The sequence below is a fragment of the Silurus aristotelis genome (assembly GCF_946808225.1).
Source record: "Silurus aristotelis genome assembly, chromosome: 3".
Taxonomy (NCBI): domain Eukaryota; kingdom Metazoa; phylum Chordata; class Actinopteri; order Siluriformes; family Siluridae; genus Silurus; species Silurus aristotelis.
This window is the reverse complement of record NC_139576.1, coordinates 12,120,947-12,265,125: the sequence shown is the minus strand read 5'-3', so window position 1 is coordinate 12,265,125 and position 144,179 is coordinate 12,120,947. Positions and strand designations below refer to the sequence as shown.

The following is a 144,179-nucleotide window of genomic DNA, read 5'->3' as shown; positions in this document are numbered from 1 at the left end:
TCTTCAGGCAGTTCCTTTGACCTCATGATTCTCATTTGCTCTGACATGCATTGTGATCTGGAAGGTCTTATATAGACAGGTGTGTGGCTTTCCTAATCAAGTCCAATCAGTATCATCAAACACAGCTGGACTCAAATGAAGGTGTAGAACCATCTCAAGGATGATCAGAAGAAATGTAAGCACCTGAGTTAAATATATGAGTGTCACAGCAAAGGGTCTGAATACTTAGGACCATGTGATATTTCAGTTTTTCTTTTTTAATAAATCTGCAACAATGTCAACAATTCTGTGTTTTTCTGTCAGTATGGGGAGCTGTGTGTACATTCATGAGGAAGAAGAATGAACTTAAATGATTTTAGCAAATGGCTGCAATATAACAAAGAGTGAAAAATGTAAGGGGGTCTGAATACTTTCCGTACCCACTGTATATATATATATATATATATATATATATATATATATATATATATATATATATATATATATATATATACTTTGGAACCCACTTATCTCGACCTCGGTTAACTCGACAACCCTATTAAGTCGACGTTTTTGAAGTGGAACAGCCAAATTCTCGCTTTGTCTAAGCATTTTTTTATTGGTTATGCCGATTTTTATGATTTTTTTTATGTCGCCGAACCCTGATATCTCGAGCACAAGGGGGGGGGGGGGGGATTTGCCAATGAACGTCAGTTACAGTATGTCGATCGGCACTGTGCAGCCGCAGAAGAACTCGCGAAAGTTGGGGAAAAATCACGCCTTACAGCTGCTACAGGTGTTGTATTGTATAATGGTGAATCTCTGCTGTTAGTTAGTGCACATATGCCTTTTGTTGTTAAATGTTATGCGATGAACGGGAGGCGAAAGCCGCGCTTGGTAGGAGCGAGGCGCGGAACGTGGGATGAGCAGCAAAAGCATAGAATGAACACTGGCAGGATCGGGTGGGGGGGGGGGGGGGGGGGGTCCGCGATCGATCCGCGATGCACTTTGGGAAGAAAAGAGCAGCCGGTGAGAGAGTGCCGGTGGGAAGACACGTACCGGGATACGCATGCGCGATAACAACGACCGCCGTGAACCAACATATACCAACAATAACGGACAGTGAGTGTGTGGAAGTTTAAATAGGAGCTGGTGATGATGATAAACGAGCACCATATGTGCGCGATTGAAGCCGGGGGCTTTAGAGAAAGCGGCCGAGAAAACACCTGACACGCCGAAGGGGGCTGAAGGGGGCGTGGCAGGGGGATTCCTGACTGTTAACAAACATGTACTGTATGTATTTTTATAACATGTCTTCATCAAACAAATCGCGGCAACGCTGTTGTGTAAAAAAAAAAACCTTTAAAAACACGTGCATGCACATTCTCATTTATTAACGCACATCATGTACATAAAGAAATTTCAAGCACGTTAATATTTTGCCGCCATTTTGATTTTCGTTTATCTCGATGCTTTTTGGCGTCCCCCTAGGACATCGACATAACCGGGTTCCAATATATATATGTATATACCGGGTTCCACTGTATATATATATATATATATATATATATATATATATATATATATATATATATATATATATATATATATATATATATATATATATATAAACTATTCAATTAAATTCTATTCATTTTTATTTGTATAACGCTTTTAACAATAAATATTGTTTCAAAGCAGCTTTACACAGAAAATGCAGTAATAACAGTCTAAAACAATCTAAACACACATGATTGTATACAAAAGTGAAGCTTTTCAGATGATGACAGCAGTAAATCTGTACATTTACACAAAATGTTCATATATTTGATGCAATTGAAAATTGATGTTTGTTCTTTCCTTTTAAATATACTTTTGTTGTTCAAATAATAAACTGTTTCCAGATTTTCACTTCTGTATTAAAAGTTTTTTAAGTTGTGTTAACCTCTATTTCATCTAATGTCTTGTAGAGCTTTACACCAGCTTTCCTCTAAACAAAAGATCCACAGCTCATCTGTCCTTTATTCCTCCGAGACTGCGTAAACAGTCTCCTGCATTCTGTTTGATGAAACCATGTATTCTCATGACTAAGTTCCATCGTCTTTCTTGCTTGCATTTGCAGTGTATATGATGCTGAAGATGATAATCAATGTTTTTCAAAGTCAGCTGTCAATTCTAATCAGCAAGGGACTTCAAGACATATGAGACTTGCTGAAGAAGAAAGTGTTCGGTTGATTTACTTAATAGATTCAATTACAGTTTTTCTCAGTTGCTTTGGAGCGTTTCTCAAATCATCCTTAATAATGGCAAACCAGTAATTGCATTTTCAAAACAATTTGTATAAGCAGCACAATACATTGGATTTTCTGAAAAAGCCTGTACTTTTCACAAAATATTTAGTTTATCTCTCAAAATTAAGTATTTGTGTCAATGAACATTTTATTGCCATCAGAATAACAAGTCCTTTTGTCATTGTTCACAAACAAGATGGTCAAAATGTTTAGTCATGTTGTCATTATGACGGCCGCACAGTTTCAGTATTTCCTGATATAAACTACGGTTTGGATTACAGTGATTGAAAATACACAAGGATGAATTTCTTCTGTTTGGCATCTATGAAAAAAAAAATTTGTACTGCTGAATTTTATTGTATATTTGATTAATATTGATTGCAAGAGATCAGACAGGATTTAAACTTTTACTGTACTGTAATTGTGTCCGTTCATTTCTTGGCTGTTTATCCATTTTTAGAAACTGTAATTCTGTGTTTTGCTCTGTTGACAAACACAGGTTCAAAGATTTGCCTTTGACCTGTTTTAGAAAACAGTTGATCATTGGTTAAACTGATGCCATACACTCCACTTCATTAGTGACATTTAAGAACCATCTGCACAATTCATCAATTCAAGTCACATTTACTTAATTTTTTTATAGAAATTTTAGATGACAGATGATGACAACTGGTTTAACCATTTTGCATTCAATGCTTATGCAATGAACTGATGCTGAGATGTTTTGAGGGTTAAGACTATTCAGGTAAAACCAGTATAACATATTTTGATCAACATGACATAAACAACTGATTATGTAGAAAACAGCAGACAATTGTACACAATCAATTAAATGAATGTACAAAAGCATTCGCAATTTGATCAAAGCAACAAGAAATGTTTTTATGATGAGAACAAGATACTAAATTATGTGGCGGTTGAACAAGTTGTTTTGACGCTCCATAGCACAACCTGGCATGCAGTTTATACTGTTCAACAGCACAGTCAGATCAAATGGTGGTGATGACGTTCATATTTGGAAATCAGGAAATGCATAATTCGGAATGAAGAGACAATGTGTTCTAAACAAATACAGGAGGTGTTAATAGTTTGTTTGCTTGTTTGTTTATAAAGCTTGCCAAAAAAGATTTTCAGGGTAATATTGTGCAAGAGAGGGTTTTTCAATTGTAGGCACAAATGTGTGGGATTAAAAAGGTCAGTCCAGTGTGCATCATTAAGATGTACATCATCTACAAGCTGCATTATAAGGGCCCAAATCTTTTCTTTTTTTTCTCTGGGTTTCCCCACCCTAAATTTATTTTTTTGGGAAAGCGTGCTTGTTTGTTTATATATATATATATATATATATATATATATATATATATATATATATATATATATATATATATATATATATTGTTTATATATAAGACAATTAGATAGATAGATAGATAGATAGATAGATAGATAGATAGATAGATAGATAGATAGATAGATAGATAGATAGATGTCTGAGTTAATGTCTGCTACAAAATTAAGATACAGAAAGTGGCACTGCAGAACACCCTTTTCAGAAATACAGTGTAAAAAGTGACAGATTTAATTTCTCCTCCAAAAAAACAACTAAAAATACAAGTTTCTCTGAAATAGTCTTTTAAATATTTGATTTAGATTTTTTTCTTAATAATGATCCATGACTTGTTAAAAAAAATCTAACCATTCCATTAAAGGAAGTTATTACCTTTTAATGTCAGTGACCTGTATCAAAACAAACGAGGATACAGTTTCCCCTGGGTTTATATTACAGTAAACAAAACTTGAGATGTAGTGATCATGGTCGTTTTCACCTCCACATCTAAAAGCAAATACACCATGCTATTCTGTAATCATGGAAAAAACAGTGTAATGCTATAACAGGAAAACAAAGCGTTTTTACTGTACAGTATACTCTGTGCAATGTCTTTATTAATAGATCTCTCCATGCTTCAGCTTTCACATTAGGAGTTAAAGCTATCTATTTATTGTAATCTAAGGTGAACGAATAATTATTTGTGTATGCTAATGGGGGGGTGTAAATTTTAGCATGTGATGAAAAAAAAGTTGTGTCTAATATTACATAAGCAGCCTGCGCATATTTTAATCTGAAGGGCAATCAAAATTGTTCATGGTTGAGTTGTAAAACACGTGTTATTGAACAATGACAATATCTAGTAGAATAAAACCATTCATGCTTGGCATTGTGTGCATGCAGTTATACACCAGACAGTAGTGAGAAATGATACCTTTCATTCTCTCTGCCTCAATAGGCGCAATATTCTGAAGAAATAACTTCCATTGAAAGCCAGCATTGTTATACCAGCATCTGTTTGTTTTTTGTTTTTGTTGAATTTTTTAGCTATTTCAAAATCCTGGCTTTGGGTTTATAGCAACACTGATGGTAACAGCTTATTAAAACATCTCATATAGTCACAAGCATGAGATGGATCTTTATTTGTCACATATACTTTACAGCACGGTGACATTTTTTCTTCAGATAACCAAACTTAATAGGAAGTTGGGTTCACAGTGCAAGCTCAGCCATGTTATGGTACCCACAGAGCAGATAGGCTTGAGGGCCTTGCTCAAGGGTCTAACAGACAAAGTGTTTTTGTTGTTGTTGTTTGTTTTGTTATGTTTTTTTTTTTTGTTGTTTTTACCAAAAAATAAATGAAGAAGAGGAATCGACATTGTGTGCACACAAACCTCTTCTGTAAGCAGTTTTGATGGAAATGTGTTGACACTGCAGTACCTTTCCCCCATTTGCATACTTTTTAAAGCACGGCTGTAAAAGAGATGAATAATTGACTGATCGCTGCATAATTCAATACAGCATTGTATAAATTCAAGGTCCAGAATGTTTCTTTTTTTTTAATCTTATTAAAAAATAAGGTTACAGTTTCAATCAACCTTGAAGAAAAACTATATATATATACTGGCAATCAATGGGTGACTGTAACTTCATAGTGTCATGTCTGGGCCTTTTCATGAGCAAAAGAGGTTTCTATCTCAGGCATGTGAAACCCGAACTGTGAGGATTTAAGGCAATAACAAAGTCACAATTGCTCTGTCCGTTAAATTTTATAGTTTCCACCCTTCTTTTCCACCTCAGTGTTAAGTCTCTACCATCCGAGTAGACTCATTATTAATAACTCTAATTCATAAGTCTCTACATTTTTATAGATTGTGGATTTCTACATTTTCTTTCCTCTCGTACAAAAACCACAGCACACTCTTACATGTTCTGTTCTGCTCCAGCTGTGTAAATGGGGTTTGACCCTGAAGCTAAAAATTTTAATGCCAGTGCTCATGCGGTAATAAATTCATTTCCGTTCTGAATCATGATTATGAAACACTAACAGAAAAAAAATATCCAGTGTACATTGGGCACAGTGAGCAAGTAGTGCACGTTCAAGGGGAGTGTGTGCTTCTCTGCTTTTGGATTTTATAAAGACAATCATTTCACACATGTGTAATATTTCCAGATTGAGTTGATTTTGCTTTGTCTGCCTCTGTTTTCAAATAGGTACCAATGACTGTCTAAGATTCAGTGTTCAGATTCAGATTTTGTTCAGTGAGACCTTCAGTCAACATCTCATGCAGGAATACAATTACATTTTAGTTAACTCCATGTCTCTGTCGGATTAGCACTGGCTTTCCACCACAGTAAGCTAAACATTCTGTCCTCCAAGTGATTATTGCTTTCAAGAAAAACATAATACTTTTAAAGTATGGAATAAAACACACTAGGACATTCTGTTATAGGAAAGTAAACAACAAAGTTGTATGATGTGGACCTACTAATCCCAAAGTGGCCTCTTTTCCAATAACTGCATGACCCACAGAAATCTGCTAACAGTTAAAATAGTTTATTTAGTAAAGAATGACATTTTGATCTGTTTATAGTTATGTGTAATGTTGTGGAACTTCAGTGAGACACCAGTTCCTATTATTGGTTATATAAAATACCAGCTATAAACAGAAATTTCTTTATTATTACCCTTTGTTAGCTTATAACTGACATTAAGAAGACCTTTATGTGTTAAAAAAAATATGTTACAGCTTTACATCTGACTGTTACAAAGTTTTAATTTCAATTCAAATTAATTGAATTCAGGTTTTTTTTGTAGAGTGCTTTTACAATAGACATTGTCCCAAAGCCCTAATGAACGATATACTGTATATATATAATTTATAATATAATATATATAATTTTGTAAAATCTGTCTTACAAGTTCTGGAACAATCAGAACTGAGAATTTTCCAGCATTGTGTTACAATTTTTTGTAACACAGTAATTTACAGAAATAGTAATTCACTGTTATTGAAACAACAGGAAATGCTTGGCTTTATATCATCTGCACTTTTTTTTTACTTAAGCAACCCTTTTTCATCTGATCATTTCCCATATAAACCACTGTTAATGTTATTAGGTGGCGCTTTTGAGAATTAAACCTAATGGTTCAGCCTTGTTTGACATTCACCATACTATTAAACTGAATAACACGCAAAACTATCAAAGACTTTCCAAATGTCTGACTTTCTGTTCCTCATCTGAACATCTTAGTGTCGGCGAGGAAGGAAATCGGTATGGCTTGATTGAACACAAGATAGACTTAATGTCATCTAATCAGAAAGACCATTATGTATTAGTGAGAGCACCAAACAGAATTATCTGACAAGGGGCAGGCCACATTATCTAAATTAACATTTTGCAAGCATGAACATGCCAGGCCGCAGTGGAAAATGAAAGGCTACAGGAGTGCGGCCTGCATTTAGACATTCGGGCAGTAATTATTAATTTATGCTTGTCTGTGGTCTTAATGAAAATGAAAGCCAGGAGAAGAGAACAGGGAGGGATAATGTGCCGTGAAATTGAGTTTCATTTGTTCAGGGGCCACCTTTTAACTTTTCCTTTCTTCCCAGGAAATGAAACCAACCAGAGTTCTTGTGTGTTTTTCCTCCCACCCCTCCACCTCCCACCCCTCGTCATCTGGCCCAGACTCAGACAATCTTGACCTTTGCAGTATCTGTAAATATCCTGTCTCCTGCCATAATCTGCTTTATAGAGCCCGAGTTCAATGATTACTATTGCTTCTTCAATAACCACTGAACATGTGAACCCTTTGTGTTTTATTTAATGATGACACAGAAATACAGAAGCACTATGGAGTATGTTGAGAACTGCACCAAATAAGAGTGCAGCAAGCATGTAATTACACATTGTACACATATAATAGATAATTTACTTGTTGGATACTGGAAATTTCCATAGATTGCAACAAAAAAAAAAAAAAATGCTTATCTAAAAAGAAGAAAATTATGATTCTATTCTCACCACCATGGCAAGTTGTGCATCGAGTCATTTCTTGGAAATCTACCTCTTCACCGAGAAGAAGTGCACATTCACAGTTCCTGAACGATACCACAGAGATTTGGATTTTTTATTTTATTTCATGGCTCTGTCAGAAGGAAAGGTTGGATAGATACTGTGCAAAGAAAACACACACACACCCTTGTTCGCATGCACACACGTGTACACTCACATACACACAAGCTATTAACCTTCCTCCAGCTCATCAACTTTATTTTGCAATCTTCCTTCAGAACCATTAGAATACCCTGAAGAAATGACTTTCCAATTAAAAGGGATCCAGCAGAAGAACGCCTTTTTTTTTTATCTCTAACTCCTGGTGTTTTTTTTTTTCTTATTCCAATCATTGAAATTGGAATTGATTTTTCAATTTAGCCACTGACTGAAACAGACACCAGACAGGGGACACAAATAGAGTTGCATTTTGAAATATATGTCGCAGTGACGCGTCCCTCATAAATGTGCAGTGGCCATGCGCGGCATCATGCATTTGAACAGAACAAACAACTTATTTCAGCTCACTATGGTAAAAGAAATTGGATAGTGTTTTTTGGTCCTGTAGGGTATAATATACAATAATTAAGACTATTTCTAATGTTCTTACAGATAGTTAAAAACACCTTTTCTAAACTAATATTAAATTGTTTGTTTAACCAATTGGCTTCTAAGGTAAATAAATGATGTTGGCAAATACTGGGTGCATTTTCCATCCCTCAGCTACTATACAGTCCTGTCAGTAACAAGACCAGCCATAAGCACTGTAAAGTCCCCATGCCTTGGTCTGGAGGAAACAGTTGTCTTCTTCAATTATTATTGGAATCAGATGTACTTGTTTTTCTCCAGCCGGGCCCGAGAAGTCCTCAGCAGCCCAGGCAGCTGCTTTATAATGAGCATTTATTGTTTCCCCAGCCACGGATACCACTTTTATAGGGTCAGGTTCAAGGCGAAATGATTTTCTCCGTGCTGTTCTACAGGAGCGTTTAGAGGAGAGAAGAGTGGGTCTCGACTGATGGTTTACTCTCAGCGTCGTGACAGCTGTGCTGGCTTGCTTGCCACTCTCTGGTTCTCCGTAGCTGTTTAATATAGTCGTGCTGCAGAAACAGAAGATTAATGGACACAAAGGATGGGTGGCACTTGTGAAGAGATGCAGGACAGAGCAAGCCTGCAGCCATCTGTTTGTCTTGCCATTAACAGCTCTCTTAATAGTAAACATACAGACCAGACCACAGTGCCTTGGTACCGTCAGTGGAAATAAACTGACAACATACAAGACTGCACTTCTAGGTCTTCACCTCTGTACTTTGGGGCTGTATTTTTCTTGAGAATGTAGGAGAGAGCATGGTTTTGAGTGAATATGTTGCTAAGTGTGGTTAAGTGTGGTGCTGACATTAAAGAACTAACTTTTTGTGCAATGCCGCTGCAGCAATGTTTTTGCAATGACACACTGTAGATTTCACTTGCAGATTTTATATTGATTTTATTTTTCCAATTGCCAGCTGAATGATTTTATGTTGATGTAGTGGCAGTGCAATACATGTGGAGACTTGGATGCAATGTTAACAGTCAAAAAAATCCACAATTACTGTAAAGGTTTTTACAGTATTGAAGAGAAAACGTGCTTAAGGTAAAAAAGAAATGTAGACAAAATGACAAAAAGGTTCACAAGCCTCACAACAGAGCAGAATTCTCTTTTTAGCATGGAGTCCTAATTAAAAAAAAAACACTATAACTATTATTCTGATTATATTCTTCAGTCTATGCTATTTAAATTATATTAAATATATGTGTAGTAGGTTCCATCCGTTAAAACAAAAATTGGACCTGTGTTTTTTTTAGTAGAGCTGAACACTCATGGGTCATAGACTGTAGAAAGAACATTTACTTATAATCTTACACTCCCGTGCTCATGTTAGTTCTCACTCTCCAATGTTCTGTATTGTTGAAAGATTTATGATCAAACTCTTGATGTCACTCAAATGAGGATGGGTTCCCCTTTTGAGTCTGGTTCCTCTCAAGGTTTCTTCCTCATAACATCTAAGGGAGTTTTTCCTTGCCACAGTCGCCACGGCTGCTCATCAGGGATAAATGCACACCATTCACCTTGACTGTTGATTTCTGTAAAGCTGCTTTGAGACAATGTCTGTTGTGAGAATCGCTATAGAAATAAACTTGACTTGACTTGAAAACTTGAAATGGGTAACTGCTTAGACAAGTAATTGTTTAATTGCATAATATGTGGATATTTATATAGTTTATATACATTAAAATTAATTAATAGGTTCCCTGGTGGTCTAGTGGTTAGGATGTGGCGCTCTCACCGCTGCGGCCCGGGTTCGATCCCTGGTCAGGGAACCAACCCCAGCCATTAGGGTTGCACAAGCCTTAGTGCTGGTCCCAAGCCCGGATAAATGGGGAGGATTGCGTTAGGAAGGGCATCCAGCGTAAAAACATGTGCCAAATCAAACATGCGGATGGTCCGCTGTGGCGACAACTAATGGGAGAAGCCGAAAGAAAGTTTATATACATTAAAATGAATGTGTCACATGCTATATTTATATTAAATACTAGCTTAAGTGTAAATTTGCCTTTATATCCACAACGTGTTGACTTGTTTGGTCTTATTTAAATATAAACAAAACAGTCACAAAACTGTTATAATGGGAAACTGAAAGACTTTTTACGTCAGACTTGTACTAAGATGGCGTCTTCAGTTAAAATAACTCAATGCATTTATGGGTAAGAAAATGGCACTACCTCTGCAGATTTTGAATGTCACAACGCGTTTTGTGCCTCTCCACCCATTATAACAGAATATGTTCATTAATTTATGAGAATGAAAAAATAACAACTGTGTAAACGCTAGAAAAAAAAACTTGGCTTGCACCCAACCAAAATTGCAATATGCATTTACCATCAAATTACTCTTATGTGTGCACTAAAATAGAGCCCTTGGTCCCTTACTACGTGTTTCTTTTTCTCTGTGTCCCTGCATTGCTTTCCCCAAATGTATTTTTACCTCTCAGTCAAGTGGGACTGGTAAAAGTCCAGAACAGTTGCCACATGTTTACAGGGATGAAGCCATGAGTGAAAAGTGATTAAGATGTCCTCTTGAGGCAAAACAGATCATTCACAGAGACAAGATGCCATGTAATCAAATTAAGATGAAAATTTAGTAAAAAGCCCTTCAGCTTTTTTATGCATTTGAAATGAAACAGAGATGTCCTCAGAACTTCATTGCATATTGGCCTCTGCTCAAACGCTGCACAGTATCAATCCCACAATTCCGCTCGCCAGTGCCTGACAGGCTGTAATCAGCGGGAAGGTTTAATAGGCCTCAAAACTTTAGGGTTATTAGTTAGAAATAACTGCCGCAGTCCTTGCTTTTTCTGCTTATTCTCATTCTGCCAAACCATCTAATGTTAAACAACAAGCTTGTTTTTCTCTAGCGGTGTCGACATCTGTAAAGCAAAATGAAGTTTCCTCTCCGAGTATCAATCTTGTAATTGAGCTCTCGGAGCTAGCTACGTGACATGCACACACAACCATGCTCTCTGCTCTCAGCTCCCTAGACAGAATTCCCTTGTGCTGTCATGCTGAAGAGCTGTTCCTCGCATTCTCCTCCTCCAGCCACGGCTTTCTTAGTGCTCTTTTGCTCTTTAGGCTTTGAACTGGGACCCTAGTGGGGCAGCAATTCACATTGCATTTCAATTATTCGAAATAACAGGGAATCTCCATATAACAAACCATGACACAGACATGCAGTCAAGTTGTAGATTGGGTTTAATTGTTTTTCTCAGTGGTGACTTCAATAGAGTAAGCTGCGGAGAGAGTATTACGCTTCAAAGAAAATGTATAAATCAGCCTCGAGACAGGGAGAGATATGCCATATCCATTTCATCTGAATGCAGATGTCTTGTTGAGGCAGAAGTAGAGCCATATTTTTGGAAATGTTAGCTCCCGCATCTTTATCACAGTTGCCACGCAATGCCCTTGTCCTGCCGTTGTGATCCAATGGATCATGCGGATATTTAAGTGAGGTTAAATTAAATATTAACCTGATCTGGCATAGCTTCCTGTCTACATACTGCTGTGCAATTAAAACCAGAGCACCTAACACTCTTTCCCTGCTGAACACAGTCAGGAATATGCTACTTTTATAAACCAAAAATAAATCATGTCCTAATCTATTGAGAACCTGACAAAAGGAGCCCAAAGTTTCAAGGCACTTAGCTGAGTAGTGTAGAAAAAGGGGTCTTAAATTATTTATACCCTTTAATGGTGCTGCAATCCTGTGTGTGTGAATCAGCAACAACATAATGCGCTAAAACAGCCACAGCTGTAATCAAAGCTATACATTCTCATCCTCGCTTCAGCTCTGCTAACTGGTGGGGGTCAATGGGAATAATTTTTTTTTTTTTGCATTTAGCACATTCTTGATGAGAGATTATCCCTTTTAATAGAGATTAAGCATTTCAAGGTAGACTCTGTGTTTCCCTGCCTAGATCAGATTTCTGAGCGTAAGCTGCTGTGAGTAAATACTAGTACCATAGGGACTGCACAGAGCATTAACAGTGTGGCTTTAACACTGCAAATAAGCACTAATGAAGGGTATAAAGCACTGTTTTTTTTCAATTGCATTCATGGAAAGTATTTGATGGAAAATAAAATAGACATTGTGGAAAGAATGTTTTCCCAGCAGAAACAAAGACCAGGCATGGAAACACTATTGAGAAGTATGACTTTGTACTAAAAATTGGAATACAAGAAGCCAAGGACAGTGTAGTAAACAATAATACAATAAAAGAAGGGCCACCCCAGAGATACACAAAGTTGTTCATTGGTCTCAGACTTGGTTTGCTTACGAGCTGTGCAATTTACAAGAAGCAAGTGATGACTCTTTAGGGAACTGTGCCTAAATACAACCAGGAGCTCAATGACATCTTAAATGTTTTGTGCGGAAAAAGACAATTGTTAATCAGCCACACAGCTCCCGTGTTGATCGGAAACTGAATTTGCTGTTTAGTCTTTAAAAGAACGGGTTCACAATCAGCAATCGTGATTAGAGCGAATCTGTTTGATTGTATGCACATCTGTAGTCTGCGATAATGCTTAAACAAAGTGCATTTGACATTTACAGCTTCGTTCAGATTTTTATATATACACTCACTCAACAGTTTATTAGGTATAGCAATCTAGTAACTAATAAACTGGCAACGGAGTCTATGCTTCTCCACTTTAATGCTCATGAACAGTAGAATTCCATTATAAATCCCACAGCGCACTGAAGACATATAGCATCTGCGAAGCAAAGAAATAACACCGTTTCCATTCCATTTAACTTGCTGCAGATGCAGAGGAGCAATATTCTAGAGAACAAATACGACGTGGCCCTCTCTGATCATCACTTGATAGTGCGGTGACAAGCAAACTCTATTAAGCTGTCTTCAAATATGCAAAATGATATGATTTTACAATGATTACATATTCACTTCCCAGCTGGCTGGCTCCATGCAACTCCATTTGTCATTGACTATTGTGTCCAATTATATGATTAGCTTTGAACACTCCGGCACTTGGAGAGCTCTTGTGTGTTCCAGTGCACTGACTGATTCACAAACAAAGTCATTACAACACGTATTCACACATATCAAATAACAAACAGATGGCCATTGTGCGCACCGCCTGATTTATTTGCAGCATGAGCTGCTGAAAAAATGCTAGTTTTTTTCTCTTTGTTTAGTGCTGACTGGTTTTATATCCAGAGAGGAGCATCTGGCTGCCGAGGCGGTTAAATCAGCTCAAATGAAAGACAATCTTGTTTTCATTAATTTTTCTATGACAAAAGCACTTGTTATGAAGATTCAAAATTATCCACAAAGCTTTGTGATAATTCATCATGCATGCAGGGCTGCGGTGTCTTTCTGCATCAGGGAGTGTTTACCTCCTTTGAAGTACTTATGTCAACGAAGCTTAGAGCAGTGAATGCTGGGAAGTTTGCAAAACTATTCTGAAAACCTTACTATGGATAAAATCACTCACTCAGCTGTTGAATATTTAACATACGCTATATACGCAAAAGTACTGGTACACCTGACCTTCCCAAGATTTTTGGTTCTTCCCCAACCTGTTACCACAAGGTTGGAAGCACATCATTGTATATGATGTCTCTGGATGTGGTAGCATTACATTTTTCCTTCAGTTTAAATTAGAGGCTCAAACCTGACAAAGCTCCTGTGCACAAAGCCAATTCCAGGAAGATTTAGTTTAAATGGTTTGGAAAGAAAATTCTCAGTAGCTGAATGGGGTGTATGGGGTGATGTGGAATCTCACATCAGTTCCTTTCTTTTTTTCCAACACCCTTGTGGCTGAATGAGCACAAATCACCACATGAACACTTCAAAATCTAGTGAAGAATCTTCCCAGAAAAGTGTCCAAAAAATCAGGAACTCCATTTAATCAATTTAGTTTTTTATCACTTACAACAAAAGTGCTTCACCCTCACACTCTACACATTTTTATTTTCAACTCACTGTCACATTTCTTTTTTTGTGGATTTTGCTTAACATTAGTGAATTGACATATTTGCTAATATTCTCACCGGTTTCAGATTTTTTCAGGCAATATATGGGACAACACTGATGAGACACTAGACTAAATATAGACAGTATTTGAGACAGTGAGATGCACATCATGAACCATTTTTAAACAAATATTTTGATTATTACAAATGACCTATCAATGTGAAAACACAAAATGCATTACGTTTTTATTAATTATTTTAAAAACCAGTGCTTGGTTGAAGGTAAGAGAGTTGCAAAAACTCACCAATAGCTTTAACTTAAATATTTGGAAGTATTCATACCTACTTATGAACTCATTAAGGTAAATCAGGGTATAGTGGAAGTACCAGTAAAGATCATTTTAAACACTTAGACCACAGGAACATAGTTAATGCACATTATTGTTCTCTGTGACAAACAAAATGAATATATTTTATCATAAAACTTCAAAATAAATATTTGAACATTTTATTTTCATTTGTCTTTTTTTGTTGTACCAGTTAATCATTTTAATAAACCATTAATAAATTCTAATTTTTTACATTTAACAAAAACACTATTATGATATGTTATAATACCCCTCTTTTTTACTCTTTGATGAAAATTATGGTAATTGCATAAATGAACTTGGAGATATAAATCATCACCAGTCATTGATCATTTCCTATAACAGCGCATACGATACTGGTACACTATAGAAATTTGCAAGACTTACACTTTATTTCTTTTTTTTTATCTATATATAATTACATCAATAGTTGGGAAACATCTGCAAAACCTGTTAGTTAGTCATCACTTCAGCTATGGCAGATATAAACAGTCATTCCCTTACTAGACCATCTTATTTAATCTCTTGAAAAAATAGAATATACTGAAAAAGTGCAGTCCTCTGTTTATCCCACTTCCCAAAAGCAATCATAAACAGCTTCACCTCTGACTGTTGCAAAATGCTGATACTAGAGTCTCCTTTCATAAATGTTAAATTAAATGTTGGTCATTTTTTTTTGTAAGAGCAAAATAACTATATCAATTATTATGCATGAAACCAAATATAACAACTGTTAGCTTTATAAAATATGGAATGCCCGTCATTCAACAACCTGTTAATTTAAAATACATTAATATAAGACTGAGTATATAACCTTCTAGCACTACAGCACTACTGTCAGAGCTTCTGTTACAGCAGCTTAATCGTCACCTTCTATCCGAACGAGAGCCACTTGGTTTTGTATTGTTTAACTTGTCTATTAATGTACAGAATGTTAGGGGTGCACAAGGAGCAGCCCTGGTAGTGTGTGTGCTTTATTCCGTGTGAGTGGTGGACACGCTACATAAAGCATTTCCAGGCCTGCTTATCCTGTTTCCTTTTGCTCCAGCACCCTTTTTCAAATGTGTGAAAATGTTTTAGTATACCAGTCCTCGTGTGAATATACTGAGAGAAAGGTGGTGTTCCAGCACTATTGAATGTGACAGATATATTTAATGTGGATGTTTAAAGGAACTTAAGAGAGCTCGAGTTGCAATTCCCAGATGGTGATGTTAGCTGGTCTTTGCACTACTGAATGCACACAGATGGGTTTTTTTTTTCCAACATCAGAGAGCAGTGAGTATTTATTTGGTATATTCACACTAATGGTCTGATGGAACATTTTGATGATGCCTTTAAAATAAAACAAGCTAAGAAACTCCCAGAGACAACTTGGCCTGGAAAATTAAATTAAAATGTAAAAAATGATTAGTATAGTGTTAATTGTCACCCATCTCTCTGTAAGGTCTGCGATGTTCTTCATTTATATTTCATTTGTGCCGGCATAGATTGATGCACTGCTTAATTAGCTATAACATTGATGATAACCCTGTGCTAAGGTATGAGACACCTTTATCATACTTTGACTTTACAGATAGTGACAGGATTTAAATACGCCCATGTATTATAAATTATGGATTCTTTCTTTACAAACTGTCACAAACACTATGTGGGGAAAAATATACTGCATATTCAATGCAATCTGCTCCCAAATATATATAAATATAATACATATATTAGTACTATATGTTACTTTTCCCATGACCATGAAGCCTTCCAGTCTTCCTCGAAATACATCCCAAATGGGGTCATTAACTGGTGGATTGGATCAGGCATATTATAGCAGAAAAGAATATGGACTCTGGGTTTCTCAAACAAGTTGTGCTCCTCTGTTGTAGCTCGCGCCAACGTATGTTCTTACATCTGCCATCATTTGCTTCCACCTGCTGGCATTACCGAGGTAAATCAATGTCCAGTTTGGGTAAAGACCTGCTCTGATCAATAGCGCCCCTCTCTGGCGAACTAAACAATGTGCCACCTTATACATGGATTATAATGCAAAAAAAAAAAGAAAAAAAAAGAAGAAAGAATATAAAAATAAAATAAAAATGCATTATCCATCATTATATTGCATCTTAAATTAGTAACATTAAAATAGTTAAAAAAAATCAGGCCTTTACACAAAAACAATTTTAATATTCCAGTTACATTGTTATTTCTGGGTCCCTCCCAACACACACACTTCTTACATGGGGAGAGCTTACTTCCAGTAACACTGTCACAGATTGTTATTGCCTTTTCCTTAAACCAAATACAACTATAGTATAAAACTTAACAATGTTACAACATTACAGATTATAAAAGGTGTTGAAATAAAAGATATTTAAAACATTTGTTTCATCAGCTTAATTTTCACAATAAAAGACCATATATGATATTCATAACATTTTCAAGAATTTCTGCTGTTTCTTTATAATGATTTGATTGGAATCAACAACGTTCTTGCACAGCACTTGATGTTAAGGTCTGTACATTGTAAACTGTATATGAAAATGTATATTTGGCTAGAACTAGCTATAGGTTATAACAATAACAACAGCACAATATAGAAGTCATGATCCACAGTAACAATTAAAGAAATATGCTGTGTTATTATAACAGCACAGTTTAAAAACAATCAGTTTATTGTCTGTAATACATTAGTACGTAATAGCTTATAGAAGCTATAAACATACTTGGCGTGGTACGGGTAAGAAACATTCCTAGAAACGTTTCAGAAAAACTATCAATTCAGTAATGTGCTTGCCCAGTCCCATGGTAGGCTTGCCCCGACCAGACTAAAAAAGTGGCAAGTAATGCAACTGATAAAGTTTGACAAGCTAATTATGTACATTTATACAGACTAGGGAAAATTAGAAAACACTAAAATTTATAGGAGCATGAATTCATAACCTTATGTACAATAAATGGTCTCTTAATAATATCAAAATCAGTCAAATTCCCACTAAACCCTGATGACATTGTACAATCCAGAAAGAAAATTGTTTGTTTATTTAATACATTATGAATTTTTGCAATACCATAGGAGATATTATTATATTATATCTAATTCACAGCTGATTTACTTGGATAAGTTAACTTTCATAAGTCAATTGAAAGCCACATTTGCAGAACCAGCATGACAGACAGAGAACAGAAAGAGCTTTTGATTAGAAATGGACAAAACAACTGCAACAAATGAAAGTGAAATAGTCCAAGCTTCAGTTTGTTCCTCTTTTTTCAAGACTAGTCTGAAATTATCTTATATATATTTAGAAAAAAAAATTATTTCCTGTGTTCAAACCATGTCAGATTCATCAGATCATGGCACTGGTAAGGTTACTGAGAGAGCGCACACTACCTGTGTGTCGACTCTTTCTTCGCACGCTTCTCAAATAGTTTCTGTAGAGGATCACACTAATCACACGGTCCTGAAACTGTTTAGAAACTATGTAGTAAAGTATAATATCCAACACTGTACTCATGTTCATCAGGAACGTTGTGAATGACCCCCAGGTGCTGTAGTCCTGGCCACTATTCTCAAAAAGCAGAAGCACAAAGCAGACATGAAAGGGAACGAAACAGACCAGCACCTGCATGATCAACGTGATGATGATACGAATGGATTTCTGCTTCACGTTGGGCTTGAGCTTGGATGTGCGCCCGTGGATGAGGTTGTCCACAATGGTGATATAACAGCCCACCATAATCAACAATGGCACTAAGAAGAAGAAAGTCAGGCGAGCGAAGTGGACAGGGTTGTCCCGACGCAGGTAGACGATGTCATGCATCTTCAGGCAGGTGGTATGGTTGGAGATTTGGTCCGGATCTTCATCCAGGAAAAGAAGTGATGCGGCACCACCAAGGGTCATGATCCATATACCCACACATGACAACAAGGCCTTGTGCACGTTCTTTAGCTCTTTGCTATGTCGTGGCTGAACTATGGCTACATAGCGGTCAGCACTTATAAGAGCAAAGAGCCAGAGAGCCAGACATGGATATAGTATTGTAAGTGCTGCATTGATTCTGCAGAACATATCACCAAATGGCCAATAATCCCCACTGTAGTAGGCCATTCTGAAGGGAAGCAGGACAATGAAGATAAGATCCACCACAGCCACATTGATCATGTAGATGGTGACAGAACTCCTTCTTTTTGTAGTTAGAGCAAAGACCCAGAGGGCTGAAAGATTGACCACCAAGCCAACAGAGAATATGATGCTGTAGAACACCAAGCTGACTATTTTGAAAACTGGAGGGAGATAACCCTCACTGACGAAGGCCAATGATGTATTCTGTTCCATGATGAAATACCTGACATGCATGATGAAAAACACAAAGAACATTAATGTAAAAAAAGACAGTGGTTTATATTTATAAGTGATGGTGTATGATGATTCCATGTGGGTAAATTTGTTTTGTAGGCGGTCAAGCAATGACACATAAGCATAACACTACTCTACCTAAATCTTTTGTGGTGTTAGACTTTTGGACCCCACAATATACATATATATGTCTAGCTCAAAGGTTTGCAGTCCCAGAAAGACAGCTTTTGAGCTATAGTAAAAAAGACATGTCAAGTAATGTCAGAATCTCTGAACAACTTCTGTTAAATCTCTACCTGAATGACTTTGGTGGATTAATGAACATACTTTTCGATGTATGTTTATACAGTAACTCTAGCAAATATCATAAACTGGCTTCTTTAACTCAGCTCAGAAGACTAAAATAAGTCTATATAAATATAACCATAAATCTTTTATTATTACTTTATATTTCACTTGCTTAATGTGCTGTATGCCATGCTTTCATTTCATGACAACACTTTCAAAGACCCGAAAAACCCCCACATGGAGAACTCATTACTCATTTAAAGAGGTGGAAATATTTACTACTTTTTCTGTAACATGAAGTGTAATCAAAATAACTAAGCCTTTATGGTAATTTAGCTTGGAAATTGATTTGGCAGTCCACAGACACTAAGATAAAAGACATTACTGTAAAACATTGAAGTGAAACCTGTTTTTTTTTAGCATAAAGTGTCTGACAGAAAGGTCTAAGAGCATGCACTCTAACGCTGGCACTAACACAGCTCTCTATTTTTCTCCTAAATCAATTATTTCTTATATTCTTTCTTACTAGTTTTATTTTATATATATCAATCAAATCACAACATCCTTATTATATATATATATATATATATATATATATATATATATATATATATATATATATATATATATATATATATATATATAGCGAGAGAGAGAGAGAGAGAGAGAGAGAGAGAGAGAGAGAGAGAGAGAAAGAGAGAGAGAGAGAGAGAGAGAGAGAGAGAGAGAGAGAGTCTCTCATACTGTATTTTCTTTAGATTTCTCTTACAGGATACATCAACATGTACAAGTTTCTACAAGACTGTTCAAGTTAAACTCAGTTAAACACTTGACATAAATACCAAATAATTACAGAATGGTCTTGTAAAAGTATACATACCACAGTGAACTACATCATTTTGTGCTCGTAGTTGCTTCTGACTTACTTGAATGTTTCTGGTTTCTGTGGTGGCAATCCATCTCACATCAAGCTCTACTATAATAGTTTACAGGAAGTTGTGTAGCTAATGACATTTAAATAACATCTCTTTATGACATTTGGTTGGTTACTTCCTGCATCTTGTCTACTGGTAACTAGCAAAGTGCACACCCTCTTGTTGTGGTTTGCTCTTGTTCCTCATAGTGAGTTTGACTGAGTTTATGTAGTGTGTGTTATGTTGTTTTGATAGATTTATGCATTCATTTAGCTGTGATTCTCATGTCTGGATTCTAAGCTCTTTTAGTTTGCCCTGGGTAATAGTACCTGTATATCATGTCATCTGCACTGGTAAAGCCCTGTTTTGCTGAATTGTAAGAATTTCTTGTTGTTTATATTTGTTCTCATGTCTTACTGCTGATTTAGTAATGGATCTGGCTAATATATACAATCCCTATATAGAATATATGAGGATGTGACTGGATACCATTAATGACACATTTAAGTAATACAAATATTTTCTTTTGTTTTTTTGTTTTTCTCAGAAACAGCTTAAGTATAAATAATTCATTAAAAGCTCAGTATGATTTACAATTCATGTCTAGGCTATAGTTTTTATAGATTTGACACATGAAATCATCTCATCTAAAAAGGATTTTACATGCTACATAGGCCTACTGAATCTTTTGCAAGAAGAGTTCTCAAGTGGCCACTTTGAAGCTTTGAGGATCTAACCATTTTTCAGCACAGCTGGAAATTTTTCATGCTTCACGAAGCCTTGTCTCGCTATCACTAGTTCAAAAATCATTCAGTCAGATATTGTATTTAACAACCTCCTCATTCTATACTGAATCTTGAGGCAGGTTTAATAGAGAGATAAGCACTAAATGCATTAAGTAATTTTAAGCATTTTACATTTGCGCCAACATCAAATATTTCACTAAATCTATACCACTAATAAACTCACCTACTGCATAAGGATCATACTGAGCAGTGGGGTGTCATTTATTTAACAGACATGGTTTGATCCCAAACCTCAACCCGACTCACATCCTAACATCAAGCTTGCATGAATTGGAACACTGACTGCGCACCAAATCTTCTTATTCCTTATCACTGCCATATCATGCTAATGTTCTTGTGGATAAAAGGCCACAGACCCCACAACCACATTCCAACATCTAGTGAAAAACCTTCTCAGAACACAAAGGGGGACCAACTCATGTGTTTATGACCATGGTTTTGGAATGGACACATACTGTGTAGGTACTTACTTTGGAATGTAGCATTTCTTTTTCACCCAAGTGTAACCTCTCACCTTGTCACCCACTTGCTTACTGCCAGTTCTCCTCCACAGTGGGAGCAACCTTGCTGCCACAAATGCATCTGGTTTAGTAAATATTAAAAATAATATCTACAGGAGCGAAATTTTAGGCAGCAAGAAAATAAATGTAATCCAGTCAAATTTAGAAAGTGTAATTTGACAATACAATCTACCATTCTGTTGGCTCTGTTGTTGTTGTCTATAGCAAAACATAGTATCTAGATATAAACATATAGCTACATAATATATAATGCACTAAACAGTGTGCAAGTTGTTTGTTAATTTTACATGTGAAATTTTAGCAATGCCAGCTCACTGTAAAGGCTTGGAGGGAAGAAGCAGAGCCTCAGCTGAGTGTATGTATAATGTTGTAAGCTTAGTTAACAACAATCTCTGCTTCTTCCTCCCAAGCTTTTTCCTCATAATGTCTCTATGAATGTTTTGTAAAATGCTGAATATGACAGGGAAAGAGGGTTACCAGTTTTAAATGAACATTAAAAGTGAAATGTTAAAGTAAACAGCTTTTCATTTGGCACAACATAAATTCATGTTTTTACACTACAAAATTTAAGACATAATGAGTACTGAGCTTCAACAGCACCAACAACGACACTCGCCATGCTCTTAATTCAGTTTTTTCGTGAACAAATGTCAGATTTTAAAAACACAAAAAAACTGCAGAACTGGTACCAGTAAGTGGCAAATAAATCAGGACTTTATACTTAATTTTGAAACACTTTGACATGTGCAGTTTAAAGAACTGAAAGTGTGTGTACTTTCCCACTCTTTTTAAAATCAGACAAAGCAACCACAACTACATAGATTACAAAACTCATTCAATTCTCTTTTCACAACTTTGCCATCCTTTTTTGTCCCCTTTTACTTACCAATTCTGATAAACATTTGCATGTTACAAAACCCATTATAAAATAAATCCCCCCAGAAAAAAAAACACACTTTTTAAACCAATTAGTTTTCAGATTTAAAAAAAAAAAACCTATGGCCTTTATGGACTTCCGTAGAAAACAGAAATGCACATTTCACAATGGTCTACAATGTCTGCATTCAAACTTTCCCATTGTCACAGTATATAATTGTAGGAAATAGTTTGATTTTATTCTGATTATTGGCTTTAGTACAGAAGCAGTTTCTGCAGATCAGAGAAAAACCTGCTTTTTATAGCCTTAATGTTGTTCCAAATCTCACACAGTATGATGTAAACCTAGCAACCTCGACCGTATGGTGGTGAGACAACTTATGTGAGACAGAGAACAAGAGAGAAGATGTTAACTGACTGTCCACAGTTATACATGGAGGTAAAAGATTAATGGTTTGGGCTAGGATGTTTTGAGCAAGGAAATTTAAAACTTTATTCTGGGTTAAAGGAATACTGAACCAATATGGCTACCATTCCAAACTTTAACTCTGTGCAATTCTGTCTGGACTGCAGCTAATTGGAACCAACTTCACCATACAAGAACACAATGAAACCCAATACATACTGTATGTTCACGCTCTGTAACCGTTATTTAGAGAGCTAACAGTCGGCAGGAGTGTTATCCATCATGGAATGGCCTACCCAGACACTGCACCTAAATCAAACTCCCCTGGATGAACCGGATCTCAAGGTCAGAAAGAAATATCTAACTAGCATAAACGCCTTCGGCAAGATTTACGAGAGGCATGACAAAATATTTCAGAATAATGTTTGGAGCAATGTTAAGAGTGGGAAAAGTTGTTGTTCATTTTAATGGTAGATTTTTTCAGAAAAAATTAAGTTTAACACTTCAACATTTATATATTTGGTTTGTCTGAATAAATCTTCCTACAGTTAAATTACACAATTTGTATTATAGAATCAAGATTCAAGGTCTTTTAAGATGTTTCAATAAAGATTAAAATGATAGATTTTTCCAAACATTTGACATGCACTATAAATTGCATTTTTATGGCAATAATACATAATATATACAGTATATGAAATTGTTTTTTTTTGCTAAATTTAAATAGCACTGTACTAGACAGTGGATATGGTATTGTATAAGGAAGTCAGGTGTGTCAGAGAAGTATGTGAGGGTGGTGCAGGACATGTATGACTACAGTTTTATAGCAGTGAAGTATGCAGTAGGAACGACAGACTGGTTTAAGGTGGAGGTTCAAGGATTGGCTCTGAGACCTTTCCTGTTTGCAGTGGTAATGGACAGGTTGAAGGACGAGGTCAGACAGGAGTCTCCATGGACTATGATGTTTGCGGATGATGATGTAATTTGTGGTGAAAGTAGGAAGCAGGTTGAGAAGAGCCTGGAGAGCTGGAGGTCCGTGCTGGAGAGAAGGGGAATAAAAGTCAGTAGGAGTAAGACACAGTACGTGTGTGAATGAGAGGGAGGGCAGTGGAGTTGGTGGTGGTTGCAGGGAGAAGAGCTGGAGAAGGTGGTGGAGTTCAGGTACCAGGGGTCAACAGTTCAAAGTAATGGAGAGTGTGTTAGAGAAGTGAAGAAAAGAGTGCAGACAGGGTGAAGTGGGTGGAGAAGAGTGGCAGGAGTGATTTGTGATAGAAGAGTATCTGTGAGAGTGAAAGGGAAAGTTTATAGAACTGTGGTGAGACCTGCGATGTTGTATGGTTTAGAGACAGTGGCATTGAGTAAAAGACAAGAGGTGGAGCTGAAGGTAGCAGAGCTGAAAATGTTGAGGTTTTCGTTTGGAGTGACGAGAGTGGACAGTATTTGAAATGTGTTTATTAGAAGGACAGCGCATGAAGGACATTTTGGAGACAAAGTGAGGGAGGCAAGATTGAGATGGTTTGGACATGTGCAGAGGAGGGACATGGCGTATATCCGTAGGAGAATGCTGAGGATGGAGCCACCAGGAGGAAGGAAAAGAGAAAGGTCAAGGAGGAGGTTTATGGATGTGGTGAGGGAAGACATGCAGGTAGTTGGGGTGAAAGAGGCAAATGTAGAGGACAGGGGGGTATGGAGAAGGATGATTCGCTGTGGCGACCCCTAATGGGAGAAGCCGAAAGAAGAAGAAATACTGGATAGTGGATAGTGTGCCATTGTGGGTAATATAAGTAATATAAACTCTTAGGGACAAGAGTTAAATTTGCTTCAGCAAATCCTTTAAACACTTTTCCCTTTAGAACAAATCCTCAGACTCTGTACACATCACTTTTTAGCTTATCCTTAAAAACTAAATTTTACTGAAGGCTTTTAACATATATATACACACATTTGCTCCTCTTTTTAGCTGTTCTCACAAAACACTTCCCCTTGTGCTTCCTGTTGTCTGTTTATTTATGTAACAAGGGGATTTCAGGCAACAGACTGCAGCAAGAATTCTCGTAAGACCAGACCACCAAGGAGAAGGTAAATATACATAACCCCAATTCCAAAAAAGATATAGCAATGTGTAAAATGTAAATATAAACAGAATACAATGAGTTACAAATTCACAGTAGAACACACAAAAAAATCAAACGTTTAAACTGCAGCTATGTAGCATTTAAAAAAAATTTAATAATGTAATTTCGAATTTGATGACCACAATAGATGTCAAAAAATTTGGAACAGAGGCAACAAATGCTGGAAAAGTAAGTGTTACTAGCTTGTTGTGAAGTACTCATCTCAGTACTTCCCATCTCAGATATCAACATAAGATTCCAATAATCTAGAAATCTCTGTGCGCAAGAGACAAGGTGGAAAATTATTGGATACCCGTGATCTTCGGCCCTCAGGCAGCAGTGCATTAAGAACAGGCAAGATTCTGTAAAGAAAATCAATGTGTGAGTTTAGAAACAAGTCCAGAAATCAGTGTTTGTGAACATAGTTTGTCATGCCATCCACAGTTGCATATTAAAGCTTTATTATGCTAAGAAGCTGCCATATGTGAACATCCAGAAATGCCACTGTTTTCTCTAGAGCAAAGCTTATTTAAAAATAAACTAAGGTAAAGCGGAAAATTGTTCTGAGGTCAGAATTGAACATTTATTTTTTTTTTTTTTAAACCATGATGCCATTTCCTCCAGACTAAAGAGGAGAGGGACCAACTATCATGTTATTAGCACTCAGTTCAAAAGCCTGCACCACAATGAATTTTTCACTGAAGGCCTCGCATATTTCATCAAGACCATGCGAAACTGCATACTGCATCTATTACAAAGCTGGCTTCATAGTAGAAAAGTCCAAAAGGAACACATTTGGCGCATCATAAAAGTACTGTTAAGCATATCGAATCCTGTATCAGATGTGAATGGGACAACATTCCTCTCCCAAATCTCCAGCAACTGGCTTCTTTAGTTACCAGACAAATACAGACAGGTGTTAAAAGAAGAGGGGATGATACAGAGTGGTAACCATGACCCTGTCACAAATTCTTTGAGACGTGTGGCAGTCATCAATTTCAAAATTACCTTATTTTTTCCCTAAAATGGTAGATTTCATGAGTTTAAACATTTGTTTTACATTCTTTTGATATACTTACTTTTGATATACTGTCAATGAATTATGTGTTTATAAGGTTTTGCAGTAATTGCATTTGTTTTTATTTACTTTTTATAAGGCATCATTTTTACACATCATTTTTTTAATTTATATAGTATTTTTAGCTACTATTTTTTTTTTTTAGCTACTAGTAGTAGTAGTATCAGTTTCAGCCTACCACTAGATTTGGATCTTGTCGTTAATAATAGTCCTTCAAAACCAAGTAAATTGATAAAATGTTCATTCAGTCCAATAACTACTGAAGATTAACAGATTGAAAGTCCTTCTATAGCAGATTATATACAGTATTACATGTGGACATATTGCCTAATTGTTGTTTTTAAGTCACTAAATATACAGTAACTGTGCAATTTCTTTGGACAAAAAAATTCAGCAGATGATCAATGTATAAAATGAATGCAGGTCCAGGTTAAATCAGGTTAATGTTCCTATTAAACATCAAAATATAGAAAAACTGTGATCTCAATGACTTTAACGCTATCAGGGTTGTTTGTAGCACAGACTGTTATAAGTATTACAGAAACTGCTGGTCTCTTGGGATTTAACATGAACACCAGGTCAAATCTTGCTGCAGCTGGGCTACCATAGCAGAAAACCACACTAGGTTTCACTCCTATTAGCCAAAAACAGGAAGCTGAGACTTCTGTAGACACAGGCCCAACAAAAGTGGACAGCTGGGGATTAGAAAAACTTTCCCTGAGTTAGTATGGTGAGTGTATACGTATGTATGGGTTTTAAACCAAAATTCTTAAAAAATAAAAATAAAAAATAAAAAGCACAAAGAAAAAATTATAATGTACAATTATTTTAAAATCTTTTTTATAAATAATAAGAATAACATTATATTATAAAAAAAATATTTAATAACAAGAAGATATCATCAGATAGAACTTTTAAAGCATTTTAAAGCATGTTGGTGTAAAGTACCTACACGTGATCATTGTTATATGTATGAATTTCCACAAGGTCACACATACACATCACCACTTTTATTATTTTAATATATCATTTATATTTTAGGTAAAAGTACAAAAATGCATGCTTATTATACAATCACATATAATATATGTGTAGAGAAATGTGACAAGCATTACCCAAATATCTGACATTTTATTCAAGATTTGTTTCCGTCATTACAATTTCTGCATGCTTTATCATTTAGTTGACATGTAACGCCTGGGGCAGAATTGAAAGTAGTTTTGTCCTGCCCTAGCTGAACTGAGAAGCATTTTCTAAAATTGTGAACTACCATTTACTTTCACTTCCTGTAACCAACAGCAGTTCTACTGTTCTCGCTTTTGTCTTGGAGCATGAGCTACATTTAAGATATGAAGTTTCTATTAAAAAAATTATGAAATCATAATTTATTGGACAGCAATAAATGCTTGTTGCTAATATATATATATATATATATATATATATATATATATATATATATATATATATATATATATATATATATATATATATATATATATATGTGATATGATAGTCGGAACTTGTACATTTTAAAATGCATTTCTGGCTGTAACTTGGCAATGAATTGTAAACTAGGAGCTCGTGTAAATATGCGCTATATTGCCCTCTTGAGGCCGTTCCTTTTTATTACACTATGTTTACAGGTTCACAGTCTGCCTTCTGCCTAAATCAGAAAGTAATAATTTAATTAACTACCTTGAGCTGACTTATTTTATATATTGGATATTTTGGGACATATGTAACAAAAAGGGATAAATTTTCCAAAGCTCTCTTCTATAAATTCTTAGTTCCTACATATGTCTTTTGGGTATAAATCTAGAAATAATGCTTTTGCCTTTCTTCACGTGCAGTATATTTGGAGAGTTTATTTATTCATCACTTCATTCTAGACCCTGGAGCAGTATGATGATAACTTAACCTCTTTGCTGCTATGCCACCCACTTCAGCACATTTCCCAAACTATTTTAGATATCTAACAGCAGGTGGCACTCTTAGTTTGGAGACCATTAATGCGAAGACAATGTCATACAGTTTCTTTTTTCGAAGGTGTAAAGTTTTAAAGTATTTGTTCAAAATGTTTGTATTTCAAAAATTTATTCAACTTATTTGGAAACCATGAACAAACAAACTAATTAAAGGAAATAGCGGGTTGACAAAATATTTACAGTTTTAAGCGTAAAGTACTGCACTGAGGTTTTTTTTTTTATTCAATTTCTTTAGATGTTGTGATGTTTTATTAACAGTCTGATGAGAAGCCAGTACCCGATATGATTTTCCTGATTTTGAAGTTAGTCCAGAGGTTGTGTGTATCTCAGTCTAGCTCTATCATGCTGCTTCTCTCTCTCAGATGGGAGAGTCTGTTGCCCATATTAATTTTGTCAATATCTCGGGATAATTCATCTGGTGATGTCCTAACCATGCTGGATAATGACATGCTCGCTTGCCTCTTAAGCAGCTTTAGCACCTTCTTCTTGTAGCCCTTACAGGCGAAGAAATAGATGAAGGGGTCCAGGCAGGAGTTGAGGTTCATAAAGCTGACGGTGACATGCAGAGAGATCTGAAAGGCATGCAGTTGATCACAATTCTGCTGGTGCTGCAGTTTTCGAATCATGTACTGCAGCAGGTCTATGTGATAGGGACTGTAGCAAATCACAAACACTAGGATGACGCAACAGATCACGCCGATGGCTTTGCGGCTGAGGCCTGACTTCTCTGTCAGCTGGTTTCTCTTGGCTAACTCACGAAGTTTGTAGCAAAGAGCTGAGTAGCAGATTAAGATGGTTGTCAGAGGAATGCCATAGCCCAGAAACACAGCCCCAATCAGAATATAGGGCAAGCCATCAACCTGCTCGAAGTTGGGGTACTCCATGCATGTGATGTAGCCATCATGTTCCTCACGGCTCATCGGCATGGAGAGAAGTGGCAAAGTTTGGACCAACACTAGCATCCAAACGCCTATACAGATGTATCGCACATTGTGTATTTTACGGAAGCAGCTGAAGCGCAGTGGGAGTACCACAGCAATAAAGCGGTCCACACTTAGGCAGGTCATAAAGTTCACACCAGCATACATATTCAAGTAGAACACCAGAGCTGTGGCCTTGCACATGCCCTCTCCCATCGGCCAGTGGAATCCCAGTGCGTAGTAAATGATTCGCAGAGGGAGAGCAAATGCGAAAAGGATGTCAGATGCCACCAGGTTGGCTGAGTACACAGTGGTGGAGTTGATTTTCTTCATATTGGGCCAGATAACATGCAGAGCCAAAACATTACCTGACAGTCCCACAAAAAAGATGAAGGTGTAAACCACAGGTAGGAGTACATGCGCCCACCCACGATGATCATACAAGTTGGTGCAGTTGCCGTCAATGGAGACAGCGATATTGCTGCTGTTTGGAGTTGCCATCATAGCCATAGATAGCATCATAGCTGCACTTCTGGAAACGGATCTGGGACGCAAATAAAATACTTTTCAACATTCAAAATCTCAGGCTTAGCTTACATGCATAGTAAAAGGAATTTAGATAGCAGTTGTTTATTTTTATAATAGGTGAAGTTAAAGGAAGTCTAAATTGTACACTGGAGGAAGTCTACAGCACAATAGCAGTTCCGCATCACTCAATGCTGATTCATACAATGCGTGGAGGTCCCAATACAACCAAGTGCAACATGCTACACACGAGGTTAAGTGAAATGTGTTTCCTGCCTGCCTGCCTGTCTGATTAGCCAAATCTGCTCCACCTATAAGAATCTTTTCTTTGTTAAAAATTGGATAAAAGATGTTGCTTTACAATAAAATCTCTCAGTGCAATTTTTGCAATGACTTTAATACTTCCAGAATAATATGAATATGAATAATAATCAATAAAAAAAAAATTTTTCTTTACAAAGATTGTGTTATTGTCATACGTTCTGTGTAACAACTATGAAAATTACAACCCAAACAATTTAATTATGTAAGCAATTAAATACAAGCAATATATATTTAAAACCACGCTCATATAGACCACATTGTTGAAATGCTGGATATTATTATTTTATACATTAAAAGCAAAAAATCTCAAGAGACATTTAAACTAAATTTAACTTTTACTAATTATGCTGTGGAAAGTCAATTAAATTATTGCATTACACTATTAAAATATTATTCTTAATATAATTATTAATATAATAATAATAATCATCATCATCATCATCATCATCATTATTTACACTATACAAAAAAATATAGCATAATTAACACTAACATTAATGTAAAAAGTGTACTCACCAAAACGTGCCCTGACAAATGGTCAGCATGTGTGTTATTTCTGTCGGCATTGCAGTGATGGGTGTTGACTTGGCTGGCTCTGCCCGGACCACGTTACTCCAGAGCAAATGATCAGTAAAACGAGAACTCTCTTCTGTAGTGTGGTAACTATGTAACTATGGTGATTTACATAATTTCCTGTTGGTAGGCCTGCCCCATTTTTTTTTTGTCTAAGTTAACTTTTTCCAAGTAAGTGAGAGAACTGCAATGTGTGTAATAGTTTTCCATGGTAGGTAAATCTCTCTCTCTCTCTCTCTCTCTCTCTCTCTCTCTCTCTCTCTCTCTCTCTCTCTCTCTCTCTCTCTCTCTCTCTCCCTCCCTCTCTCTCTCTCTCTCTCTCTCTGCATAAGTTTATAAAGCATTATCATTATCATTGTGTAGTCTTATAAACAACAACCAAATAATAATATTAATGTAGTGTGTGAGAAGTTAAACAGAGGAAACACTGCTCAGAAATGGTGATATATGTGCGATTTAAACTCATGAATCATTTACAGCAGGTGGTCAGAGTAAGAAGGTTACACAAAGTTTTCATCATTTAGCTGTTAACCAAAGTAGTTTTGGAACTACTTAGATGGCAATTTAAAGCAATATACAAGCAGATTTTAAAGATTGACCCACTAAGAAGGACATGCATAAGCTTTTCCTATTCTCTTTATAACTTGTTTACTTACAAAATTGCAGTCATAAATAACACCACGTCTATTAAACATAATCCATCTCTAACTTGTATGTGTGTAGAGATTTCTGCAGAGATTTCTGCACTGATTTTAGTATTGCAGTGCTCTGTTTAAATTTCCCTAAAAATTTCAGGTGAAGCCCATCACCTCTGGCCTGAAACCTATGAGTAAAAAGAAAAGAGCCAGCTGTAAAACTCTCCAACTACTTTATCAACAGGCAAAAGCTGTTGATTTGCTCTTTTCACCACATCAAAAGGGTTGCGTCCTGTTTTTCAAGAAAGAAAGTAAGGTTCATGAATAAAGGATTTGTGTGTTTTGTATAATGCCAATTGATCAATGTATTTAAACATAATTTTGGTAATTGATTTCTAGGCTTCAGTAAAACAAATGTTTAGTGATTTAAAAATGTTTATCTTTATTTTTTTTTTTTTATATCTGAGTAAAGAATGGACATGGTGGTTTTTATTCAGCCTCTTTTATATTTTCATTCAGCCTCTTTTATTTATATAAATTAGGGTTAGGGTTTAGTGTTTTATATATTATATATTTTATATATATATATATATATATATATATATATATATATATATATATATATATATATATATATATATATATATATATATATATATTATATATATATATATATATATACAGTGGGGAAAATAAGTATTTGAACACCCTCCTATTTTGCAAGTTCTCCCACTTAGAAATCATGGAGGGGTCTGAAATTGTCATCGTAGGTGCATGTCCACTGTCTAGAGACACAATCTAAAAAAAAAAAAATCCAGAAATCACAATATATGATTTTGAAACTATTTATTTGTATGATACAGCTGCAAATAAGTATTTGAACACCTGCCTATCAGCTAGAATTCTGACCCTCAGAATGAGCTATCGGGGGAGAAGAGCCTTGGTGAGAGAGGTAAAGAAGAACCCAAAGATCACTGTGGCTGAGCTCCAGAGATGCAGTCGGGAGATGGGAGAAAGTTGTAGAAAGTCAACCATCACTGCAGCCCTTCACCAGTGGGGCTTTATAGCAGAGTGGCCCGACGGAAGCCTCTCCTCAGTGCAGGACACATGAAAACCCGCATGGAACATAATTCTAAGCGGTATGTGTGGAGAAAACCAGGCACTGCTCATCACCTGTCCAGTACAGTCTCAACAATGAAGCATGGTGGTGGCAGCATCATGCTGTGGGGGTGTTTTTCAGCTGCAGGGACAGGACGACTGGTTGCAATCAAGGAAAAGATGAATGCGGCCAAGCACAGGGATATCCTGGACGAAAACCTTCTCAAGAGTGCTTTGGACCTCAGACTGGGCTGAAGGTTTACCTTCCAACAAGACAATGACCCTAAGCACACAGCTAAAATAACGATGGAGTGGCTTCACAACAACTCTGTGACTGTTCTTGAATGGCCCAGCCAGAGCAATGACTTAAACCCAATTAAGCATCTCTGGAGAGACCTAAAAATAGCTGTCCACCAACGTTTACCATCCAACCTGACAGAACTGGAGAGGATCTGCAAGGAGGAATGGCAGAGGATCCCTGAATCCAGGTGTGAAAAACTTGTTGCATCCTTCCCAAAAAGACTCATGGCTGTATTAGATCAAAAGGGGGCTTCTACTAAATACTGAGCTAAGGGTCTGAATACTTAGGACCATGTGATATTTCAGTTTTTCTTTTTTAATAAATCTGCAACAGTGTCAACAATTCTGTGTTTTTCTGTCAATATAGGGTGCTATGTGTACATTAATGAAGAAAAGAAATTAACTTAAATGATTTTAGCAAATTACTGCAAAATAAAAAAGAGTGAAAAATTTAAGGGGGTCTGAATACTTTCCGTACCCACTATATATATATATATATATATATATACACACACACACACACACACACACACACACACACACACACACACACACACACACACATACACACACAGTATGCGTGTATGCGTAGATGCACTTTGATATAAATAATAAATGATAAAACCTGGAATTTCTCAATTTCAGGAAACTTTTAATGATGAACCTTTATGATTATATGGTAAATTCAGCAGGCCCATTTCACTGTGCAGTATCTGAAATGCTAATAAATGACATTTGACATTGACTTGAATCAGTTTGACCAAATATACATATATGCCATGCAGTGGCTAAGGGGTTGTACCAAAAAGGCACTTTTAACACTGATTTACACAATTCAAAAGTGTGTAATTATTACTACAGTTATTCAAATTGCTTAACTGACTGTCATAATGTAATCAGTATAAATATTTCTCAAATTGTGAATACATAATTTAATGGTTTATTTAGTTTAGAAATGTGAAAAATGTAGTACAGTAAAATGATAATAATACCTGGTAAATGATTTATACATAGCCATTCCATCAGACATATGCAGATGAATTATTCCCCTTATCCCCCCTATTAAAATCTTCCCAAATAATTTCCTCAAGAAATTCATTATTACTCTAAATAATAATGAAAAAAATCTTTTAACATAACATATATGACACGTGAAATTTTGTAAAACTGAAATTAAGTGTTCTGGTCAATATTTCCTGTTTTTATTGCTACCGGAGAAAACATCTCCCAGCTTATGCATTAGTGTGTGTGTTTGTGTATGTAAATAGTTTAATAGCTGGTGTGGTCCTGCTTTGGGAAAGGAGTTACAGGAAGCTGGCTTCCATTTATGTTGGGAAATGAAGTCAAATCCTTTTGTTTCGATAACAGTCTTTGATACAATGGATATTTTTATAGAATTAATGCCAACATGAAGAGTTTCTAACAAACAACATGTTTGACCAGAAGGATATTTAAAATGTCTTTTAAAGATGCTTATCTTCATGTCTATTTAATTAATGTGTCTTTCCAGGGCATATACAGTCATACTGAAACACTGCATCGTTGCATGAACTCTGCATTGTTTCTCACCGAATTTGTACCTGTGTGTATGTGTGATTTGTGCAAAGTGTGGTGTGTGTGTGTGTGTGTATTCATGAATGTTTTTATACTGTAGTGGGGACCAATAAATATCTAATGGGGATATAGGCTTATTTAGATCCAATAATAATAGGCAAATTTCGATAACAATAATAATATTGTTATTATTGTTATCAGCTTTATTATGCTTATTTTTGTTATCTTTAGTTTTCTGAAAATCTTAAATTAAATTTTCCTGTTTAATCTATAAATTCAGAAAAAAGGTTGCTATTGTTATTATTGTAATTATTATTATTATTATTATTATTATTATTATTATTATTATTATTATTAAGTTAGTCATCCAGTGTGTGCCCATCTCATGTTCAATGCTTTGTTATACTCATTTTGAGTGCTTAACAATGCTATCCGGGGTTTATTATTTTTTTTTTTTAATGTTTTTTTGCTTTGTTTTGAAATCTTTGAATAGGGCTGAAAATAAATGTCAATGGCTATTAGCTAATTAATACTTATGCAAATGAAGGGTCCTCATAAAGTTATAAGACAAATGTGGGTTAGTATTTACAAGTTTGTGTGCATAAATGTAATATACTTTACGTGGTTTTGACAGCTATCTGCATGATTCAAGATGTGTGAACTTAGAGTGTTGTGAAAATGTGTTCCCCACCCCTGCAAGATGCTCAGATCACTTCACCATGGCAAATGGCACTAAAGCACAAACACTTCTTGCATTGGCTCAATCACTGATGTAAATGTGGTATGCTTTTTTGTTGATGGTAGTGTTTCTTTTTCAGCTTTGAATCTTTTAAGCCACTTTACTCATTGTATTTTAAATTAACTGCTGAAAAATAAAAAAACAAATGCTGCTTGCCCTGTAGGCCCCGCCATGATGTTTGGGGAACTAAATGTTCTTTTTTTTTTTTTTTCTCCCTCCTACCTGGTACGGATGAGTGAATCTTTCACCTACTACCGACTATAAAAGTAAAGAGCACAGTGGAAAGAAACTGACAAAAACTTTCCACTTTAATCAAATCTTAGTTAATTTCAACATACTATACGGTATTAGAGACTTTGGTGGCACCTAAATGGGAAAATTTAACCTACATATATCTGAGTCACTAGCAGTCTTTAAACAATGTCTAAAGATTTACTTCCTCTGAAAGTGCTGAAATGAGCACTTTTATGGATTATTTAACTAAATTGCCCTCACAACAGAGTTAGAGTTATTGTATTCTTATTCAGTGATCCAGTATCAAGATATATGCACTATATCTTTAAAGCACTTATGTCAGTTGTCTGCATCTTGTTTTTATCAATTCTAAAATGACATTGTTTTTGTCAAAAACATTAAAGGGTCACACAAACAAGTAAACTGAAAAAAAAAAAGAGGATAAACAGGGTAGAAACTGAAGTAGCAAACAAGGAAATAACACTCAGCTCTGCACACTAAAGCATGTCAATTCAAATATGGCTAATCATAGTTAATCAACTGAAGCATGATATGTTTCCTCATTGTTCTTCTTTATGACCACAAGTTGATGACAGAGATTAATAGAGCATCTAATGTATATGATGGACTGTTCAATGCTAATGCTAATAGTCGCTAACAAGCTTCCATAACTTGCAACAATAACAAACAGACAAGACATATATGTGACAAACATGTGTAACTAAAAAAAAACAAGTGTAGTAGTGGTTTAGAATAGTAGCAGAGGAACATAAACCTCTTGAGTAGGATGTAGTTATAGTGAAAGTGTTATCTGATGCTGTTGAGCAGTATTTCTACCAATTGTAAAAATTCAACCAAATGAAATTGTAGGCATGGTACTGTGCCTGTCAGAAATGGTTAGGCAAAGGATATCCTGTCCAATGTGCAGTAAAAATGTGCAGCTGTTTCTGCTCAATGTTTTTACATTTTGTTTCTAATTTAAGTGCTTATTTAGAGTTTTGCATTTTACTATACTACCCAGGAGTCATCCACTGGGTTGTATTGAACTATGCTCTACTTTCCTCTCATGACCACTTGGTTAAATATCTTTGACGGGACTGCTGTTTTCACAAAACAACTATTTTTTTGCACCCATTTGTGGCAACACCTCAGCAGGAAGCAAGTGTATGTGGCACTTTTGCTGACATCTTCAAAAACATTTGAAAAAAATAAGAGGCTGATATCTGATCTCCAGGATATAGCGTTGATACTATTGGCTTTCATGATCATTTTGAAGGAGCTTATTCTACTAAAAAATATATTCACAGTATCCACCAGGCCTGTGTGGTCAGGGCATTTAGGCTTTAGGGCATTTACAAGAGCCCAGACTCTCACTGTACACTGTAGTGCTTTCTAGTGCCAATAAACAACTCTATCTCAACACATATCAGGAGAAAGCTTCAGCATAAAATCTTGGGCAAGACAAAACTAACTAGCTAACCACTGAATCTATCTGTGAGTCTCTAACAATAGAGTTGACCAAACTTCACTATAAAGGATCAGTGTGCCTTTTCATGCCAGTCTAGAAAGAGCCACAGCTGATGCAACTCATCAGTTATTTCAAGACCAAGAACAACTGATTAAACAACTGGAATCAGCTGTGCTTTTGGAATGAACACTTGCAGCCATGCTGGAGCCTTACAGACAACATTTGACACCACTGTTATAATCACCCCCACAAGTATGTTTTCAGGGCAGTAATAGAGAGCCCTCTGGTGGTATGATAATGTCAGTGAATACAAAGTGATAAAAAAAAAAAAAGAATCATCAAGTACATGGTGTACTACAATCGTAGGTCCTTTGTTGTTTATAACACACACACACACACACACACACACACACACACACACACACACGGTATATATATATATATATATATATATATATATATATATATATATATATAATTTTTTTTTTTGTAAGACCTGTCTGTCTATCAGTTAGCTGCCCAGAGCAATGCATATTTAATTACTATGTGCCAAGTTGTTACTAAACTTGTGTTTATTGTTTCTCAAACAAACTTTTTTTAGAGTTTTCTTTTATTTTGTGTAACCACATGCAATAATCACTATACTAAATTAGACAGGTAGACCTTGGTGGCACCTAAGTGAGAGATTGAACTTCCCCTATACATCAGATTCACTAGCAGTCTTCAGACATTGTTTAACGATCTCAACTTCCAAAAGTACTGAAATTTTGTTTTATGTTTTAACTATTAGCTATTTAAACTACTATATTGCCTCCCCCAACAAAGTTAGAGTGGTTGTATTCTTAGTCAGTGACCTAGTAAACCAGTATCAAGAAATATTTACTGATTGAAACTTCAAAGCACTGGTGTCAGTTGCCCTAGATAAGGGTGTATGCCAAATGTTATACATGACATCAAAAACAGGTATTGGTCAAACGATCACGTAAACAGAGAAAAAGAGGATCAAACAGGTTCGAAACTAGAGCAGCAATTGAGGAAATGGCACTTAGCTCAGCACACTTGAAGTATGGCAAAACCTCATAAAGAAGATGCATAGCTGAGCTGCATTAACCTAACAGAGTGATTGAGGAAAAACAGGAAACAGGTGTGCCAGTATTCAGGTGAGTGTGGTTGACGTAATATCCGGGCTGGATTTGGATTAGTGAAATGCTCATCCACTTCATTGGCAGTGGATTCTGATTCCTGCAATAGACATAAAACAGGGTAGCCATGATAACGCTGTGATAAATGATATGATATAAATCATTGGTGTCCAATCTTTTCCACAAAGAACCAGTTTGGGTACAGATATTCAAGCATGCATGTCATGCTTAAAAATAAATAGATTCTGCCTGTTTATATCTAATTATTTGTATTTTTTAATGAATATCAGGCCTGGCTTTTGATTGGTTAAAATAAAAACCTGCAAGATTGGACAACCCTGCCGTAAATGCTAAATGATCCAGGAAACGCATAATGATGAATTTTGGGAAACAGTCAGAAATTATGATCAGACATTTGACTAAAAAAAAAAGTGAAAAAATTAAATCACATTTAAATTACCCTTTACAAGAAAAAGGAAAAACCCTTACCATAAAGAATAAAAAACTGTTTAGATGTACAGAATTAAAAGTATAAAAACTGCTTAATTGTAACCAGTAAGTGTTCACTTGTCTTACTTTTCCTGTTATATTAGGACTTTTAGAGAGTTCACACTAAACATGTTAAACAAGGTATCGATTCAACTGTACTGAACTGCCTGTAAATCTGTTCAACTGATTTGTAAACCATCATCAAAAGTTTGAACTTTTCTCAGGAACACTGTTACATTAATAAAAAATAAGCTGAATTTATATTGCACAACCCAAACCCTTCCAGGAAGTAGGTAAGAAGGGCAATTCTCAGAGCAGTCCAAGAGTCCAGTTGTGAGTCTACTGATTTTAAAATCAAAATTTATAAAAAGAATAAGCTCATAGACACATATCTGAGACAGCTCAACATGTAATTGCTGCAGAAGAATACCCCTCTCTGAGATGATTAATCATAATTTTATTTTATTTTTTGCACATATTTCTATCTTTACATCAAAGCATTTAATTCAGTTTTATTTTCGTGATCAGTTACGTCAAGGGAGGCAGAAAATGTCATGATATGTTCAAATTAGATGTTGTAATATAGCAAAAAGAAAAATAATAATGAATACAGATACCCTTAAAGTCAGACAGTAATTCAAACACTGCATGGAGAGCCAAAAAATAAAGACACTGCCAGACTAAAATCATATTTTTACTTGAAAGATGAGGGGGCACCCTAGTGTGGGTGAAGAGTCTACGCTACGGTTCTGATTCTCATTCCTCAACCTGATCTTTAAAAATCTCCATGGTGTCTAAAAGTGTCCAGACCTGCTTTGGCCATCATTACCTACCAAACCATTTTTTAGCCAGAGTGGTAATTACAAAAACCTTAGAAAGATTCACTGCATGTCACTGCTGTTAAGTCGGCCTTACATAATGTAAGATTTAGTCACTTCTCAGAACCAGGATCTCATTGTCCTGACTGAAATGGGACTATCACTCTAAAACATGTCATCTAAGCATCTGAAAATGCCTCAAATGTACAGTAGTTTATCAAATATTTCCTGTTATATGATCTCAACCAAAAACAATATTATTAAACATATTTCTTGACATAGTATCTACTTACGCTTAGCACAATTACTTGCTAATAGAACTTGAATTAAATTGACTGTTTTAATATAAATAACTACACCAAAGGCCATCTATAGATTTACCCAGTGGTGGGCGGTCAGGGCCAACAAAGCCTCCTCTGCTGGCCTAAACACTATCAGAACCACTGACCTACATTTACAACCTAAATTCTAATATTTGTTCCATGAAATTGTATTAATTTATTACCAACAGTTTATTCTCTTCATTTCGTAGTGTTTCTCTTGGCTGCACTGCTTCCAGTACGTGTATGTGGATGTTAGATTTTTTGTCTAATCAGATTTCAGCCTCTATGTGCTGCCATGTCAATCTAATCTGCCCAGGGCCTGCAAAGCCTCTTCTGTAGGCCTTTTGTTTTTACCATAGTATCCTTAAAAAATAGCTCTGTTTCTTCAATCAGATTTCATATTCCCCTCCCAGGGCCAGCTAGCTGGTCCAGAATAGTGTCAGCATTTTTTCATCCTCTGATTGGTTGGTCAGAACAAAACTTTTACAGCTAAGTTCGACTGGCAAAACACATCTGTAGCGCTCTGCACACATACATCAGAGTTAGACATTTTTTATGCCTACGGAGGAAGAGAAATTGATTTGGTCTCGGACATACTTAAAAAGACATTTGAAGAAAAGCTAGACATCGTGAGGAGGTCGGCCAACCCCGAAGCTAGCTAGCTTGTCTCAGCCCAGGAAAGGGTTTGTTCTCCACTTCCAGATCAGTGAATAAAAGCGGTACCACTGGCTTACAGCCTCTGAGGAGCGGTGCAAATTATGAGGATGCATCTCTGGTGAGTTGGTTGTTTTTTATTCGTACATAACTGAATGTATGACTATTTTAATCAGTTCTATAAATTTAGCATATGTTTTCTTTCATTACATTTTAGCCCTGGTGGAGAAGAGTCAGAGAACGATGATCTTCTATAGGCTACAACAATCAACATTTACTATGGTGTTCATTCACACTCTACTGATGGCGTATTCCAGGCCAAACAGCCTTTCACTGAGCAAGTATGAAGAGTCTGCCAAGAGTTTCATGCTATATAACGAACGAGAAACACTCTGGTTCTGACAAGAAGTGCACAATAATGCATAATAATTCCCAATGCTCTTCATGTTCTTGAATTTTGAGACAAGGCAAATTAATAAAAAAGATAAACTATCAGATATATTAGCTGTAGGCAGAGATGGCAAATGTACACACATCCTTCACTCAAGTAGAAGTACAGATGTTTTGAAAGACTCTAAAGTACTGACTACACTTTTTTACTCAACGTAAAGTGGAGAAGTATTGGCTTTGACATGTATTTAGGTAAAAAATTTCCATTACTACTACCTGTTTTAGTGTCATGCCGGTAACTGGATCTCAAATCATATTAATATATTAAAGCGATTTTCAAATTTTGTTATCTAATGAATGCATAAAGGCTGAACAACAACCATATAGAACACCAGCAGAGAAAAGATGATGACGATCAGGTGATCAGGAATGTCTCTGTTCCCAGTCATGTTTTCGTCACGGACTCCCTCTGTCTCATCACGTTAACCCCATACTTCTTGTTGCCTTCTGTCTTGCTTGTTGTTTGCTTCGTAAACAAGCCTACATCTGCGGTGTGTGACAGCCAGGAAATAATACACCAGTGGCAGATCGAAAAAGCTGTGCAATAACAAGAAATAGGTTAATGGGCTGAAAACTGTGCGCAATGAGAAGAAAAAATATTGATCATGCCACCAAATAAATGAAAACAAAGCTGTTTTGAAAATGTAAGAAGTAAAAAGTACAGATATTTGTGTAATAATGTAATGAGTGAAAGTAAAAGGTTGTCCAAAAAATAAACAGTGAAGTAAAGTACAGATACCAGGAGAATTTAGCAGAAAAATTATCAATTATGTGGCAGAATATCTGGACTTTTTGTTCCCCTATACCAGCAGATTTCTTACTTCCTGGAGTTTAAGTGTAGCCTCTGATAAATACATATTTTTTTTTTAGATTTTTGGATTTCTGACTATATTTCAACCCAGCCATTAGGGGGGCACAAGCCAGTGCACTCTTAGTGCCGGTCCCAAGCCCGGGTAAATGGGGAGGGTTGCGTTAGGAAGGGCATCCAGCGTAAAACATGTGCCAAATCAAATATGCGGATCACAAATGAGAATTTCATACCGGATCGGTCGAGGCCCGGGTTAACAACGACCGCCACAGGTATCGTTAGCCGACAGGGTACCGGTGGAAATTGGGCTACTGTTGGCCGAAGGAGGAGAAGGAGAGGAGGAAGACGTCTACAGAGACGGCAGGAAAAGGAGCAGTGTAGGAGAGTAGAGGTTCGGGTTGGTACTTTAAATGTTGGTACTATGACGGGTAAAGGGAGAGAGATAGCTGATATGATGGAGAGGAGAAAGGTAGATATGCTGTGTGTTCAGGAGACCAAGTGGAAAGGGAGTAAGGCCAGGAACATTGGAGGTGGATTTAAACTGTTTTATCATGGTGTGGATGGAAAGAGAAATGGTGTAGGGGTGATTCTGAAGGAAGAGTACAGTAAGAGTGTAGTGGAGGTGAAGAGAGTTTCTGATAGGGTGATGATCGTGAAGGTGGAGGTTGAAGGGATGATGATAAATGTCATCAGTGCCTATGCTCCACAAGTTGGCTGTGAGATGGAGGAGAAGGAAAGATTCTGGAGTGAATTAGATGAAGTGGTAGATGGTGTACCTAGGAAAGAACGATTGGTGATTGGGGCAGACTTTAATGGGCATGTAGGTGAAGGGAACAGAGGTGATGAGGAGGTGATGGGTAGGTATGGTTTTAAGGAGAGGAATGTGGAAGGGCAGATGGTGGTAGATTTTGCAAAAAGGATGGAAATGGCAGTGGTGAACACGTATTTTAAGAAGAAGGAGGATCATAGGGTGACGTATAAGAGTGGAGGAAGGTGCACACAGGTGGATTATGTTCTGTGTAGGAGATGCAACCTGAAGGAGATTGTAGACTGTAAGGTGTTGGCGGGGGACAGTGTAGCTAGACAGCATCGGATGGTGGTCTGTAGGATGGTTTTGGAGGCGAAGAAGAAGAGGAGGAAAGTAAGGATTGAAAGAAGAATAAGATGGTGGAAACTGAAGGATGAAGAGTGTGGTGTGAGGTTCAGGGAAGAGGTCAGACAGGGGCTTGGTGGTGGTGAAGAGGTGCCGGATGATTGGGCAACTACTGCAGGAGTGATGAGGAAGGCAGCTAGAAAAGTACTTGGTGTGACATCTGGAAATAGAAAGCAAGACAAGGAGACGTGGTGGTGGAATGAGGAAGTGCAGGAGAGCATTAAGGGAAAGAGGTTGGCAAAACAGAAGTGGGATCGACAGAGTGATGAGAAAAGTAGGCAGGAGTACAAGGAGATGCGGCAGCAGGTAAAAAGGGATGTGGCGAAAGCCAAGGAAAAGGCATATGAGGAGCTGTATAAGAGGTTGGACACTAAGGAAGGAGAAAAGGATTTATACCGATTGGCCAGGCAGAGGGACCGAGCTGGGAAGGATGTACTGCAAGTTAGAGCAATAAAGGATGGAGAGGGAAATGTGTTGACTAGTGAGGAGAGTGTGTTGAGAAGATGGAGGGAGTATTTTGAGCAGCTGATGAATGAGGAAAATCAGAGAGAGAGAAGATTGGAGGATGTGGAGTTGGTGAAGCAGGATGTAGATAGGATTAGTAAGGAGGAAGTGAGAGCAGCGATTAAGAGGATGAAGAATGGAAAGTCGGTTGGACCAGATGACATACCGGTAGAAGCGTGGAGATGTTTAGGAGAGATGGCAGTGGAGTTTTTAACCAGATTGTTTAACAGAATTCTGGAAGGGGAGAGGATGCCTGAGGAATGGAGAAGGAGTGTGCTGGTACCGATCTTTAAGCATAAGGGAGATGTGCAGACCTGCAGTAACTACAGGGGAATTAAGTTGATCAGTCACACCATGAAGTTATGGGAAAGAGTAGTGGAAGCCAGGCTGAGAGAAGAGGTGACCATCTGTGAGCAACAGTATGGTTTCATGCCGAGGAAGAGCACCACAGATGCCTTATTTGCTTTGAGGATGTTGATGGAGAAGTATAGAGAAGGACAGAAGGAGCTGCATTGTGTATTTGTGGATTTAGAGAAAGCGTACGACAGGGTACCGAGAGAGGAGTTGTGGTATTGTATGAGGAAGTCAGGTGTGTCAGAGAAGTATGTGAGGGTGGTGCAGGACATGTATGAGGACAGTGTGACGGCAGTGAAGTGTGCAGTAGGTACGACAGACTGGTTCAGGGTGAAGGTTGGACTGCATCAAGGATCGGCCCTGAGCCCTTTCCTGTTTGCAGTGGTGATGGACAGGTTGACGGACGAGGTCAGACAGGAGTCTCCCTGGACTATGATGTTTGCAGATGATATTGTGATTTGTGGTGAGAGTAGAGAGCAGGTTGAGAAGAGCCTGGAGAGGTGGAGATATGCGCTTGAGAGAAGGGGAATGAAAGTCAGTAGGAGTAAGACAGAGTACATGTGTGTGAATGAGAGGGAGGGCAGTGGAGTGATGCGGTTGCAGGGAGAAGAGGTGGAGAAGGTGGAGGAGTTCAGGTACCTGGGGTCAACAGTGCAAAGTAATGAAGAGTGTGTTAGAGAAGTAAAGAAAAGAGTGCAGGCAGGGTGGAGTGGGTGGAGAAGAGTGACAGGAGTGATTTGTGATAGTAGGGTATCTGCAAGAATGAAAGGGAAAGTTTATAGGACTGTGGTGAGACCTGCGATGTTGTATGGATTAGAGACAGTGGCATTGAGTAAAAGACAGGAGGTGGAGCTGGAGGTAGCAGAGCTGAAAATTTTAAGGTTTTCGTTGGGAGTGACGAGGATGGACAAGATTAGAAATGAGTTTATTAGAGGGACAGCACATGTAGGATGTTTTGGTGACAAGGTGAGGGAGGCGAGATTGAGATGGTTTGGACATGTGCAGAGAAGGGACATGAATTATATTGGTAGAAAAATGCTGAAGATGGAGCCACCAGGTAGGAGGAAAAGAGGAAGGCCAAGGAGGAGGTTCATGGATGTGGTGAGGGAAGACATGCAGGTAGTTGGTGTGAAAGAGGCAGATGTAGAGGACAGGGTGGTATGGAGACGGATGATCCGCTGTGGCGACCCCTAATGGGAGCAGCCGAAAGAAGAAGAAGAAGAAGAAGAAGAGGATTTCTGACTATATTTCGGATTCAAAGATATTTGGATTAGGAACTATTTTTTTCATAAAAAAACTTCTGCTAGTGGATCCCCACACTACATTTGCACCTCTATTGTCACACATAACCTTTAAATAAATTTTCATTGTGTTCCAGCGTGTCTGACATTTAAGTATATATAAGAGTTTATATTTATAATTTTATCTACCAGTACTTATAAATTTTTTTTTTTCTGTTAAAAAAAGATTCAAATTGTGTCAGGGAAGAACAGAACATTCACTAATATGATGTTCCTGACCTGCTGTGAGTCAGCTTGACAATCATGTAATAGTAATTCACAGTCAGTCCTGTGTCAGAGTTGTCGAGTCTGAAATTGCGTGAATTTTGGAGACGTAGGTCATATATCCAAGCTACATACCATCTTAGTCACTAAGGAAATCCAAGTACAGAGTGACAGAAAGCCAATCATGGAGTGAAGAGCATTTATGGTTTATTTTAAGTTTGTGTAAAAAACATTACTACCCAATAATCTGTAAATTAAGGTGCATTTATTGTTGTGTAATGAAAACGTATTAATAGTTAGTCATGTTTATACATCAATATACTCTAATCATCTGTTTTCCCTGCATTGTTAGGCAATTGGAAGATCTTTAGTGTCAGTTCAGTCGTACAATGTACAGCACATAGTTGGATAAAAGAACATTTCTCCACAGCCCAAGGTGCAAATACACATTCAAGACATTCACAGTGCTGATAATGCATTGATAAAGTGCAATGGGAATCTGAAGCATGTTAGAAGTGAGTAATGTAAAACAGGCGGGTGAGTTCCCGTGGAGGGGGTGGGTGGGTGGTTTTAATACTCCAATCACAGAAACATTTAACCTGAAATTAAGACATTAAAGTCAACACATCAAGGTCCATAGCTGATAATTGAGTGTCAGGGCGAAAATGGTTCTGACAGTGCAGTACTATGATTGTTAGTTCAGTCACAGTATTGTAAACAATTAAATAATGGCAGTAACTAAACTGCTGTGTGTGTGTGTGTGTGTGTGTGTGTGTGTGTGTGTGTGTGTGTGTGTGTGTGTGTGTGTGTGTGTGTGTGTGTGTGTGTGTGTGTGTGTCTGTCTGTCTGTTTGCTGTCGTTGAAAAATAACAGTGCCAGGGTTGTATTTTCTGTTTCAGTGCACACTTTTCCCACTTGGCTGTGAGGTTACCCACATTACCACTGAAGGTTGTGAACCACAAATTGTTAAACTGTTAAGATGTCCAAAGTTTTATTAGTGATTTACAGTGGTCATGCCCCCCCATGGTGATTTTTGTCCAAATTGTCTATAGTATGTGAGTGGGTGTTTGAGTGTGCATGCAGATGTGCCTTGCTGTGGGTTTCTTGGAATAAGCCTGGGATTCATGCTCACTTGTTGCCATGTGTTGGATAAATGGGATAGAAAATGGATTGATGGATAATTATTTATTGGTAATCGGTTTTACAGGTCAATTTAATGTTTGGAAGCTTATACTTTGAATAATATTTGAGGCTATATATGAAATTTTGTCTATATATATATATATATATATATATATATATATATATATATATATATATATATATATATATATTAATTGGAGTTTGCTAGGAAAGTTTTAGACTGTAATCTGGAGTAATATCACCTTTGTGAAACTAACAAGTAACTCTATATCTTAACCACACACTCCTTTTTATAGGTTTTGGTATACTTTTACATGAACTGCACACCTATATATAGCATTGTGGATGTATGAAATACCGAGCAGCATGTGTTTTGTGGTTATCCTGTCATTGAGCTGTTTTTAAAAAAAATATGACAGGAAGAAAAAAGCGGCTCCAGCATGTATCTCTAACACCTACATGCCCCTTTCTTCAAGCTGGCGCATATATGCCTGCTCCTTTCTCTCCTTGAAGTCTTCACCGTGTGCTTTGAAGGATTTGTCAGTTTCTTAGTAATATTAACCGTTGCGCTCTCATGTTGTGCAAATCAAAACAAAGAAAGAGAGCAAGCACATTCTGCAAAACAGCAGAATGATGCACAACAGCAGAAATGTCTGTCGGTAAGGGTTCAAATTGGCTTTTCCCCTGATTCTAATAGACATGCAAATGTAGTTTGCTTTACTAGGCATAACATATTCCAGTGGTGCCCATCTTTTTCATATGAATGGCTAAATAAAAATCTAACTTGATTAAGGTCATGGGCCTAAAATAGATGTTAAATTATACCAAATATTATATTCAAATTTAAGTTGCCATGGTTATGCTATCCTAAAATAGAATATCCTAATGTAACTATTCAGTGACCTCTAATGAGAGACATGGTCCTTTATGGCATGGTGATCAAAGATCTCAACTGGCCAACTTTGGGCTCAGTTCAGCCATCTCCATAATACACTATAATATACAGTATTTTGGTATATAATAAATGAGACTGTCCACAGAACTAATCTGTGAAATGTGACCTTTTTTCCATTTTGTTGCTTAAAAAACCGCCAAGCTGAGTATAGAAATGATCTATTAAATAACATAATGAAACTCTCCTTTTCAGAATGCTTAATCAAATGTTTGCTCAAACAACAAACAAGATAGAGGTTTCATTGATTACTTTTTTATTCAATTAAAAACATACACTGTTTTAATTAAATGTTGTTCCTTTATTAATACTGTCATATCAGACTATCAGAATGTACAAGCGTTTTGAAATTTGCAAGCATTGTTGAAAAGGTGTATAACAATCAGAAAATAAAGAAAACAAATATAGAAACTAATGCGTAGGTGCATGAGATATTTAAAACCGATTACACTATTCACTATTTACGGTTCAGTATTTGCTGATCTATTGTCTATAGGAATGCTGACCTTTTTTTTTTTAAAATCTTTGAAGAGGGTTTTATTTCTCCATAGCTTGTAGTACAAGTAGAGTTTGCTTTTTGATGTACTTTTGCTGAAATGTCAGGAAATGTTCATTCTTCTTATAGTAGTAAAATGTCAAATGTATAATTTATAAGAAAAACTAAAGAAATGAAAATCTTTTTGATTGTTGTTCCTTTATTGGGTGACAGAAGAGAGTAAATTCAGCTGCTCTCAGGGAAGATTAATTTCTGCTAGTAGGCAAGGATGGAAAATATTTGAGGAGTTGTGCTTCTGCACCATGCTTCACTTTATACTTTATACTTTTATTTTACTAAATATAGACTGAATATTTGGTACACTTTCACAATAAAAAAACGTACAAATACAATTTTCAAAGCATTCATTACAATCTTTAAATAGCTCTTCTTTTCTCACCAATGGCAGTATGCTGTACATAAATCGAATAGGAAATCACATTTTATTTGAATTTTCTATTAAACTCAATTAAAAGCATTTAAATAAGTTCATCAGTGTAGACAATTATATCAAGAATCGTGTCAGTCATCGTCAACTAGAACCTACTTAACTTCACACATTTATCAATTACTTTTTTATTTCTAATACTTGCTTTCAATAGCGACATTTTGACATTCAATAAAGTATGTCTACTTTTATTTGAATAGGGTTTAAATTCATACTGTCACCTTTGATGGTAGGCATATAGGACATATAGCTGAGGGTAGCAGTACTCAGTAATCAGTAAGCTTTTTTTGTATTTTTACATTTAATATTCTTGCAGCATTTTTTCAATAAAAGTTACATTGAAAACTGAATGACTATAAATAGTCTCCTAAATACTAATGCATTTAATACTTCACAAGCCAACTGTGATCGATTCGCAGTTGCTTAGTCATGGTTTCTGCTATACTTCTCCAAACAATAGTTTCCAGAAAAGAAATCACAGAACAAAGTCGCAGTTTGCTATAAAGATAATAAGTGTGCATTTGAGTCTACAAATGAATACAATTTTAATACTGTGTAAAACTGTCATGAAATTATTAAGACAAAAACAGTAAATTAAAGCTTTACATAAGAACAGAATTAAAGACAGCGAAATTATATTTCAATGAATCTGCTTCATCATTTGGCAGATAGCAACTGTTGACAGCAGGGTGCTAATGTGCCAATTCTTTAGAAAATAAAGAGGGGGGCCAACACTTAAACATAAATTCTTTATCAAATAATACTTTTGACATTTTAACATGAGAATTGCTTTACTCAAATAGGACGATTCTCAAGTGTTGCTGGTGCTGTTATCAGGCATGCTCTTTGAGGACAGTGAAGCAGGCATATAACCCTTAAAAAGACTCATTACTCTCTGCTTGTAGGTCTTAATTGCAAAAAAATAGATGACTGGATCCAGGCAGCAGTTGAGGTTCATCATGGACACTGTGATTTGAAGAGACATCTTGAAAGCCTTCTTTTCCTCGCAAGAGGGTTTATGGAGAAGTCTGCGCACCATAAACTGCATGATATTGATGTGGTATGGGCAGAAGCACAGCATGAAGCTCAGCAAAATCAGCAGTATTATGTTCTTGGCTCTGCTGCTTTTCCCTGACTTGCCAGTCATAGGGTTCTCCTTGGCCATCTTGGAAAGCTTGAAATTGATCTGGCTGTAGCAGCCGAGGATAAGTCCCAGGGGCACACAGAACCCAATAACACAGGCAAGCAAAAGCACATATGGGGTTTTTGCAGATTCGTCTAAGTTGGAGAACTCCATGCATGTTTTCTGACCTTCCCACTCCTTCATCATGCTTCTAAAGAGCATGGGAGATGTTTCCAGGAAAACGATTGCCCAGACTAGAATGCAGATTCTTCGTACCACCTTCAGACTCCTCAGCTTAGGACACCTGTGTGGATGCACCATGGCTAGGTAGCGGTCAGCACTGATGCAGGTCATAAAAGCGATGCCTGTGTAGGTGTTTGAATAGAAGATAACAGCAGTAAGCCTGCAAAAAAGATCTCCAAAGGGCCAGTCAAACCCACGAATGTAGTAAGTGATTCTACCGGGAAGAGCAAGAGTGAAGAGGGTATCAGAGATTGCAAGGTTGATCAGGTAAAGTGTGGTGGAGTTACATTTTTTCTTTTTCTGGCTGGTGATATACAGGACCAGGCTGTTGCCCGAGACACTGACAACAAGCACAGTAATGTAGAAGACAGGGAATAGAATTTGCGCTGATTCCTTGTTGGTAAATACATTGCAGGATTGGTTGGAAATACTTTCATTTGATGGAGATTGAGTGGCCATTTTCTTTGAAGGAAGAAAAAAAACAAAGATATTCATGGAAGAATTTGCTTCAGAAATTGTATTGCATTGAATTTGTGCACAAATAATGAGTTTTCACAATTTTTATTAGAAATATGGCCTAATGCTAAATTCCACAGTTTGAAATGAAAACAAGATGATGAACTTTAACATTTAACATTGACAATATCTACGCCAAATAAGATCATTCATTGGAAAAATAATAAATACTTACAATTAATTCAGGAGACTTGTGATGGCAGATGTTTCACTCTGAGCTTGTGGGCTGCAAAATGAGTGGGAGCTGTGCTGCCAAGGATTTGTTGAACTTAAGAAGCACCCACCTACTTTGCTCATTGAGGAGTTAGTGACAGCAGCTCTGAGTTCTGTTGCTCAAAATGTCTCTCAAAATTATGCTCAAATTCAGTTTATAACTTCAATCATTTTCTTATAAATGTGGTCACAGGGACAAACCCAGTGTAAATGTCAGCAGCCTTATGTCTTCTTTAGAAGTTAAATATGATGCTGCGCAGTGTTGTCTCTCAGTAATGGATTGATAATTAACCCTATATTAGCATGCTTCCATTTTTTTAAAAGTCTAATCATCTCCTTAATGTTAGAAAAATATCATGTTATATTTTTTTCATGTAAAAACCACAAACACCTGCCAATGCAAAGTGACCTATTTAGACAGAGGATGTTGAGGTAAAAATATGCTTGCACAATAACCCCACAGCAAAACATGAGGAAGATCAATATAATGTGCAAACACTGTGCAGATATACACTGAAATTAAGTATTGTTTTTTTATTTATTTATTTTTTTTTATTTTACATTAGAAGCATGAATATACTCTAATCTAATGAGCTACTAAATACATTTTTGTATGATGATCCCACACAGATTTCAACAGCGTAGCTGATGTTCCTATAGCACCTGTGGTTTTGGTAGTGTTGTGTCATCACCGCCTCTTGATTCTACTCAGAGAAAATAAGCAAGATCAGATTACTGTTAACCAAAGAACTTAAAAGCATTACAATTATTACACAACTGTCATTGACATTTAAATACAGACAGGTGACGAATAAAAAGGAAAAAAGTCAGAGTCAGGCTGGGTTTTGCTGGAACGGCCACCGTTCATGTCAGATCTCATACACAATTGAACACCTACGGGAGATTTTGATTCAATTTGATGTGTTAGACGGTGCTGTCCATCACCAGCATTAAAACACCAAGAAGAAGAATGGTAAACCCTCTATTGGGTAGTATTGAATCAACACATTACTAAGACACAAGTTTTTGTCTGTAAAATGCAACTGAAATACAATTATGTGCAATGCATTGTATTAATGTTATATACTGTATGGCCTGGTACTGTGTGCGTATTCATTTGGTAACTACAAAAAGAGCACTGATTCTATACTCATACTGTCGACAAATCACAGCAGGTAAAGAGGAAAAACTATATTATCAAGAAGAATTCATGAACTGATATTTGCTGCAGTTTGCAGGAACATTTTGATTTATGAGCAACCAGCTAAGAGCAAAAGCATGTCTTATACAATTGTTACACAACACAATGTTGGTTCAATATCCATATTATGTTACATCGCATTATAGATCTGTGCATCAATGCATTACAAAAATTTAACTTTAGAATACCGAGCAGGAGGTAAATAAATCTTCAACGTTGTGGCTAAATTGTAGATAATAAATTCTACACACTCCTAAAATAAAATGATTATCCAAGCCCAGAAATGCACAATATCAAGCTTGTAATGATTTTATTACCAAATCTTTAGTCAGCAAATTAGCAAGAGCAACACAAAAGAAATTCCTTACTGTGTACTTCATGTGCCACCATTTGCTTGTTTGATTTTACTTAACTGGGAAGAAAACATAAACTTGGAAATTCTTTATATAATTAAAAAAAACTATATAAATTCTTGATATTGTCTTCAGTAAGGTAAAATCATAATTTTTTTTAATGAAATGAAAATGTTAAATATTTAATGCTAAATTTAATGCGTGTCAATGCAGGTTTTACTACTGGATCAACTGATTGAAGCCTTTGAATGGAACACCATTGACTCACAAGCATTTACAGCTACCTCATAATAAGGTCATTTATGTATTTGTCTAATTCTTGTCTTTGTCTATTTTTGACCATTGATTTGGTGTTAAAAGCTTCATTTTATGCCATTCTAAACTAGGCCCTTTTTTCACAGCAGATAAATCTGGCATGGACCATACCAGGGCCATGTGCCTGCAGTTTACAGTCAATACAGGTACTGTTCAGTCCAGTGTTGATCTACCGCATAGCTTTCTTTTATCCTGGTTTTGTTGTAATTGAAGTGGATGGCTTTAGAGACCAGCAAAAGGTCACTAATTGGCGCAAGTCACATGCAGTTATGACACGGCGTACTTAGGTCACACCACGCAGGCCATGTGTAGATGGCATCACCTGCAAGTTAACACCCTGCAGATTTTATGCTCCATTAATTCACTGCACAGAGTTAAAGATCTGTCCAAGAACACTGAAAAAAAAAAAGAAATGACACTGATGTTTTGCATGCACAGTAAAGAAAATAGTTTTCTTAGCGAGCCTTGAAAAGTTTAGTCGACACACTCAAGCTTTGGGCATTTACAGTAAATAACTCATTACTACATTCATTGTATGTCTAGGATTGAAATATTAGGCTAAACAAGAAACAAAAGAGAGGGGGAACAAAGCCCACAGACTGCATACCGGATTTTATTATCAGTATAACACAGTGTGGTATAGTTCTGTCCCTGTGATTTGCATCGCTTACCCTCTTATCATGCCTTCTGTGAAAACGAGGGGGAATTATAGGGTGCCTCAGTGAATAGTCACTGGTATATCTTGCCATGCCTGAGTGTGTCTATGCGGTGTTGATGGCTCTGTGACAGAAAAGGTTTTTGGATATTGAAAGTGACGACCCAGCATGGGACATGCATGAAAGTCACTTCTTAGAGATCTGACCTTTTTATTTTCATTCTTGAGGGGAGGGAGGTCAGAGTGAAACTGATTTGGGGGGAATTATACATAAGACAGTGAAGCCAGAGTACCATAAAACAAAACATTTGTAAATCATATTAAAAATAGCTTGCATTGAATATGCGTGTGTGCTGCATTTGGATATCTGATATACAGATCCAAAATCAAGAAAGTTCAAAAGGTTTACAATAAGATTAGGCTTAAAAAATACAGAATTCTGATTTGATTATAACAAATTATAGATACATTTTAGGGAGTCACAGGGTAGTCACAGGGTACAGGGTTAATGTCCAGCTATGACAGTGTACTCTAGTTCAAGACTCCTGTGGAAATTCTTTTTCCTATGTGCTATTGTAATGTGCAATTTGCTCAAGTCTGGCATTTAGTCATAAATAGAAACACTCTGCCATCATTCTTGTCCACAGCCTTTTGTGGGTTCTTGTGCTGGTTTTAGACTTTCACCTGAGTACCTGATGTGAGACAACTGACTGGGATCAACGCATGAAAAACGCACAGTGTATTCTGCAAATTTCTTCTTGCTTGTTTTTTTCTGAGAATTAGATGTCGTGGGGGTGGGGGTGGGTATCTGAATACTATAGAGATGTTTTCAAGCTACAACTGCTTACGTAAATTCATCCTATCTTCACAATCAGATTATGTGGGCATATACTATATTTCCACTACTGAGTTTCCATTTTCACACAACAGTGAAAAATACATTCACACACTAATGTAGTTAATCATGATAAATATAGATTGTATGATTTTAAGTTGTGAGATGATTGTTGCATTTGATGGAATCTCTTTGGATTATGCCATCTTCTTATAATATGTATATATATTGTACACTCTGACAAGTCAGTATTTTCTTTTTTTTTTCATAGCTATTATTTCACTCGTGCCTCTTTATATTTTAATGCCATTATTATAATTTACAGATGTAAGTAGATGATTTACACCATGTAAAATATCCAATGTGTAAAATTAGATGTGTGTATATATATATATATATATATATATATATATATATATATATATATATATATATATATATATATATATATATATATATAGAGAGAGAGAGAGAGAGAGAGAGAGAGAGAGAGAGAGAGAGAGAGAGAGAGTTGTTATATATATAGTTATTATGTATGACAGATACAGATATATTTTATAAATGACCACTAGGGGGAACTGAACACTGCACTTGATGAAATGTAAACAAAATCTTGACAATATCCTGCAGGGATTCCCACTACCATGCTAAAATAATAAACCTAACCGAATTTCTGGGGGGAACAAGTTGAGAAACTTTGAGAAGACCACGCAGTATTTTCTCACACACACACACACACACACACACACACACACACACACACACACACACACACACACCTGTGTCACCTGCATTATTGGCATAGCTTCACCTTTTCCTAACATCCAGTTCAATACAAGCTCTGCTGTATATCTCTCACTTCCCAGCACCATGGACCCTTTTCTGGATAAACATTGTGGATGAATGGTAATGATACTGTGAAATATTATTTTTGGTATGGCTCTCAGGGTGTGAAATGGAGAGTAGTGAGACTCGGGTTGCCTTTGAAGCTGCCCTGCCCCGGCACATATGGCCAGGCCTCCTGCTGGCTCTTTGTTGGTGGCGATGGCAGTTCTTTGTCGTTGGCCTCATGTGGCTTGTGTCCGTTCCCATCATCACCAATTACACATTGCTCTCTGGACAGCCTTCTTTAACCATTTCAGTCAGTTTGACTTGCGTGAACACACCCTGTGCGCATTTCTCTGCTTGTCAGATTTAGCACTGTTTAATTACTGCACCCAAACAGACAGTGGAACCTGCAGTGCTTTTCAGGAGCAGGGTGTCCTGAGTGGGTGAATGCGGGAATAGGTGTGTGGACGGCACAAAGAATAAGACTGGTTATTTGATTGTGTGTTTTCTGTACATGAATGGATATGGCTAAGGAAGTGTCTGAGATTTTCAATGGCTCTGTATGTGTTGGTAAGTGTTTGTTTATGAGTGTGTGTGTGTGTGTGTGTGTGTGTGTGTAAGTCTATAGACATGGCCTTATTGTAGCTGATAGCGTATAGTGCTATAGATTGACAGTGTGTGCCAGGCCTGGCTGTAGGCTGTGTGAAGAGTTAAACCAGGTCTGGATTCTCAATTGCACTCAGTGGGGGAGAGGTACTCAGCTCGCGGGGACCCCGCAGCCAGCTGGCTTCACACAGACGAGCTGCGCCCTGATTGTCTGCCTCGCAGTGCGTGTGTGTGTGTGTGAGAGTGAAAGAGAGAGAGGAGAAAAGACAAATGCATTTTACATACATACATGTTTCCTTCTGACGTCATTTGTTAAAATATTACTTTGAATATTAAATTGAATTATAGGAAAATATTACAAAAAATGTACTATGACTACACCCAAAATGTCCCATGTCACAGGAAATGTTAGCTGATTTTAAAGTTGTACAAGTAAAGCACCTCTTGTGCTCTTTGTGGCTAATCTGTGAGTGAAACACTTGAGGTAAACCACCTGAACTGCTGATGACTTCTGCACTGTACATGTATAGCACCAGTCATTGTCACAAGGCAGGTACCATCGTTTACACCTATTCACATGCTCCCATTGAATCAAAAGATGAATTTATACTGACAGTAATAAAATAAGTCACATTTCCATAAATCATTCTGTAAATGCATTTATATAAAAAGCCAAACAAAGAAAAAGGAGGGAAAAAAACATTATTATTGCTTATGATAGTTTTCATCCAGAAGACTCTTTTTAAAAACAATTAGCAGAAACTTTTATATGATTTCCTGACTAATATTACCGACTTTGGATTGTGCATTAATGTCTATTTATAATTATTTTTTATTTTTTATTAAAGATATTATTTTAATTATAGAAATGGTAAACATAAAGTCGCAGTGTATATGTGGTAATGTTGAGGCAAGAAAGAAAGAAAGAAAGAAAGAAAGAAAGAAAGAAAGAAAGAAAGAAAGAAAGAAAGAAAGAAAGAAAGAAAGAAAGAAAGAAAGAAAGAAAGAGAGGGAGGGAGGGAGGGAGGGAGGGAGGAAGGGAGGATGGAAAAGAGAAATATTCTCAATTAATGGCAATCAATTATTTCAATAATTTAATTATTGTTATCCATGTCCATGTAAATTCTTGTTCTAAGAAAGCATCTTTCACATGATGCATTAATACAACATTCATACTTATGAAAAAAGGACAATAATGACTATAATCCCAAAGTTTTGTATTTGCAGCTTTGAGTTCTTCTGCCTACCCCACAATATTTATGTAATGTTGTAAATCAAAGCCACTTGTCTCTGTCTCCTGGTTTGTATCTGAAGACATTCCATTTGTCTTGGCTTTTACTGGCTTTTACTTCATCTGAGCCACAGCCCATATTTTGTATGTCATTTTGGCCACATTTATATTGTTTCCTTTATGGAACGTGGACTAATTATATGAGCAGCACCGCTCACCAGCTAACAGAGTGACAGTTGGTATTATTGGAGTGATCAGGCTGCTCCTAGGCCTCTGCTCAAGCTATTTGATGTGTATTAACTATAATTGGTGCCATAGCTGTGATGATGTTTAGTAAACCCCTCGTGCCATTTTCCAGAAGCATACCCAGGAGGAATTTGGGGTGGACACTGGTCCTTGGAGTATCTTAAGAGATCTTCAACCTAGCCCTCCATAACTTGTGTAAAGAGTACAGAAATTATAAGATTAAAATAAAGTAAAAACAAAATGCTTTCTTTCAGGGTTAGCTGAGATCACCTATAGGCACAGGCTTGGTAATGACTGTGTTTTTTATCCAATAGGCTTTGAATTATAAATCTGCATGCTTTTATTCAATGCATTTTGATATCCTTTTCATTATTTACAGTCACTAGTAAATAAGCGTTTCATTGATTCTTTTTTATTGGAAATTACATTGACTTAGCATAACTAACTGTAAAAGACTTGCAATATAATTGCAAATGAAGTAGAAATAACAGTGAGAAAAGCTAGATTAAACTAAAAATGATACACATCTAAATCAGTTGAATTTAGCAAATAACAAAGAGTTAAACAGGAGACACACCTTTGGTTGATATCAACATAAAGTGCAGTTTTGTTCTCTTTTTTAATGTTGTAGAAATGTACACTTAAGCCTAAAATAAAAACGATAATGCTGTAAAATTGCTGGTTAGAAAGAAAGGCTTGATTTTTTTATTTATTTATTTTTTTTTAGTATAAAATGTATTCAGTAAATAAAAACTATTTCTTAAGCTTCAATACTTGATGAAACTTTGTCGATGAAGAACCCCGAAAACATAATGTCAAAATTTGGCAAATCTTAAATGCAGTTCCAGTTAACTCAGATTATATAAACGGATTTGTAATTCTCATTTCCATTAAATCAAAGTCATAAAACACATAGATTAAATAATACTGTTTAAACATGGTAAGCACCCATGAATGAAATAAATAAGGTTCCTCTTCTTCTTCTTGACATAAATTAAAATGAAGAGGTATTAAATCAAAATGAAGAAGCACTTCTTAATATGTTGTTGTCTGGTTTGTGACATCCTCAGATGCTTTTTTTCTCTTCCAGTAGTGCAATAGACAGAGGAGTAGCAGGTTATACATAGCTGCCTTCTTCTAACATTGTAGTACTGCTGAAAATCAACAGTGACAGTGAGCTGCTCATTAAGCCCAATCAGTGTCAGAATGTGTGTGTGTGTGTGTGTGTGTGTGTGTGTGTGTGTGTGTGTGTGTGTGTGTGTGTGTGTGTGTGTGTGTGTGTGTGTGTGTGTGCGTGCATGTTTTAAAATTTTGTTGGGGACCAAATGTCTTCACAAGAAATTAGAGGTATGGTGGGGATTTTTCTGTATGAGAAACAGCAGCTTTTTTACTTATAAAACCAATAGAGAGTGATGGTTAATATAGTAAGTATATAGTATTATAGTTAGTGCCTGTTCATATTGTATTATTATTATTGTTGTTGTTGTTGTTGTTGTTGTTGTTGTTGTTGTAGTGGTAAGAGTAGAGTAGTAGTACTAGTAGTAGTAAGTCAAACGTGTATGAGAGAGAGACAGAGAGAGAGAGAGAGAGAGAGAGAGAGAGAGAGAGAGAGAGAGAGAGAGAGAGACTGGTCATTGTCCTATACTTGGTCCTAGTACTTATCTCTTGCACACAGGCAGGAAAGGAAGTGCTCCTGCTCTCTGCACACCTTCATTCAATACCTAATATACTCACTTTTGCTGGCTATTTATTTATGCTCAAATCTTACTACTATTAATTCACCCACTATTAAAACAAAAGACATGCCTCAGTGATACAGTATATAACATATACATATAGAATAACCTATAAACAAGTGGGTGACAAATTAAAGGTATACTCGCAGCTTGTTTTTGTTTTCTGAAAGTCTTATTACAGACTACAATATAATTAGTAATCATCTGAAGAACAGTCCTAAATATCATACATAAAGAAAAATCCTAAATGAAGGTACTGTGCATGATTAAATAAAGCAATGTTCATCCAGGACCAAGATGCTACATCAAACATCACACAGAACTACACAAAGATGGATGGATGGATGGATGGAAGGATGGATGGATGGATGGATGGATGGATAGATGGACGGATGGACGGACAGACGGAAGGACGGAGGGACCGATAGATAGATGAACTCATGAATTCACCTTATTAAACTGGTAATGAGGTAAAGTATTTGTTTATTGCTGTAATGCAGCCCTAAATGTTGGTCATTTAGAAATAATGTTCATATTTAAACACAGTATTATATTCATTTACTAGCATCAGATTGATTTAGTATAATAGACATACTATTTCCTTAATGGAGGGAAAACCACACAATGGATTAAACCCCATCTGCTTAACTGCTAAACTTTTCTCAGGGACAAATATACTAAGTGTTGGTGTACATTCTAACGCCTTGTCACAGTTCGGCTCCTTTTGAACGGGCTTCAGCAGTGAAAAATGAGAAACAAATGTTTCACTGACAGTTGTTCTCATGCCCGGGGAGGGAGGATATTTATATAAAAAAAGGTGCTAACATAAACAGGGTTTATGGACTGGGCAACACTTCGGGTGTGATGAGGGGCAAGAGCAAATTTGGCTCCTTGAGAATTTTAATGTGTGAATTATGTGATTTATTTTTTCCTGTCTGACTGGCTAGCTGGATGGATGGATGGATGGATGGATGGATGGATGGATGGATGGATGGATGGATGGATGGTATAATGGAAATGGGTTAGAGATGGTGAATTGGTATTTGTTTGTTAAAATAAAATATCATGATATACAACTCACGATTCATAATTTATATATTACGGAAAGATTATTTAAACTTTTTTAATTTATTTGGTTTTTATATTTCGCTTTGGTTGCATATTTGACTTATACATGCATTTTAACATTATACTATACCGTTATAACATCCTACATATTTGACAACATAAGAAATAAAAGAAAAATTCTAATTTCTACAAATATTATCTGTACACACTCATACTTACTTTATACATCCATGCCTATATTATATCACCCTATTACTAAAGACTGTTTACATCATGTTTTTGCACATCTTTTCTTGACTGCTGCTATAGTTTTTTTGCACAAACCATCTTGTTTCCATTTTTGTTTAATTACATGTTCACTCCTGTACTCAGTTCTGTTTTACACACTGCACTGTGTAAAATACAGCAGGTTTACTGGCAGCGCTATTTTGTGTTTTGTGTATTGGTCCTACACTCTCTTGTGTTGTCTTTGCACTGTCTTGTGTTGTCTTTGCACTGTCTGTCTTGCACTGTTTGCACCAGGTTGTGGCGAGGACACTTACTAATCCTTAGCTCTGTGTTTTCTGTTATGTAGCTTTATGTTGTTGTATGTAGCATCAGGGTCCTGGAGGAGCGTTGTTTCATTTCACTGTGTACTGCGTCAGCTATAGATGGTTGAAATGACAATAAAAGCTTCTTGACCTGTCTTGACTTGTTTTAATATGGCTATTTTAAACTATTCATTTCTTTGCATATTTGGCCAGTTTATAGGTCCCAGGGTTCAATAATCAGCCACATGTAAAGACACAGCTTCTTCGTCCAAGTAATGTATTAATAATCAGATGCCGCTGTCACTTGTCTTACTGTCAGTGTTCACTTGTTTTCAAAATTCACGGGTCACTGGAGTGGCATTTGGTACTTGTCCCCAGTACAAGTCGTGTCCTTACTAACTAGCCAGTTGTGACCACTGTGTGAAGCCATGCTTATGGCAAGCCGATTTCATAATGTTGACCATGTAAGTGACAAGGATGATGGGGGAAATGCTTATGCAAAACTGAATATAAATAATGCATGAACTCATATCAGCCTAGAGACCACACAAACATGGTACATATTGAAATAAGGCAGCACATTGTCCTTGTCTTTTTGATGAGGAGGAACGCTTGAAATGGAGAGGGAAAGAGAGAGAGAGAGAGAGAGAGAGAGAGAGAGAGAGAGAGAGAGAGAGAGAGAGAGAGAGAGAGAGAGAGAGAGAGAGAGAGATTGAGATTGCATTAACATTGAACAAAATGGATGATGGATGCATTATCAACAGTTACACCACTGATGCTTAAGGCTATGCTCTGAGACATGGTTGCTCACTGATTTTAAGTATTAATGTGAGCTTTAATGTGTTTTTAATACTTAAAAAAAAAAATAAATACAGATAAATATATCTATTTGTAATAGCCTTAATTATAGAAGTTCTGTCGCTTTATTTTACACCTACATAGAGACTATAAACACAGACATAGAGTCTTTTGATTCTAGAAATAAGCCCTTTGATTCCTTTCATCATTGTTTAGGTACATGTGCATTGAAATGTTTGTTCACCTCAAACCTGCAGACCACATGTTTGCAGTAAACAAGGCTCCCACAGGAGGGAATTTTTTAAGCAGGTCTGAACATGCTCATTAATTTGGTTAAATGAAGTGAGAAAGTAGGAGTTGGGGCCAACCAACCAAACTCAGGGATTAAAAAACTTTAAAAAAAAGAGGAAAAAACTTCCCTTGTAAGCGTTTTCTATGATACAGGGTGACGAGACTGACCAGCTGCCACTGCCACTAGGTCAGCAGCTCCAGTAGTTTTCATTTCCCCTCAATTTAACCTGAAGATAGATGATGATTTGACATAGACACTCAGCCATACATTGAACTAAAATGATATAAATCAAGAAATTCTAAATAATCAAAACTATTCGATATACTTGAATATGTTTTTACTATGTGTACGTCATATTTTGAAATACTGTACATTTTTCAATTAAATTGAATGTTGACACCTGTAATACATTATCAGCATAACAGGAACACCTTGGATGGGACACCAGCCTATCACAGAGCATTATTTACATTTATTATTTATTTAGATTAGTCAATACATCTAGTGCCGTAATTATTAATGTGGGTGGAAAAACCTCCAAAACTTCACACAGACTTAATCACTTAGAATTATAAGTGTGATGTGATATAGTGTGTGATGAGCTATAACAAGACAATTTAAAATCATGTGCAAAGTACTTTGTACAGCATTTGTTTGCAATCTATACATGCATTGCTTATGTGCAACTGTGTACAATATCATGCTCATCACTAATATATCAATGAATATGTCCAAAAATATTTTTCTTGCTTGTTTCACTTTAGACAATTTTTCTTGAAATGCTGCCTATTTCTCTTTTTCTCTAAAAAAATTCAGAGCAACTATTCGATTTCAGCGTATTATTTATTTAGTTTTTGACATTTTTATTATGATTTTAGTACAAAGTTAAAGATTGCTCTTACATATGACCACTATTTCAGGCTCTTTTTCTTGTAAGCTCAATTGTTTTTCAACCCATCAAATCATTCTGCCACCTGCAATCATAGCTCCTTTAGCAATAATCAGCAGTGCGCACTGGCCTTCAAGCCAAACAATAGATCATCATGCTTCTTGAAAAAGGGTCAGTAAAATGAACAGGGGAAACTCACTATTCACAAATCGGAGAGTCCACTTGGCTGGTGCTTACTCATCTGTAAAAAATCAGGGAGCATTGGAAAGTTTATATAAAAGGGCATTTGACAGTGCCATGCTGTTCCGTCAGTGCAGCACATGCTGCAGGCTCTGGCATTCCCAATTGGCTTCCAGGTCATTGGGTAGCAGCAGCAGGGAGCAACGCGCCGAGCCTCACGGCAAGCCTCTGACTCACAGCTGGATGTGTAACAAGGTATCATAGGAAATGAGTTGGCAAAACATCACTGGGCTGAAGAGTGTGAAAAAATTGCCATGATATCATTTGTAAAGGTAAGCGGGTGAACACGGTTTAGTGTTCCAGAGTCATGTTCTCCAGCCTGCCACAAGACTTCCGTTTCCTTGGGAAACCAAATAAATATTAAAACATCTCATGGTTGAGGACGATGTGGCTTTAAAGTGTGGAATGATTTGGCATGATTGGTGGTTAATATTTATTTTCTGTTTGAATTCATTTTATAAGATCCTCTCTAACAGAAATATCTAAGTTTAAACGAATATATTTTACATACAATTTTATTGCATTTATATTACTAACTAGCTGGGGTATTTATAACATGTTTTAGAATTACATTTTGGAATTTTTTTTTAGATGCTTATTTACATATGATAAATGAGCGAAGCATAAAAAATGTATGGTGTTTTGTTTACATTGTAGGAATTTTTTGTGCATTGTGGGATTCTTCAAAAATTACCAGAGTCTGCATGTCACCTAGTTTATACCATATAACACAGTCCTGTATAGTTAATATTTTAATCATCATTCTACAGATAATTAGTTAAAAAAAAGGAAAAAAAAGGAAAAATAAATAAATAAATAAATATATATATATATATATATATATATATATATATATATATATATATTAAATGTATATGTATATATGTTCAACAACATTATTGCTCACTGGTAAGACTGGTAATCAAGTCAATGTTCAAATAGTTCCCTGCTGTATTGATACTTACAAATGTTCTAATTTAAGGAACTTAAATTAGAAAGGAATTTTATATATATATATATATTTTTTTTTTTTTTAGAGGAATATTACAATGATTGAGTCTAAACGTATAAGCAAACCTCAAAGGAAGCGTTCATTTTGTAGTAAGATATCTATGAAGCACATTTGTTTATTTCAAGAAAGCAAGATCAAAACTTTTAAGCAGGTCAATTTTTTCAGATACGCTTTTGGTTTCTGTCATGCAACTACACCTTTGGAGTTCTCTCTCTCTCTCTTCGTCCCTCTTTTTTTGTTTTAGGAGAGATCATAGTTGAATATCAGAGCCAAGTAAATCTAATCAATTATACAGTTTTACAGATAAAATATTCAATATAAATCAAAACACATTTTCAAAAAGTCACAGTATAATGAGAAATTTAAATTGGAAAGAGAAACCGTTTGTTTATTAGAAATGCTGGAGTGGGGTGGTGACTTGCCATCCATAAATTTTGTCACTCCTAAATCTCCAGACCTCAATCCTGGCACTATTTCAAGATTTTTAATGAACCCAGACATCAGAGACATCAAACCCTGGTGATGCATTGTCCATTTGTATCAGGGAGTGCTATGGAGGACAAAGGAGGGAAGGAGAGGCGAGACATGTATTCTTACATAAAAATTCACCATTGGCTTTTGGAAAGGATCATTAGGTGCTTTCCATGCTGTAGGCTGGCATCAAAGGAATACAGCAGGTATACTGATTTCTCTAAAGTGAGGGAAATTGCTTGGGTCTTGAACCACTGTGTGCAATATTGATTAACTTGCTTCATATGCCATTCGCCCTTCTTTGGCTGAAGCAAACCCAAGCTGCTTTTGGGGGCTCAGTGGTTCCTAGGGGAGACCAGAATAGAAGTTGAGTATCTTGCTGTGATCCAAAGAAAGTGTGCCAAATGTTATCAAAACGGGATTAGTGGACAACAGTTGTGGATAATGAAGGCTGAAAAAAAAAGGTAGTTTCCAAGTAACCAAAGAGTGGAATTTTCAAACTATAACGCATCTGATTTATTTTGCATTTGTGCGAAGGTCTGTATGTGATCACACAGATCTTACACTCATACTGCACTCAATAAGTCGCACGGTCTTACCATTGGTATATTACTATATATTACCTTATATGACTAGACAAGTGGTCAGATATGTTCAAATGGAAGAAACATCCAATGAGATACATTCAGTATTCAGCATATTGTACCATGTGCAGAATGAGATTGGTGTAGCTGAAGAGTGACTATAGTCATGTTAGAAGTAGAGGTGCACAGCAGGCTTGGTTTTGAGCCTACGCTTCTCACAGCTGCTAACACATTTTCATGCATTTGAAACAAATTGGAAAAATAGAAGCAGGACTGATTTCACCAGATGTATAGCTGCTGCTACCCAAGGCTATCCCATGTACAGTATATGTATTATTACTAAATCACACAGGAACAGTCTACTGGTTTATATGGTTAGAGTGCAGTTTGAATTCTGAAGTGATGAATATAAAGCTGTAACAAACTAATCTTTCATTTCTGAATTTATACAAATTGCTGTATACTTTGAATGGGACTCGAGTATTTGATGGTAGCCTATTCGCACCCAGATGGCTTATTTCTTTTCTGCATGGTGCTCTTGTGGAGCTTGCAGAGGTGTCCCCCAATTTCGTGCAACGCTCTGTGCCCACAGCTAACAAACATCCGGGGACTGCTTTTTGAATCCTGACATTTGGAGAGAATCCCCTGCTGACTTAATCATGCCAAATATTGCGTGTCATTTGTGAGGCACACATGGACCTGGCTGACGGTAGTAGTAGTAATCCGCCTCTGCTGTGCAGAGCTCCTGGGGTGCTCAGTCACTGCAGTCCTTGCTCTTATTTTCCTGTCACGCTTGCTCATACAAATAACAACCAGCATCATCATGCAATGGATTTTCATGGAAGTATAGGTGTGATGACTAAGTAGGTTTTAAAAAAAGAAGGAAGGCCACACCGGTAACAGATAGCAGGGCAACTGGGTGAAACACTGCTTCGAAATGATTTTTACAAAACCACCAGACTGCATAATTCTACATAATTATTGTCTGTTAGGCCAAAATAGTCTGTCTGTGATACAGCTTTAAATTCCCTCCTGGCCACGCCTATCGTTCTTCGACCAATCAGAAAGCGTCACACGCACAAAGAGACGCGGCCGCCAGCCAATAGAAATGTAGTTGAAGATGATGGTGAAAACATGGCGCTCTGCATGGCTCGGGTTTCCAGGAGACAGTCTGCTCAGTAAGTTTTGAAAGATCTCGCTAGAGATCACTCATTCTTCAGGACACGTCTCTGTGTTGGTTCTGTAGCTTTTCCTGCTTCTCGGCAGAGGTGAAAGAGAGGTTATAAAGCCGATATAAGCCATTTTGCGTTCCTGGTAGTCAGGGTGAAGCGTTCATTGCGATTTCATGACATTGACATTCATAGATGTGTTTGTGATTGTAAGTGATTTTTCCCATAAAACACAATAGCTGTTTTGCAAACAGTTTGAAGGCTGATTAATTTATAAAAAAGCTAATTTCATGTCATTCAGTGACCTGTGTCTAGTCAACCAGTGCAGCTGCAGCAGCTGTTTATTTATACACTGTATGAGTGCGTGTGTGCGTGTCAAGTGAATGACACATCCGTGCACTCGAAAGTGTTGCCAGGTCCACGGTTTTCCCGATTTATTTTCCTGACTTTTCGCTATGGGTTTATTTTATCTTTTTGTTTTATATATTTTGTTGCAGATTGTGCTGGCATTTTTAATGCATATAAATAATTATACTTGTATCTATTACAATGAATTTATTCTAATCAATTAATTCAGTCCTCCAAATAATAGAAAAATTGGCAAAAATTTATGTCATAGAAATGCCTTTCTCAGCACTGTTGTGTCACTCAGACGCTGTATATGAAAAGCCACTAGCATTGTGGCTCATCTCACACACTCCTTATACACACACTCTTCACTCTCCTATTGTCTGGGGAAAAAGATATCGTAGTATTCATACCCTAGACCAGGGGTCACCAACGTGGTGCCCGCGGGCACCAGGTAGCCCGCAAGGACCACATGAGTAGCCTGTGGGCCTTTTCTGAAAATAGCTGTTTTCTACTTTGTTAAATCATTGTTGATCCTTATTATGAGAAATCATTAACATGATCCGTGTCTTCACATAGATGAATATCATTAATTATTAAAAATAACATATAATAAAATGTAAATTGAGCAAATTTCAGATCAAACTGAAAACTGTGTGTATTAAACTGGTAGCCCTTCACATTAATCAGTACCCAAGAAGTAGCTCTCAGTTTCAAAAAGGTTGGTGACCCCTGATCTAGACTATGTAATGTGAGCCATTTGACTACTCAATACAAAGAGAGTGGACTGAGATACACACACACACACACACACACACACACACACACACACACACACACACACACACACACACACACACATACATATACATACATAAATGAATACATTAACTGTTTGCACAAAGTTGCATTTTTGCCCAAATTGTTAATACAATTCATTCATTGTTATATAGACAATACATTCTACTGTAATGTACTGAATTTGTGGGTGATTTAGTGCAAAAACACAAGAAAGTGAGACAGTAGACACAGTGACACACTACATGTCAAACAAGTGTGACTTTAAGTTGTGCTCCAGTGAGTTTTGTGGAGTTCTGTGTCTTGTTACTTTTGGTTAATTTATTTTGTATTATGTAGCCCTTCGGAATGATGTTTCTTTTTATTGTGTTCCGTATTTTATATGTTTAAAATGACAATAAAAGCGTACTTGATGTGTCTTACTTGTTAAAATAACAAAATGCTTTATTCTTGTCACATTTACAGCCAGTTTTTTTTTTATATATCCCAGTGACATTAGGAGCTGGGGTCAGAGTGCAGGGTCAACCATGATACAGCACCCCTGGGCTCCTGAGGCTTAAGGGCCTTGCTCAGGGACCCCGAGAGTGGCAGCTTGATGATACCGGGGCTTTAAACCCAGTCTTCTGATCAGTAACCCAGAGCCTTAACCACTGAGCTACGACTTTTCCTAATAGTTTATTTGTTTAAGGAAATCTTCAAAATCCAGAAAAGGGCCACTTTTAAATAGTCTTGCAATTCAGCCAGTATGTTTAGTCAGCACTAGGTCCAGAAATAATTTAATTTAAAGGGCCAATGTTGGGCCACCAGGACCAACAGGCTTTCATCTACTTCAAATCTACTTTGGCCCAAAGTTGGGCAGGTGATGGAGGGTTTATTTTAAAGTCCGACAAATACCAAAGTTTAATGTTGGCACTTGTTATATCAAGTGGGACAGCATAGCCAGCCAAACCTAGCACTGATCTGATGTCGGTTTGCTCCTTAGGTTTAACCATTTGAGGAATATTTTATAAGGAATCAGTTTTTTCTTGATACTGCAACTTTATTTTGCTAAAATGCTTGATTACTGTGAAGTGGAAATGTATTACATTTGTGTTTTAAAAATCCCACAATTCCATTCCTGGAAATGTCTCTCACTATGTGGTTTTCCATAAGTAATGTTGAAGCAAGGCTCAATTGTCAAATTCTTCCATTTTCTTAATTGGATTATGAAGACGTTTTAGCTATAATTATAATGCCTAAGTATGTCCTTTAAATGTTTTGCCTGGTAAAAAAAAAAAAAAAAAAAAGAGGTGATGGGTGCTTCACTGTATTTTAAATAGCGTTAACATGTTTGTTCCGTCTACACTGTGCTACAAGGTACTTTCTTTTATTTCACCTGCTTCTCTGGTGACTGTAACAGTCACATTGCAATAATACAGATGCCTTTAAATAACTCGGCCACATCCATGTACTGGATCATAGTCCACATTATGAATTGCTTTTACATTTTCTGAAGTAGCATTTTTTCTTCCAGTGTAGATGGAATTTATCCAGCAGTATTAAATTAGGAGGCAGGGAATGGACAAGGGAATATATCTTAATGCTGTAAAATTTAATTTAAGATTAAACTAAACGTCCCTTTTTCATCAAGCCCTCAACTGCCTGCATGTGAGATTTTTAATTATGAACTAACTGATTGTAGCACTGGGGCTTTTTTTTTCTAAATGATTTGCATCATGAATATTTTAGAACATTTGACAAAGCCACATTTGTTTTGGCAGTGTTTGACCTTGTTTCCCCTCGCTGTTTCTCCATGAATTTTTTTGGCACAGTTGATTTAACAAAAATAAATGAATTAAAATAAACATTTGAGGACCTTGCGAGGGAGAGAGAAAAGGAAAATGAGAGTGCTAGAGAGAGGGTAAGCTCGTTGTTTTGTGTCAGCTAAGAACCGGTTAACATGTCCCATCTCAATTAGCCAGTACTGTACTAATTAAGGATGGGAGGCTACATCTGCACCTGATTCATCTTTAGAGACTTTAACAAGGAACTTCAAACAGTTTAAATGTCAATTACAAAGAAGGAATAGTTTAAGGTCCTAGTAATCTGTCCATATTGGTCACTGGAACATGGTGCCAGGTGGCTTAAATTCAAGGCAGATGAATTTCCAGAGGCGCTGTTTTGATGGCACGGCTCATCTACAGTGTGTGACGTGACTGTCACGGCAGGCATCGTCATATTTTCGGCTTGCGTGTGAGCACAAGGTGCGTACAGTGACAGTTTTAGTGCCTGAGGTTCTCTCGGGCGCTCCCATGAGGATGTGTTTAGCTCTATTAATTAAAGCCACCGGTTCCTTGTTTCTCATTTAATTTCTGAACAACAAAATCATTCACTTTTTCTAAGGGAACACAACTAATTAATGTTTTTCAATGAAAAAAAAAAGAAAAAGCTTGTCCGTTTAGTGTCTAATGGCGCCAAGTTTCCATGCAGATAAAGTGAGGTGAAGTAAAGTAAGAGTTGAGGGTGCATACCAGGTTAAGTGCGCAGGCTGCACTCTGTTTCAGGCATTGTAAGTGTGCATGGTTTATGTAAAACAAGTCGCCACTGGCACTGCGTTATGTCACCAACACCCACTTGTCAAAGATGTCGCAGCCTCCGAAAGGAAACATTGACTGGCACTATGAAGTCGACAAGTGATGAAAGTAGCCTAGAGCTTTTCAATTACACCGCCAAGGCCTAGACCCTATAAGTTAATGGGCAGCTTCCTCTTTTGAGGCCTGCCAAGACTTAATAGCACAGGTTATAAAACGTTGAAATGTAATGTGCTACTATAACTTCTTCAATTAAAAGCAACTGTGCAAAGGGAAATAGGAAGCAATTTTGGAGAGGCATTAGGCATAAATCAAAAGGTGGATTTTCGAATAGCCTCAGTTTACAAACTATTCAGGGGGTAAGTGAAATTTAATAGATTCCTTTGCACCCTTCTGTTTTGGGTATATCTCGATAAGCCGTAATCTGTTTTATGCTGCCTGCAGATCGACACTGCATCATAAACAGGAGTTTTGTAGGCTGTACAAGGTTTCAAAGTACCTCATGCCAAGCACTATTAACGCCAATAATGAACTTTTTCTTTCATTTAGAATAAGTAAAACTTTGAACAAAACCAGGCCAGACTCAGTATGTGGCTGCAAACTTCATTATGAAAAGAATTAAAAAAATAAATAAATAAATAAATGCAGTTCAAATGTTTGAAATATGTGTATAACACATGTAAGATTTTTTCCAACCACAGTTGGAATAAAAAATATTTAAATACTTAAAACTTGCTGTTTCACGTACGCTGCAGATGTTGCATTTGGAATCCCATAGAAAAACAATTGAGTCCTGAGCAAATAGTCATGTGTTGACAAATCATTTCCACATTGATTGGCGCTGGTGACCATAGCAAAGGCGTGTGTGGCCCTAATCCACTTAGACCCTCTTTAACCAAACATTAAATTAAGGGTTAGAGCAACTAGCAGAAAATGGTCTGATTTGAATCCTTGCACTTGAACGGTATAACACGAATATAAGCCACCACTGTAACAGTGCATTTATAAAAGAAGTTAACCAAGTAAAGGGTGCCTTTAGTACAAAATAACACAGTTACTAATTTCCACAGTTCCAGAAAATATAAGAGATTAGTCTAGATTTGTCTCTGGTGTTATACTTTAAAACACATTACTAAGGGGAAGGTCAATGCAATCTTTTCCAAATGAAAAAGTCTTTTTCTGGCTCTCCTTTTTTAGACAAGTACATCAATAAATCGGTCTATTACCTGTTGTTGACCCTCCTAAGATAGCCTTTGAAATTTGTAACAGAGCATTAACCTAACACATGTTGCTGGGGGAAAACAAAGACTTGGACACAGGATTGGGGGCCAGCTGAGTAAACTGAATGTGGAGGGGTGGCAGGCCAGAGCACTCTTGTCCTGGAGGAAGCCAGGAAGATCCATAAGGCCAGCAGATGGGCATTTGTGTTTCGAGTCCCCACAGACAAAAACACTGACCCAAACAAGTGCCTCTGCTCTTGCATTTAAACACTTTGATCAACACAGGAGCTCGGCCAGAGAGCGGCATCTTAGATAGGCCTCAGAATTGCATCTGTATAAACACGGTCTGCTAGGAATGTGTGAACAATGCAACAAGAGAGTCTTGTTCAAAAACCAGACCTTTGACCAAAACAGGGCCTCTGATTTCCACTAAGCATTGAACCCAGATTAAATAAACATTGTGGAGATTAAAAGGTAACAGGAAATATGAGGTGATTTTGTTGGACTGCGCCCAAGTTTGCCCAAATGTAATCATCATGACAATAGTTGCCGTTTTATTGATGATAAAATCTGAATAGTTAATGAAAGAGAGATAACCCTTTTTTTATGTGAATACTTGACACGTTTTCATATACACCCATCACAGGAAATATTCTCTCTGATCTAATCCATCTATATATGCTGACATATTACATTCCAGTAAATTTACTATAGCACAGTTCCATAATGGGATTTTATATATTCTGCCTGTTCTAATTCCAGGATGTCTTGTAGACTAATTCAAACAAACTAATGAATCTGTGATGTCTCGGGATTAAGTTTTTTTTTTTTCTTCTTTTCCCACCTGTGCCATGTTTTGAATAAAATACAGGTAGACAATTTGTCAGACCTTCTGAGATCGGTCAGAATGCAGACAGAATAGTCTACTATGGTTTACTAGAATGCTTATTTGCAGAGAACTAATATTGTGAAGATTGACAAATGATTTTTTCTGCCTTACTCACCACCTGCTGTGTATGCTGTGTAAGTATAAAAATAAGAGTTGGTCCGACTGTCAGTCATTTCGTTTACTGAGACGCAAACTCACTACAGACAAATAATGTTAAACGTGAAGAATATAAGCCTATTGATTTTTTTTTACATCATGGAGAGTGACACATTGTTATTGTGTCCATAGTTTTAACTAGATTGTTCATGTTTCGTTTTTTTTCATATTTAGGGTTCAGGCAGCTGAGAAAGCTGGTTGATTTCGAGAAACTGACAGGAAATAAAGGACTTTTTTGCATTAGGTCTCATTGGGCAATTTAGTATGTTGAGATAACAAAGATTGGTGAATCACACAGAAAGCTATCATGCAGGCTTTGTGAAGCCCTTATGAACATTAGCCGTCTCCTGCGTTTAGTACACTGGGGGGCTTAGAGCAATTTTAGGTGGTAGTAATTCATTCTGCTGCCTCTTGGGGTCAGTGTGCACAATGTTCTGCTGGTCTGTGTGGCACAACAGCTTTGTAAGCATACTGGTATTCATTGAAATTAAAAGCATCCAGTTTCTTTTTTTTACTATTTAAACAGCAAGTAAATGGGATTATAAATGTATAATTTTCTTTCTCAAAATGGCTGAAGTAGTTATATGTCTGTTGATTATTGTAGAGGTGATGGATTAATTGCAATCTCAGAAACAGATTGCATAAATCTACTTTAAATGGTTATACATATTGAGGTGCTAAATAGTAATTAAAGTGGGGTTATGGTTTTAAATCCTTCAGTGAAATACTTATCAATCCCCTCCAAAAAAAAAAATACATTGGAATCACTACAGATCCTTATTTGATTTAAATGAAATGTTGACTGTGTGTGTTTCAAGAAAATAAAAATTATTCTACTGCAGTTTTAGCCCAAACCAAATAATAACCATTGTCTATATAAAAATACTAGAGTAAATAGGACTTACAGTACAATTAGGACTCGCATCGCAACGTGCAATCGAATGATATCCCTCTTTTTTATGACTGCTTAAAAAAAATTAAATATGTAAAGAACAGAAGCAATAAGTCGAGTAATAATAGTGGGAGCAGATTTCCCATGGTGCGGCACATGTAAATGGAGAGAGTGGAGCCCTGAGGTTGGGTCCCACTCACTGATGTCCCGGTGAGGACGTTTCACCGGTTCTCATTAGTTTTGGAAATGAGCATTTCAATTGGGAGGGGGAAACTCCACTCGACCATGAACAATAGCAGGAGCTGCATATCACGACCTGCACCTTCTCAAACTCTGCATTTGGCTTCAATATTGATGTTATTTGATACTAGCATCACCTGATAAGGTTGGAGCATTTTTGGACAAAAAAAAACCACTGTTTGCAAATGTTTGCACTGTATTGAAGGTGAATATTGGATGAAACAGAATTTGTGGATTTTATGAATATTTATAATAATCCGTGAAAGTCAATTCTATAAACTCTAAAACGCTCATTTTTAGTGGATATATTTTTTAGTCTGAAGCATTTTATGACTCCACCAGTTTTATTATTATTTTCTACTTTGGATGTGCAGTTATTGGTTTGTTAAGTAATTTGAACACTTTATGGGATATTTTGCTAAACCACTGACAGGAAAATCGGTGCCTGTGGAAACCACTGGAATGGCTTCATTTTCAGAAATTTGATCCGTGTAAGAGCCTTAGTCAAACCCAATGTGCTTAGTTCACACACATGCTGATCACCAGTTACCTTGTTTTATGAGTTGCATTAGGTTTACGGTGACTTTGAAGTCTCGTATAACTTCTTTCTAGCAGGCTGACAATGCGGAAGTGTGCATTTCTATCATAATGTACATCCATAACCTTTTTCAGGTCTGAAACCCCTTAGAGATAAATAAGCATTGAATATAATTTTTTTGTATGAATATTAACAAGGTGTCTAGTTTATGTCCTGTATGTATGGATGCCAATCAGGATGACTGACTCGATGACCACGCCCTCAGTGAGATATCCTGGTGGCGAGTGGGTTTTGTGTTCACACACGTGCGTGGTGACTGGATGCAGCCATTTGAGGTGGAAACAAAGCAGGCGAGCAGGGCTGTTTGCTTTGTCCCCTTAATGGGGTGTGTGATGGGCCCCTGGTCATGTCACTAAGTAGAGCTGCAGCTCATTAGAACAAGGCTATAGTCCTGCCACACACACACACACACACACACACACACACACACACACACACACACACACACACACACACAGAACCTTGAGTGTCTGTTTGTCTTTACTTGGTTCATCAGAATGAAGCATGTACCTTTCCACCTTAGTCAGCCCACAAGTTGTTTACAGTGAAAGCTTTAGGTTCTTAATCCCCCCCCTACACATAATGTTTGTTTGGTTAGTTTTTGTTTGTTTATTGTTTCCAGATGGCAGTCTTCAACTTTGCTTGCGTGGCTTTCAAGTTCCCAGTGAGCATTTTATAGCTTTGGCTCGAGTACTTATCCTGTTTCCTATCCCCTGCTTTATGACAGCCACTTTTCCCCTGCAAACCGAAAACAACTGTCAAAAGCTGTCTGCACGTTTTTTTTTTTTTCCCCAAGTGTAAATAGGAGGAGCTAATCTTTGTTTTGACGCCACAAGGTTTACCTCAGGTTTAAGGGTCACTTGCGAGACGAGCGTCCCCAAAGCTACCATTCTCTTAAATTTATTTCCGTATTGAAACAGAGCCAAACTCCTTTGTTCGTGGAGGTGCAATGAAATGTGGCGCTTTTGTTACGAGGAAGGACTGATGAGGCTGGAAACCTTTTCCCATGGCTGGGTCTGGGCACCATTAAGAACACGTCACTTATTTACAGGAAAAGGCAGGTCAGCTGTAAATGTGGGGGTGGACAGCTTTACTCATCGAATGCGGTTAAGGGCAGGACTCTCATCAAAGCTCACGGCTTTGTTAAACCATCCTCTCCCTTAACAGGTTCTTCTCTTCAATGCCAATCAATGGCTAATTACTCTTGCATTCCATTTCTGTTAATCTTACTTTCCTTAACGACTCAAAGGGCAATTACAATGTTCCACAGTTTTATTTGCCTATGTTCCAATGTTCCACAGCATCATTTGCCTATTTTTAAATAGGCTGAACAAAGTTAGTCAGCACCTTTAAAGTTGATCTGGAAAAAAAAAAACAATTGTACAAATTTGAGCAAACAGGAGCAGAACAAAAATCCCCCCACTTTTTTTTACACACTGTAGGTATTTCATCAAAAGGTGAAGATGAGAATCAGCAATTCAGGAATCGTTTATTTTTTCTTTCAAACACCCTATTTTTTTTGACTGTTTAAAAGTATTAGTAAAAAAAAGTCTGATAGCTGTTTCTTTTTCTTGCCTATTAGAGCATTTAAACAAATTAATAGCACTGATTGTGTACTCTTGGTTTGAATCCCTGTGTTTTGATATCAAAACTGCATTTTTGTACTGCATTAATGATTCTTCCAATATAAAAACCAAAGAACTATCTGTTGAAGGAAAACTAGCCATTTTGTAAAAAGAGGAGAAATCTATCGGGGTCATTGCACAAGCACTGGGCACAGCCAATAGAACAATCTGAAATGTCCTGGAAAGAGAAAGGCCACACCACCGGTGTACTAGCAACAAGACATCGAACAGGTCAGCCAAAGAAAACAACAACAGTTGACAGAAACATTATGAGAGCTGTGAAGAAAAACCCTAAAACAGCAGTCAGTGCCATCAACAACAACCTCCACAGGGCAGGGTGAAGGTATCACAATGCATTATTGGAAGAAGACTTTGAGAGAGTTAGAGTTAAGGAGGTCACACTGCAAGATGCAAACAACTCATCAGCAAATACAGATTTGAGCTGCTGAAGGTCTGTGCATGTGCTATACAGTGATAAAAGAGTGTGGAGAAAAAAAGGATCTGCTCATGATCCAAAAAAATACAACTCACTAACCGAACACGGTGGTGGTGGTAGTAGTAGTAGTAGTAGTAGTAGTAGAAGAAGATGCATCGTGGCTTGGGCTTTCATGGTGCTTTCCTACCTATGTTGTTGATGTAACTAATGATGGGTCAGGAGAAGTAGTCTACAACAACTATTGGCCAGCCAATTTACAAAGAAATGCATCAAATCTAATTGGGAAGAACCTGTAAATTTCATTAATGACCCAAACAAACCACCAACTGCCTGTTACATTTTTTGCAAGCAAGAGTTCTTCAACCAAATATTAAATGTTAAAATAAATTAAATATCTGTTCCAATACTCGCTCACCTAAAAATTGGAGGGCTGCCACCAGAGGTGCTATGCTCTGCACACATCTAGATGTAGATATATAGATATATAAATGTAAATCTTTTATTCACCTTTTGACCTCAACCACATGTCTTCAGTATGTAGCAAGAACAGGGAAAATAGTTTATATATGAATTAAAGAAAAATATAAACCCTAACTTTAACTATTATTAATTTGCATATGAAGAGTTAAGTTTGATGAGATATGCACCATTTGAGACGAATCTTAAGTTCTTCGAGCAATGATGGGAAGAGCAACCTGGTCTGTACTTAAAGCCTCAAAAAGCTACCTAAATAATTTTTATGAAAGGGTTATGCTATGCTTGGTGTAATAAATCTAATTTATTGTCAAAAGTAGGAGGTGGAAAAGTGACAGGTGTATTGAAACTCTGTCAACAACACTTTCTATTATTTGTCTCGTCATCTTTTGTAGAAAAACAATATCAAATAATGGCATTGACCTGCATCCTATTAGAGATCTGGAAATAAAAAAAAAATTGCTTTCATTTTAACTTTTTGTCTTAAACAATTTACTGTATTGAATGAGAGCAACTCTTACATATTCACCCTAAACAGTCTTAATGAAAAGAAATCGTTTAGATATAACAGATAAAATATATATATTTTTTTTACATACTATTATGCTCTAATAATAGAAAAAGGAAAAAAAAGACTGGTTTAACTGCTTTACGTTTAACCTAAACATACAATGGCGAGTAGATTATTTGTAAGGAATGAAGTTGCATGTACATCGAATATGAATGCATTAATTGTTAACCAGAATAAACAAATACAGTTATGAATAGAAATGCCACTATTTGAGGGTTTTTTTCCCAATGTTCTTTAAGTTTCGGGGGCATAGTGGTATGGATTATAAAACAAAACAAAAAACACCCTTTTAGTTTAGGCCACTTCCACTTTGCTTTTAATTTTGAATACAGATAGAAATATTTGGAACAATAAACAGATTCAGTTAGTGTCAAATATGTTATAACCCTATTAAGAACATGGAGGCTAAAGTGTTTAAGAGAATGAGCAATGCACAGCTGATTGTTCTTAATACTGTATACGCTTTAAATGATACCTTTTGTTTATTCGTTCATACTTCTGTTTGTTCATCCTTTCTTAGCAGTCTGTTTAGACCTGTCAATTAAAAAAAAAAAAGGTTTTGTATTTACATATTTGCACGTTTTTTGTAAATTTCCTATCGCATGCAATTGTACTTACTATGTTATAAAAAAATACTATTATATTAAAAGCTGTATAGTGGCGCTACATGGGGAAAAATAACTTTTTGCATTTGTTAACACAAGGCACAAAGTTTTTAATGTAAAAACCGTTGAATCCTATTGTAATAAAAAATAAATTGCTATCTCTTATGTCCGTGACAACATATACTATAATATTGATAATCTATATTGCCATATTGCCCAGCGTTAGTGTGCAGCTGATCAGATCGGAGAGGTCATGTTACATCATTGTGTTAACTTTGAGGCACAGGTATTGAGGTACTTGTAATCACAAGATCATTAGTGTGTTGGGAAGGTGCTGAGAATGCTATGTTGCTGTAGTGACAGAATCTCTAGCCAGGTCCTGACCCTGAGCTGGGAAGTGTCTCTTACATGGGTTTCCTTGATCCCCTTGCTGACTGCTCTGTGACACCAGTAGGGAACAGGACAGAGGCACTTGGCCACATTACACATTAGTTCTCTTTTATGGTCTGATAGAAGTCGATACATTTGTAAAATTCTGAAGACAAAAGTAGTTGATATTTCTGATGAGTGTAGATTTAGGTTTAGCCCTTTTCGTTGTGTATGAAAGCTGTAAAAGTATGGCAACAACCTGATTTATATATAGAAATAAAAAAACAATACAAATTCCTCTCACAGCATTTACATTTATGCCATTTGGTAGGCAGAGTTATGCTAGCTAACTCTATGCTAACTGTTGTACTGGAGTTTCAACTTACAAAAGAATTTGTCAATGATGAGGTTTGTTTGTTGTTTGGCATACGTGCCAATTCATTGAATAGCACAGCAAAAAGTTTGACAAACTTTTACCTTCTACATTGACCGGTATTTGTATGTCAATCCACATCTGTTGTAGCCTGAAGGCTCTAGAGAAGGCCTTGTTCTGAAATGCAGCTAGTTGTAACAGAGCTTAGCATGACCACTGGAACCATCCCAGCATTGCCAGACACCATCCATGGCCAGATTCCTGAGAGTGCAAATAGCCAAGGGGCAGTAGGAATGACAGAGATGCTAAAGCGCTAAGAAGACTGCAAGGCTTCTAAATGTAGATCTCTTGAATGACAAGTAGTAGTATTAACTCTAATAGGGAAACACTTAGGAAATGGAGGGAGAATAAAATATTTCTTAAAATTGATGTTCCTACCTCTGGGAACCCCAGAGATTCCATGTTTTTATGTTCTATTAAAAATAACCTGCTAGCTTTGACCTGGTAAAGTGATATTAAGACTAAATAACTTATTAATAAATTATTAAATTTTTAGATTATTCATCAGCGAATATGTAAGGGTCAGAAAACAAGTGGAGCTCATGAGGCTTTCGGATTTCTGCTTTCATGAGAACACAAAGCAAATCATTTAGCCAGGGATGAATCCCAGTTTATCAGTGCGCCATCAAAATGCACAGCGTCAGCTAAAATAGCCACAATATAGTGACATATTTTATTTTGTTCATACCTTGCCAATTGAACTGCAAGGATTTTATGACACTTCGCCTTATTGTGAAGCACGGCTGAATTGCAGAATGTTGCCTGCTGAAATTGCCAGAGGCTGTTTTCGGCACTTATGCTATTTGAAAGGGCAAGAAAGAAATGGTTTGTTTTGCCAAAGAAAGTGCACCTAAAAGGTTTAACCTTCCACTTCAGGCCACCAAACAGGTTCTTTATGCAGTCAGCATAAAGGACTGTAATTATGAAGTTAAGTCATAAGCCAGGTCATTTGAAAGTGACTGCACAGGAATGGGACCAAATCCTTTGGAGGCAGAGCCTTTTGAGGGCCTATTCTGTCTCTTCCACTGCAAAACCCCCAAACCCCAGTCTGTCCATTTGGCATGCCTTTGATCCGGTCATTCCACAATGGATCTATCACAAGATTGCAAATTAAGGCGACTGGACACAAAATATAAAACAGCACAACCTTTTCTTCTCCCAATGTGATTTTTTTTGTAATTTGGTCTTTATTCTTTGTCGTCTACTACAAAAAAGGGTCCTCGTTTCACTCTTCCACAGCTTTCGGAAGCCTATGGCTCATTTAATTTGTTTTGATGTTATGTTGAATATTTGTTCCCATTTAGGAGCTCAATTTCATATTTGTTCAACTGGGCTGTATTGCGTGTTGTTCTGGATGGTTCATCGGGGGCAAAGACATGGATGATGCTCCACTGGTAGTCTGGCTGCCCACTGACACACACATCGGCATGCCTTTTAGGCCCAGCTGCAGCCATGCGCTACTTCCTGACGGCTTTTGTTTACCCTTCTGGGCCCCAGCTGTTGAGATAGGTGATAGCCACGCTTTCTGCTCCAAGCCTCCCCCATCCAAAAAAAAAAAAAAAAAAAAAAAAAAACAAAAAAAAAAAACCAGAGTCTCTGCACTCTTGCACACCAAACCCTAAATAGGCGCATTAGACACAGCACATTAAGAGGCTGCTGGTGTGGAGGTAGGTGCATGTCCCCGAGGCCCTTCTTCAACACCCACCCCACACACACACACACACACACACTGATCAGGAGGCATGACTCTGGGAAAAAGCTTACTGCTTTATATTTCTTCTCTGTCTCTGGCCATCCAATCCCCCCCTTTCATTCATACAACAATCTCATTATTTAGATATTCCTCTCTCTTGAGGAATCATCATGGCTATTATTTTTTTTAACACTGTCTTGTGGCACTGTGTTTGATGTAGCATTATCTTACCCTAGACTTGTCTTGTTGCTGTCTTTGTGTCCCCATTGACTTTTTTCTTTGCTCGTATCCCACCCTCCTCTCTGTCTCTCGTTTTACATTTAAAAAAAAATAAAAATCCTTCCCGCATTCGAAAGCGTACACCCCGCCGTAGCCACAGCGCTGTAAAAATACCCACAAGGCCAATCAGACCATATGTAGTGTTGCCGATTTTTTTATTATGCAGCAGCTGAATCGCGACACAGCAGGGTATTTCTAAACATGAAAATGAATTCACAGCTAAATGCTCCTATATGCAGTACAGAGGCAGCATGGGAGGGGAGCGGAATCAAATGCCGAGTTTCACTAGATAGCAGAAGAACCAAAGAAAGACCCTGGGCCTCATTTTTAAAGTCAGTACCGCAAATGGAGTCTTGGCATATAATGCTGCTTTTTAAAACGTGCACCAAAACAAAAAAGAAGGAGAAATGAAGAACAAGCGGACAGACTTTTGATTGCCCTGAATAAGAATGCGTATAATAAATTGGTCACTATAGAAAAAATTTTAGCTATCAGAACATAATTCATTTGAGTCAGTGATGATGCTAATTCAACTCCTGTATACAGTTCATAAACTTTTTTTGCCAGTCTTTTGTGTGTGTCCCTCGCTACTTAATATGTCCCTACTGTGGCATCCCATCCAATTTTGTATGATTTCCAATGGCATCAATAATACAGACCTGGGTTCAGAAAGCTGAGCTGACCCGTTCCCCCTAAATAATGAAAACAGTGATGTGGTCTCTCCACTTGTAATGAACTTTACCATGAAAGTACTTGAGCATGACTTTGTCTCAGAGCAGTGCAAATGGAATTGCCCCCTGATGGTTTGGAATGCACCCAGCTGGCATTTAAAAGGTGATAATTGGAAAATACAGGATACAGCCATAGTCTGGGAAGGGAGTTCTCGTTCTAGAGATTTAACCACTGCATGCTAGATACAGGCTGTGCTGAGCTTGCTTTTCAGTATGCTGTTTCACTGTTCTTGGTGGTCTTTCTATAAAGGTGTGCTCGGTATTTTAAAACATGTCAGTATACAGATGGATGACAAATGAAAGGGAAAACCAGCATAAAGCGGTGTCGTAAAAGTTTGAAGTAACCAAGAGAGTCCAGGATTGATTGAGCATGCCTTGATGACTTCTGCTTTTTTTTTCTTGCAGGGAGGAGGACATTCCTACAAAAGAAATTCATTTGGTGTTTTGGTTATTTATAATAATGATGATGAGTAGAATCAGTAGGGTAGAATCATTCAATCATCTGCACTAACCTGGTCAGGTTCCTGGATTTGGAGCCCATTATGGGAATGCACCCTTGGCGGGATGCCATTTCATTGCAATATACCAAACACACACTTTCACACCTAGGGGCATATTTAATGTATTCAGTCCAGGCACTCGCATGCTTTTGGTATGCTAGAGGAAACTGGAGAACCTGGACGAAACCCCCAGGGACATTGCGAGAGCAAGTGAAATCTCCTATAGGTGTTCAATTGGCTTGAGGACATAGCATTTGATATTTCATATTCATCAGATTATTTAATCCTTACGCACTGTCTATGGGGACGATGCCTGGAACAGATGCCTATAACGTTTTTTGCTTTAATATGAGACATTCCCGTATGTTCACACTGAAACGCAACCATTGCTTTGGTTGAAAGATATCAAAATTCTAGAAAGACGGAAGGAATGCTTTTCATTCACACTCAGTTTTCTCAAGCATGGCGTGACGGGTGCTTTCTTTTTTTATTAACCAATTTCAGCCTGTTTAAATTCTGTAAGTGTTGTAATCTCTCCCTAACCCCTTTCAGTCATCTCACTTTTTCAGTGTTTGATCTTTAGGCTTATATGCCTCCTTTTGAATCAGGAGAATGTGAGGCCACAATAAAGTAAAAGCTTATAAAAGTAGCCTTTCCTCCCATCACCTTCCCTCTTTACTTCCTCACTTCATTGTAGTCTTATAGCAGGGCATAAAGCCAGACATGGCGTTCTTCCTCAACTGTGGAAGAAAGCCTTGAAGCCTGGGATTTGGAGAGGCTCACACCCATCCAAATTGAAACCATTTCTCTGCTCCTCTTCTGACTTGGGCTAAGCAGGAGCAGACAGTCTTCATTAGAGTCCCTCAGTGGAAAGTGGCTGCTCATGTCAGTGATGAGACACGGTCTACAAAAAAGTGTCAACTTAAGCAGTGATTTGTAGCAGTTTTTTTCATTTATTTTTTGTAAAACAGATAAAAGCTCAGTCAGCACATGGATAAAAGTGATCAACAGACACCAGGGATAGATAAGGGGTTGTAAAAATGTTTCTAGCCACAGCAACCCCATGCCATCTGCCTGACCCATGCACCTCCAAAAGAAGTTTCCATCATTAGCTCACAGCATCCTATCAGCACAGGAAGACCTTTGAAATATCATACTGGACATAGCCTAATGATTGCTGCTGGTCCGTGAGTGCTGATTCCGGTCTCTTTCTGCACAAAGGCAGTGAGCTGAAAGGACACCCACTCCCACTCATTTAACAAAAGCAAAAGGTACTGAGCTTTATGCTTTTGTCTGAACATCACACCAGTTCTTTTACTTGTTTTCCGAGTAAGGCACAGCAATGTCTGGTTGCTCTGTGTGTTATTGGTGTGGATTTTCCATGTTTTTACAGACTAAGGGGTGATAGATGTGTTGTATGGCTGGAATGGGGAAGGAAGGGGCGATGTTGAGTGGTGTTTGCCATGTAATGCTTTGTAGCCACCCTGTTCTTCCATTGCTGAACTTTCCACATGACCTTCTTTGCCTGTTTAGCTACATCATGGGGTGTATAAAGATTCATTGAATTCACCTAGCCAGCTCTAGTTCTTCCATATTGCATACTCTAGTTCTTCTATCTGCCATGCTGCAGGTCTGTGATCTTTTTGATCTGAGCCTACATCTAATGTATCACCTTCTGGATTATGAGAATTCCCAAATACTAATGCACTTTAGACATTGAGGCAACACGATATTCCATTATAAGCATCAGTATAAGATCAGTGTCTTAAATACTAATATGTACTACATCCACATTACATGACTGTGACATGGACATAAAATGAGAAACGTAACCTCATGAAACTTATAACATGTCAACAATTTCTTTAATAGTGTGGGTGGGTGCTCATCAGCTCTATGACCAATGAGACGTACACACTCACCATGGTCTACACATTGCTCATGAGTCAAGTTGCAAATCACAACACCTTAAGCACATTTAATTGCTGATGTTTTTCCGTCTGCTTTTTTGATTATTAACATACCGCTTAAAGTCGTGTTTGTTGCTGAATGTACATAATATAAAAAGCTCAATAAAATGATCATTATAACTATTAGTATTATATATAACAAAATGATAACAATAACATACCTGATTGCTAAAAACTAATTAGGTTAAGCATTCAATTTCTTGAACTCAGTCTGAAAAAAATGTGAGTGGATCCATAATTAATTACAGTCTTGTAGTGCATTTGCAACTATAAAAATTTCAAATGATAAAGCTGTGCAGCTTTATGCATTATCTAGCGATATTAATGAGCTGTAAGATAATATGAGGACTACAAGGCTGTCTTGCTAAACTAGAAGGTAGTTAGCATTTTTCCAGTTTGCACTGAAGTGAATTTTGAGCTAATATCATTTAAGCCACAGAAATATTGGAATACAATTTGAGTGATCTATTCATTACAGGCTCTAATCTGATGCTCAAAGTCCACTATGTATAGTATGCTTTGGCTTACGATTTTGTCTCTGCAGTAGATACAACTTGATGGAAGCACCCTACAGGAACATTGAGAGAGTATAGATCCAGGTTCTACTGGGAAAATTAGTCACTGTCAAAATCATGTACCTCAAAATATCTTCTGTTCTGAAAAGTCTTTCCAGAACAGCTGGAAGTATTTGTATTCCTGTTTTCCACATATGTATTTGTGCATACTATATATATATAAAATATACTATTATTCCCTTTACAGTTTGTAATCTCTGGTCATTACTGGAATAATGCTGAGCATTGTGCTCAACTCTGCTGTAATAGCCTGTAGTGTTAGCTTTAGCTAATCTATTGGCAGTTTGTTTTACAGTTTGTTGTCGGACATTTCTCCTGAGGGTGAACTTGTTTAAGCGCTGACCCAGGGCTGTGAGATTTCTGCTCCATTTTCTACAGATACTGTGAAGTTTGCAGTTCACTGTCTCTAGGCGTTAGTTCTGCTATTTGCATCCACTTGGCACTTTACTAAATTTATTAGCCAGAGGCAAGCAAACAAACAAGCTGTCCTCCCTTCACCTCATATTCTCCCTGTCTCTCTTTTGCCTTTCTCTCTATTTCAGTCTCCCTCTTTTTCTGAATTGATTTTTAAATTAGAATTTCAAATCGCATTTGTTCCTGGCTCTTAATTAATCGTAGAGAAAAATCTTTGCTGTATTTATATATCCACAATTAACAGTAGAACAACCTTCACCTTTGAGACCTGTATGGAAATAATCAGCATTAAGATTCACTCTGCAAACACCAAAAAGGAACTGGTGGTGCTGTTATCCCTCGTTATGACTGAACGTGTTTATACACAGTGACATGAGGAGTGCATGCTATCGGACGCAGTGGCTGCATGTTGGAATGATTAGCCTGCACACTGTGCTACACTGGGTGTCTGACACGTGCTCGCTCTATGTGGCGCGTCCTGCGCTGCTGTGCTTCATCCTGTACTTACTTCACCACAGCTCGCTATATCACTCTGGGTCAAAAGCACCGGTGATGGATGTTAGTTATTAAGGTCTGCTACCTCAGAGTTACTGACAGAAAGCATTCAGCTTGTGGGACTTGATTCCCACAATCTGATCCTCAAGTGGTTCGAACAAAATTGCATGCTATTTTAAATTATATATATAATCTAGGGTTTTTCTGGGCTGTATGGATGTATGGAATCAAATTTTTCATCCATTACCTGTTAACCCATTGACCTAAACTTTAAAAAAAAATGTTTTATCTCATGCCATGATGTCAGGTTTTTTTTTTTTTTTTATTTGCAGAGAGCTAGTGGTACCGTTGTGCTCCAAACGTTCCTTTTAACAGACAAGACCAAAGCCAGTTAGAGATCATAGTGAAGAGAAGGTTGGCTTTTAATTACTGTCCCTCACACAAGCATTGGTGTGTGTGTGTGTGTGTGTGTGTGTGTGTGTGTGTGTGTGTGTGTGTGTGTGTGTGTGTGTGTGTGTGTGTGTGTGTGTGTGAAGGTAGGTAGATTTAGTGCCCATGTTGTGGGGTAGGGTAGGTTGGGCCTCAGGAAACTCCCCGTAGTGTCAGGAGCAATCGGCCCTAAGCCAGTATTAATTAAAGGATTTGGGCCAAGCTGAAGGAGGTGGGGCAGCCGTGACTGCTCTACAGCTACTACTACCTCTGCAGGGTGTCTTACTCACTCGCTCACTCTGGCGGGAATAAAATGCTATATAAAGGTCATTCAAGCTTTGAGATTACTAGGCAATAGATTGAGGGAAAAAATTCTTTGAAATGAAAGAAGTCTCAATGTCAAATCATTTGTGGTGCCTGATCCGTCACATAATAAGCATGTCTGCAGCAGGCCTGATGAAGAACTGGACACTGAATTAAACCTCTGCATTGTATGATTGACAGTGTCCTTGTGATGAGCTTAATGCTGTTATTATTATTATTATTATTATTATTATTATTATTTCTACTACTACTATTTTTATTGTGCTTTAAATGGAAATGCTTATGTATGAAAAAAGCTACGACCCACCTGGTGTTGTAAAAGCTGCCCTCAGGTCATTGGCAGTTTGTTTAAGGATACCAGAGACTAAAGATGTGGTTTCTTTTTTTTTTTTGGCTTGGTGTGTTAGAAGGCCATGACTGGTCCCTGACAACTCTAATTTGGATCAGACATTTGCAGCCTACTCTTTAATAGGGTCACCTACTGAAACATTTCTCTCTACCTTGGTATCCTTATGTATTTAATTTTATGTAATAATTGGTTTGCTATCTTTCCAGTCTATCTATCAATGCAAAGGCAGTATACAGCTACTTTTACTGGACTCTTCATAATCGGACTGCTATATTTTTATCCACTGATTTTTCATGACGGTACCTTTTTGCTATTGTGCAAAAACACTTGCAGTGTCTTCATCATACCACTGGAGGGCATGTCATGCTAACCAGTCCATTGGTGGGCAGTTTTTTGGGACATGTCTAGGATTAGGGAGGGGAAGTGCGTCCAAAATCTGGAGTGGTCGTCACATAAACATGCTGTTCCTAGCGGAAATCAAACGAGCATGTCGTCTTTCTGAGCAAATCCAAAGGCCTGTTTGGATATCCTACCCATGTTTCCACCTGACCCATCTGTCTTTAGTGGGTGCAGAGTTGGTCCAAAAATGGCATTTTGTGGTCTTGTGCGCGCGTGTGTGTGTGTGTGTGTGTGTGTGTGTGTGTGTGTGTGTGTGTGTGTGTGTGTGTGTGTTGTGTGTGTGTGTGTGTGTGTGTGCGCGCGCATGTGTGTGTTCCTTCTGTTCTGTTATACTACACCCTGTTTCATTTTGCTCTCCTGAATACTATAGCCAAAGGCTGCTTGAAACATATTCTCCTTCTGCTGGGCCTCCGCCACCTCTGGTGCAGCGAAACAATTCATCTTTCCGTCTGACAGTGTACCTCTGACAAAACAGCACTCTAACGTCTTTATTTTACAATCTTCCATCAGTGAGTTGCTTTTGTGTGTCATTCTTGTTGAAAGGCTATAGATAAGAAACGAAGCCAAACAGCCTGATGAATTGTCAGCACTAATACATTTGCATACGTGGCTGTTTTGGCATAATGTCAGTGTTTTGTTTTGTTGTTTTTTTTTTTGTTTTTTTTTCCCATGGCATATTATTGTTTTCTACCACTCTCAGTATGTCTCATCAGCTCCTGCTTTGCTCAGCCACTGCAGAACACTGCCTGTGTGTTAGACAGAGAGCGATGGAGAGGAGGAGTGTTGTTTAAATCTCTCTGGATTTCAACCAAATCATTTGAGCTTGGCTAGCAGTTTGAAAAGCTTTTCCAACACCGCCATTGCCTGAAACTGTCTGCTTGACCTCGCATTTTTTAGTAATTTTTTTCCCCCTCACGGTGGCATCATATGTATTCCTTTGGGTATGTGTGTGTTGGTCGCTTGCTGGGTAGAGGGTAGTAAATCTTCCAGTGGTTGCCCGTAAATCTTAGCACCGCTGTCTAAAACAAACGCTAATCAGGCAGCCCTCTTAATCAGTAATCACTATAGACCAGTGGATAGACTTGCCTGTGTCACTCTGCCCCTCCCTCCTTTCCCACCATTGCTAAACCAACACTAACAGCCCAACTCAGACCAGCCTGGCTGCTAAATGATTGTCCTGCATGTTTTTTTCAGGCAGAGGCAATCAGTAAGTGCATTGTCTCCAACTGGACTGTCCCAACCAATTATGTTCTCCCTTTTAACATTCTCCTTATTTCAGATGCTTAAAGGGGTGGTTTTAACCAAATTAGGCACACTGATTTTCAGCACATGTTTAGTTGCCTGTTTATGTAACAGAACAAGCTTGTCAATGTAATGAAAGAGCCCAAACGTGGGGGAGAACCTGAAGAGCTCAAGAAGATGACAATTCTTTGCTGAAGTAGTAACAGAAGGCAGCAGTTCACACACTGGTCCAAACGTGTGTATTTAAGCTCAGAAATCCCCATACAGTACAAACCTCTGTGTGGCTGTGCACCACAGGACACTACAAAGTCTCCTAAAAGCAGGTCAAAAGCTCTCAGCACTTCCAAACACCGGACACCTCACAACCCCGCTGTCAGGTTTGTTTAAAGCCTGGATCTATTTTGCATGAAATAAATAAAAGCTGTGGCTCATCAAGCGTGATGCTGTGGCAAAAGGTTTCCTCTCCCAGATGCAGTCTCCATCTGTCCCCCAGCCACCCTGCACATTGTGCAGTTCTGTGGTGGTAACTCTTAAATAACTCCATTGGAGCAGGACTTTTATTAATGGCCTGTTTTGTTTTGTTGTTTAGTTTTTTTTTTTCCCTCTCACCCTTCTTTCTCTTTCCCTCTCTCGTTGCTTGTTCTTCTACACTCCACTTCTCCTGCTGCCCACTGTGAAGACATTTTATCCTAACATCAGGAGCCCCTGATCACATTGGCTTGTAACTATAGACAAGGCAACATGGGCTAATTAATAATGTGACGAATAATGATCGTAGTTGTTCTTCTTTTTGTGTCGCAAGCCTGATGGGGGGAAAAAGGAGAACTGTATTATTTTTGTAGAGGAGACTCTCCCTTCTGTTTGCTTATATAGCCCTATTTTTTTTGTGCCCTCATCCCTGAGCAAGCTGTGTTGCCTCCCCCAGTTATGAGTCGAATTGACACCATAGAAAAGCTACACACACTCTTACATACACAGAACAAGCTCGGGCACCCAGGCTGTGATTTGGAGGAAGCTGAGATAATGAAGTCATAAGCCTGTTATTTGTCGTTTTACAGCTTGTTTTATGAAGGTGAGCTGACAGGCCGCGTCCATAATGGCTCCTGTCAGTATAACTGACAGCATTATCAAGGGAAAAGGACTCGTAGTAGTGTGCGGCTCCCGAGAAAGGCCCGGCCTCTTTCACTGAGCCGCGTGGCTTTGATGGCGTTTTGGCTGCGGGCTATCGTTTTACATTTTACACCGGCTGCTATTGTCAAGAGGCCATTATTAGCACTGAACTCCGGTTTAATTCTCAACTACTCGCTAATCAATTACAGCGTTGATCCATTTATCAGCTAAAGTGAGGGAGGAAAGAAAGACAGGGTTAAAAACGACCTCCACTCACGGCTTCGGGCGCATTGTGGTCTTTAACTTACAGGCCTGATAGGCTCCTTCTGCTGTATACTAAAGCCTTGGAGTCACAAGTTAAGATACTGTCACAATGTGGAACGTATTTTTTCTAACACCTATAACACGTTCCAATTCCTGAAGACTTGCTGCGAATAACCAGTAGCGAACAAACGCTATAGGGAGTTTTGGGTTTCGGAGGCTGATCATAATTGTGACTGTTTAGTATCTATCATTAGATTATTAGAGAAAGATAATTGGATTTACATTCATTTTATTCATGTCACATTGCAGGCGCTGGGCTCCTGGGGTAATGCACTGTAAATGAGGAATTACATGTTAGTTTAATTATCACATGGATGAGCACGGATCTGATAATTATCATTTGCGACGGTGGCATTCGCCGCCGTGCGAAACCACAGCAAACCGGAAAGGAGCGATTCATTATTCGCTTTTGTAAATGACTTTTTTTTATTTGTGCTTGTAAGTTTTGCTCTTTTTTCTCCTTTTTCTTCCTTTCAGGATTTACTGGATTTAAAACAAAAGACCAAACCAAACATGGTCTAAATAAAAATTTATCCAAATGCTCTCTCTATGCATATCACTGTTAATCTGTGCAAGTGTCTTCCAGGGCATGCAAATGTCTACACTTTGGGAGGGTGGAGGTTGTTAGGGGTGGGAGGGGGGCTCCATTTAGAGTGGTTTTATAAAAACCTGTCAAACAAATCTCTCCCCTTTTCCTATTTTACTGCCCCTCCTCTTGTGTGTTCTCATTCTCCAAGGTGGCATGATTTAACTGTAAATGAAGCCCTTCCACCCATTAGAATGGGCGACGCACACTGACTCCAGTAAACTCGGTCCTTTTTTTATTTTTTATTCGGACGAAGCGATGGGAGGCGTTCTCCGTGCCATGGGAGCCTCTGGAATAATAATCAAAGGAACCACTATTAATAATTACAATTTAAGCCCCATTCGCACTTGTGTCTGAGCCAGATAAAGGCGAAAAGTCTCTTTACGAGTCAAGTACATGTTGAATTGAAGAGTAAAGAGGTGGAGAAAATGTTACTCAAGGGTTTAGGAGCTAATTGTGCGAGTGCACAAAGAGGCACTTGAGAAGTAGAGCTGAAGAAGCAAAACAAGGCGGGAGAAGTGGGTGTCGAGTGGTGCCACCGTTGCGCGGCTTGTGTGTGGGGATCCCAGTGAACTGCTGTCACCTTTTACAGTTTCAGTCAGGACAGGAGCACATTTCCGCTCTGTCTTACCCTCCCTGCTTGGCTTTCTTTCAGCCTCTTCAAGCCTCTTCCTGTCATCCAGAGTGTCTCTCGCTCTCTTTGAAAATTTGGGCTTGTTAGGATTTCTCCCCTTTTGCAAGTCTGTCGCCTTCACACTGTCTGTCATTCGGTCTCTGTCTCTCTTTCTGGCTTATTTTTTTTAATTTCTTTTACTTATAGCAATTCTTTCATGAATCTAAAATCCTAAAATCTTTTTTTTTTTTTTTCGAGAGTGCATTGGAAGGGGAAACTCTTCTTCTTGTGTAGATTTTTCAATTCTTCAGTGTGTCACTTGGCTGTGAGTCCCATTGTCTCGCGTCTCTTTCTCTTTTCAGTGAGTTGTGTCATTCCCTCATGATCAGCACTTTTGTTGCCTTTGTTTTTGGCTGTACTTTAGAAGTCCATCTCGTCTTTTATCTGCCTCCCATTCATGCAGAAGGGAACAGTTGTGCTCTGTTGTGGAGATGTTCCACTGGATTTCCACCAGTGGGGTTTCCTTTCAGGCTGTTCAAAGTGCTACAATGGGCCTCCAAAGGCCTGAATGGCTATTGCCGAGTGCACGCTCTTAGTGAGACTCTATTTTGTTTTCCCGGAGTCAATAAAAATGCTAAGTTAAAAGCTAACCCTGACGCCCTCCCCACTCCCGACACTTGTTCGCCTCCTTTTAAGTTCCTCCCTCAATTATTTCTAAAGGAAAAATTAATGGGGAAATATTCGCTCTTGATCTTGCTAGTGAAGAGGAATCATAGCGATGCAAAGATCATTACAATTAGGAAGAAGCTACATTAGAAAGGACTGGCAGTGTTTAGTATGACATTTTCTCAGTGATTTTTGCAATTGGAATTTTTTTTTTTTACATTTTAAATACTTGCTCTCTGGGTTTATAGAGGAGAGCTTAGACTTTAGGCTTGTCAAGCATTGTGTGTGATGCTATGAAGAGGTAGAAGGAGATAGAGAGCACGGCTGTAACAGAAGAGATTATAGCGTGATGAATTGGCCAGTATAGATAACTGCTATGACTTCATCCTTATTGCGCAGATTAGGGCGTAAAATCCATCCTAATGAGGCGCACGCTGGAGAGAAGGGAAACGGCATGGCCTAGCTCACTACTACAGAGATGCTGCCAGGGTCACCAGCCACCAGCTGATCCTGTTTAAGAGGATCACATACTTCTCAGGCGAGAGAGAGAGAGAGAGAGAGAGAGACAGAGAGAGACCGAGACCCTCTACCAATACTTTGGAATGGTTTTGATGTAGTAGGTAGAATTGTAATGTCACATCATGGATAAGGCATGGAAACAATAAATATTGATAACTTTGACTGTTTTTTTTTATTCTTTCTCTGCCTTCTTTCATGTTTATGCATCACAGCATTTTCCTCCTGTTTCATCTGTTTTCCCTTCAGTTGAAAATGAAATTTAAAAGCTAAACCAAAGCAGATCTTGAAGTATTTTGCATATTAAAAAGATGCCATTTGTTGCAGAGTGGAAACCAAAGTCCTTAATTTTGTGCATTTTAGACACAGCTACTGCTGGCTTGGCTAGACTGCAAACTAATCTGCATATTCAGAGGCCTGTAGTTGAGGGGTTTTAATATAAGTCAAAGGGAAAAGAGGCACAAAATGAGCAACACATTTCTTCATGGAGCTACTGCATGAAAGAATTTTTCAAAAAGGAGTCATAAATAATTAATCGTTTTAAATATGCTGTTAGAGACTGAAGAAGTACAAAACAACCCCATTCGTGATTAAATAAACGACTTAAATTAATACTAGTGATATTAATATTAAATCTATTACAGGTTTTCGTCGACTTACGACCACGATTGGTTCCGACAGACCGGTAGTATTTGTTCATTTTATGCCATTTGTATCCTCTCTACACCATTTTTTTTTTTTTATCTTTCAAAATCGCGGAGATGGTAGTGCTGTCGGAAACTGGTACGCACTGTCGTACGCCGCGGCTTGTGGTCGTAAGTTGCATAGGTCGTAAGTCGACGACTACCTGTAGATGGTAATATGGCTTGTATAAGCCTTCATTATCCTGTCTACTATTCATGCAATCACTCTTAACATACAGCCTGCATACATCTTTAAAGTCTGCCTTGTAGCTGAGAGTTAATGAAATGTTTGTCTATCAAGTGTTATATTTCCAGTCTTTCCCTCCAGCATGACTGAATTATGCAATATATGGTATGCATGGATAGAAGTTATAGATGTTTTTGACACTTGCATAACATCGACAAGAATTATCCTTACAAGGTCATGTGATAAGGTCATGTGATAAGCGATATCCTTGTAGATTAGAATGTTCATCATGAATCTTTTTTTTTTATTATTTGAAGGTGCACTGTTTATTTGTTTGTTTTTGGGTTTTTTTTGTTTTTTTAACGAGAAAGGTTCACATGGTATATGTTGAGACCAGAGGTTTCCTTTTTAAGTGGCTGTGAGTGAAAGATCATATATGAAGCTACAATGTAAGACCAAGTACATTAACTCTAACATGCAGTGCAGCGTTCACTTATCATCAACTAAAATTTAGCTTTTTCCTAATTTATATTTTGGGAAGCAGAAAGCAAAACTTGTGAGAAAATATCGCACGCAGGCACAAGCAGAAAAACCCACAAAAAAAAAACGTGCAAGTGGAATTAAAACTTCTCTACACATCTCTAGCTGAGACCAATTATAAAGTCGAGCTAAAGGTGAGGAACTGTCAGAGCCAGAATTCTCAGACCATGCTGACAGTGCTGCCATCTCTACATCTCAGTTCTTTTCATTGTTTTCCAGGGTTTCTTCTGAAAATAAAACACACTTCAGGTTTGAATTCAACATGCAGATATGGATTTGAAGCACTAATCAGATACGGCTAATGAATACAGATACAGCTCTTTATTTAATCATAATAGCCATTGATTTTTTTTTCTTTTCTTTTTCAACTAATGGCCAGATTTGAGTAATCATGTGTTCGAATAGATATTCAAATTTTATTTGTCACATACACATTCATACAGAGTATGACATGCAGTATAATGCTTTATGTAGTATAGTTGCAAGCTCAGTATTGAAAACATGCTGTATACATATGCATGAAAAAAACAAGTTGCTAATCCAAATAACAAGAAGAAATTTAATCACTACAGTCTTTTCATTTGTGATGTTTAATGCATCTCGTCTCTTTTATTTATTTTTCACCTGAGGCGACATTGTAGTCGCGAGATAAGCGCTGTCGCCTCTTAGCTCCAGGGTTCCTGGTTCGATCCTGCGCTTGGGTTACTGTCTGTGTGAGCTTTTGCATGTTCCCAACATGTCTATATGGGCTGCCTCTGAATTCTGTGTTTTATTCCCCCCACTTCCTAAAAAGCATGCTGTTAGGTCAGTTGGTTATGTTAAATTGCACCTAGGTGCGAGTAAGAAACTGCATGATGCTCAGCTTCGGACTGGCGACAAATCCATGGTGTATTCCTGCCTGGGTTATAGTGTGAGCACTCTGTAGTCTAAACATAAGTTGGACACGGTCAGTTTTTATCCTGATGTGTTACTGTGTAAAAAATAACAACAACATAAAAACAGGACTGTGCAAATCAACCACAAGGCTGAAATGGGAGAAAAGTAGATGACAAATGTATTGTGACAAACACACACATCTACACACACATCTACATAAGTGATCACGAATAAGCACAAATCACATTGAGAGAATTTTTTTAATCAAGTATCTGCATCACAGTATCCAGGTATTCCCAGGATAGGCTCTGGATTTTTCTCTGAGTCTATTCAGGATAAAGTGGATAATGAAAATTAATATTCTTTCATAAAACTGTAATATAAAGAACCTTTGCCTTTCCTAAGTAACCTAAGACATAATGTGATAGTGATGTAACCCTATGCTTTCCTGAATATAGAAGACAAAATCCTTTTTCATATGTAGCATATTGCAACTTGTGGTCTGTAGAGATCTTCACCTTTCACTGATGATTCAGAATAACCCCCCTTGCTCGTCCATGTGCGACACAAAAACGACAGAGAATGCAGCAAAAATTATACATTATTGCACACATTATAGAAATTGGACGACCCAGCAAGGTACCCTTTCTGACTCTCTTTCTGATAATTATAAACAGCATGAAATTTCCATGAGCGTGTATGACCATTTACTATGTATTTAAGCTCTATGAACACTTTAGGGGGAAAAAAAAAAATCTAAACTGAAGTTCAAAAATCGTGGGGAGTGGTGGCTCCAGCGGTTAAGGCACTGGGTTACCGATCGGAAGGTTGGGGGTTCGAGCCCCGGTATCGCCAAGCAGCCACTCTTGGGCCCTTGAGCAAGGCCCTTAACCCTCTATGCTCCAGGGGACCCTGACGAGAAAAATAAATCAAGGACCGTGACGTCGGAGCGACATGGGGCCGCCTTCCCGTGGGCTCACCACCTGCAGGAGGGAGCGTAAGGGACCAGTGCTAAGAGGATTGGGCAGCAGTCGAAGGCGGGGGCCTAGACAGCCCGATCCCTGGACATGGAGAAGTGTCTGGGGAATCTGCTTAGACTGCTGCCCCGCGACCCGAATTACGGATAAGCGGGAGAAGATGAAATGAAAATGAAATGAAATGAAGTAAAAAAATCTGAGGGGGAAATTTAGGACCGAAAATAAATTAATCTGAGGAAGAGTGGTTGCTACATGTTAATTGGGCAAGACTTTAAGTAAATCAATTAGAGGCGAAAAGTGTCAACATATAGTTTTCAGTTTATAATAGTGTTTAGATTGCTGTATTTTTATCCTTCTCGAGTTTTATGTACTATATAATTGGCAGCCTGTGTAGGATTTGTTCATCTGTTCCTAAATTGTTCATTGGAGGATTTATAAAAAATATTTTTAAACTGGAAATACGTTCAGATAACACTTCGGAGTTTGTGCATAAAGCAAACTCCTGAGCTTGGACATGATCGATTTCAAATAATGCAATTTGCATGGATTAATGCAACTTTTATACAGGGAATATTCTGTTGAGTTTACCTTGCAAAAAAGTGCTTTGTAGTTGCTATCAAAAAAATGTTCCTTCAGGGAGTAAAATATGGAAATGCTGCTTTATGAATGGAGAATAGACTGGTACCGGTACTATAATACTTAAAATGCAGTATTTAGATTTAGGATAAACGTTGCATTCTAATTTAGATCCATATTTGAATGCTCTTAAAACACTTTTAAGCTCTCACCTGAGACACTTCTGTATTATTTTAAAATAGCAGTTTCCTTGGTGTTCATGATCACCTGGGTATAGTGTAGACCTTTTTTACCTCCTTCGGCACACCATTTTCATCACCTCACTTAATTCACACAGTGCATTTTTATGTAATTTACCTTTAAATTTTGACCTTAAACTGAGAAAAATAAATAAATTATACATTTTTTATATATATATATATATATATATATATATATATATATATATATATATATATATATTACACACACACACACGCACACACACACATATATATACATACACACATTTTTATATATATATATATATATATATATATATATATATATATATATATATATATATATATATATATATATTAATATAAATGTGTGTATGTATATATATATATATATATTAATATAAATGTGTGTATGTATATATATGTGTGTGTGTGCGTGTGTGTGTGTGTAATATATATATATATATATATATTAATATAAATGTGTGTATGTATATATATATATATTAATATAAATGTGTGTATGTATATATGTGTGTGTGAGAGAGAGAGAGAGAGAGAGAGAGAGAGAGAGAGAGAGAGAGAGAGAGAGAGAGAGAGAGAGAGAGTTTTTTTTTTATATATACCATGGGAGTAAGTGGAAAAAAGATTTTCATTTTTCAGCCTTTCCTTTAGTACTTCAGCATTTGTTATACATCTTGGGATTTCAGATCTTTTTTTTTAGATGATCTATAGTATTTGTTTTGGCGTTTTGAGTTGTTTTGTGAATGCACTAAAATGAGCAACCTAAAATTGCAAGTATGAAGAAATTCTGCTTTGTATAGCTTCTGGAAATCCAGCAGAAAATTTGAATTGAATTTGGATTGGTTTAAACAAATAAACATTTACATGCAGCTTTCCTGAAACATTGTTAATGAGGCCAATTGTCTGTAGACTCCATAATCCAGTGTCTCAGCTTTAGGTCTTAGTGGAGCCAACTGTGGATCACAGGATCACAGGGTGATGGAGCTGTGCTGAATCGATGTCTGAAATCCTGTCCAATTCCCTGTGCAATCGAAAGGGACACAGGCCTAAATGTAATGAGAAGCAGTTTTGTGTAGTGCCATATAAAAGCACCAAAGAGAAGCAGGCTTAAAAAAAAAAAGCATTACCAGTAAATCCAAGAACAGCAGCACAGTCTGCTAACTTTACAACCTTTACTGTAGTCAAGCTGCTCTGTTATGATGACCTTTCCAATAAAATATGTAAATAAAATTTAAAGGACAACAAAGTGGAATTTTGAAATGCTCTAAAGGCCTACTTCAGGGATTTAGTATATATCACTGTTTATTGGGAGGGAAAAAATGTTGGCCAGATGTGGGATTGAGTCACTGCCTAGTGAAGACCTTATCCAAGTTTTAGCATGCAGCGATGCTTACAGATATAGACAAATTTGTTGGTACCCCTGAAAAAGAAGAATAAATAATTGGATTATTATGCATATTGACAAGCGTTAATGCTTCATTGAGAATATTCTTGGAATAAATAAGACAAAACCGGAGCTTTTTGACAAGGCACATCAGCTGCATGTTTATAGATACAAAAATGAAGCTGTGAAACATGGGAGGAGACTTCAATATATTTTGGGGCTGCATTGCTGTATCTAGCATGGAAGCATTCTGGAGCAAAATATACAACCCAGCATCAGAAAGCGCTGTCTCAGTCATAGCTCATTGCTTCTCCAATAAAATAATTACCTAAAATGTACAGAAGGCACCTACTTTACAGCACCCATTAAATAGCTAAAACATAAGAGCACATAAAAATGGCTCAAAACAAAACAGTGGATTATTCTGAAGTAGCCTTCTAGGAGCTTTGATTTGATCTGATCTGAATCCTACTGAACATCTATGTTGAAACATGAAATCTAGAGAAAACACCCTTCAAACCTGCGACAGCTGGAGCCATTTGTTCATGAAGAGAGGGCCAAACTAGCTGTTAACAGGCACAGAAGTCTCACTGAGAGCTATAGAAATTGCTTGTTTGCAGTGATTGCCTCTAAAGGTTGTGCAAAAAAAATGAGGTTAGGCTCCCATCATTTTTGTGCATGCCCTTTTCATTTGTTTTATTATTTAAAAAAGTCTGTTAAATCAAAATTCAAAAGCAAATATGGAATATTTAATAAAAAGAAGTTATTTCAATAAAAATAATAAGTTCTTGTATTGATAACAACAAATTTGTCCACATCTGTAGTTGTACATAAAAAAAAAAAATATATATATATATATATATATATATATATATATATATATATATATATATATATATATATATATATATATATATATATATATATACCGTATTTTTTGGACTATAAGCCGCTACTTTTTTCCCACGCATTGAACCCTGCGGCTTAAACAACGAAGTGGCTAATTTATAAACTTCAAGCTAAAAAACTGAGCCTCGTAACATTAGACCAATGAAATTTCCGAACGGAAACGAAAAAACGCACTTCACCTGTGTTCTGAGCTGCATGGCATCGGGAGAAAATAATAAGGACATATTCCTCAGCCTTGCACACATGCAGTAATAGCGTAAAAATGCGGCGGCAGGCTATTCCCAAAATACCGCTCTGCTCTTAAAGGAGCCACAACATATTTCACCCGTTACACTGTGTAACAGACACTGTCTTTCGTTAAAGCCTGTGTAAAGTTCATTAGTTTCGGCTTATAGACAGGTGGTTCAAAAAGAAAATCTTTGTAAAATTCAGTGGGTACGGTTTATATTTGGGTGCGCTTAATAATTCGGAAATTACGGTGTGTGTGTATATATATCTGTATATGTGTGTGTGTGTGTGTGTGTGTGTGTGTGTGTGTGTATATATATATATATATATATATATATATATATATATATATATATATATATATATATACACACACACACATATACAGATATATATTCACACACACACACACACACACACACACACACACACACACACACACACACACACATATATATATATATATATATATATATATATATATATATATATATATATATATATATATATATATATATATATATATATATATATATATATATATATATCTTCTTCTTCTTCTTCTTTTGGCTGCTCCCATTAGGGGTCGCCACAGCGGATCATCCGTCTCCATACCACCCTGTCCTCTATATCTGCCTCTTTTACACCAACTACCTGCATGTCTTCCCTCACCACATCCATGAACCTCCTCCTTGGCCTTCCTCTTTTCCTCCTACCTGGTGGCTCCATCTTCAGCATTTTTCTACCAATATAATTCATGTCCCTTCTCTGCACATGTCCAAACCATCTCAATCTCGCCTCCCTCACCTTGTCACCAAAACATCCTACATGTGCTGTCCCTCTAATAAACTAATTTCTAATCTTGTCCATCCTCGTCACTCCCAACGAAAACCTCAACATCTTCAGCTCTGCTACCTCCAGCTCCACCTCCTGTCTTTTACTCAATGCCACTGTCTCTAATCCATACAACATCGCAGGTCTCACCACAGTCCTATAAACTTTCCCTTTCATTCTTGCAGATACTCTTCTATCACAAATCACTCCTGTCACTCTTCTCCACCCACTCCACCCTGCCTGCACTCTTTTCTTTACTTCCCTAACACACTCTCCATTACTTTGCACTGTTGACCCCAGGTACCTGAACTCCTCCACCTTCTCCACCTCTTCTCCCTGCAACCGCATCACTCCACTGCCCTCCCTCTCATTCACACACATGTACTCTGTCTTACTCCTACTGAGTTTCATTCCCCTCCTCTCCAGCGCATATCTCCACCTCTCCAGGCTCTTCTCAACCTGCTCTCTACTCTCACCACAAATCACAATATCATCTGCAAACATCATAGTCCAGGGAGACTCCTGTCTGACCTCGTCCGTCAACCTGTCCATCACCACTGCAAACAGGAAAGGGCTCAGGGCCGATCCTTGATGCAGTCCAACCTTCACCCTGAACCAGTCTGTCGTACCTACTGCACACTTTACTGCCGTCACACTGTCCTCATACATGTCCCGCACCACCCTCACATACTTCTCTGACACACCTGACTTCCTCATACAATACCACAACTCCTCTCTTGGCACCCTGTCGTACGCTTTCTCTAAATCCACAAATACACAATGCAGCTCCTTCTGTCCTTCTCTATACTTCTCCATCAACATCCTCAAAGCAAATAAGGCATCTGTGGTGCTCTTCCTCGGCATGAAACCATACTGTTGCTCACAGATGGTCACCTCTTCTCTCAGCCTGGCTTCCACTACTCTTTCCCATAACTTCATGGTGTGACTGATCAACTTAATTCCCCTGTAGTTACTGCAGGTCTGCACATCTCCCTTATGCTTAAAGATCGGTACCAGCACACTCCTTCTCCATTCCTCAGGTATCCTCTCCTCTTCCAGAATCCTGTTAAACAATCTGGTTAAAAACTCCACTGCCATCTCTCCTAAACATCTCCACGCTTCTACCGGTATGTCATCTGGTCCAACCGACTTTCCATTCTTCATCCTCTTAATCGCTGCTCTCACTTCCTCCTTACTAATCCTATCTACATCCTGCTTCACCAACTCCACATCCTCCAACCTTCTCTCTCTCTGATTTTCCTCATTCATCAGCTGCTCAAAATACTCCCTCCATCTTCTCAACACACTCTCCTCACTAGTCAACACATTTCCCTCTCCATCCTTTATTGCTCCAACTTGCAGTACATCCTTCCCAGCTCGGTCCCTCTGCTTGGCCAATCGGTATAAATCCTTTTCTCCTTCCTTAGTGTCCAACCTCTTATACAGTTCCTCATATGCCTTTTCCTTGGCTTTCGCCACACCCCTTTTAACCTGCTGCCGCATCTCCTTGTACTCCTGCCTACTTTCCTTATCACTCTGTCGATCCCACTTCTGTTTTGCCAACCTCTTTCCCCTAATGCTCTCCTGCACTTCCTCATTCCACCACCACGTCTCCTTGTCTTGCTTTCTATTTCCAGATGTCACACCAAGTACTTTTCTAGCTGCCTCCCTCATCACTCCTGCAGTAGTTGCCCAATCATCCGGCACCTCTTCACCACCACCAAGCCCCTGTCTGACCTCTTCCCTGAACCTCACACTACACTCTTCCTCCTTCAGTGTCCACCATCTTATTCTTCTTTCAAACCTTACTTTCCTCCTCTTCTTCTTCGCCTCCAAAACCATCCTACAGACCACCATCCGATGCTGTCTAGCTACACTGTCCCCCGCCAACACCTTACAGTCTCCAATCTCCTTCAGGTTACATCTCCTACACAGAAGAGAAAAGCGCAGCCGTTGAGAGAGTGCCGGTGGGAAGACACGTACCGGGATACGCATGCGCGATAACAACGACCGCCGTGAACCAACATATACCAACAATAACGGACAGTGAGAGTGTGGAAGTTTAAATAGGAGCTGGTGATGATGATAAACGAGCACCATATGTGCGCGATTGAAGCCGGGAGCTTTAGAGAAAGCGGCCGAGAAAACACCTGACACGCCGAAGGGGGCGCCAAAGGGGGCGTGGCAGGGGGATTCCTGACTGTTAACAAACATGTACTGTATGTATTTTTATAGCATGTCTTCATCAAACAAATCGCGGCAACGCTGTTGTGTAAAAAAAAAAAAACCTTCAAAAACACGTGCATGCACATTCTCATTTATTAACGCACATCATGTACATAAAGAAATTTCAAGCACGTTAATATATTGCCGCCATTTTGATTACCGTTTATCTCGATGCTTTTTGGCGACCCCCTAGGACATCGACATAACCGGGTTCCACTGTATGTATATATGTGTGTATATATATATATATATATATATATATATATATATATACAGTGAGGAAAATAAGTATTTGAACACCCTGCTATTTTGCAAGTTCTCCCATTTAGAAATCATGGAGGGGTCTGAAATTGTCATCGTAGGTGCATGTCCACTGTGAGAGACATAATCTAAAAAAAAAAATCCAGAAATCACAATGTATGATTTTTTAACTATTTATTTGTATGATACAGCTGCAAATAAGTATTTGAACACCTGTCTATCAGCTAGAATTCTGACCCTCAAAGACCTGTTAGTCTGCCTTTAAAATGTCCACCTCCACTACATTTATTATCCTAAATTAGATGCACCTGTTTGAGGTCGTTAGCTGCATAAAGACACCTGTCCACCCCATACAATCAGTAAGAATCCAACTACTAACATGGCCAAGACCAAAAAGCTGTCCAAAGACACTAGAGACAAAATTGTACACCTCCACAAGGCTGGAAAGGGCTACGGGGAAATTGCCAAGCAGCTTGGTGAAAAATGGTCCACTGTTGGAGCAATCATTAGAAAATGGAAGAAGCTAAACATGACTGTCAATCTCCCTCGGACTGGGGCTCCATGCAAGATCTTACCTCGTGGGGTCTCAATCATCCTAAGGAAGGTGAGAAATCAGCCCAGAACTACACGGGAGGAGCTGGTCAATGACCTGAAAAGAGCTGGGACCACCGTTTCCAAGGTTACTGTTGGTAATACACCAAGACGTCATGGTTTGAAATCATGCACGGCACGGAAGGTTCCCCTGCTTAAACCAGCACATGTCCAGGCACGTCTTAAGTTTGCCAATGACCATTTGGATGATCCAGAGGAGTCATGGGAGAAAGTCATGTGGTCAGATGAGACCAAAATAGAACTTTTGGGTCATAATTCCACTAAACGTGTTTGGAGGAAGAAGAATGATGAGTACCATCCCAAGAACTCCATCCCTACTGTGAAGCATGCGGGTGGTAGCATCATGCTTTGTGGGTGTTTTTCTGCACATGGGACGGGGCGACTGCACTGTATTAAGGAGAGGATGACCCGGGCCATGTATTGCGAGATTTTGGGGAACAACCTCCTTCCCTCAGTTAGAGCATTAAAGATAGATCGAGGCTGGGTCTTCCAACATGACAATGACCCGAAGCACACAGCCAGGATAACCAAGGAGTGGCTCTGTAAGAAGCATATCAAGGTTCTGGCGTGGCCTAGCCAGTCTCCAGACATAAACCCAATAGAGAATCTTTGGAGGGAGCTCAAACTCCGTGTTTCTCAGTGACAGGCCAGAAACCTGACTGATCTAGAGAAGATCTGTTTTGAGGAGTGGGCCAAAATCCCTCCTGCAGTGTGTGCAAACCTGGTGAAAAACTACAGGAAACGTTTGACCTCTATAATTGCAAACAAAGGCTACTGTACCAAATATTAACATTGACTTTCTCAGGTGTTCAAATACTTATTTGCAGCTGTATCATGCAAATAAATAGTTAAAAAATCATATATTGTGATTTCTGGATTTTTTTTTTTTAGATTATGTCTCTCACAGTGGACATGCACCTACGATGACAATTTCAGACCCCACCATGATTTCTAAGTGGGAGAACTTGCAAACTAGCAGGGTGTTCAAATACTTATTTTCCTCACTGTATGTATATATGTATGTATGTATATATATATATATATATATATGTATGTATGTATATATAGTGTGTATATGTGTATATATTTATGTATATGTCTATATATCTATACATTTATATATATATATATATATATATATATATATATATATATATATATATATATATATATATATATATATATATATATATACACACACACACACATACATACATGCATGCATGCATGCATGCATACATACATACATACATACATAGGGGACGATGTAGGTTTTCTTTCACAAGATTCCTTTCACTTGAACTAACAGACCCAAACCTTCTAGCATGACAATACCCGTGCACAAAAATTATCTCCATGGAGATATGGTTTACATGGGTTCGGAGTGGAAGATCTTGAGTGGCCTGCTGTTGAACTCTGACCTCATCCCTATTGAATATCTTTAGAATGAATTGGAATGCTGACTGCATCCCAGGCCTCCTCACCCTACATCTGTACCTGACGTTACTAACCCCCTTGTGGCTGAATGAGCACAAATCTCCACAAGCACCCTAAAATCTAGTGTAACATCTTCCCAGAAAAGTGGAGGTTATTATAACAGCAAATTAAATGTGCAATGGGATGTACAAAGAGCATAAACATATTTATGTTGCAATTCTGTCTATAGAGGTCTGAAATCCCGAATCAAAAATAAGAGGTGAGGCTAAGGTCTTTATAAATTTGGAATATAATGAACATTAAGTGAACTTCATTCAACTCCGCAGAACTCTCATAGATGAAGGCATTATTCATCATGCCCGAAACAAGACTGAAAGCACATGTGTCTTTTGATGGCGTTTCTATAAGTGACCTGACATTTAAGCAAATTTAGATTCTTTGGTCCGTGTTGCATCATTAAAATCAGTACAGTATGTTGTGGCAGTAAATGAAAACCCGCTGTTAGCTGGAAGCCAGTAAAAAAGAAGCCTGCGTGTCTTTGGTTTTTAGAGGGAATGAAAGAATGTTTCTGCTTGTGTAGGATTCTTGCATTAATTCTGGAGAAACAGTACATTTTCTTTTCTCTGTGTGTACTCCAGTCAGGGTCTCTCAGTATGCTAGCTTGCTCGTTTTCCTTTAGCTTTCTATAAGCACATTGCCCTAAAGAGACGGGTTCCATGTCAGGGCTTATTATTTTGTTTTATTCTTTTCAGGGTTACATTAGAGAAAGAGAGATAAAGGATATTTACTGTAACAAGTTCTGAGTACAAAAAAAGAGATTATGGCAAAATAAAAAAACTAAATTTTGAGGATTAAACAAAGACTTTTTGAATGGAAAATGAAATGTTGAATATTGTCCATATAGAGCTTAGCATCACATCATGCTGCATTATGGGATCGTTCCACCATTTGTACCAGTTGTTCCTTCTTTACATGCTAAAAACACATTCACACACTCCATGAGCTTATTTAGAGCTGTTTGATTGTGGTTTTTCTGGCTTTCCGGCTTTTCATGCTTAAAGGAGAAGACTTTTTAAACAAGTGGAGCAATGATCTGAATATCCTACATCCTGTTACATTTCCATATACCGTATGTTTTAGACTATAAGCCCCTACTTTTTTCCCACGCTTTGAACCCCGCGGCTTAAACAGCGAAGCGGCTTATTTATGAATTTTTCCTGGGTTTTTCCCGGTTTCACAAACTTCAAGCCAAAAAACTGAACCCCATAACATTAGACCAATGAAATTTCTGAACGGAAACGAAAAAATGCACCTCACCTGTGTTCTGAGCTGCACAGCATCGGGAATTTTTTTTTTTCTTAAACGCACGACGATGCCAAAAGATAAACTCCAGAGAGAAATAGTTGTGAAAGGAAGGAGGAAGACAGTGAACAATGACTTTCTTGGTAGGCTACTGTTTAGATACAAGCCGTTGTAACGCGTTGAGTCTGGGTCATGGGAGAGCTCACTAACTCCAGTTGCAACAGAAATCATATAAGCACAGACAGGTTTCCAAAACTCGTGCTTTTTTATTTTACTTGGCAACAGCGTTACGGGTTAGTCAAAGAAACTTAGAAATGAGCAGCAGAAAATAATAAGGACATATTCATCGGCCTTGTACACACGCAGTAATAGCGGAAAATTGCAGCGCCAGGCTATTCCCAAAATACCGCTATGCTCCTAAAGGAAGCGCAACATATTTCACCCGTTACACCATGTAACAGACACTGTCTTTCGTTAAAGCCTGTGTAAAGTTCATTAGTTTCAGTGTAGACAGGTGCGGCTTATTTATGTTTAAAATAAAAATCTTTGTCAAATTCAGTGGGTGAAGATATAGCGCACCCATATATTAGCCACTTATATATGGGTGCGCTATATCTTTACAGATATAGTGTTTAGCTTGAAGGACTACTGATCTTAAGAAGTGTAAATGTGAGCACACATGAAAACTCCTGAAGCCAGCCAGCTGCACTATTTTGCTCTGCTGCTCATGCGTCATCATGCATCAAGACAACATAACACATTTCGAGGAAAGTGCTCTTTGCACTTTCTTACATTATGCTCTCACACACATGCCATCTTACATACATGTCCTTTTGCCTACACATGCTCGCACAAAAAGTAACAATTGGCGGTTGTCACTGGGATTTGCAAGTGCCACCGATTCCACTATGAGAGCATGGACAGTTTGTCTCCCAGTAGCATGGCAAACATTTTTCAAATTGCCATATAAACATGTACTTTAAACTTGAAGGAGAATTTAATGATATAAACGTGCCCTATTTATTTGATACAATTGATATTCTATGCACAAAAACTTGAAGTAAAATTTATAAATTACACTTGCCGAATAATGCATTAAATATGACCTGGGCATATCGGTAATCCTTTATTCATCAAAACTGTTCGAGACCAAACACTTGGGTGAATAGGGAAAAGCCATAAACATGACATGAAAATATGAGTACTGGGGGAAGCAGCAGAGACCATTCCTTGGTTAATTAAGCATTCCTGGCAACATACAAGTTCAACCAAGTGTTATTGTATTTGATGTCAAAGAACATCACATTACATTAAAATATAATTCAAATACACTGTCAAGTACCGCTGTCAACGATGCACTAACAGGCTATGTGTTGAGAATATTGATGGCAGTTTTTTCTTTTTACTTGCTTGTTTGCCTTTTGATTGGTAGGTAGACTTGAAAGATTCCAACCAAGCATATACCCTTAAGGATATTTATTTTGAGTCTATCAAGAATACCCACTAAATAAGAGAAAATGACAATATAGTGTACAAACTAAAAAAAATTTGGAACTTTGTTTGGAACCTCTTTTTTTCTTTCTTTTTAGATTTAAAGTCTATTTTTTAAACCAGGGTTGATAGACATAGGTGGAGCTGAGACAGTGTATTACAACAGAACAATAATGTAGCTTCCAATTAATCTATAATAAAATGAAATACAAAACTGCTAGATCTTATGCCAGATTTTTCCATAAGAATGCTGCATCATTCCCATTTCCCTGACATTCCTGGGGGAAAAAAACCTTGTTGATTTGTCCTGAAAAGCATTTTATGCACCTAGATACAAATTTATACACACACGTGCACTGCTTTCCGTTGTCTTTTTCTTTCCCCCAACCTTGCTTATTTTTATTTTGGTCCAATAGTAAAGATGCTTGGCAGTTTTGTCTTTCATGCAATACGGATTTCCTCCCATTCTCCTTTGCATATTCCCTCCTCATTCCTATGTGAGGTATTGTTCCTGACCAAATTTAAACACTACAGCATTCAGGATCCCTGCAGAGGCTCTGTGTACTTGGGCCCACAAAGTGCTTGCAGCCATAACTACATGAATTGCTTTTAATTGCTTGGTATAGCTGCATCATCTTAGTTGAGATTATGCCTGATTGATACTGGAAGGCAATTGTAAGCGTGGAGGATGGGATTAAGTGCCTATTGAAGTGACTTTAGCTCCTTTACACAACAAAGAGCGAAGGGAGAATACTTTACCCCCCCTCCTTTCATCTAAAGCCCAGTGACACCCCCACCACCACCACCTACCCCTTTTCCTGGATGGAAAAGAAACACAATCTACTGATATTATTCCTCTAAGGGCAATGAGAAGGAAGAGCCAGACAAGAACTGTTCCTGGCTATAATTAGCTATATGTGATCCCAATTATTTAGCCTATTCATTATTGCTACAGTAATTGTTTGAACAGCCTGACCTAAAGAACAAATAATTAAAACGTGTGTGCCCTAACTGCAACTACTGGTGCGTGTAATAAAATGTATTGGAAGGAGCTGAAGCAATAAAGCTGAAGCGTGTTTCATTAGGCATTAAGTACTGTGAAACAGGAATCTTGGCTCTCAGGGCAGAACTTTGGCTCTTCGGATTAGCAGCGCTACTGTTTGCTGCTAGTGAGTCGTACGTCCAGAAGTAATTAGCCAAAAGCGTTATGTAGATTTGTTGTGTTGTTCAAACTTTAATTATTTTGCGGGTCTTTGTAATCCCTTTCTGTTTCAGTCTCTTGGAGCGTCGAGTGGCCCTGACCCTAAATAGATTTATACAGCTAGAGCTGTTAAGCCTTTGTGTATTACCATTAAAGGAGAACAATTGGCTGTGATGTTGTGGGTGATAAAGGCGCTCAAAGCGCAGGTCAGCAGCACTCGTCCACTTGAAAAGGGGGCTTAAAGCAAAACAAACTTTGTCATTGTGTTAAACATTTCGGAAGGAAGGACATGGACACTGATAGCATGTGTTCCTTCTTTCATTTGAGTGTCGTGTAGAAACAAATAGCACATTTTAAACAAACAAAATTGGGCAGTATATGAACTTTGATGTGTTATCCTTTCATTTGTTTGTGTGTTCAGGATCGCACAAAGGCTGCTGGTGGCAGCATGGCGGCAGGGTGGTTGGCGAGCCAACCATTCCCCTGGCAAGTCTCTGAAATATATCCCACGACGAGCTGTTCTCTACGTCCCAGGCAACGACGAGCGCAAACTCAAGAAGCTCACCTCGCTGAACGTGGACTGTGCTGTTCTAGACTGCGAGGATGGCGTCGCCCTTAACAAGAAGGTACGCACTGCAAGGGCAGCCTTCATTGTTCGTGCATCACCTGACTCTATGGCACAAGAAAACCAATTCTTTTACAGCCCCCCATTCAGCCAGGTGCTAGCCCTTTATCACCAGGCATAAAGCTAGCTAAGCACCATGCTTAAAACAAGCACATTTACTTCCCATTATGTCATCATAAAGGCAAGAAATGCCCCTATCACATCCTCTTGAAACAAGGTGCCCACTTCACACTGGGTTAGCAGCAGGAAGTCAGCAGATGCAGCAGGTTAAAAGCATTCTCAACCCACCCACACAGCCTGCCAATTGGCCCTGTTTGCCTTGCCATGAAATTGTGATAGGAGCTCAGGATAAAGAGGGGCTGGAGAAAAAGAAGTCACCTAACAAAGGTTTTTAAGTCGTGATAATAAAGATGATTGATATGGCCAGAGGCTATTCCTGATTGAGAGAGGTCAACTATGACCCTTTAAGAAAATGTGATTGGGCTCAATGTTTTGCAACACCCCCTTATTTCTCTATCACTGCTAAGTGGGGGGAAAAAGGGTTTCAAAGGAAAATGTCACCGAAGTGTCCACCGATGCCTGAAAATAATACTAGCTTAGCATTCTCTCATCTTTTGTGTCGCCGAGGTGCCTTGATTGCATCTTAATCCAGCCTTTGACAGCCATTAAAAGTTTAGACTGTTGTTTTCTTTATTTCCTTTGATAGAAACGAGGACCCAAATGCTGACCTTGGGTGCAACAGTTGCTTTAGGTGTTCGCACGCATGCTGATAAGAAAAAAACGCAATCGCGTAGATGTTGGTGTTTCAGAGAAGCAATACCACTGACTGACTGACAATATCCTTCGAATCAGTGCAGTTCTGCCTCTACAGGATTATTCTGCTGAAGAATAGTAAGGCAACGTGATCTGAGCAGAGGAGAATTGCATTAGGAAAGGGTATTGGTTCTCTTCCTGAGTGTAGCTAGCACATATTTTTGCAAGCCTGTTCGAATTAACTGTCCCTACTCCAGATCAAAACGGTAATGGCACACCCTGAAAAATAACATTTGTACCGTTTAGTAATCCTATTACTCCTCAGCATTTTTGATCGTTTAAATCTGCCAAGGTTTCAGAAGCGCTTTCAATCCACAGCACAAGTTCGAATTTTATTTTAAAACCCATATGTTAGCTTTAAAGACTCTGGCACAGTACACTGGAAGCTGGATTCCATTATTTATTCGCTAGCGCGTAATGTAAAAATGAGTTATTAACTCCATAATAAAAAGCACCTCGCTCGACGGCTCCCTCTCCTTCACTCCCGCTCTCTCCGCTGTTTTATCCATCCTGGCAATTGAAAATCCGTGGGAGTTGTTGTGTACAGACATTTTTATTTCCATGCCACTGAATGACACTTCGTTCTGCAGCCCAGCTGTGCTTGTATAGGCCTGCAAAATCTGAGTGAGTGACTGAGAAAATTATCACTCAGCAACAAATTTCAAGCTACTGGATGAAGTATTGACTTCAGGATTTGTATTTATTTCTTTATTTTAATAAATTTGTGGTAATTGTTTTTTTTAATTTATTTTTTATTATTAATGTAAGTATACGCTAATGTATATGAGTACAGTTAGTAAATTGCATAGTATTTTGTGCCTGTAGCTGGTTCACTTTCATACACACCCTGTGTGTTTCGATGTCAGATGACAGATGCTACAAGGTCTGGCCAGACATTTCAGCTTATACACTAGCATTGAGGAGCATGGAGAGCATGCGGTCGTCTCAGTGTGCATCCAGCTGATGGCTACCCTTCTCTTCTCTCTGAGAGACTTTTGTTCTGTGTATATAGTGCTGGAGATGCCCTATAGACGGGCGCACAGTTTGGAGCATTCGGCCCAGCGGCTGTGCTTCTAGTTCATGTCCCGTCTCCCCGCGGCCATCTCGCTCCATGCTCCCCTCCTAATCCCTGCAAGTTTGGAGCTAATGAACTAACTGCTGAGCTGTCGCCACGGCGCGTAGTCCCAAACTATACTGTACTTCACACCCGATTTATTCTCCAGATGGCAAGACTACGCAGCCCTGCCGGGAGGGACCACCTCTTTCACTGGAGTGTGAAAGTGGACGGATGTTGTTTTCATACTTTATCTGATCATCTGCAAGCTTAAAAAAAAAAAAAATCCTTCCACTCTGTTGCCAGAGATAGGACGCTTCAGCTAACTGGCCCGGGTGAGGCGTAATGAGAGAGAGGTTGTGTGAGAGCACATCTCTTCTCTTGTTTCATCTGAGGTTAGTATGTCACCGGCTCAGCCCTCGCCTTAGCCAATCCGCTCAATAACAGCTGGCAAGGAGGGGTGAGGCATGAAACAGTTCACTTTCTGACCAGTATCTTTTTTCCGGTCCTCTCAGTTTATTTATTTTTTTTTTTTTTCATTTGTTTTAAAATCATTTTTGGAACAAAATATCCTCTTCTGTGTTTCTTAATCAGGTATGTACACATATGTGCCTTGTGTCCTTTCGCCCAGAAGCGATCTGAATATATATCCAAAATACATACACTTTCACATTACGTGTTATGTAATGATAGTCTTATAGCTGCTGCGTTCCACCTTCTATATCACATAACTCATACTTATTAAGTGTTAGATGTTTATCGAGGCATATCTATATCCTGCCGACTATACCCAGTCCAGTATCGTGCTACATTTTGGCCAGTGCACATGGAAAGATGAGAAGCGTGGAAGCAGGGTGCTGTTCAGTGGGTGTTTATCAGTGGTGTATTCACCCCACCAGCATTTTTCGCTTGTTTGACATGAACTGCCATGACATGCAGAGAGCTTGTTTGTGTTAAGCTCGGTTGCTTCTGTGGTAGTCCTGCTGGTGGCAGCAGATGAATGGTTTGAGCAGCGAGTGGACTCGCAGCCCATATTTGTCTCTTATACTTTACAGTGTACTGTAAATATGCAGTATATATACAGAGACAGCTCTATCTTATTCTTTCATGTTGACCATTTTCAACCCCACACACTGATTGTTTGGATTATGTTTTATTATTTTTTTTCTCCAGTGTTTGTAGGTTAGTATGCTTCACCAGGAGTGCAGTGAATTTCGTTTTCGTTTGACAAATCAGTCTTAATAATACTCTCTTCGAGTCTTAGATTTCACTCGGTTCTTATTTGAAAGTGTAATATTTTGGTTTCCTGTCAATGCTTCCATTTTAGCATAATTTATGCAACGAACTGTTATATGATATACATCTTTGAAAAACAGTGTATGGATATAGTGTTTAGTTCAAAGAGCAGATTTTTTGGGGTTAGGGGGGTGGGGGGGATATGGTTGAGGTGTGTGTGTGTGTGTGAGAGAGAGAGAGAAAAGGGGGGGGGGGCTGTTTCTCTCGCTCTCTCTTTCTCTGAGTTCACTGGTTGCTGAGCTGCTCTGAGCAGGAGGCTGAGGAAGAGACAGTTCTCCGGAGATCAGGCCTGTGTCACTCGAGCAGAGACTCCTTACTGTTCTTCTCACAGTACAGGCCAGAACTGCACAGACGGGCAATAGAAATCACTAGTTTGCCAAAAACACAAACAACGATACCAGGCATTTGCCCAAAATATCAAACCTTAGCTCCAACAGACTTAGAAAAGTAGATTTTTGCCAGAATGTACCTTTCTGGCAATTATATATATATTGTAGGAGATTTTAATATTCATGTAGATGATGCAAACGATGCCCTAGGATTATCATTTGTCGATTTACTAAACTCTTTTGGAGTTAAACAAAACGTCACCAGACCAACCCACCGTTTTAACCACACACTAGTCTTAATAATATCCTACGGAGCAGACGTCACTGATATAGATATTTTACCCCAGAGTGATGACATCACAGACCATTATCTCCTACTGTACACACTACCGGTAGAGCAGATTAACCGTGTTTCACCACGGTATCGACTTGGTAGGACTATTATTCCAACCACTAAGGACAGATTCATAAATAACCTGCCTGATTTATCTCAGTTTCACATTAAACCCATAACTGCTGATCATCTTGATGAGATGGCGAACAACATAGACCTTATCCTCACTAGCACTTTAGACACTGTTGCCCCCATCCGGTTAAAAAAGGTTCGAGAACAAGCACCTGCACCTTGGTATAATAGTCATACGCATGCCCTAAAGAGAACAACACGTAATCTGGAGAGAAAATGGAGGAAAACTAAATTGGAGGTATTTAGAATTGCGTATAAAGACAGTATGCTTAGCTACAGACAGGCGCTAAAAGCTGCTAGAGCTAAACACCTGAGCAAACTCATAGAAAATAACAAAAACAATCCCAGGTTCCTTTGTAGTACAGTCGCTAAATTAACAACAAATCAGGGATCTGAAAAATGTGTTCCATCACAGTTAATAGTGAAGACTTTATGAATTTCTTCACTGAAAAAATAGATAACATTAGAAAAACAATTGTGGCAGTTCAACCTCTGACAGCATCTCCTGACACAATCGTACTTACAACCCCACAACTACACTGTTTTACATGTATAGGACAGGAAGAGCTGTATGATGCTATTATGAAAGCTAAATCAACAACATGTCAGTTAGATCCAATTCCCACTAAACTACTGAAGGAAGTGTTATATACAGCTGGTGAGCCTCTTCTCAATATTATTAACTCCTCACTATCGTTAGGTCATGTCCCTAAATCCCTCAAGTTAGCAGTTATTAAGCCCCTCATTAAAAAACCTAATCTGGATCCAAACACGCTATCGAATTACAGACCAATTTCAAATCTCCCATTTATGTCTAAGATTTTAGAAAAGATTGTCGCTGCCCAGTTATGTAACCACTTGCAGGAGAACAATATCTTTGAAGAGTTTCAGTCAGGTTTTAGGCCCCATCATAGCACAGAAACTGCTCTAGTTAAAATCACTAATGACCTGTTTTTAGCTTCAGACCAAGGCTACATCTCCCTTTTAGTTTTACTAGATCTTAGTGCTGCGTTCGACACTATAGATCATGATCTTCTCGTCGATCGCTTACAGAATTACATCGGTATTCAGGGACAGGCATTAAGCTGGTTTAAATCCTACCTGTCCAATCGTTACCATTTCGTAGATTTAAATGGAGAGCTATCCAGGATAATGCTAGTAAATGATGGCGTGCCACAAGGGTCAGTTCTAGGACCCCTGCTTTTTACAATATACATGCTTCCATTAGGAAATATTATTAGAAGGCATGGAATTAGCTTCCATTGTTATGCTGATGATACCCAGCTATATATTTCATCCAAACCAGGCGATACAGCTCAATTAGCTCGCATAACTGAGTGTGTTGAAGAAATAAGAGATTGGATGACCCATAACTTTCTGCTATTAAATTCTGATAAAACGGAGATTTTGCTCATCGGCCCAAAAAATAGTACACAGAAGCTCCAGCATCTCAGCCTGCATTTAGACGGTTGTTCTGTAACTACTAGTTCAACGGTAAAAGACCTGGGAGTTATTTTAGACAGCAACTTATCTTTTAAAAATCACATCAATCAAGTTACAAAAACAGCCTTCTTTCACCTTAGAAATATTTCTAAGCTAAGAAATATGTTATCTATATCTGATGCAGAGAAGCTCGTCCATGCGTTTATGACCTCTAGAATAGACTACTGTAATGCATTACTAGGTGGATGTCCTGCATCATTAATAAACAAGCTTCAGTTAGTTCAGAATGCCACAGCAAGAGTTCTTACTAGGTCAAAAAAATACGATCATATAACCCCAATCTTATCGTCCCTACATTGGCTTCCTATTAAGTTTCGAATAGACTACAAACTACTGCTACTCACTTATAAAGACTAAATGGTTTGGCTCCCATGTATCTATCCAGTCTTTTAAAACGCTACAATCCGTCATGCTCCCTGAGATCTCAAAACTCTGGGCTTCTAGTAGTTCCTAGAATAGCAAAGTCCACTAAAGGCGGTAGAGCATTTTCACATTTAACTCCTAAACTCTGGAATAGTCTTCCTGACAGTGTTCGGGGTTCAGATACACTCTCCCAGTTTAAGTGTAGATTAAAAACATATCTTTTTAGCAAAGCCTACACATAACACACATCACACACATCACATCACAACCTTACATCAATATATGACTACATGCACATTATCAACTTGTGCTGTTAATATCATGAACAGCAGCTACGCTAATTCCTCTCCACTGCTTCTCTTTCTCTCCCCATCCCGAGGCATCCTGAGGTTTGGCCAGCTCCAGTCACGTCCCACCTCGTGAAGATTATGGACCTATGGATGATCATGGAGAAGTAGATGCCGAGTGTTTAAAGGCCCTGGCATGGAGAAGCTGATGCTGGATCTATGATGATCACAAATTGTTCTGTATTGTTGAAAGATTTATGACCAAACTCTTGATGTCACCCATATGAGGATGGGTTCCCCTTTGAGTCTGGTTCCTCTCAAGGTTTCTTCCTCATATCATCTTAGGGAGTTTTTCCTTGCCACTGTCGCCACGGCTTGCTCATCAGGGACAAACGCACACCATTCACCTTCACTGTTGTTTTCTGTAAAGCTGCTTTGAGACAATGTCTGTTGTGAAAAGCGCTATACAAATAAACTTGAATTGACTTGACTATATATATATATATATATATATATATATATATATATAAACGCATTTGTTATTTGTTAAACAATATTCAATGGCATGTGTACTGTAAGTCAGTGCAACTATACTGGGTATCATTTTTTCAGTGATGATGGTGATGGTGATGACAATGATTGAGAACACTGTGTGACTTTCATATGTATTAATTTAAGTTGATACCTAGTGATTGTAAAGGCAGAGCATATAATATACTGTATTTGTATACGTTTCATACACATAAAAGCATTTGGTGCCCTCCTGCTCTGTGGTTGGGGCAGAGCCATCTCGGAAAACACTTCTCCCATCAGGAATGAAATGATCTAGGCGGACAAATGACAATGCCAGCACAATTCCCAACACAATGTCCATGCAGCATAAAAGAGCCTCCAGTTTTCCCTTCGTCACCTGTCTATATGTGTAATATAGAATTGTGTTTAAGTCTGGCTGTCATGCATTTATCCTGAGTGCAGTAATCATTGAAAGTTGCTGGACCATTACTACACTTTGCTTTCTCATTGGGCACAGTGAGCCTCTGTGTTTTTCTGATGTGGTCAAGACACTATTTGTAACACAGTAACATCAAATTATAAAGACATTTTTTTCCATGTCTGTAAATGTAATAAAGACCCTGGCATGCTGCTGTCCTGTAAGACGCTAAATAAGGAGCAAGATACTGATTCGATCCATATGAGAGGCTGTTGGCTACACTTTTAAGGATCGAAAAGGGATCTTAATTTTAGTACATTGTAGGGAATAGATGAGTAGTGTGCATGCTTTACATAGCTGCGAAGCTGTAGACTTATCAGTATTTAAAGCATGTAACTTGACTGTAATGGGATACGTGTAAAGTCGTTGTTATGAGGTAGTGATTTTCAGTGTAATCCAGAAAGCATGTGCTGCATCCTGGAACGATATAAAGCTATGGCAAGCATGCAAGTAGTTGGGAAATGCATGGATCTATGATGTTTAATCAGGTTGAGTGTAGAGGAGAGCGGTTTATCTTTAAATGGTTCCTTCTCGTAATGTCATCTAAATATAGAGATCTGAACAAAAGTAGGACTGCTATGAGGAAGAAATAATTTTCTTTGCACATTTTAAGGTCTCTGTTTTACAATTGGCTGATTTGTACAGTATACATAATATAACATTTGTGGACATTCCATTTTACATGTAGTTCCCATTTGCTGTTATAATAACCTCTATTTTCTAGATGTTTCTTAGTCTTGGAGTGTGGAAATTTGTGATCATTTATTGAAAAGTGTGTTAGCTAAATCCAGCTCGGTTCGACCACAGGGGTATTGTCATGCAACAAGTTTGGATCTCCTAGTTGAAGTGAGCGGAAAACTGTATGCTACTATATCCAAGGACATTCTATAATTCTGTGCCTCCAACTTTGTCGTAACAGTATGACTGAAAAAGTCAGGTGTGCCAATAGTTTTGTTTATACACTGTATCAAATTGGCTATTTAATGAAATTATCCAAAGTCATGGCAAAAATAATTGAAACAAGCTTCACCAAAATGTCTGGATGGTAAAGCAGGTGAAATCCTAGAAGCAAACGTAACATTTCCCGATTATATTTTGTCACTGATTTCAATAAGAGGCTGGCTATATAGAAGTGAATGGCTAAAATAAGTATGACTCAGCATTTCAGAAAGGTCACTATGTTACACAGATCCTGCTGTGGCATCAGGTGTGTATAACCCTAATGGCTTTAAAATGGAAAGCAGGCAAATGCCAGCACTCTGTATAATGTAGCTTTTAAAGGCCATGCGAGCTTTCATGAGTGTTCCCAACATTTCTTTCAGGTTCACTTATCTTATAGCCTCCCCGTGTGATCAGGAGCATGTTCAAGTGCATTGAGATTGTTTCAGGGAGTGGAATGCATTAAGATTGTAGAATAGATTTAAAATTGATTCAGACTGTAGAATTAATTTCCGAAATTTTCAGACTGTAGATTGTTGAGATTGTGGAATACATTTAGACCAACTTAGATTGGAGAATTCCTTTGGATTCATTTGGATTGTACAGTTTGTCCAGATTCATTGATATTCATATAGAACATATTAATATATTTGCATTTGCAAAGAAGAAGTGGAGAAATGATGCTGCATCAGCTGCCAGTCCCTATAGTGAGTCAACACACAGCCTTTATTGTTGCTTGGGTCCTTAATAACACTACATTTGAGTATTGACCAGTGCAAGATATTATTAGAGCCTTAAATTCTTTCTAATCCTCACTAATTGTTTGGTTTTAACACTTGCTTTTATTTTATCCATTAGCGGTTGTGTGGAGCAGTTGATCTGAAACGCCATCTGAGCAGCACGTTCCTGTATCGACTTGCTGCTCCGGAGAACTTACAGCCTCATTATCAAATTACAGTAACTTGTTTTTGTTGGCAGTGATAGTGAGCATGTGTGATATGGGCTGTTGCTTCAAGAATAGATTTAGAATTTTTCTCTAGGCTTATACTATATCCTTCTCAAGGGGAACTGGACAAATGCAGAATGAACAGATGATTAAATGCAGGATCTTTCAGGCGTTTTCATTGGGACCAGGTTGTATACGCCTTTCATGTCATATGTCAAAGCCAGCTGATAGGATGTTATTGTTTTAGGTATCACACCTAGAATTTACAGAGGTCTCTGCCCTGCTAATTCTTAACATTCTAACATTTAGTGACAGTGCACATGTCTTAGTTGGTTGAGAAACGCCAAGAACAAAAGACACAACGACTTGTTTCAAGGCACTTTCCTTTGAATAGAGAATGATCAATTGCATATTTAAACACATCAGTAATTTTTTAGATGAGGCCTGAAAAATAAATATCTGCAAATGCTGAATATTACATCAAAGGTTTTAGCGATTTCAAATTAAGACCTTTGTTTTCGTTAGCAGGTTTTTATCATCCAACGTTTGCGCAAATTCACATCGACGTTGTTTTCTGCGAAGCAGTACATATTGTTTATTCACATAAGTTTGACAAAACGAGCTAGATATTTCAATTTGTGTTTGCGATTAATGAATGAGTTCTGCCTTTGGCTCAGACACCTTTCCCAGACGTAACCGAATAATTCAGAAATGGAGTTCCTTTTTTTGACACATCACTCTGCAGGAGTCCAGATTCTGAAGCTCTCAATACATGAAGGAGCTAGCCCTTTTTTTTAACTAGAGGTCAGCATCTCCAGACTTGAAAGTTCATCCTTTTGTTTTGAGCATTTTGTGGACATGCTGTCATAACTCGGTGTCAGGCTTTAATGATGGGCTTGATGGAAAGAATCAAAGATCTCTGAAACCTGGGCTTCTCCGGGCCACTCTGTGGGATGCTGGGTGATTGGGGAGCTTGCTTTGAAGCAACTTGTTGGATGGAGATCCATTAATGTAAAACATTTCAGTTTTCAAAGTGCTTTATTCAAGCTTGGAGTCGCTCGGCCCCTCAGGAGCCGAAACGTTCTCAAGAATGTTCTGTCTGTCAGTTTACTCTGAAAGGAGGTGAGTTAACTGGCCTTCCTCCCACTGATGAAAATCAAATATCACTCTGTCTAGAGCGTCTTTTCTCCGAGGGAGGAAGGGAGGGGGAGCTGTCATGACTTCTGTTACATGCAGGATTCCTGCAGCATTAGTGTATTTGATAAATTGTACCAATTATTTGTTGTCTCATGGCACGCTTGTTTGCTCAACCAGTCCGGAGATCACAGCATTACACTTTCTAACTCTAGTTTGTTGTGTTATGTGAAAGATGATGAGGCTAAAGCACTTAAAACACATATGCTGTGAAACAGTTGTATGGCTATTATTTGTGCTTTACAGTCTTTTTGCATTACCTTTACATTTTTGCCTAACAGACAGTTTGGAGCTGTAACTGAAAAGTAAGGACACCTTTTTAACTGAAATTACACCTTTTATCAAAGATTACATCAAACATCTCCTGTGCTTTATTTATTCTTTACAACAAATTACTAGTTTGTTTCTTGCCATTTTATCTGTTATATTTTCTTTGTCTGCAATATTTCCAATTTGAATATCCCAAATTTAACTAGCCAATTACTTAATTATAGCAGGTTGATATTAACTAATGAACAAAGCTTACCTCGGCATACTGTTTCTAATTAGACCTTGTCTGTGCTTTGCAGACAAAGGACACGCCTCATTTTATGTAAGGATCTGCTCATTCCAGTATATTAAAATATTTGCCTGAGGTAGAGCCTGGGGCGCTTATACTCAAGTTTAACACTGCTGTCCGGTGGCTTATCAATATTGAAACACATGCAGGAAGGTATAGCGTTAATTACATTGTGTAGCATGTAAAGCTAGGTTTCATCTACATTGAAGAATTTGATTGGATCGTAAAAAAAAAGTGTTTGTTGTTGTGTAGCATACGCTCATTGGATAGATGAGGGAAAAGGAGACCTTTTGGGGTTGATACAGATTATTAAAGGTCTTAAATAAGTTAGGTCCTAATTATTGTACAAAACATCATTTTTAAAGTTTTGTACAAAGGGAACGTTTATACAATCATAGTATTCGAGTCTTATCTATATTAAGATGAGTTTGTAAACCAAGGGTTATAGGCTCCAGGAGAGAAATCATCAAATTATTTTATATAACAGCTCTAAATCTAATTTTAATAAAAAAATAGGTGTTATATTTTATAGTGGAGTGAGACATGTTTTGATCTGAGCTTATTCTATGATACTCTCTGTGTGTGTGTGTGTGTGTGTGTGTGTGTGTGTGTGTGTGTGTGTGTGTGAGAGAGAGAGAGAGAGAGAGAGAGAGAGAGAGAGAGAGAGAGAGAGAGAGAGAGAGAGAGAGAGAGAGAGAGAGAGAGAGAGAGAGAGACATCAAGATGACCTGGCCTTGGTACCTTCTTCATTCATTTTTTCATGTTAACCTGCAAGAGCTGGTGTGTCAATGTTATTGTGGATTTAGTTATGGGTTTTACCTTTAATTAATTGTCCCATCCCTCCTTGCAGTGTGTGTGTGTGTGTGTGTGTGTGTGTGTGTGTGTGTGTGTGTGTGTGTGTGTGTGTGTGTGTGTGTGTGTGTGTGAGTGTGGGACCTCTATTGGAGTAATGTGTTGGCATTCTGGGACTTGTGCTTTATGGTCTTAAGTGCATTTACTCAATTGAGGATGATCCATCTTGCTGGAATTTGTGCTTGTCTGTAATCCCAGATGCCAGACGCCATTTCCTCATTAAATTCAGAAAATATCAGCCATTAATGAGTCTTTTCCTTTTTTTTATTAGTTAGTTTCAAAAAATGTTTTCCGTTTATACATAATGATGATCAATGTTTGTTTTCCAATAAAATACAGTAAAATAAAGGTTTTAAAAATAATGCTTCAGGATGTGTACCTCACTTATTTCCACCATTGTTAACACTTGGCAATTTCGGAATGCCCAATCTAGTTTTGTATTACATCATTGTTCTGGCAAGACTTACATGTCTATTATAGATAAATCTGGCTCCTTATGGTCAAATAAAATAAATTGCTGTGAAATCTTTTTCTAAGAATGGGAGAATTGTGCATTTCTCAATCCAGTCTTCAATTTCAGCCCATTACGTTACTGAATGGTGCATTTACAGGGCCACTCATTCATGTTGCATACGTGTTGCACCCCCCATGCAGGCAGAGGCGCGGGAAACAATCCCAAAGATGCTGGCTGAACTGAATCTGGGGCGCACTGAGAAATGCGTGCGTGTGAATTCGGTGTCTAGTGGCCTGGCCGACGCTGATCTGGAGGTCATTCTACAAGGAGAGGTCCTGCCCCCAGCACTTATGCTGCCAAAGGTGGAGGACACCGATGAAGTTCAGTGGGTGAGTAAAGAACCCGGTTTAAAATCAATGTGTTTATCCCCAGATAAAAATACACTATGTACAATATAAGGTTTGTGGACACATAACCATAGGATTGTGTGTTTTTGAACAACAACAACACATTTAGTATCCGTATGCTTTTATAATAACCTCTGGGAAGATGTTCCATTAGATTTTGGAGTGTACTTGTCGGGGTTTGTGCTAATTCAGCCTCAAGGATGTTAGTAAAGTCAGGTACTAATGTAGAGCAAGGAGACCTGAGGTGCAATGAGCTTTTCGATTGATTCCAAAGGTGTTCAGTAGGGTTGAGTTCACAACTCTATAGCAGGCCACTTAAGAGCTTTCATTTCAACTCATGTACACCATGTATTTGTGCACAGTCTGGCTGGAAAAGTCATGTGTCCCAATACATTTATCCATACAGTGTAAGTACTCTAACAGGTATTGGATACTTTATATCTGAACCTGTAGACTTCTAATGAGCATATATATCCATATCATTACATAAAACTTCACTTTTTCCACAATTTCCATACATAAAAAAAGGTTTCTGTTTGCCTTTCAAGGTCTTGAGTAAGTTGTTGTTTCTATAGAAATGATCATCTTTTAGAACAAATGCATTAATATAAAAGACATTACCAGTTTGAACGACTGCCTGACTCAATACATTCTGATCTCCAGAATGGAACATTGAACAACGGTGTGAAATAACTGTGATAGAATTTATAGATTATCGTCTTATTGTCTATACAATATGTATTTAAATTTTTTTTCCCCTTTAAACACATTTGTATACAATAAAGACCTGAATATAACCGTTACATTTTTCCCACCATCAATGAGAAACAAGGAGAATGCTTGGAGTATTAACCGCTAGAGGATGAGTAAACATCAGGTCTCTTTTAAAGCAGCAATTACAAAATATTTCAGTTTTACAGCTGGATGTTTATGGCTAGGGCCTGTTTTTCACGAGTCGAAATCAGGAATTTTGTCTGACATGTTAGATGATATGGAATAGAATTATCTGAGCCTCTTAAGTCATGGCCTCCTTAAATTGTGTTTCAATGGTCCATGTAAGAATGCTAAATCCTTAAATTCATTCATTAAATATTTTGTGTAGACGAATGCCGTACCCTGGACTGCCCTGCTCTGAAGACCACGACCTGGTCCTAAACGAGAGTAATTACCTCCTATAAAACCCTTAACCCGTGCACACTTTGGTCAATGTTGAAAACTTCAACTCCTGTCCACGTGTGTGTCTGATAGAAACGCATCCCCGCTGCTTCAGGAGCCGCAGTGGCTCAAACACACCCTCATCCTGACATTACAAAAAAAAAAAGGCTGGCCCCCAATCCACCTCACCTAAATCTGCAGCATTCAGATGCCTTACAAAAGAACCTGAAAGGAGTCACAATGTCTTAACTAGGTGGAGGAAGGGAATGTGAGAGAGAGGCGGAGGGAGCTCACAGCTACAGCTAGTACAGAAGCAGGAAGTTTTTAACTAGTGCTTTTAATTAGAGCTCATATATTTCCTGGGCCGCTCTCTGTTTCTTGCCGTTTTAATTGCTGACAGGTGCTCATGTTTTTCTCTCACTCTCTCCATCACCTTGTTCCTTTTTCTTTTCTTTTTTTGAAAGCCCTTTTCAAACGTATTTGCTCACCCAACTGGAGTCTCTTGAAACACTTGAGTCAGGTGATGAGAACAAGAGAATTAGGTTTGAGTGACTAATATTTTTTCATGAGTGTTGCAGTGGCTGTATTTGTGGTATACACAGAAAATGGCTATGGCCAAATTGAGTTTTTCTTCTCAACCTCATCCACATATGAACCCTTCTCTGGTATACAGTTATAACAGGTTCACCATCTTATCCGTCCCTTATCCTGTGTGAGAGAGTCACAGCGTGGAAGTGCTGTAGGATGTGCACATGTATGCCCTGCACATACTTGTCCAGCTCCCTGCTCATAGTCTCAGCAGGGTATAGGAGATTGTGATGGTGAGGACATCATGTAGCACTGACCTGACATGGGCCTGCTGCTTTGAAAGTGATGAGAGAAAAAGAGAGACACATGAAAGGAGTTGTTCTCCCTCGCTTCTTTTGCTCTCAGGCACAGTATATAAACATGAGCAACAAAGTTTCTGTTTTAATAGCTTATCATGCAATGATCAAATTATTATGCTAAGTGTTTAACACGATGTCTCGCATTTTTTAGATGATTAAAGATTTTTTGATGTCATTTGTATTTTTTGTAAATTGTTTGTTAAATGAGCAAGATTCCTTCATTTAATTCTACTTCCTAATACAGTCCAAAATGGCGATGACAGCTTGAATGCTCTCTTTTTGTCCTTATCTCTTCTCTATCTTTCACTGTCTGGACTTTGACAGATTAGAAACTGTCCCTCTGAGACGTTCATGCTCTAAAGCCTGGTTTGTGGTTGTCCTCCTCCAATCCTCAGCTTTCAGGCAGAAAATCCCTGCACTGTTTATTTTTCTCCTTTTCCCCCTTGCACCTAGCTTAGAAGAGGAACCACCACACTGATTTGTTGCTAAAAGACGGACTTACTTGTTTCTCTTTGTATGAAAATCCATTGCTTTCCCTTTCTCTTTGCTTTCTCGCTCCTTGTTTGACTGACAAGGCTTATTGGAGTATAACAGGCGTAACTCCCACCCCTTTGTCCAAAGACAATCCTCCTGCAATTTCGGTGCCGCGTGCATTCTTTAGACGCCACGCCACTGTGTGTGCACCCGCTCATGAAAGGGTCCTACTCCAGACCCAACCCTCTTCCCTCTCTCTCTCTCTCTCTCTTTCTCTCTCTCTCTCTCTCTGTCTCACACACACACACAGACGCACTTTCGTGCTTTTTCTTCCCCCCTGACTCACTCTTAGGCTCCCGCTCTCACCTTCCCCCTTCAGTGAAATGAGCACTTTAGTAGGCCGGAAACATTTAATCTGGCACTCTTTTGAAGAAAATTAATTAAAACTTGTCTATTCACTACCCTTTTTTCCACCAAGGCTCTCTTCTTCCATGATTGCTTTCTCTCCAATGCCAGGCCCCCTCCACTTTCCAGCCACTGAAGGAAGGGCTAATGCAGCTCTTATTAAAGAGTGGCTGCTTTTTTTTTGAGTAAAGCCTGAACAAGGACTAGAAGGGTCAGCTCACATAGAGCCATTGACCTGTTAGAAAGACTCTTTTCTCTTACAACCTGGGAATAGTATTATTAGTTAAGCAGCAGGGCTGGCCCCAGTCTTTTAAGAGGCCTTAAGAATCTTATTTACACCCCCGACACACACACACACACACACACACACACACACACACACACACACACACACACACACATGCAGCAATGAAATGGCATTATTTAGAGAACACCTGTATCGATATAGATACAGTAACTTTAGAAATATTAATTATGGAAATGAGCAGTAGGGGTTTGAGATATTGCAGTGATGAGAATGAGTGATGACATTTGCATATAATGTGAGTATTGGATGCTAACAGTTTAATGATAATGTCTTCTGTAAATATATGTAAGCAATGCACCAATTTTCAAGATTAAAAACTAGAAAAATCTTTACGACTGTGCTGCAGTGTAGTGACAATTTTTAGTCACTTTTTTCACCTTAAAATATATTAGCTATAAAATGTATGATAAAGTTTTGGTGTTTTGACTGTTCTATACGGACAATAGCTGGATGCCTAGATGGATACTGCAAATCAAGTGGTCAAAGTGGTCACAATCTGAAATGCTTGATGCTGACGGTTTGAATTTCTTTCTTCATGTCTGATCTTGGAAGCGACGCGAATGTGATTTCAAAAGCCTACATTTTTAACGGTTACCAAACTAATTTAAAACTGACTAAGTACTGTTAGCCCATCAAAATCAATACTATTTTATTATCTAACTATTTTTGTTTCACTGTAAATTAAGCCTATTTTTATCAACACATTTCTACAGTCTTTGTCTTTCAGCTTTGTTTTTGGGGAGGAAATCATAATCATGGCCATAAGTAGTTTAGAAGAAATTGTTTAGGGTTAAAAGATGAACCCTTACAATGTAATTTTTTTTGTACTTATCCATTCTCTAGTGCCTTTCAACATAGCTGTTGGAAGTTAGTTGTGTTTAAATAGTTAGGCTATTTTTGTCGCTTCCTGTGACAATGCCCCCTGTTGGCTGCAGGGTCCTAATGATCCACTCACTCCGCCCGAGCGTACTGTCAGCCCTGTTGAGTATCATCAAAACAGTCTGGAGATATGCTACAGTGTGTAAATTTTGATTAGAAGCTGCCTTTCAGACACATTAGCGACGTAATAACACTTAAGTGCAGTAATTAGTTGCCACTTCTCGACATCCTTAAAGCCCAATCAATCCTGGCATCCTCTGAAGTTGTATGTTGTAGCTCGTTCGGGCCAAAGCTTTTCATGTTTACTTAAGAACTGGATAAATAAGTGGACCTGGGCACTGGATCCAAATGCAGGGGTACGGTGGCAAATAAATAGGGCTACTCATGGCAAGGTTTCTAGGAGCTAGGGAACTCTGTGTCGTTAGGAACCCAGCCCTCTCGGAGGATTCAGGGGAAATATTATGCTAAGCCATCTGTGTTAGCATAGCAGCGTTGCTCCTGCAGGGTTGTGACCTCAGATGATTACAGTACAAAGCTTATTGGGTCTTGAAAACCCCTTTGAAGATGAAAAGGCTTTGATGGTTTATATTTATGCAAATCTCTTAGATATGATTTATCCTACTGAGATTGAATGGGGAGATGATTAAAATTCTCCACATTAGGAATCAAAATCCCTCAATGAAACCAAGTGTTTATTGGATGTTTTTCTTTTTTTTTCTTTTTTTTTGTCGTTATTTAGGGGCAAAAATGGCCCAGACTTACCTGAGGTTATTTTGATCCTCGATTCCCAGTGTGCAAAAGGGAGCGAGCGTGGAGAGCGACGACAGGGAATTACACATTTCTGCTCCGAGCTTTCTTCCTTTCTCTCTGTCGCTTTCTCTTCCACCCAGTCTCTTTTTTTTAACTGGCTTTGAAAGGAAATATCTGACGGAGTGTGCTTTTGTGTGTTTCCAGATGATAGATTTTGGAATTTGGGCTACCCCACTGGCAGTGCACAGCTAGCTGTGAACTGGTCTGTTGGAAAAAAAAAAGCAAAAGCTTTGGTCTTCAAAGAACTAAACTTCATTTTAATGCCTTCTTAGGTAAGCTCAAATATTAGCGGGAAAATGTGCAAAAAAAAAATAAAAAATGAAAGGCAAGGAGAAGTGCCACATCACACCCTGATTGTCGTACATCTCGCCGGTTTGTCAGCCCTGGAACGCCAAAGGAAAAGAAAGAAATGCTAAAATGAAATGCACTCCCAGACAGTTAAAATCTTGTCCCTTGGCATTTAGCTTTCTCTCTTATTATCGGAACATGTTGTACGTCATGAGGGAGCTTGCAAAACAGGCATTTGTCCAGGGCCCCAAGAGTGAGCAATTTTATTTTATTTTTTTTACAGAAAATCTATACTTTCTGTGCTTTTTTTTTATTTTTTATTTTATTTATTTAATTGGATGTCTGTCAAACCTGATGCGCCATCAGTGTAAACATGATTAAAAGGTTTTGCTTTTTATTCTCTGAGATTGTGATTTTTGATGCTTGTTCCCTGTATATAGTGCTAATCATTATGTATCAAAAAATAGTGATAGATGATATTTGTTGTGTGTGTGTGTGTGTGTGTGTGTGTGTGTGTGTGTGTGTGTGTGTGTGTGTGTGTGTGTGTGTGTGTGTGTGTGTGTGTGTGTGTGTGTGTGTGTCAGTTTGTTGACAGATTTCAGCAGTGCTTAAAAGACCGGATGCTGATGGAACCCATTCGCTTAGTAACCTTTGTGGAGACTGCGGTTGGGTTGCTGAATTTTAAGGTAAATTCTGCTTAAGAGTGCAGATGAAAAGACTTTGGATAAAAAAAGCAGTCAGATTAAAGAACCTGTCACTGAGCGCAGGGGTATATCACTGTTTTTCTTAGGATCGATCTATCTATCTATCTATCTATCTATCTATCTATCTATCTATCTATCTATCTATCTATCTATCTATCTATCTATCTATCTATCTATCTATCTATCTATCTATCTATCTATCTATCTATCTATAATGTAATCATAAATAAGCATTGTGCAATATGTGTGCTTTATAAAGTAAATATGGCTTCTACATGTACAGCTTTTTTTTTTTTTCTTTTTCTTTTTTTTTTTTTTTTTTTACATTTTCTTAAATCCTGTTTATCTTATCTGTGTCCCATAGCTGAGACATAGAAATATTGCACAGTCACAGTGAGAAGTGAAATTAATTTGGACCCCAACAAAAGCCTGACACAAATTCCATCTGCTTCATGCCCGACACGATCATCTCGCATTCCAAACTTTCCGTTTGCCGCCACAGCGATGGTCTTCCGTCCCCAGCCTGGACGGCCTTCACAGATTTTGCAGCTTTTCCGTCCTTATGCTCATGGCTGTGTCAGGGCCATTAATAATCAGTTGTGTGTGTGAGTTGTTTTTAGAACTGATCATTTTCCATGTCTAAACTATTATGTGAGGAGCGGAAGCAGAGACATTGATTGAACGAGTCGAGCAAGGGATTTGAGCCATCTGACTGATTCACTTAATTAAATGCCAAGACACACACACACACACACACACACACACGCACACACACACGCACACGCACATGTGCGCACGCATATACAGAGCTCTTTGTGTATCCTGTGTCTGTCCCAGGCTGTGTGTGAGGCAGCTCGTCAGCTCGGACCAAAAGTTGGCCTGCATCATGACGGAGTAGTCTTCGGCTCTGATGATTTCTGTGCCAGTATAGGTCTGCCATCTAAATACACTTTTCCATCCTTTACGTTTTAATATTGCTTTATATATACATACTTTAATATACATTTATATTGCTGCTCTGTAGTACACAGTATTTATTTTATTATTATTCATATCATTTTCCATTTTTGCAATCCAACACAATACTATATTTATACTTTATATTTGTATGCAATGTTTTCTGTTAAAGGCGCAACAAGGACTAAGGATGCCCGAGAGCTTCTGTATGCTCGTCAGAAAGTGGTGGTCACCACCAAAGCCTTTGGCCTGCAGGCTATTGACCTTGTGTACATTGACTATCAGGATGAGGAAGGGCTGCGACAGCAGGCCAGAGAGGGTGCGCTCATGGGCTTTACTGGTAAGATGTTCACAAAACACACACACATACAAACTCAAATATACACATTTATTTATTTCTCTGTAATTGGTATGTGCCCCTTTTATACACCAGATCTGTTCCTCCTGGTTTTATAATAAAGCTGAATGCACTGTGTTGTCCACTAATAATTGCAATTGTGTAAATCAGAATAATTATTACATTATATAAAAAAAATATAAAGTCATTTTTGATCTGTAATGCTTTATCAAATGACCATAGAATATATTTTATTGTTTTATAAACCAGAAATAAATGCATGTAGAAGAGATTAGATATATAGGGTATGTAGTGAGTGTACTGCAGCACAAGCCGGCTGAACAGGTGCTCTCCCTCACACTGCACCTATTTTCATGGATCTGCTTGTTCCTTTATGGCTTCACATCTTTGACCCACGCTTTCAAACATTTCTTCTTATTCAGTCTCATTCTGTCCATCTCTTTCTCTCTCCTTCAGCTCATTAGTGTCTTTATGAATTCTACAGAATGCCTCTTTGAAGATGAACATCAGTTCTTTCTTTCTTTTTTTTCTTGAACATTTGACAGTTTATTGTGTCGATTATTTTAGCTTGTTTGTGCTTTTTCATGTTTCAACAAATAATTTTACTTAGTAATGAAATTTTTTTTTATAATTCAGCTGACTGCTTGTTATTTGCAATAATATTTAGTTAGTATATAGTTATAATATTTTTTTCATTTAGATAGATAGCATTTTGTATGTGTGTGGGTGCATGCTTGTGTTCTGCTCATTTGTGCAGATCCTTTATTGCATGTAAGTGAGTGTGTGCGCATTTGTCTGCATGTAGCTCGAGCTTGGCCGTATGTTCGCAGCTTAGCACTGTGTGGGTTTGTAGCCAGGCAACGCGAGTGTGTGTAGTCCCGGTGAGTGGGTAACTGGCCACAGGAGGCCAGGCAGCCCTCCTCAGAGCCTGCGCTAATGAATATGTAATGGCTGTTTGCAGAACACACACTGTTTCTCCTGCACATCTCTGTTTACAACAACACTGCCATTCCTCCAGAGCACTAGGCCTTTTGGTTTGCAGCATTCTCCTGCTTCTTATTTATCCCTCTTCTTTTCTTTTCTTTTTTCCCCCCATTTTCACCACTTCCAGATTTTGCTTTGCCAAAATAAAAAAAAATATCCAGTAAATGTAGCACACAACTGTTATTCATTACTGATGTATGTATATGATTAAACGAAAAAAGAAAATATTACTGCTCAGAACTTTTAAAACCTCAAAACAACTTGAAGCATTAATGGTTGAAATAAAGGTATTTATTTTTATATTGCATAATTTGATACACAATCATAAATGCATTTAAAATCAGACACAGATTTCTGGTTGCGAATAATCTAACTAATTACTAGGGGTAGATTAATCATGCAGCATAGCAATAGGAACATCTTGAAATTCATCAGAGTGTCTCTATATTGGCAGGTTGGTTGGAATATGATGTGTTTTTCTCACACACACACACACACACACACACACACACACACACACACACACACACACACACACACACACACACACACACACAGAACAAACCACTGAGTTCCACAGAGACCCTTACACCACTTGGTGTGGAGATTTTTTTATCCACGAGTGTCCATGAGTCTATGCGTGTATAACCACAAAAAGTCTATTAGAATTGGATATAAAGTATTTAATTATTTCACAAACAATGTAATTATTATTAAAAATATTAACAAATGTATGAACTATTATTGATTTGGTTTAATCTGTATTATCTAAATCCTTTTAACTTGATATGGTAGTTTCTATAGTCTGTGTGACTGGCTATATGACATGTATATGAAAGTTCCATATTTCATTCGTGAGTGAGAATAGTCACCTAAATGCAAGCTTTATTAAAATTAATGTATATTCTAGTTTTGATGATCATCTCTTCCTACAGAGATGGTCTGTGAAACATTACAGTTTGCATGCATTTATTTGCATTTTGGTACAGATCTAATTTATTGAAAGGTTGGCAAAAAAAATATATCTAATAAGCAAAAAAAAATAAATAACAATCACAAATCCTCCTAAAAAAAAAAAAAAAAAAAAAATCAGCCAAAATGTTGTACTTTGAACCTTGCCTAACAGAGGGCTCTGTGCTAAACCACAACACGCCAATGAGACAAACTTCTCCAGATGGCACTGTATGATTGGCTCGCTGGCTTCAGGGGGCATAAATGATGCAATGCGGCCAGCCAATAGTATTGTGGTAAGGATGCCTGGCACGCCCCCTTTGCTGGCTCTGTAATTAGCTGGCTCAGAGCAGACAGCTCCTGAACAGGTGGCACTAGAGGGAAGGGGGCATATTTTGTTGATGTGAGGGAACTACCCCCTGCCAGTCTTTTCTGGGATGGGCGTCGCAGGCACGGGCCTTGAGCCTCCTCTTTAGGTTGTTGATCCAACAGGCTGGCTCCTATGGGAACAGAGAGATAGTACACACACTTAGTCCTTCATCTACACTAACCTATACCCAGTAGAAGGAAACATGGAAGACAAGCTGCTTTGGTTTATTTGTTTCAGCATACACGTCTCACCATCAGTATTTTTTTTAACAGTACACAGTTTTTAGTTGTGTGCACAATTCATTAACACTTGCAGAATATGAACAGAACTGATAGAATGCTTTAAATCAGAAGTGTGTTTATCATTAAAGCCGAGTGAAGTCAGTCAGATGCTTTATTGTGAAGCTGAAATACACTGCATATGGATATACACTGACCAGGCATAATATTATGACAATATAACATGTCCAGTGAGTGAATAAAGCTGATTATCTCTGCACCATGGTGGGGTGGGAGTGATCTATTAGGCAGCAAGTGAACATTTTTTCCTCAAAGTTGACGTGTTAGAAGCAGAAAGAAAGGGCCAAATTGTGATGGCTAGACGACTGGGTCAGAGCATCTCCAAAACTGCAGCTCTTGTGGGGTGTTGCCGAAGAGGTTAATACTGTTAATGCTTGATAGGTTAGGACTGTTTTGGCAGCATAAAAAGGACACCAACATGATTTTAGGCAGGTGGTCATAATGTTCTGCCTGATCAGTGGCCATAAAGTTATGCGTGATTATTGTATAAGCTTTGTGATTATGGTGGAGGCTGGAAATTTGGAGATCATGCATGCCATTCTTTGAACAGTTTTGCTTGGCACTCATTTATTGATTTATTGGTTTGTTTGTTTACCTGACTATCTGCCTATGCACTGCCATGCCTTTCAGTTCTGATCTATCATCTTATTTACATGAATGCACCATTTACCTTCAGTCTTGTTAGCTCCTGATCAGTGGAAACAGGCAGAGTGTAGTTAGAGACATGAGATTTTGTGATCATTTTGTAATGTCTATTCCTCCTATCAGGTTATTAACAGCAGTAAATCTGAGCTTTATGCATGTCAGTCCCTTATATCTGAGTCTGTGCATGTGTTTGCACACTTCTCCCTGAATATATGTTCCCTATTTGTGTCTGTGTGTGTGTGTTTCATGCCTACAGCTCTGTAATAAAAAGCAAAGGCTGGCAGAGGCCAGCTCAGATTGAAGTGTAACTAAGCGTGCAGTAAAGTTTCAGAGTTCAGCGGGGCATCGGCCAAAAATCAGGATGACACCCATGATTCATAGCATCCTCTCTTCCTGCTGTGTAGCTCAAATTCAAGCCTGGCCAGGGAGCCATGCCCGAATAAGAGGAGATGGTGTGTGCCCACTGCTGTTGCTTTGGGAAAGCTGACTTTCCACATTCAAGCTCAGCAAAGTCCGTTATGCTTTTAGCACAGGCTTTGCTCTACCCATGTGCAATTTTTGCACTGTGCATCCTTCTGCACCATCTCATTTCAGGGGCTTAGGATTTTCCTCCTCTACTTAAGCTGTTTTTGGACTGTTATAAGTCTTTATAAAACAAACTGTGGATGTATAGAATTACACTGTTGTTTGATTGTTTTTTTACAGCACAAGTTCCAGGTGTTGAGGTTTGGGATTTCAGGCTAAAAGCAAGCAGATCTGATTTAGCATTTTCTTTTTATTGATATTCTTGTATATGTATTATAATTATCAAATATTTCCCTTTGTTTTTTTTTTTTTTCCTCAAGGAAAGCAAGTCATCCACCCAAACCAAATCAAGACTGTTCAAGAGGAATTCTCACCTAGTCCGGATAGAGTTAATTGGGCCACAGAGTTAATTGCTGCATTTGAGGAGCACCAGAAAGCAGGAAAGGTACTTTACTACAATATATTTCTATCCACCAGCTTCATTTATATTTTCTTGTTCATGTATCTGAGAGAATTGGGCTGAGTTTGTTTGAGCTTGAATATCAATATGTCTGTGTTTCTCGAGAAGAAAACAAACCAATTGATAAAATATTATCATATCTAATTTCATGCCTCACTGAGTCTGTGTGATGTGCTGGTGATGCCCAATCTGCCTGAGCCTTGCTGCCAGTAATCCTTAGACTAAGACTAGCCTCGGGGACTACAAGTGGACTTTTTTCCTGTTCAGCTCTCATCAGCTGCCATTAAGGCCATGCATTTCTGTTTTTTCTGTTTTAACACTTGTGCTTTGACCTCTTAAAGTCTCCTTCCTACTGGTCTTGAAAACACCATTATGTGGCCTAGGATTTATTTCTGTCACTTTGTGTTGATGCCTTAAATTCAAAACATTGCACTTTACAGAAAAATAAACCGAAACACTGGAAGAATGGCCCTGTATAATAGAACCTTCTTTCTCATAGTAGCCAATGTTGGCTGACTGAAATATTTGGCACTGTGCAGAAGTAAAGTGAAGAAAGGCATTTTACAATCAAATAAAATACTTCCAGCAATGATTCATGCAGCTGTCAGGAACATGTTCTCTGTGTTTCCAAACAGCTAATAACTATCTAATTTGAGCAAAAAATTTTTTTTAAACAAACAATTTTTTTATGTTAACTTTATAAAAACAAACTAGTGCGGTGACAGTTACATATGTGCATGATGTAAGAGTTAAAAATATGTTTTAATTTTTTTTCCCCACCCGGTGTTGCGCTTTGTTCTCTCTAGGGTGCGTTCACCTTCCGTGGCAGCATGATTGACATGCCGTCGTTAAAGCAGGCCCAGAACATCGTCACCTTGGCCAGAGCTGTCATGGGCAAGTGAGCCAAACCGGGCAGCCATATCTGTCACTGCGCGGGACATCGGACAAAAAACTGTTAACCTCAGACAGATGCGTGCCCTCTCAGACCATTAACTGTGGCTCATCTATGGCTCTATAAGGCTGCGCTAGATGGCCTGATGGGAGTGTCTTCAATGTCAAAGAAGTGATTAGATTATAAGAACTGGGTTTCCTTAATTTCATTTTTGTGATATGTATATAACGCACACTCATTTTTCAATTTATTAGCTAAATCTACCTTGTATTCATGCTGAAGGTCCATTTTTTTCATTCATCTAAATACATACATGTACAATTATTCACTGTGGCCCCTCCATCCAATCCATTAGTGAAAATGTATAACCTCTGGATGACCACAAACTGCATATTATGTGGGTGGTAAGCTGTTCTCAGCACAGAAGTAGCACTGGCACAGTAGGGCGAAAATATATGAATCATTTTCCGTAGTGTTGCTCAAATATTAAATGAATTTTGTCAACTTTTTTGTTGTTTATTCACATGATTCTCAAACTGAGTAATTATATAAGTAAGACTATTGCACCCTTTCAAAATGTACAGCTTGCATTCCTTATAATCTAGATTTATTTGGAGTCACAGAGACCAAGACCCATTTATTTTGGTTCTAAACTGTTTACTTTTTTTTTTTGTTTAATGTGTACCCGCTGTCTCTAGCATTTCAGAAACCTTTTGTGGTCATCTACTGTAATCCACCTAGATGTATGGTGACATGCATTCTGCTTATCGGGGTGATTAAATGGATAAACATAGTATTTATGTTGGCTTAAACCAGCCTTGCCATTCTCCTCTTCCTTCTCTCAACAAGTAGCTGCTGTTGGCAGACCTTCTGCTCACTGGATATGTTCTGTATTCTTTTTAACTTTGACTATTGTGTGCAAAAGAAATACAATGAGAACAGCAGTTTCTAAAATATGCAAACCTGTTTGCCTGGCTCAATCAACTATGCGACTGTCTACATCATTGTGATCACATTTTTCTTTAATCTGATGTTTGATATGAACATTAAGCAGATCAAATAAAGATCTCAGGGTGTTTGCATGCCTTTATGTTTTGCACTGCTGACATCCTTCTGGACAGTTGCATGAATGTTCAATAAAGTGGCAGGTAAGTGTTGTTGGTGAAACGAATGGGTAAAGCCAATAAACTGCAAATTAAGTATCTACATATTTATGTGTTGGTAAAGGAGAAAGTGGAAGAGAGGGACAGAAAAAGGTTTGTGGTTTTGCTGTATAACTCAACAGTGTGTGCTGTGTGTGTGTGTGTGTGTTTTTCTGTTTGCATGTATTTATATTTCTGCCTCCCTCAGGTCAGCTCCTGGGCCAGGGCTTGACGTGTTTGAGGAAAGGGCAAACAAACACTTATTTCCCCATTCAGCCTTAAGGCTCCTCCAGGCTCAACCAGGCCACAGCACATCAAAGCAGTGTTTGCCAAAGAGCCACCATAAATGTCCTTAAACCCACAGTGAGAGGAGAGCCAGCAGCCCACTCCAAACCACAGGCCTTTGTTCAGGAGGGCACTCTGAGCCGCTGAAGTGGGGGGTATGAATACGTCTTGAAACAAGCATCAGGGCTAAGCTGACCTGCGTGGCAACATGACACACTTACACTCATTCTCTCACTCAGAAACACACACACTGCAGGGGATAGTGTTTGTCCACTTTGTTGTAAGTAAATAGCCAGAGTTTTCCACATTTTGCACTGCTTTGTTGCTTTAGCCTTGTGGCTTGCAGAGAATCCTGGGCAGCAGACGCCATCCATTGAGCATATGAATTGCTTGCTTTTTCACCCTGAACATGCCCAAAAACTGGGATAACATGCTGCCACTATCCTCATTCAAACCTCCAAGCTTGCCTATTGTCTAGAAGCAGCCTTCCAAAACAAATCTCCTGGATTCGATTTTAAATGAATTAATGCTATTTGGACACTTGTGCTTTTTCTTTCACGAATAGATCCTATAGAGCTTACAGTTATTTCTTGTCTCTGTCATTCTTTTGTTGCTCACTGTTGATGAGGTCTTGGCAAGTCAGACCAGAGGGGAAGGACTATGAGAGCAGGGTGGAGGGGTTGGATGGTTAATCGTTCAGTTGGTCACTATGGTAATGAAGGGCCTTGGCATAGTGGTTCAGCTGGATGTAATATGATCGATCGTGTCTGTGATGAGAACTTCAAGTTGCAGCTCGGTGCCAGCTAAGGGATGCAGACAAAAAGATGGAGGCCACTGCTGTGACCAGCCCAAAAGGCTGACAGTAAGCTGCCTGCCTGGCATTTGGCCCATGCTTCCACCCCACCTACAACACACTACTTTTGGCCTTTCACTCATTTATTTTTAATTTGTTAATGGTTTTTACATTGTTTCGCGCCATCTCGGTTTCTAAACTCCCATCGTGTGTCCCTGATGTAGGTGGCCCGGTGGTTTGTCAGCCGCTGCTGTATTTCCCACACTGAGACAAAGTGGCTGTGTAAGTCAGCTACTCCGACTGAATGCTGGGCAGAAAGTCAAACAAGCCAGTGTGTTTAAAGCAGAAATGTAAGATGTGATAGATGCCTGGGTTGAGCATTTAAGTCTTTGAGAGCTTACAGAAACCTCGCCTTGCTTGCTTTGTCTTTTCTGCTTCTGTCAAAATGATACATAAAATATCAACAAGAAACATAGCCACACATCAATTCATGATTCAGATCCATGCAGAGATCATGGAACTGTTCTGATTGTTCACACGTAGCAATTCGCTGACCTTTAATAGTCCCCTCTGTTTTTATATTAAAAATCATAATGTTGGCCATTGATATAACCCAAACTATTGTATATTTTATATTATTTCCTGAATGATACTTGAAGATACAGTCCATCTATCATTCGTTTACTGTGATCACTGAAACTACAGGACTACACCTTGTGTGCTGTATTTTTAAATAAACATTGCTGCATAATATACTGTTTTTTTTAAACATTGCAAAAATTATATTGTAATTTTTATTTTTTTTTTACTTTGAAGCTTTAAAAGTTCAATTTCACACAATTCTTCTTAAAACCCACATGCACAAGTTCCTCCCTGTGCAAGTGTGTGGATTAACGACCATTTTTCTTGACATTTCTATTATGCTTACTTAATATAATAATGCTCCATGATCTCCTCAGATCACAAGGCGGAATTATTTAAATACATTTCCTGGTATTCCCAGAGAGAGTTCATTACAATTAACGCGATTAGGACCTCAGCAAGGCTTGACTCAATTATAGCTAGACTCTAATCACTTTATATTCTCTGTTATGTCTTTCATAAATGAGCTCAGATATAAATCCGCCGGAGAGAATGTGAGTATGCAAACCACCGGCAGAATGAAATTAAAACGAAACGCTTAGCATATTTTCATTAATGCCAATGGGGCCCGTGTGACAGGGCTCATTTCTCGCCCGGGGATCTGCCAATAATGACTGCATTGTTTTACGAGGCTGCTAATGACAATATGTGGCAAACTAATTTCAGCACAGATAATTCATTCCCCTGCAATAAAACCCAATCGTTTATGGCGTGAACAAGGGGCGTCTCAAGTCCGAGGCTATTAGAGAAAAGCAACAAAAAAAACCATCTAATTGAAATTAAATTCAATTCCAAGGCATTGAGGAGAAAGAAGTAAAGAATTTTGCTTTCTCTTTAAGATGCAATTCCCATTTCCTGCTATGAGGGATTGAATTTGTGAAGTGAGACAGCTTACAATAGACCTGACATGCGCATATGAGGAAAAGCACAAAGAAGCCATGCAGAACGTTTTTATTTGATTGATTGATTTATTTTTTTGCACACTTAAAACTTATCTTTTTTTTTTTTTTTTTTTTTTTTTTTTTTTGTTGTTTGTTTTTTTTTTTGTAGTGCACATTTCAATTATATAACAGGAATTATTATGGCATTGACATTTGTACAAAACGGTTTTAGTCTACAGGTCATTTTTACTTTTTTATATACAGAATCAACATCCTAATTATTTCACAAGATCTGCCCTCATATCTATCTGAATTCAAATAAAGTTTAAATGCATGAAGATTTTCTTGACTAAATGGTATTTCAGATCTTTTGTTTTTAATTTTAAGTAGATTTGGATATAAATTTCAATTGTCGTGATTTTTTTTTAAGTGTTCATTATATTTGGGTGTAGATATGGTATTTTCAATATGTTATAAGTATGGTATTAATAAGCATTTATAAAATTTTATATAGTTCTGCATCATGCATTGAAGTAATGCATAATATTCATGCAATGATAAGATTAGTCCATGATTGGCTATTCACTGTTCACCGACTGTCTATTCTGAGGAGTTTTTATTTTGTTTTTGGAAGTCTTGTCTGGCCCACGCATAGACAACGTCTGTATTGCTTTTCGTGTTAAGTGAGGTGCCTCTCTCTCTCTCTCTCTCTCTCTCTCTCTCTCTCTCTCTCTCTCTCTCTCTCTCTCTCTCTCTCTCTCTCTCTCTCGCTCTCTTTTTTTTTTTTTTTTTTTTTTCCTTTCTGTCTCATCTTAAGTCCTGGTTCCTTGTGAAACCGAAGGACATTGTGTGTGTCGTTTCCTTTGGGCAGACATGGCTGTATGTGAAACACTGAAACAGAGGCAGATCAAAGAAGAGAAAGTTTCCCCTAAAGCTCACTATAAAGCCACGGGTCCTTTTGTGTTCTGTTGCTAGGATTCAAGTCAACTAAAGGAAGGGGTTACGCTAATCACCCTCCATACATTCTCCTAAAGCTTTCCCCACATTTCTACACTTTTACTGTGTTGATGTACCTGTTAGTTACATGTTAGCCATTCACCTCAGTTTAAAGTTCAAGTCTGTTGAAATCCATTTATTATTATTATTATTATTATTATTATTATTATTATTATTATTATTATTTTGATTATTATTATGCCATTTATTTTAATTGTTGCTGCTGCTGTTTTGTTAGGGAAAACATATTCAAAGACTATACATCCAAAGTACAAATTGTAAATTCATCAACTCTATTTTAGTGTTAATTAATAAAATATGTAATTATTTGACACACGTGTCTACATTTTAAAAAGTCTATAAATGATGTAAAATTAGAAAAAAAATATTTGGTATCTTTTTTATCGATTTTTTTAATGTATTATTATTATTATTATTATTATTATTATTATTATTATTATTATTATTATTATTATTATTATTATTTTGCGCGAGGGCTTATTTCTGTATTTCCGTTCTTTTTGATTTTATATTTTGGTTTTTTCAAAGAAATTTCAAGAAAGAAATTTTAGCTTGCACGTTCTTCAGAAAACGAAAAAGTGTGGTTTTTTTGTTGTTTTTGTTTTTTACTTCTGTAAATTGAAAAAATGTAAAAAGTTTTTTAATGAGCAGGTGCATCACCCCCCCCCCCCCCCCCACACACACACACACACTCTTCCTCCAAGCTCATTTTCTCACCAGCTTTTTCTTTAGCGCCTTTAAACCTGCGCAGCCCGAATTTCCCTCCCGTTTACTCCAAAATGGGTCGAGTTTTTTGGAGTCTGAATGAGAGCTGGTCCATCATGAGGTTTTTTTCTTTCTTTCTTTTTGACGTGTTGTCCATTATGGCAAATTGCAGCTCATGATCACACAATTGCTGATAAATTAGAGAGAAAATTAAAGCGAGCCAGCGTCGTGTTTCCTGGTGAAGATGAAATAAATACGCGTTGGAGGAGCAGAGAGCTTGCTGTGTGATTTGACTACTTTGTGCTGCTTGCACCTTCTCACCCACTGTTTTTCTGATAAAAGAAGAACAACGCAGTCGCCACGGCTGAAGATGTGAGCCGCCGGATTCTGTCAAAATTGTGGAAGCAAGAGAATGGGTGTTTATGAAGTAGACATTAAAGGATTCATTGTTTCTTTGCTCGTTCGGGCTGATGGACATGTGGACCCACTGAACTTTCCCTGGCCTGTGTTGGTGCGAATTCATGTAGTGAAATGCAGAACAAAAAATGATATGAAATCATTGTAAAACTAGATCGCTTAGTGGGATGAGTATGAGCATGAATCTATCATCAGATCGGGTGGGCTACTCCACTGGGATGAACATCATATCCCAGCGGTTTTATGTCCTTAAATGTACGAAGGAGCGCATTTGGTTTAAAATTAGTTTTCCTTTACACAATGACTTCCTTTAAAGCCCCCCAATGCCCAGTGGAAACATCACCACAGAACCAAAACGTTTGGGTTTTGATTGATTAATTATTTTATTTTTTTCTGTAAACATTTCACTGATTTTTTTTTTTTCACTTTATTTACATATTATTTTTTGATATAGATTTCCAACACACATAAACACACAGTTCTCTACACTTCTGTTTCAAAATCTATTGAGCTGCTTCCAGTCCTATAATAAAGTCTAATTCCAGTCAGATTTTAGTGATAAGTAGGTTATTGGATTTGTCCGAGTTTGGCATATACTTACACCAAAACCCTAAACTTGGAAATGTTATATAAAACTTTGCATCTTTTTTTAAAATAAAGATTTTCCTTTGCTATGCACGTGCTCAATTATTTTGTATATACATCGGAAAGGTGACGTCACAAGTCTATAATGTACCACATTATATAATCGTGCGTTTTGAATACTTGTTTATAATAATCGAATCGAATTCGTTTCGAAGGCAGAGCGTTGCTGAAAAAAAGAATGGTTCCAAATGTATATGGTGTTTATTTATTTATTTGTTTGTTTGTTTTGTTTTATTAATAGGCGAATTAGACGTATGAACTTATTATTAGCCCATTTGACTTTCTAATTTTCCCAAGTTCAGCGCGTGCCTTTGGGCTCGAGTTTTTAATTGTAGTGTGAGACCATCTCCTCTAATCCAATTACACAAGTTTGTCCTATAGGCTGATGCTGGGGGACTTTCAGAGATCCTCACCTTTAACACGCGCGCATGCTTAATTGGCTAATTTATACAAGTTATAGCGCCTCCTGCTCGACTCCTGTAAGTTACAACGGGTTTTTTTTTAATTGTATTTATAATAAGCTATGAACAGTTTTGTGCATTGGGACTAAATGTAATAATAATAATAATAATAATAATAATAATAATAATAATAATAATAATAATAAGAGGAAGAAGATGAAGAAGAAGCAAAAGAATGATGATGATGATGATGATGATGATGATGATGATGATGATGATGATGATGATGATGATGATGACGATTATGTCTTTACGAACGAATAAGTAAAAGAAAAAATCGAATAGATTTTAAAATCGATTTTAATGTAGACTTCATGTTGGAATGTATTTTTGCCTACCTTAAACGACAGTCAGATTTAAGGTTATTCCGTTGATTTTCAGGTCCAACACTGGTTACATTTTGCGCGTATTTTTTGGACAATCCACCGGTTTCATTAGAACTCAATTCATCAGCTCTAATAAAATAATACCGACCCAGACCGACCTTCACCTAGTCTAAACATCAGCCTTTACGCACTTAATAGCAACAGCAGCGAAAGCTTCAAATCAACCCCCCTGATGGTTTTAAAGCAACTATGAATTTATGGCACTTAATTAAATTGAACGCATTATGTGTGTGAGGCCTGGAATTAGAGGAGCGCGCGAGGCAAACGGAAAGGTATAGGACTAATGAACCACTTGACCCCTGAAGTTGCCACGCGCAGTGTGCAGAGGTAAACTTTACAAGCCCCTCGCTTTACCTCAGTCCTGTCTATAAAAATAGGCACCGTCTTCCGGTAAAGGTTTTTTGCAGTTGTGATGTAATATGTGACGTATTACAAATTAGACAATAAATACACGTATATATATATATATATATATACAAACACATACATAGAGAGAGAGAGAGAGAGAGAGAGAGAGAGAGAGAGAGAGAGAGAAAGAGAGAGAGAGAGAAAGAGAGAATACGTATATATATATATATATATATATATATATATATATATATATATATATATATATATATATATATAGATAGATAGATAGATAGATAGATAGATAGATAGATAGATAGTAAGATAGTGCGATAGTACGTATTACATAACGACTGCAAAAAAATTGCATTTTCTTTTTATTTCTATTTCGAGCTCATCTCTGAGAAATGTAAAAGTTTTGATTTGGTTTTTCCATTGTGTCATATCGAATCAGCGGCGTTTTGATATCTGAATAATTTGTAAAGGCTATTAAAAAATGTCACTTTTACTACCCCCAAAAAAATATAAAACCCCATGTGAATAGCTGATGCGCTGTTTGATTTGTGGCTTTTGTGTGTTTTCTTGTACAATCGCAAAAGCTTTCGGTCTCGAGTGAATTTCTTACAAGCCGCTCAACAATAGTGCAGCAGCCCAAATCTGCGCTCTGAATGGATGCGCCGCTTGTCAGTGTCGTTCCTTTTTTTTACGCTCCTTTGCAGAACTGACATCTCTAACACGCTGCAGAGCTGAAGAACAAATTTCAACACCCATCGCCTGCAACACGCCTTCTACTGCTGCCGGAAAGGAACAAGGGGGAAATAATGCAGTCTGAATCTAATAAGCACCGCTGTTCCGGTGATGCTTATTGCTCTAACAATCAGCCACGCGCCGCGCCACGCCGGACATTTTTGCGGGTTCTTGCGCTCAGGCTAAAGTTTGTGCGTGCGCGCGAGTGCGTGTGTTTATGTGTGTGTGTGTGTGTGTGTGTGTGTGTGTGTGTGTGTGTGTGTGTGTGTGTGTGTGTGTGTGTGTGTGTGTGTGTGTGTGTGTGTGTCATGTATTTGAGAGTGGATGCTCAGCTAAGGAGCTCCGGGAGTCTCAGCCCTAATGAACACTCCTCTGGGGGGCTTCCTGTGTGGAAAGGAGGCTTCACCCTCCTACTGTAACTGCGGGGAAGCTCCTACAATCACTCTGTCTCTCTCTTACACACACACACACACACACACACACACACACACACACACACACACACACACACACACACACACACACACACACACACACACACACATCAGTCACAGTGCTCACAGGCCAGGAGAGCAAAGCCGAGCTCCATGCCAGGTTTGGGATCTGTCTCATATCTCATTTTGCAAAAACATACATTTATATAGCAGTCTCTATTCATATAAAGCGGTTTTTCAATATTCTTTAACACTGCTTGCGTCGTGCGGTGCTTCAATGTCAAAATGTGATGAATGGCTCTTTTTCTAACACCACTTTCAAAATGGCATGAGGTTAATATTTCATTTGTAAGCCATTCATCTACAATAGGTCTTTATATACTGATCGTATAAATTCAATTTCTGAATGACGATAAGTCTTTTTCTGTAGTGTAAAAAAATGCATGGAAAGGAAGTGGGAACATAGGAGGGCCAATTAATACTTTCTGAGATTATTACATGTGACCAAGATTAATTTGGTTCCTTATTTTAGTGAAACATTCTGTCATTTACCATTGCAAATGTCAAGACAGGGGCAAAGGTGGCCTTCCCCTAAGAGTTAAGCCTAATTATACAATTTGTCTTGTGCCTGGGACAGACCACTGTAAAGTCTCCATTGGGACTACTTCTTCAGCTGGCCGATTCCATCACTGCTGCTGTCACGCCTGAGATATACTTGGGCTCAATGTACTTGGGCTGAATAGAGGGCTGAATTCATTCAACTCTGCTTTCTATCTACACGTATCACTCAAAACATTTTGATGATTATGATTTACTCATTTCAATGTTGAGCACGTAGCAAAATCTCAGGTCATTTTGGTAAACTAACATTGAATGTCTGCGTTCTGTATACTGAAATGTCTATATAATAAGCTGTGAGAAGTTCAAACACTTGGTTCATGCTAACAAGGTTACAAGGTGTATTTTCTTTATTATTATTAAATGTTATTTGTTTTTGCAAGAAACCTATCAAAGCTTTCCTAATTAAATATATTCTCAAACCTTTTTTACTCCTCAGCAGCTTTTATCAATCAAACCATAACATGCTATCACCTAGATGTGCTTAATGTAGGTTATGAGTACACACACAGGGTCCATGTTCATTCTTCTGGCCATGCATTTGCTTATCTTTTGTCTATCTTCGTGGATTAATATAAGATTCTATTGGAAATTGTTACCATTGAAAAGGTGACCATGGCCATTAAACTGCCATATATGATGCATTATTTTCATGTAAAAAACAAGGCATGAAATCACAACTCTGCATTTTTCCAATCCTGCAGAGATGGAAAATGCCATAAGCTGTGGAGATACTGTATTAACTGCTCGGATTTTCTGTTCAAAATGCCACAGTGCAAGTATGAAACGAAGCCATCAATGGCACAAGCAGACCTCAGGCCTATGAGGCATAGTTATTACTGGTTCAAAGCCATGTCTAATGGTTGTTTCGAGGTCAGCTGGGGAGAGAGAAAGCAGCCTGTGATGTTTAAGAACATCCAGCCACCTGAGTAAAGCTGTAGCAGGGGGGGCACGTGGCCTGTGACGCAATCTAGGCAGTTTAGGGGATTCTTCTAAGTAAGCTTATGTGCTTATCATGCTGGGATTAGTACCTCATTGAAGAGAAGAGGGGTTCGAGATATTCATGGATGCTAAACTGCAAACTAGAAACTAGTAATGTAAAGACTGTGCAACAATGCAATGATAAATTACACAGGATGTGATAGGTTGCTGTAACTGTGGACCCCTTCTATTCTGCCTATTTGTACTTTCTCTCTCTCTCTCTCTCTCTCTCTCTCTCTCTCTCTCTCTCTCTCTCTCTCTCTCTCTCTCTCTCTCTCTCTCTCTCTTTCTCTCTCTCTCTCTCTCTCTCTCTCTCTCTCTCTCTCTCTCTCTCTCTCTCCTTCTCTTCCTCTCTCTCTCTTTGCCCCTCTATCCTTTATGGTGGTCCAGCTGAGCAGCAATGATTTCTTCACACTGAATCTTGACCTTTTCTTCTATGAGAGGTTTTACAGCTGCATTCAGAGGCACTGCTGTGGTGTGCATGATAGTTTCTTAGAAAGGGGCCTTATTTCACAATCTATAATAAAAAATAAAATAAAAAGGGGGGCCATTACAACTACATGTCCAGCATAAATTTTGATGTTTTTGATGACTTTCTGTAGTATAAGCAACTGTGTTCCAGTATTAATAATATTTTTCCTCAGTATACTGATTTTGGAAAAAAAAATGATATTGAGAGAAAAATTACACCCACATACCCCCAGTAAAAAATATCCACAGACTTTATATATCCAACTAAAACATAACCTGTATATGTATAAATGTAAATTCACAGTTCTACATTTCAACGTCCTAACAGTGAATATGCAGTACAGTTCTTGCAACATATTTTGACTTGATATGGCCACACAAATTCTAGTAAGCATTTAGCATCTAGATTTTATTTCAAAAAGCTTCAATTAATAAAGACCTATATTTTAAGGCTTTTAACAGACCCTGTCAAATACATGTAGAGTAGTGAAATGTGAGTAAGACTCTAAGATTTTTAGACGTATGCTTCGTGGACCAGGTATCAGAGACTGGCTCTAGTGCTTGTCCATGGACGACCTTGCTCTCCTCACCCCGAGCTTTGGAAAACCTCCCAGTCCTGTGGCTCAACATTTGGACATGCACCAAGTTTGGAGGTCCACAGATGTTGCCGGGAGGCCAGATATTATGTCCAGCAGACATGCAAGATGATTCATATGTTTTTGGTATCAAAGGGCCCTTTCCTTGACTCTGCGGATGGGATTTTCAAACCACAGTACAATATAAGTGGACACAATGATCCATTAAAAGCATTTTAATGTCTAGGCATTCCCAAGCCTTTTTTTTTTTTTTAACTAATAAATATGTTCGATTTTCTGGAATGATATAATTTCTGGAAACGTTTAAATAAATTGCTTTTGTAATATTTGTAATCCTTATTTCATCTGTATCTTCTGTAATTCATCTTTTTCTGTCACGTAAAAAAAAACACATTCTTAAAAGCATCTTAAGATCTCCATGACCTGCAAACTATGTAGTCTGTTAAGCATATCAGGATCTGCTAGATTTTGCAAACTGTAGACTCAAACCAACAAGTTCCCATGCTTTATGTATAATTATACAGCTTTGCAGTATGGTCTTTCGTGAATGATTTTTGGGAATAATAAGAAATTCTTTAATTAGAGTAATTAGTAATAGTGTATACATCTTTAAACTTTACTCTATCTGACTGTTATTTATAAAGTCTAACAGAAACTTGTACAAAGCATTCCTGCCTGTCTTAACATTAGGTTTGTTAACATTATATCTCATAGCAATACTCCAGACAGGTTTCAGATCTCTTGGTGAGCATGTTAGCATGTTGCATTCCTCCCTAATGAGAATCCTCTCTGCTAGAGTTAAACTAATCAAAACTACATCAACAGTGCGCAGAGACTGGTTAACATGCTCTGTGGTACAGCAGCTGGACCATAAACATATAATCTAATAATAATAATAATAATAATAATAATAATAATAATAATAATAATAATAATAATAATAATAATAATAACAATAAGCATCATCATAATAATTATAATAATTATAATAATAATAATTATTGTTGTTGTTGTTGTTATTATTAATATTAATAATATTTATTTATTTATTTTATTTTTATTTTTATTTTTATTTTTATTTTTATTTTTAT

At 37.9% G+C, this 144,179-nt stretch overlaps 4 protein-coding genes across 4 annotated transcripts; 1 reads left to right on the top strand and 3 right to left on the bottom strand.

Annotated features, from left to right (window-relative positions):
• Positions 1 to 16,701: 16,701 nt before the first annotated feature.
• On the bottom strand, positions 16,702 to 20,218 carry gpr18 (G protein-coupled receptor 18). Its single transcript, XM_083536839.1, has 2 exons — positions 20,062 to 20,218; positions 16,702 to 18,882 (listed from the first exon to the last, which is right to left on the bottom strand). The coding sequence occupies exon 2, from the start codon at positions 18,870 to 18,872 to the stop codon at positions 17,883 to 17,885; it is 990 nt and encodes a 329-aa protein (XP_083392965.1). The 5' UTR covers positions 18,873 to 18,882; positions 20,062 to 20,218; the 3' UTR covers positions 16,702 to 17,882.
• A 7,117-nt stretch (positions 20,219 to 27,335) lies between these two features.
• On the bottom strand, positions 27,336 to 30,320 carry gpr183a (G protein-coupled receptor 183a). Its single transcript, XM_083537123.1, has 2 exons — positions 30,167 to 30,320; positions 27,336 to 29,345 (listed from the first exon to the last, which is right to left on the bottom strand). Exon 2 carries the CDS (start codon positions 29,321 to 29,323, stop codon positions 28,208 to 28,210), a length of 1,116 nt encoding a protein of 371 aa, XP_083393249.1. The 5' UTR covers positions 29,324 to 29,345; positions 30,167 to 30,320; the 3' UTR covers positions 27,336 to 28,207.
• Positions 30,321 to 47,811: 17,491 nt separating this feature from the next.
• LOC310723726 (G-protein coupled receptor 183) lies at positions 47,812 to 49,824 on the bottom strand. The gene is made up of 2 exons (XM_083537145.1): positions 49,587 to 49,824; positions 47,812 to 49,357 (listed from the first exon to the last, which is right to left on the bottom strand). Exon 2 carries the CDS (start codon positions 49,352 to 49,354, stop codon positions 48,341 to 48,343), a length of 1,014 nt encoding a protein of 337 aa, XP_083393271.1. The 5' UTR covers positions 49,355 to 49,357; positions 49,587 to 49,824; the 3' UTR covers positions 47,812 to 48,340.
• Positions 49,825 to 64,593: 14,769 nt separating this feature from the next.
• Positions 64,594 to 132,331, top strand: clybl (citrate lyase beta like). The gene is made up of 8 exons (XM_083537143.1): positions 64,594 to 64,692; positions 106,513 to 106,717; positions 118,963 to 119,151; positions 124,959 to 125,060; positions 125,916 to 126,009; positions 126,208 to 126,375; positions 130,488 to 130,612; positions 131,434 to 132,331. The coding sequence occupies exons 1-8, from the start codon at positions 64,649 to 64,651 to the stop codon at positions 131,527 to 131,529; spliced, it is 1,023 nt and encodes a 340-aa protein (XP_083393269.1). The 5' UTR covers positions 64,594 to 64,648; the 3' UTR covers positions 131,530 to 132,331.
• The last annotated feature ends 11,848 nt before the right edge of the window (positions 132,332 to 144,179 follow it).

Bases quoted from the DNA above. Each gene is read 5' to 3' on its own strand.
- clybl (XM_083537143.1), top strand. From the start codon at position 64,649: ATGGCGCTCTGCATGGCTCGGGTTTCCAGGAGACAGTCTGCTCA. The intron at 125,061-125,915 runs GTAAATTCTGCT...TGTCTGTCCCAG, and splicing joins TTGGGTTGCTGAATTTTAAG to GCTGTGTGTGAGGCAGCTCG. The intron at 130,613-131,433 runs GTACTTTACTAC...TGTTCTCTCTAG, and splicing joins AGCACCAGAAAGCAGGAAAG to GGTGCGTTCACCTTCCGTGG.
- LOC310723726 (XM_083537145.1), bottom strand. From the start codon at position 49,354: ATGGCCACTCAATCTCCATCAAATGAAAGTATTTCCAACCAATCCTGC.
- gpr183a (XM_083537123.1), bottom strand. From the start codon at position 29,323: ATGATGCTATCTATGGCTATGATGGCAACTCCAAACAGCAGCAATATC.
- gpr18 (XM_083536839.1), bottom strand. From the start codon at position 18,872: ATGGAACAGAATACATCATTGGCCTTCGTCAGTGAGGGTTATCTCCCT.